Source organism: Coenobita brevimanus, chromosome 27, assembly GCF_032717465.1.
Source record: "Coenobita brevimanus isolate Jiangsu-jjx chromosome 27, ASM3271746v2, whole genome shotgun sequence".
Classification (NCBI taxonomy): domain Eukaryota; kingdom Metazoa; phylum Arthropoda; class Malacostraca; order Decapoda; family Coenobitidae; genus Coenobita; species Coenobita brevimanus.
Window position 1 is genome coordinate 6,847,425 of NC_136980.1, and position 144,179 is coordinate 6,991,603.

Sequence of the window (144,179 nt, forward strand, 5' to 3'; positions counted from 1 at the left end):
TGCCACTGAGCTACGTGAAATAAGCAGCAAAAGGAGAAATATGGGCCAGGTTAAAAACTATACATAGGGTTAGGTTAATAATTAGAAAAAAATAAAAACAATTGCAGAATGTTAAGGAATTCAGGGATAGTTCTGTGATATTACTTCCTACAATCGTCAATAAATTAATGTACAAAAACCCTTAAATTCACCACCAAAAATATTCACTGGGGTAGCCGACAGACTGGCCTTCTCGTCTGCCTATATTTACGAAGCTATTTCCGTAGATGTTTTTATAGGATCACGTAAACTTAACTATGTACAGTATGGCCATTATCAAAAGTTCATAGCCAATCCCCTGCCAGCTTTGTCCTGCCATTTCCCACTCCTCCCCAAATGAAAGTGTCCTTCCTTCTCAGTATTTTTTTTTTTTTTAGCAATATTTCCATCACATACATATTTAGTGCAGAAGAGAAGTGTCTGCTTGTTTTTGCTCACGGCTGTATATGATGTAACGGTCCTTTCTATGATGCGGCCACAGACACCCAAACAATGCTCATTCTGCTCTAACTTGCCCTAAAACTCAAATCCCTCGCAACCTGAATGTCGAATATTAACAACCGATTAATCCTACAATGTGGTTACTGAGGAAGATTTGTTATGGGATGGATACAGAGCGTTGTATCGTCTTCTACTAAGGCACGTAAAATAAGCGGCAAAGGGACGAAAACATACGCAAAGCAGGAGTAAACAACTGTGCCGGAGACGGACATTACGCAGAGAGAGAGAGAGAGAGAGAGAGAGAGAGAGAGAGAAACTGGAAAATTATCAAACTCTAGGTCGTTAAAGTAAAAAGATTAGCTTCAAGGAGAGAGAGAGAGAGAGAGAGAGAGACTACAAAACTCCCAAAATCTAAGTCAGAGTGAAAAGATCAGCTTCAAAGATATGATTTTAACCTCTCCACTGGGCATACTTCTCCCTTCATTCGTTTACATGTTTGCACTGCGTCACTATTTTTACCTGCCTGAATTAGCTCGTATCGAAGGAAGGATGGGACCTGATTGTATTATTTATAAGGGGTGGACTAAGGACTAGGTATGTGGAGAGGATGGAGCATGACAACTGGGAGAAGAAGGAGAGGTGTGAACGTTGAGGGTAGAGACAGTCTGAAAAACATCCGGGACGAGACCATAATACGTGACCTCGGGGATATGGGACTGAAAAGGGGCTGCTAGAGACCGCGTAATTTGAAAAGCTGCCATTAGGTGACCAAGGCCGACGCATGCAAACACGATGGAGACGATAAGCGAGACGAAACTGAACGATGCAACCCAGGAATTAAAGAAATGATAGGGTGTGTGCTTAATCCAGAGAGATGTAAACTGGGGCCATGGGTGTTAGTGTAATAAATTAGTACACAGAGAAAAAAATGAAAGCCACTGGTCTGAAATAGTCTCTGCAAAACTCTACAGGAAAAAAACGCAAGAATACAAAACGCAAACCATATAAAAAAATGATACGTAAACACACACACACACACACACACACACACACACACACAAATACATGACCCCAAATTCAAGGACGATTTATACAAAAATCAAATAAAACAATGAAAATAATAAATCAATAAAAAACAAGGGAAGAACAAACATAAGGAAGTGACGAAGGAGGAAGTAAAGACAGGGCAGTAACCTCTCTCTCTCTCTCTCTCTCTCTCTCTCTCTCTCACACACACACACACACACACACACACACATTACATCACCTTAAATGCATCGTTCACTCCTCCCTCTTCCTCCACGTCACACACACACACACACACACACACACACATTACATCACCTTAAATGCATCGTTCACTCCTCCCCTCTTCCTCCACGTCACACACACACACACACACACACACACACACACACACGAGGGGATCATCTATACACAAAAGATATTTGTGAAGCACTAAATAAATATTTCGAATCAGATTTTACAGATGAAAATAATTTTGAAAGAGATGATATGGAACATGTATGCCCACACGTATTACCAAATATACAAATATCGGAAGAGGAAGGACAGGAAGGGTTAAGTAAATCAGACAAAGGAATAGCAAATGGTCCTGACGAAATTTCAGGTTGGGTGCTACATGAATGTCCAGAACAGTTAAGCAGACCATTGCATTAAACATTCAAGGAGTCCTTAGGTCAAGGTAATTTAACTACCTGATATTTGGAAGAAAGCAAACATTGTTCCACTATTCATGAAAGGGAACAGACAGAATCCACTCAGTTACCGACCAGTATCACTGACCAGTGTTGTAAGGTACTAGAAAAACTGATATGAAAGAGTTGATTAAACCATCTAGAACACAGTATGATAACATAAAGGCAGTTCGGTTTTAGAAAGGGAAAATCATGTGTTACAAATATATTAAGCTACAATGACAGAGTTGCAGAAACATTACAGAAAAGAGATGGATGGGTGGACAGTATCAATCTAGATTTCAGGAAAGCATTTGACAGAGTACCGCACCAAAGACTTTTATGGAAACTGTACCATCAAGGAGGAATCCGAGGCAACCTGTATTGTTGGATGCAGGATTTTCTCAGAAATGGGAAATGAGAACAGTATTAAGGAGAAATTACTCATCATGGAGGGAAGGGACTAATGGAACTCCGGCTCAGTGCTGGCACCAATTATTTTTTAAATATATATAAATGGCACAGACAGTAACAATGGAAATGGAAGCTATTTAAATATGTTTGCGGATGATGCAAAAATACAATGGAAAATTACTAACTCAGATTCTTGCAAAGGGATACAAGAAGAATTAAATAAGCTTCATGAATGAAGCAATAGATGGCAAATGGAATTTAATGTGGACAAGTGTCATGGAAATAAGTTTGGTAAAAGTGAGAAAAGACCAGATTGGGATTAAAAGTTGGGAAGTAAAACCCTACACATATCAGAAAGAGAGAAGGGCATAGGAGTAATTATCAATAACAGACTATCTCCTGCTGACCACATCAGTGAGAAGGTACAGTACGTAACATGTATACTATCTATCTATCTATCTATCTACTGCCAGACGCCGTAATCCCATAAGGGGTGGCCATTTGACTTTGAGTTATTTGTTTTACGGGAAGGGGCACTAACCCTCCACCAACCCACTTGTTGACACGTAGGGAGCGCGTATGGTTTGGTTATATGGTTACCACCCAGCGTTGTAAATGGTTTCTTGGCTCACAGGAAGCCATTAGGCACTGCCTGCTAATATGAGAATATTATTCACAGACATAAACGAAGACGTGCTGAGAATGATAATAACATCATTCATCAGACCAACCATGGAGTATGCATCTATAGTCTGGAGTCCTCATCTCGAAAAACACATAGACAAGACTGAAAAAGTACAAAGGGCAGCTACAAGATGGGTACCAAGCTTAAGGGATCTAAGCTACAAAGAAAGACTAGAAAAATTGAATCTGCCAACACTACAGGAGAGAAGGAAAAGAGGAGACATGATTATGTTATATAAATGCATATCAGGGAAGGAGAAAATAGATATAAATGATTACTTAACATATGGGGAAGCATCAGCAAGAGGACACTGCAAAAAATTGCATAAATAGAGAGGCGATAAAAACGTAAGGAAATTCAGTTTCCCAAATAGGGCATCTGATCAGTGGAATGCACTACCGAATGAAAGAGTGTGCCAAAACAATTCATAAATTTAAGGATATGTATGATAAAAATGGTTTAATACACGGGACAGTACGAGCTTGACTCATTCCTGTAAAGATACAATTGGGTAAGAACAATTAGGTAAGAACACACACACACACACACACACACACACACACACACACACACACACGGTATTACATCATCTAAATGCATCGCTCACTCCTCCCTCTCCCTCCACGTCACACACACACACACACACACACACACACATTTCACTACAATCTCCCTCTCTCTCTCTCTCTCTCTCTCCATCAGAAGCGTATGGGTCCGGAGCCTAGTTATTCAAAGCCAACATTTAAAGCAAAGGTTGACCAGCCTCGTCCTCCCCTGAGCAGCATGTGACCAATAATCCCAACCATCTCTCCGAATTAGACCCTTATATCTACATCCGACTGAAGCACCGTAATCCACTAAACCACCAGGCGCCCAATACAGAAAAAGAGTAGACAAAAATAATATAACTGGATAAAAGACGAATCTGAAAAGAGAAGAATGAAAATAAAAGGAAATACGGAAGCAGTAAATAATAAATATACAAAAACGAGAGAGAGAGAGAGAGAGAGAGAGAGAGAGAGAATCTTGGACAAGAGTATGTTCACCCTTTCACAGATGTGTGTGTGTGTGTGTGTGTGTGTGTGTGTGTGTGTGTGTGTGTTTATGGTACATTGACATACCTGTATGCAAATTACCATGATGAATAACGAAGACAAAAGAACATGGCATCTCAAAATCTGTCTGTTTATTTGGTATAATCTTTGACCATAAGTTCCTTTACAATATTTAATGAGAGAGAGAGAGAGAGAGAGAGAGAGAGAGAGAGAGAGGTGGCAAGTGTGACGCGAAGTGGTGAGGAAACAAGGTAATGGTGCCAAGCTAAAAAGCATTTGGAGGAAAAAAAGGGGAAACAGAGGAAATACAGTGGCAATAATAATAATAATAATAATAATAATAATAACAACAACAACAACAACAACTCTGTAACTGTCCTGCGGACAGTCACCAGTCTCCACCTACTGTTTCTTACAATGACCTTTACCCCACTGGAGACAATTGGATTTTTTCTATCAACAATGGCCCATACCAGGACACATAACCTGGACAATTCAGATTCCTTGTGCATGTCCCATTGAAATCTCCAGCAGACACGACCAATTCATCTCGTTCACATAATACTGATATGATATTCTCTGACATGCCCTTCCACTGCATATAAAAGATTTTATTTTTTCTTATCAGCAATGGCCCATGCCAGGACACATCCTGGGCCATTCAGATTCTTTGTGCAGTCTCCGGTTCTTCTGGAATCGTGAGACTCTGAGGCCGGAATAATAATAATACCAGCAAAAACAATAGTCTCCACCTACAGTATGTGAAAGGTGGAGACTAAATAATAATAATAATAATAATAATAACAATAATAATAATAATAATAATAATAATAAATTAAACACTAATAATGTTAGCAATCAACTTAAATCCCCTCTCTGATGTAAAACTTGACGTACCCCATCCAGTTGGAGCGCCTTAACCCACTAGACCACCTGGCGTCGTTTGGTTATATGGTTATCACCAAGCGTAGTAAATGGTTTCCCAGATTACGAGAAACCATATGGGTTGTCATTCAGTGTAGTCATCATAAGGTTGCACTACAGTGAGTGTGGATGGTGATCGCCCCCAACAGAGACCAAACAGATGGAAAGACTGGACAGCAGCGAATGGATATTTGCTGGGCTCCACTAAAGTTCGTATAAAGATCAATCATCGCTGCTAGATAACACCATGCCACTTATGTTTATATTTAAGGGTGCGTTTTTTAACTTTGTTATTCAATGCCTGCACAAGTGGTGCTTTCTTAATACGTAAAGCTGTATAAAAATGAAAATTTCCTCTACGCTAATACAGGCACCTTTTTAGATATAAAGATCAGTAACGAGTTGCCAGATGACGCTAGATCAACTAACACAGACTATTTACTTATTTTGACACGGTTTGTAAGACTTGGAATCTTGACTGAATTTAAAAGATTGGTCTATTTATAACCAGACGCCCTAATCTCTTAAGAGATGGCCACAAACATATCGCCTCCAAGTCGCCCTGTTCCCTGCCATTTCGCTGCCCCTCCCCCCAGCTCACACTTTTTTCATATACTGTACTTCTCCACTACATCCCTCCATCTCATCCTCGGTCTCCCCTCTCTCTCTCCCCCCTTCCACCTCACTCACACTCTCCTCGTTAGTCTCTCATTTTCCATCCTCTCTACATAGCCAAGCCACCTCAATGTATTTCTCCTAATGCTTTCTGTCATATCCTCTGCCACACCTCAGCACTCCTTGACTTCCTCATTTGTCCGTCTGTCTCTCCATGTAACTCCACATGCTTCTCTCAACTCATTTCCACTGCTCTCACTCTTCACTTGTCTCCTTCCAACAAGGTCCAAGCTTCACTCCATACGTTAGAGTTGGTATTACAATAATATCACGCAGGGACTTTTTTACTTCCATAGTCACTTCCCCATTTCTTATGACTGCTTTCAACGAACCAGCAACCTTTCTTCCCTGCTGTACCCTTTCAAGCACTTCACCCTCTAAACTCCTATCTTTACTCATTGTACTACCTAAATACTTAAATGCACTCACATTTTCCATTTCCTCACCATCCAGCCTCCCTGTGCACTGGGTGACTTCAGTTCACTCTAAGATCATAACTTTAATCTTCCCTACATTCACCTTTAGATTCCGTTTCTTATACACTCTCCCAAACTCATTCACCAAGCCTTGCGGTTCCCCTTCGTCTTCGCTTAATTGATTACTTTATCATCCGCAAACATAACAGGAAGCTTCTAAACGCTGCCCTCTCTCTTAGGGCCGCTCCAGCATTCACTGCCCTATCTTGTACCTCTTTTATAACCCCATCCATATACAGACTGAACAACCATGGAGACATGACATATCCCTGTTACAATACATTCATATAGAGGAGGAGGAATAATCCCCCGAGCTAGACCTTTTCAGATCATATAGCCCTTATAGGATGAAGGGAGAGCGCTATCCTACCAGCACGGCAGTCACCAGGGCGGGGTGTGAACTCTCGACCTCATGGTCTCGAGCCCGACACCCTACCACTGAGTTAAAGCGCTCCCCACGTTCAGAGAGGAAAATTCACTCAGTTCACCATCCACACGCATTGCAGCCTTGGCACCCTCATATCTTCACCGCATTCAACAGCTTCCTATTTACTCCATATATTATTAATATTTGCCACATTCCTTGTTTACCCACTCTTTCATGTGCTTTCTCTAAAACCATGAAGGCCGCATACAACTTCTTTCCCTTCTCTAGAAACTTTTCCACTAACGACCTAAGAATGAATATCTGAGCTACACAACCTCTTCCCTTCTTAAAACCTTCCTGTTCTTCTCCAACTAATTCCTCTGTTATTTCCCTAACTCTGTCAATAGGTATCCTGCCATATACTTTTCCTACTACACTAAGAAGACAAATGCCCTATGATTACCACACATTTCTTTTTCCCCACTTCCTTTGTGCAGGAGAATAACTATACACGAGTTCCAATTCTCTGGGACTCTACCTTCCTCCCAGGCCAATCTACACATATTCCATATCCATTCTGCTGCTATCACTCCCCCATGCTTCAGCATTTCACCACACACTCCACCAATTCCCGGGGCTTTCCCCATTTTGACTTTCTTCACTGCTTCCACTATTTCCATCTTGCTTTATCGTCTTCCCTTCTCATCTCCCTCGTTCTCCCAGCCATTCCCTGGCCACTTACACTCGCATTACTTTCATTCTCAATGTTTTATAATTCTTCAAAGTGTTCTCTCCATCTGCTCACTTCCCCTCCCCCCTTCTCCACTATCAAAATCTACCATTTTTATCTTTCACTCCCCTACTAACTTCTTTATCACCCTGCCTAACTCTCTTTACCTCCTTCCAGAACATTTTCTTACACTGCCTATATTTAACATTCAAACTCCTTCCAAACTCCTCATCCACTCTCTTACTAATCTCTTCACCTCTCTTCTCTACATACATCTCTCTATCCAGTCACTGAATTTCCTACATGCCTCTGCTTCCCATCCACTCACTATATGCTTTCTTCTTTTGCCCTAAAGCCTGTCTCACCTCTTCATTCCACCATGCTGTTCCTTGCACCCCTTTTCATCTTCTCTTCACGCCACACACCACCTCAGATGTTGCACAGATTACGTCTGTGAATATCTTCCACACACCCTCCACCTACCCCACCTCCCAAATCATATTTACCAAATTGCACCTCCACTCCTCTCTCTCTTATATATGCTGCTGGCATCCCTACGTGTCAAGTGGGGTTGGTGGAGGATTAGTGCCCCTCCCTGTAAAACAATTAACTCTAAGCCCTTGGCCACCCCGTTTGGGATACATGGTGTCTGGCAATGAATGAATGATGAATATATATATATATATATATATATATATATATATATATATATATATATATATATATATATATATATATACACACACACACCGGTATATATTAATCCTCTTGCAACCTTTCCATCCCCTTTGTATGGACTGCTTCCTCCTGACCTTCTCTCCTTCAATTATCCATTGCATTTGTACCCTGACTTTCACCACCACCAAGTGGTGGTCAGAAAGTCCACATCCCCAACCTCCAACGTAGGCGCTAAATCCAGCACATATCGTCTCATTCCCTCATTCACACACACATAATCAATCATTGCCTTTCATTCATTCAGTTCACCACCCACCCTTCTCATCACTTGCCACTAATACCTGTGGATAATTTTGTGCCTAAAGAGAGTACCGGTACTGGCTATCACCAACCCCCTCCCTGAACAAATGTACACTAAAGCACTTACCTTTCACAACCACTTCTCCAGGTACACCCCACTCACCAAAAACTTCATTCACCTTCACATTCCCTGCTTTTCCATTCATATCTCCAATCAACAACACTCTCACTCCTCTCAGACTTTTCTATGCACGCTTCCACATTTGCCCAGAGCTCTCCTTTCATTTGTTCGCATGGCCTTCTGTTGGGGCATATACGTAGACAATCGTCCACGCTTGTATTCCTACTTTCAATCCTACCTACATAAAACTTGAACCAACTGATTGATACTTCTATGTTCTTCCATCTCTTGCACACAACAATACATACACCCTCCTTTGCCCTCTCATTCTCACCTACTCCCACACATATGCCCAATCCATATTCCCACTCTCACTCACCTCTCTTTTGGTATCTATAACTGTGGTAAAGTGGTTCCCATAAGCGTATTATCTTGGCTTACTTCTCTATGTGCATTAGAGTTGTTTTTCTTTTAAATATTCACAAAGTAAAATAAACATTAATTTTGGAAATATGTCGGTTCACTGACATTATACCACATTATACTAACCTCACACTGCATTACCATAGGACTGAAATGCTTATTCAACAACACATTCAGCAACAATATCACGAAGGTAAGGTTTGGGCTATGTAGTACGTTATCACACACACACACACACACACACACACACAGAATGACTCACTGGGCTATAAGGTTTAGTAAAAGGCTGCATATTAAGTATTTCAGCCGTGACAAACCTTAACAATAGTAGTATGCATTTTATAAAATGTTTTAGCCTACAGTATCACAGGCCAAAAGGTAAACAAAACTCTCTATCTGCATATTTGATATACATAATGATGCCGCAAAAAGGACTCGATGTTGGATGAATGGATGGATATAAGAACTTCCACCAGAGTAAAATATGTAAAGGTATATACTGTACATACGGAAAACAGTGCTGTATAACAGATATAATCCAATCACAATATACAGTATATACCGTACTACCTACGCAGGATAATCATTGATTTAAATTGATTATTGTATTGACCTGTCTTAACCTACGGTATAAAAGCAGCACAGTCATTTACAAATAATGAGGACTGGTTAGTTATAGTTAAATACATGGTAGGCTAATATAATTTCATCACAGTACAAAACATCCGTCATACAACATGCTGATAAGAATAGATTAAATTCATCATTATTCGTTTCATAACCTACCGTCTGATGAGTATGGACCCACACCATTGTAGGACTACTTCAGTATGCGGGTTTTATGTACAAAATACTTTAATTTTTAATCTACAGTACAGTAATCTGAAGTAGGCCTATGTATCACTGATGATTGTGTCATGTTTGGTGGTGTACAACAGAAATCGCATATACCCGGTACTCATCGAAAGTACTGTAGCTCCAATACAGTATATGCATAATGTTCCTTAACCCATATTATCTATCACAGCTGATTGCAAATGTATTTGATGCTGCACATATTCTAATCACGGTAGTGCATGCACTACTCATTTTATTTCTTTCCTTTATTTGGATATTGTTTTTGCATGACAGTGACATCTTTTACTAAAATATGATGTTAATAATGACCTGGCAACATTATGGCATTTCTCGAATCAATGCATTAAAATTTTATTCAGTACAGCTTCATTAAGTTCTCTCACTGAGCAGCTACTCAAAATTAAATACGGAAATTAAGGTCTTGAAAAGTGTTTCTGCTTTTGAATGGAGATCTGATTCAGCAGTGGATGGATACACTAGAATTCCTTTGTAATAAATAATGTAGGCAACAAAAGACGGTATTATCTATTAGATAATGTATTTTCTTTGTTGCATGTAAGGCGCTACAACCAATCATTAACATTATAAGAATTATTCCTTTCATAACTAAGCCTAAGCCCTATACGTATATGCAACATTCAAATGCCCAACATGTATAGTATGCAGTAACTTAGACCAAATGCAGATAATGGTCTTCTCTCACCAGCAAAACACTGCATTTTACTGCTAGTAAAGAGGAAAGTGTGCAAGTTAGAGCTAAAAACGTCCAGTATATTACCTACCTTATTTCCATTTATGAAAATATCCTGTATCCTCACACTGCCTCTTTCTGTTTATATCAAGGTATAACAACTATTTTCATAAATGGGTCAAATACATGAAAAGTAAGTAAAACTTGCCTGAAAGCCATGACTCTCACTTGCAGACCAGTTTGCCCTTCACTTTCGTTTCCCATAATTTTCTTCTTGCTGGATGACAAATCAGAAAAGATGCATAGAAGTCCACGAGCGTTACTGCATCCAAGTGCAGCACCATCAACCACTAATACGGTTAATAAAAGCACCAATACAGGCAACACAATACCCAATGTTCGGCGGCTACGAAGTCCGGTTTGTCAACATATAATTCGGCGACTTTATTGGTATTATAAGTTCTTTGAAGTATAATGCTTATGTAGAGATGCATACTAAAATCTTCAGTAGCACAAATTAACATATACTGCAGTTAAAGCGACATTTCATTTGTCAGTCTATTGCGTATCAAAGTAGGTGATGAGATGCAGTTTTAGACGTATCTGCAGGGCTGTGAGAAGTTTGCACAAAAATGGCGCCATGTCGGCCGACCAATCATCAAGCAGCTGAAAATATTGGCTATCCAGTCTCTCTCTATAGGGTCTCTAACTCCCACCTACCACAAAGGCATCATATGAACAAAACCTCCTGAAGGAAGCGAGAAAAAGTTAATATGCCTATCATTCTTTCGCTGTAGAGTTTACATACATCGACACTTGTTAGCGACTATAGTTCGCCTTAACTTTGCCTAGAATTTTGTCTTTTGATTATTTCACGTAGCTGTGGCACAATGAGAGACAGAAATGGCTCTAGTATACATCCTCCCCATATTACTTCTTCGTGACAATAGTTTTTACCTTAACGTTGCCCAGATTTTCATCCCACTGCTGCCTTTTTTATGTAGCCTAGTTCAGTGCCTGAAATTGATCATACAATGGCTCTATAGCGATTTTTTATAGAATATCGTGACTAGCATAATATTCTTGTGTTAATCTGCCGTCACAACTCTGTATTCAACATACAGAAATGCAAGTCAAGCTGTAATTACAGTATATGTTCATAACTCTCTCACCCCTCTAGTTAATCTCTCATTCTCTTTCACTTTCCTCGTCTCTCTCATTCTAGTCAGTCTCACTTTCTCACTCTCCTAGTAAGTCTCTCATTCTTCATTCTCTCCACACGGTTTAATCATCTCAAGATACTTCTAACAATCTAGCACATCCACATCAACACTATACTCCTTGTCAGTCTTTCATTCTCCCTCTCTCTTGGCCAGTCTCTCATTCTCTTTCTCAGTCAGTCTCATTCTCCACCCTTTCTACATGACCACACTACCTCAAGGCATTTCTACACTAACACATGAGTAAAATCGTCGAACACTAGCAAGAATAAGTTGAGATCACTTTTGTTAGAAAGTTCCCCTCCCTTCCCTACGATCTGTTGGAGAGGGATACCTTCTTCGGGTGGCACCAGTGCAACCAGCCGGGTATACGAAAGCCCCTAAACTTCCTACCTATCCCATAACAGGAAGATAGTGAGAATGGGTACACTCCCCGGGAATACCAACGTCCCTACACTCCCCACCAATCCCATGATAGGAGGATGGTGCCTAAAAGTGGTGGCATCATTGTTTGCAGGCGGCTGCACTGCCCGGTTTGACCGATGTCCCTCAGTTTGGCCCCTGCCCATGGGATGAGGATGGTGGACTGCAGGAGAAGGGCAGCATCAGCCTACAGTCCACTGGGTTCATGACCGAGATGAACCTGGAGCTACAACTACTACTGCTACCTCGGATAATTATGGAAAGAGGAAATATTACTAGAACTAAACATCTGGTGTTAACCTGCGTCGTATGCTTGGAGCGACGTATACACCGGGAGACACTGGTCCGAAAGACACAGCAGGGGCACCCGTAGCTTTCCCGGCTCCATGGGATCCCAGTTTTATTTGATATCGCTCCCACTACACCACTCCCCACTCCTACTCAACGCAGTCCAGTCCTGGGATCAATACTGGTGTTCCTTGTAAGATTCCAGATGTTTCACCTCTATTGGACTGGCACACAGTTAGCGCTGTTTCCGACACATTTCTGGGTTCGTGCATTCCTGTGTGCTCTATTACTAATTTGGCTCCTCCCCATATCAGCTGCAGAGAATCATTTCACCATCCGGCCTGAAACCCGTGAAGAATTGGGGTACAGAGGACTAGGAGGGTAAGATGGGGAGAGCGAGGACTGGACAGAGCAAGTGTCACATGACTCTGGCAAAAAAGAGAAGGGGGAGAGCAATGCTTCAAAGGCAGGTGAAAATGTGTCAGAAGAGCTGTAAGAAGAAAAGAGGCATGAGGTGAAAAGTGAGAGCTGTGAGACAGAAAAGTACCATGAACAAGAAAGGGAGGACCACAAGAAAGATGAGAAAAATGGGTTATACTATCTGTAAACTGTTAGAAGAAAATATGAGATGTTACTCCGTCTTAAGTTCTATCTCCCCAGTATAAAAAATTATGGCATTCGTGTGTGTGGTGTGTAGGGGAGAGCAGGTGGAGATTGTCAGGTGTGAAAGGATTGAACTTGCTGGTGTCTCTATTGTGTGGAAAAGTTTTGTTATTTGGGAGACATGTTATGTGCACGAGGTGGGGCTGGAGCTAGCTCTGTGGCTAGAGTGGGGAGTGACTGGAAGAAGTTCAGGGAGCTGTTGCCTCTCCTGATATTGAGAGGGCTATCCCTCTGTGCTAAGGGATTTTTGAATGCAGCATGTATTAGGAGTGTAATGCTGTATGGTAGCGAGACCTGGCAAGTAAAGAAAGAGGATATCTGCAGGCTCAAATGTACAGAAATGACAATGATTAGGTGGATGTGCAGTGCATCCCTGAGTGTAAGGCCCAGGGAAGGTAGGTTTACGATGGAAGAGTTGAGGGGTAGGATGGAACTGGAGTATAATGTGTTGTGGTGAGGAGAGGTAGACTGAGACTGTTTGGGCATGTGCAGAGGATGGGGGATGACAATTGGATGCAGAAAGTGAGAAGTGTGATCGTTTGGGGTAGGGCTGAGAGGGGAAGACCGAAAATGCCTGGGACAAAGTCATAGGTTGTCACCTCAGGGATAAAAGACTGAACAGGCAGGCTGCCAGTGATCAAGCAGCATGGACAATCACATTTAGGTGACCAAGGCAGATAGATGTATGCAAGCATGCTGGAGCCTTTATAAGTGAAATGAAACTAATTAAATAGAAAAAAACATCACTGTCTCCTTTTCCTGTCCAAAGGTGGGGTGAGGTAGGGTCCAGAAAGCAAGAAAAAAAGAAAAACCTGACTGAGGAAGAATGAATCAAATGAACGGCCAGTGAAATAGGCCAAACAGTCATTCACTCATCATTCAAGCCCCTGGAATCCTGACCACCAAATAATAAAAATCCTAACTATACCTTTCATTTCAAGCACTGGAAAAGATCATTAAAGAAAATAGTCAACTCTCAATAATCTGTCATCACAATATCCAACCCAAGACAATATCCGGCACTTTTTGCTTGGCTCTGTTAAAGCAACGTCTGGCAAAAGTATGCAATATCAGGCTCAGAAATGGGAAGCAATTTGCCCTCCGGCTCAGACACAGGACCCAATCGGTGCATGGGCAGACCCCACAAAGTGCCAGTCAATCACAATGCATTGCGGGAGCAGCCCACCTGGTGCGCTTGCAAGCCTATTGACACTCGCTCAGTTGCACGTTGTATAATGACGACATATCTGTGTGCTCTGCTCGCAACCCAAGCAGTGGCTAACCCCTAGTGCTGTGCCTTGGTCCGTGGCTCCTCAGTGCTCTGACTACTGAATAGCGAGGACGTATCTGTGCATGTGTATCTACCCTCCACTAATGCCAGCACTAGGTGAGTACAGTATGATTATGATTATAAAGTATTATGTACTGTAGTACTATATATACGGTCTGTATTGTATCACTGCTGTATTTCATGCTAAACTTTAATCGTTTACTCAAGGGTAATATCACAGGAAAGTTTATAGGATAGCAGGCCGAGACAGATAGTAACACATCATTTGGCTCGACGTCAAACAGATAGCCGATTGGGGGTACTATGCAATATCTGGCATGGGGGGGGTGGCTGAATTACGCTGGATAATTGAGAGTTTACTGTATCAATGCTATCATCATCATCTCCAACGGACCTCTTCTTCCATTTAACAATGGGGTTAGGTACGGTACAGAAGAAGAAAAAAAAAAAATTATAGGAGAAAGTAGCTAAAAGCCTGGCAGCCAATTAAATGGACCAAACACTCATTCACTCACCAACCAAGCCTTTGGAATAATAATCATCATCATCAATTAAAGATAAAAGCATAGGAAGCATTATCAAAAGATTTCAATTCGGTAATTTTTATATGGTACTGTTACTAACTACAAAACATCACTGTCATCATCACTATTATCATCATCCTCTTCAACTTTAACATCACTAACATCCCTTCATTATCATCATCAGTCATCACCCAATTTCCCAGTAATCTATGGGGTGGGTAGGATTCAGACACAAGAAAAACAAAAACACAGGAGTGGGAAACCTATCAACAGACTGACCACAAAACATACTGAACAACTATACTGGGAAACAATGACTGAACTTCAAGTATATATATAAAAAAAGGGCATTTGTAATATTGCGACACTTCTGGAATACAAAGAATTATTTAACTACAAAAAAAATAATAATAATAATAACTATACAAGGAAATAATAACTACTGAACTTCAATTTAAAAAAGAAAAGGATATGAACTTCTAGAATACAAAGAGAATTATTCCCTTAAAAACTAGACAAAGAAATAATAACTACTGAACTTCAATTATAAAGAATGGAAAGTCGATATGAAGCATTTTCAATGTCGGGAGACCTTCTGCAATACAAAATGAATTATTCCATTACATAAAAAGGAATAATGATGATAATAATAATAATAAAAACTAAACACAGAAATAATAACTACTAAACTTCAGTTATAAAAAATAGAAAGTTGATATGAAGCATTTTTCATATTGAGAGACCTTCTGGAATACGAACTGAATTATTCCATTACAAATAATAATGATAATAAAACTAGGACTAATAATGAGAGACTTTACGAACACAGAGAATTAATTGAAAACAATTCAAAACTACGACTCGCCTATCTATGCATGTAACTTGTGAACTCTCTGTATTTAACTTTTATACTAAATCTTTTTTTCTTTCAAATCTATCTGCACATTTATCTATAGGTATCCTTCTACATCTACCTACTTATCAACCTATTCACCTTTATCATTTTATCTACTTACCTATTTCTCCACCTATCTATCTACCTACACTCCCCACCTCTAACTACCTACTCATATCTGTCAAATTACTAAGCTACTTCAACAATCATAATAATTCCACTACCCAAAACATAACCAATGATATGTTATTTGAACACAAGAAAATAAAGTGTGCATTAGATTTTGAAATAAGGGGAAAAAGTACAGTGCTAAATAAACACATGCAAAACTGTTGAATTATAAGTGTGTGTCTGTGTGTGTGTGTGTGTGTGTGTAAACATTAAAGCTGAATGTTAAGTGAGAGTATATATTGACACAGGCAACTAGGATGTTAACAAAATATTATATGTATGACAGGCATGCTTTCAAAAAAGGCATATATATAAAGAACAGCACAATCAGGTACAGAAACATAATATAGGGATCTCTGGTATTAAATATATATATATATATATAACGTATAAAAAGGAAGGGTCTTGAGGCAAAAATCTATCATCATCTACTGTGTACAATGGTTTTTATGAAGTTTAGGAAAATGTATTGCATCTTAATACTGCCAAATTCAGAACACGTGATCACAATGCAGGTATGAGAGAGGACTTAGGGTACTATCGAACATGTACCGTAGAAAAATCTTTAGTATAGGCTACAACAAAATAAAATAAGTCGGGGAAATGTGGAAGTGTGGTTTGTACGAGGGTTGGAAAAACTTAGCACCTTAATATTGCCAAAATAAGAGTAAGTGATCTGAATGTTAGTACGAACAGGTGATCTGAGCAATAAGAAGAGAGGATTAATTAAGGTCTTGAACTCAGAATGGTGGAAAGATTTCTTGTAAAGATGTCTGAACTGAACCTATGGTCACACATGAACCTCCAGTACTGTATTTGAGTTTGGTTAAGATGTGTTTAATATAGCATCTCCAATGGGAAATGACCACCTGAGGGATACCTTTAATGGCTTCTGAAATGAAACTGGCGAAGGAATGAAATTTAAATGACTCAAGTCAACTGTGAAGCTGATGAAAAAAAGGCACAGAAATTTGGAGCCAAGGTAAACAGCACTATGAAATTTTTTCTAAATGATCTGGTTGGTGGTAAGTCTAGTTTGCAAGAGACTGGTGTATGGGGAGTTGGCAGAAGTGCACATGTTCCACCAGCATGTTTGTCTGAGGTGCTGGCCTTGAGGTACTTCATAATACGCTCAAAAAAAGCACTGACTCAACAGCTGGCACAATGTAGCGAAGGTGATCTGAAAGCTAGTACTGTACGAGATGTTTTGAATCTGTCATACTGGATCAAACACTGCTAGATCCTGACCAGCATCTGACATGTTAGAACTCATGTCCATCAAAATACAAAGCTCAGATAAAATGCACAGAAAACTAGTGCGAGAGGTTATAATTCTATAGTACTGGATCTAAACACGGCTAAACCTTCACCAGTATTGGAAGTTTTAGATCTCAACTCCTAATGTCCATCAAAGTATATGACGCTCAGATAAAACGCACTGAATGTATTGCCATTAAATATAGCTCTGATAAAATGCAGTGAATCTATCAGTCAAATTTAGCGCAGATGGTCTGGTCGCTGGTAGGTCTGGGATGCAAGGGACTGGTGTATGGGGGGTTGGAAGCAGCGTACATGCTCAACTGGCATGTTGTCTGGGTCACTGGTCTTGAGGTACTTGTTGAGAACTGAGAAGATTTGGGAGTTCAGCACCTGGAACCGACGGATGCGATCGCACATCCGCTTTAGTTGCTGTGGGGGACAGGAAAATTGCTGCTATTATTATCATCCTATATTCCACTATAATAATTATAATTTGGTTTTACGCCAGGTATCCCCGAAGGGCTAAGGTGTTGCCCCTGGGTAGAGGACTTTTGGACTGGAGCGTGTAGCATTTTATGACTGGATCCCCTTCCTGATGTCTACCAATGACCCTTGGGTGGATTCGATCCTCCGACCCTTCGGTCAGAGCGGAGCGCTCTAACCCACTGAGCCACAGCTGCACATCCTATATTCCACTATAATCAGTGCAATCTCACCTGATAAACATTCCTTACTCTTTTTAGCTCAGCTGATGGCCAAGTGCAGTCAGACTGGACAGTGTGTTTGACAAGCAACCAAGGAGACTCAATCCTAATTCATTCATTCGTCATCCAATCCTAAGTTGCTTCATTAGAAGAGCAGGAGCCCAGGGCCAGGCAAGTTGGTCCTGACATTTAAGATGAGAGTGACCAGCCTCACTCATCCCTGAGTGGCATTACATGAGCAATAAACCCCAACCACCCCTTGGATATAAACCTTCACCGCCTCAATCCGATTGGAGCGCATAAATTACCCACTAAACCACTAGGTGCCAAAATTTGGTTATATGGTTACAACCCAGTGTAGTAAGTGGTTTCCTGGTGTACAGGAAACTACTTGGCTTGTCACTCAGTGTAGAGTCACCCACAAGCAGAAGGAAGAGGAAAGAATGCAGGAAAGAAAGAGAGAAGAGGGAGTGTAAAGTCATCCGTAGGCAGAAGGATGGGGAAAGAATGAAGGAAAGAAAGACAGAAGAGGATGGAAGGACTGCTAAGAATTGCTGTGGATAATTACGGTGCTCCAATCGGATTAAACCGGTGCAGGTTTATATCCAAGGGATGGCTCGGGTTTATTCCTCACGTAATGCCACTCAGGGATGAGTAAGGCTGGTCACTCTCATCTTAAATGTCAGGACCAACTTGCCTGGTCCTGGGTTCCTACACTCCTCATGGGGCAACACAGGATTAGATGGATGAATGAATGTCAAAATTAATGTACAATCGTCCAAACAAGTGATGACTCGCTTTCTTTAAAGTTTCGGACAAACTCCCTGGGTCTGGCAACATTCACTTGATTGGGAGTTAGGAGACGGAAACAGTCTTTGCTTGCCTTGCAAATATTATTTATTGTGTAAAAAACTAATCTTGCAAAAATATTAGTCACGTTTACCATTTATTTTTTATTTTTTGTCAATATAAATAACTAAGTAAAATGCGACATCTGGCAGGTTTTCACAAGTCGTCATGACTCATGCCAGCAGTGTTACTAATGTAGTAATTTTCCTGCTAAATTTACAGGTTTTAAAAGCAATCCAGCCGATAAAAATTTAAATATTTTCTGAATATCTGGCATTCTTTTAAAGTCCTGTCTAGCATTTTTTCCCTTAACTTCCCTGTCTGGCAGATTTTTATGACTTTTTGAGACCAATCTAGTGGATTCCTATGATTTTTTTCCTTTGGCAACACTGCACCAGGCCTTATGTAAGACAGTCATTATCATGCCGTAGATGTGGATGGATGCGTTTTGGCCTTTGTCACGATTCCCCTCCGCCCCTTTTTATATAATCCTTTTCGTCTTTAGTTCTCTTCATTGCCGCACTCTTGCTTTTAATTATCATCCTCTCCCTCTTCAGTTCTTTCATGAAACTGCCCTACATATTTTATTACACATTGGATTTTCATCGTGGAAATAAAAATGATCAATTTTCCCCTGTAACTGCACTGGTTTCATTAACTTACCTGAATACCGGGAGATTAATTAGTTTCTTGATTGCAAAACAGGTGGTTAGGGTTTTTCTTGGGCACGTGCAATAATTTGTCTTGGTTTTGTGTTGTGCTACGAGGGGCTCCGTTTGGCAAATTTTCTATGTTCTACCCCTCCATATCGCTTATCTATCCGTTAACTGTCCTCTACTTGATGTTAAGCTGCCAGGATATATGCCTGGCTGGAAGATTTGCCAAACAAAAGAGCAATAATCTGTTTGTACTGACAGGCTGTAGTATCATGCTGACGATCCAACTTGCTTACAGTGCTCACGGATTTTCCTGCATAAATATCATTCCGCATATAGGATTAAATGTGGATAATAGTACCGGGGTATATCTTTAGATGTTTATTTTTCTGATTTGATGACACTCATGATTTCGACATTACTAGCTGTGGGTTTTATTTTATGGGACATTTTTCCTTCAGTATTGTTGATTTAGGATGTAAAATAAGCATTACGAGAGTTTCTCTGCATTTTAACCCTGAAACCGTTGAGTGATATGCTGTGCATTTCACATTCTTTCGTACAGTAGAGCCTAAACTTTAGTACAGTATATTGTTGTTTCCTCTTGTAATGCGAGATATAAACAGTAAAAACACTTAAATATTGCTTTTCGGGGTTGTTTTACCCAATTACTGCTTTTTCTGGAGTGCAATATGGGAACTATAACTAGGCCATGGTAATTGCCAGATACCACTTTCTAAGCGAAAGGTACTGGGAATCGGGTCATCACTTCTTTGGGCATTTGTGTGACCCTCATTACTGTGGCCCATATTCTCATCAATTACGGAAGCACCCTAACACTACTTTCTAAACAACTTATTTTGCTTATTACATCTTCCTATCCTCTTCTGCATTAAATCATTCTAATATCACCAAAGGCCTCATAAATAAAAGAAAAAATTATATTAACTGTCAGTAGCCAAAAATAAATCACTAGGGAAGAAGTGCCAGGGAGCCTCCTTAACCCTTTAGATACAATGTTCAACTACAATTTTTTTTTTTTTTTTTTTTTTTTAAATAGCATTTTATTGCACAAACTATTGGTCCAGTCAACTGTTTTTTACAGATACAGATGCCCCCTGATCCACCTGCACAGAAGGGCAATTCACAAGTACATCTTAACAATTTCATTTTTTGGCTACGTTTAGACAATATACCTGGGTCTGCCGTCCCCACGGACCATCGTATCTAGAAGGTTAAGCAACAAGAATCCTAAGATCTGTCAAATGTAACCACAACTTAGTATTAAAGCTGAGAGAGTAGCCCAGTGCCATCACAATAAACCGACAATAATACATCATAATCACCACTGTAATCATCCGTTACACAACCACTCTATACTCAGTTTTCTTTATCGAGGCGAAGATGCACTTGAAAGATTGGTGAGTATTGGCTGAATGCATCATTACTTCATAATCTAGCATTACTAACTGACAACAAATATCTGAGAGGGAAATTTGGGCTAGTAAATATTTTTTGGACATGTTGCATTCAGCCAATCATCATCAACCTGTCAAGTGCATCTTCACCTCAATAAAAAAAAACGGAGTATAGTTACTATCAAAACACTTTATCATCAGTGCAACTAAATTTAGCATTATCATCACCATCATCATCATCACTTCAACCCTCTTGTCCACATACATGGAGTAACAGGGTTCTATGGGGGGGGGGGGAATCAAACAGCCAAAGACAACATTATTTGATACACGTCTTCACATACATTAATAACTTTTTTTTTTTTTTTTTTTTTTTTTTTTTTAAATAACAGAATGGAGGAAGGAAAAACAAATGGAGAAAAAAAATAATCCATACACCAGATTACTGGTGTCCTCTGTTCATAAAATATCTGTAACAGTTAGACTTGAACAGTTGTAGGTTGAAATTTGGAGGAAAACAACTCTGGGGAAGCGAGTTCCAGAGAGATGCAGTTCGGGGAATGAAAGAATTCTGATAGGCAGAAGTTCTGCAATATGATTGAGTGACATTCCAGTCATGAGCGCTACCAGATGCCCGTGTAGCACGAGGGAAGGCATGGAGAGGTGGCACCATGGACGCAACTTCGTCTGAGCATTTGCCAAAAAAATATCTGTAAAATAATGAAAGGGAGGCAACATTCCTTCTTACTTGCAGGGGAGGTAGTTTATATGTAATGGCAGGGTTGTTAATGATTCTAACAGCTTTATTCTGAATTTTGTCTAGTTGTCTTAATGCAACCTCTCCACAACCATTCCACAAGGGTGAGCAATATTCAAGCTGAGAGCGCACATGACTCTTATAAATTATAGCTAACTGCTCATCGGCGAAGAAGTTACGGACTCTGTACAATAATCCAAGTTTCTTTGAGGCGGTTTTAGCAAGTGATCTGACATGAGAGGTCCAGCTGAGGGCACTGTTAAGTGAGACACCAAGAATTTCAATACTTTTGGAGATGGGAATATTAGTAGCACTGAAGGTAATGTACGAATCTGGCAATATCTGTCTATTAGTAAACTGTATGTATTTAGTTTTACTAGCATTAAAAGAGACAAGGTTGTTTTGTCCCCATTCACTGATTGTAGATAGATCTTGATTTATGGAGATGGCTGTACTGAGTTGAGAGGTAGAGATATTAGACTTTGTAAATGGATGTCTGAGTGTGAATGAACTATGTAGTGTTGAGTCATCTGCATATGAGTGAATGGGATTGTGAGTGACAGATAAGAGATCATTAATATGAACCAGAAATAGGGTTGGCGCCAGAACTGATCCCTGCGGCACGCCGGCGTTAATTGAGTGGAAATTCGAATATACATCATCTACTTTTACTCTGTTAAAGAAAAAAAAAAAAAAAAAAATTATATTACTGTACTTACATACCATCATCATCCTGACCTCTTTATCCCACCAATGAATGGGGTGAGGTACTGTACATAAAGCAAGGAAAAACATGATGAGGGACAACTAATCAACAGCCTAAAAAGTGAAATGGGCCCACATAATTATTCCATCACCATTCAAGATGCTCTACCCAAATGTTTCTATATGTAAGGACTGCACAGTATATCTGGTACTTCTACAGCACAGCCTCATCTTATAACTGGAACACATTTTTCAGAACCAACTGTATAATGAATTTAGTGTTGTAGTGACCACAGAAGTGAGAAAATGATTGTACAATGAGAAATCAGGCATTACAGTGATCATAAACATGAAAAAAATAAAATAAACTGTAAAATGAAAATGGATCTACACTTTAACTGATCATATATGTAAATACAGTAATCACACATGCAAATGACTGTATACCGAGCAGTCTCATAACAAGGATGTAAGTCTGTATTGTTCTCTGTACTTACAATTCCCTTGATAGGCTCATCCTTGCCGTCCACCTTCTGTACCCTCAGAATGTGGTAGCAGAAGTCCAGCGCCTCAAACCTTCGTTGTTGGTTCAGCAGCACGATCATGCAGCAACCAGCCCAGTTCAGACCCTCACCAAAAAGTTGTCTGTGTGGGAGAAATATCATCATCATCATCATCATCATCAACAAAATTAATACCTTTTTTCACACCCTTGGACAGGGTGAGGTTAGATCCAGATAATAAAGTCTGCTTAACTAAATGGGACCTACACACATCCAGTCACCATTCCACCCCCAAGAATCCTGACTCCACCTCACTGGAACACATATCCACACTCTAAGGAAAATGGTAACAATCAATTATTATTATTACCACTCACTCGATGTAGTGCTGCTGTCAGGTGTCTGCCCTTTCCTCTCCTCCATCCTTCTTTCCTTCCATCCTCTTCTGTCTTCCTTTCCTTCATTTTTTCCTTGTCCTTCTGCCTGTGGGTGACTCTACACTGAGTGACAAGCCAAATGGTTTCCTGTGCACCAGGAAACTATTTACTATGGTGGGTGGTAACCATATAACCAAATTTTGGCATCTGATGGTTTAATGGGTAATTATTGCACTCCAGTCAGATTAAGCCAGTGAAGATTTATATCCAAGGGATGGTTGGGGTTGATTGCTCATGTAATGCCACTCAGGGATGAGTGAGGCTGGTCACTCTCATCTTAAATATCGGGACCAACTACCAAGCCCCGGGCTCCTACGCTCCTCATGGGGCAATGTAGGATTGGATGATGGATGGATGGATGGGGTCATTATTTTTTACCTGGCACATACTTGATAGCTTGCTCTCTGAGGCACAGTTCTTTAAGTCACATACCTTCACATGCTGCCACTTCCAGACTAATACACACCATCTATATTGAATAAATGCTAGAGTTATGTCATTCAGCAGCAGGGAGATGGTATTAAAGGAGGCTTTCTTATGACCTGGCTGCAGACCCCATGGAAAAAGTTATTATGTATTTAATTCTTTGGTTAAAAAATGTCATAATCTATGGCAAGTGTGAATAATTCTCGGTAAAAAACTTTAAACTGCATTATCCTGAGTTTCATCTATAAGTTGCACACCTGTAAGTTGGGGGAGGCAGTGGCTTAATCAGTAAAGAGGTGGCCTGCAGTCCTAACAGACCCAGGTTCAAATCTCCGTTGGAGCAGTGAACAGTTTAAGGATTTGAATTTCATAAAATCAGACTTCGTTGGTCTACCAGAAAATCCGCCGACATATCGTAAAAATACCCCCGCTAATATCAATACCCCAGTCCTGTATGAGACAGCCCTAGCATGTATTCTATATGGACGGTGAATGTTAGCACCGAAGTGGTGACATGGAGAGGTGTATGATATGTCGGACTACTGGGCCTTGGGAGCAGGCTGTGAAGCCTATGCCCAGAGTCAACACATAAAAAAAATAATAATAATAATAATAATAATAAAAAGAAAAATAACAGGGCAAAAAAAAAAAAAAATCCCAGTTTGTCTTGTATAATGCTCCTGTATATTATACAGGAGGATCCAGCCTTATATAACATAACTGACTAAACAAATAAATAGACAGGTAAGTAACTAAACTTACTCAACAGTGAAGTTATTGGCACCAACAGGGATGCACATAACAAACTGCAGTGCGGACCATAACCGATGAAACTCTGTGCACTCATCAACGTTCATGACACCATTGGCTGGGGGGGAGCCATGCCAGATGGGGTCTTCCAGGAATGCCTGAATCCTTGTCAGAATCACCTGTGGAGGTTGATATGCTCTTTTTACTCAAACTTGGCCTAAAATTGCCATCCACTCATCTTGTTCCCACTCCCTAAATCAACCTTTTTACGTCGCCTTTCAATCCAAACGCAGCAGTAATACGGGTGACTTCTTTAATTTTGTTTCAATTACAAAGTCTCCAACATGCCTGCATGCATCAGCCTTGATCACCTATTGATGGCTCTCCACACAGCTTGATCTCTAGCCACCTCTCTATTCCGTTCTTTGACCCAGAGGTCACATGGTATGACCTTGTCCCTGGTCTTTTTCAATCTGCCTCTTGAAACTCTACCCTCAACATTCACATCTCTCACCCTTCACACCTAGCTGTCATCCTCCATCCTCTCCACATGTCCAAACCATCTCATTCCACACCTTCTCATTAAAAAAAAAATAAATAAATAAATAAACAAGATAAGACTAGGACTAAAACTATCTCTATTTATCAATGTAGTTTTTCTCCACTAAAAATCACAAGCTCTAAATATGTAAGGTACAGCATACATACCTCAAAGATGGAGAGACCACAACACAGTCTTTCTCTGGTCAGTAGGTCTCCCTCTCTCGCAATCATGGCTTGCTGCAAAATACAACCATCATCATCACAGACATAATCACACTAATCTTATTTATGCACAGGTCGAGTACGGAGCAGAAACAGGCAAAAGGAAAAACACACTATGGGCAATTAAGTCTGCTGTAAAGCCAACATTATTATAACTACTACCACATTGTTACTATGTAACTACTATTAATTTAGTCATTACTAACTACTACCAATACTATTGTACTATTGCTACGACCATTTATTAGTACTACAATTACCATTTCTATTAACTAATATTATTAGTAATATATAATTTGCTTTTATTTTTAGACAAAAATGAAAATCCACAAACACCCACTCGTTTAAGAAAAAATATGTATAGACCTGTTTAAATTTTCATTTATTCATTCATCCATCCTCACCCTGCCCTTGAGTGGGATAGGAGGTACGGATGACGATGATCATTCATCCACTACCTAATCCAGTGCTGCCCCATAAGGAGCGTAGGAGTGCAGGGCTGGGCAAGTTGCTCCTGTCATTTAAGATGAGAATGACCAGCCTCACTCATCTCTGAGTAGTATTACATGAGCAATAAACCCCAACCACCCCTTGAATATAAACCTGTCCTGGCTCAGTCTGATTGGAGTGCCTTAATTACCCATTAAACCATCAAGCGCCATAATTTGGTTATATGGTTACCACCCAGCATAGTAAATGGTTTCCTGGTGTACAGGAAACCATTTGGCTTGTCACTCAGAGTAGAGTCACCCACAGACAGAAGGAAGAGGAAAGAATGAAGGAAGGAAAGACAGAGGAGGAAGGATGGAATGTGAGGAAAGGGTAGGCACCCAAGAACAGCACTACATTAAGTGGATGGAGAGCACCCCCACCAACCACTTATCTATCCATCTATCTATTTAATTATATATATATGGTATATATATATATATATATATATACACACACACACACACACACACAATTTATCTATTCTGTTAAACATCAATTAACTGGTAAAGTTTTACCTCACAAAAATAAAATAACCACACTTCTTTCTAGCACATTTCTTTATATAGTAGATACATTTCACATATGCTTTTCAGGTAGCAAACTCATAAAAAGGAGGGGGGGGGGTAATGCAACCACTATCTTTTACAATCCCATATCAAAAAAGTGCTACCCATTTCTTTGCCCACCCATTAAGGACTAACCTTAGCCGTCCCAAGCCTCTCAATGTTGGACACTATCTGAAGAGGTGCGTACTTGGCCTCCAGTCGCTTCTGTTTGGTTTCAGGCTTCTCACCCTCTGTTGGTGTGTGCATAATTATTATTATTATAGAACTGTTATCATCATCATCATCATCATCATCATGAACATTTTTTCCATCTATGGGTGAGATGAGACTGACTCTAAAAGCAAGCAAGAGAAAGCATGAACGCTATGAGCTATCAACAGCCTTCCTTGTGAAATGGTCTACATATGTAATTCATCAATCCATAGTACTTTTAAAATTATCATGAAAAATAATAGTAAAAACTAGATCATAACTGTGACGATTGCTAAGTTTATCATCATCAATTCTGTAACTGCAGAGGGAAGTCTTCACTCAGGGGCATGGGGCTCTGCTGCTTGGTAATATGTCCCTCTGCACCATCCGTATCCCCTGCATGGACGATGGTGGACAGCAGAAGAGGAGTAACTTCGACTTGCAGTCCACTGGGGTCAAGTCCAAATAAACCTGGAGCCATAACAATAGTAACAACAAAATTATGATCACCATCATCTTCATCAGCAACACAATTACCTTTACAGTATGGTCTGGGTAGAATGTTCTGGAATGGAGCAGCCTGGAGCAGATCGCAGACTTCCTCCAATGTCAGCGACTGTTCTATGAGCAGGCAGAAAAGCAGCGCATTGCCCAGCTCTCGGAAGTGGTGGAACAGGTCTGCTCTGGCGTCAGGGTACTGGACAATATCATTCAACTGGGCATGGTAGTACCCCAACACACCTTAACAACAATGATGGAGAAAATGTTAGTACTGCTCCCAATATGTATGGATATTCCTCATTTAAAGTTTTTTATATCTTTTCTTTTGTTGTTTTTTTTAGTTACTAATGGACTGTCAACTTATTTTCTCTTTCTACATTTTTTTCTATTACAATCATCTACCTATGCACACACATTATTACACCACTATGATCTTAAGTCTTATAGGATTGTACACATTAAAACAAATCTTATCTGCACTCTGCCTGTACACAACACAGACTTCAAATAAGGTCTTCCTGTATGAGTAAAGGGGACATACTGTAATCAAAATGTTAAATCACAAAAATTATATATGTACTTCCCTAAGCAAGAGACCCAAAAGAAACTCCTCATGTCATCAGAATATAATCAAAAGTACCAAAACAACACCATACTTCACACACACACACACACACACACACACACACACACACACACACACACGAGGAAAAATTTTGTCTTCACTTTCAGTTCTTTACTAAGCTACATACAGTACTATCATCTGGAATCATCTTCATATCATCTTTTCATTTTATTCCTATTTACACCAGATGCTTATACTTAAGAGATACCTCATATGCTCTGGAAAAAAAAAAAAAAAAAAAAAAAGTATAGGTTTTGATCATATACCTGCCTAAATCATGAAAGGTCAAAATCATCAGTAATTTACTTTTCATAAATCTTATGTAATAACACTGCTGTCAGCACCATCACCACCATCACTGCCACCACCACCATCACCACCACAATCATCATCATCATCATCATCACCATAAATAAACAAGCAGAAAATCATGAAAGTATAATTATCAACAGTGTAAGAACTCCACTGGTTCAGGTATAATCCCAGATCAATTAAATTATTCAAATCAGGCAAAGTCTTCTTCATCATCATCATCATCATCATCCAGACCTCCATTCCCACCCTAGGGCAGGATGAGGAGTAGCAATGTCCAGATGGCCCAAATTTGCCCAGTCCAATGGGCCACGCCTCCATTCACTCAACATTCAAGCCCCCCGAATCCTGGCTCTAACGGATATGTCAAAAACATTCATCATGTTCTGTAGCTTCACATAAACGTATCCGATAGAGTAAATCCGGATGTTACCACATTAAAAAGGGGTGCCAGATCCCTGATCATGCACTTCTCACAAAATATTCATCCAGCCAGCTCGATCTCTTGTCAGTTCCCTAGCCTCATCGACGTCCAAAACCTCTCTTCCTCATAATCTCATCCACCGTATCTCTCCACCTTCTCCTTGGCCTACCTCGCCTCCTCCCTCCTTTAAATTCGCTCAGATATATCTTTTTCACCACTCTCCTGTTACTCATTCTCTCCACATGACCATACCATCTCAGGGCACTCTCTTCATTTCTGGTGTCCACCGACTTCCTCACTCCACATCTTTCATGAATCACATTATTTCATATCTTATCCATCCGCCGTACTCCACATACATTCCTCAAAATTCCCATTTCCACTGCTCTTACTCTTGAGTTCTCATTTTCATGCCACACCATAGTCTCACATCCATATGTTAAAGCTGGCATTAACACTCCTTCAAGTAAGCCTCATGCAGCTGCAACACTCAAGCCTCTGTTTCTTATCAAGGCCTTCACTGCACCAGCTACCTTTCTTCCTTGTGTCACTATACTTTCAACTTCTTTTGCACATTTTCCTCTCTTTTCTATCACTGTACCCAGGTACTTGAACCCTCTCACCAATTCCAGTCTCTCTTCATTCACTGTAACATCGCACTGGGGGTCACCTTCTCTCTCAATAACCATCACTTTACTCTTTTCTACATTTACTCTCAAGGGACGACACTCACAGACATCAGCAAAACTCTGCACTACTCTACCAAGTTCCTGTCTGGTACTTGCAAGCAGTACTGCATCATCAGCATACAACAGATTTGAGATATTCCATCCATCACCAATGCCACCCCTCTCTCCACTGCTCATGTTTTTACTTCTCTCATCACCCCATCCATATATATACAGTAAGCTAAACAACCATGGGGTCATCACACAACCTTGTCGCACGCGCACACCGATCGTGAACCATTCGCTTAGATGCCCATTAACCCTTACACATGCCGCACTACCATCATAAAAACTCTTGATGGCACCCAGTAGCTTACCATCTACACCGTACATGCGCAAAGCTTTCCACAATCCCTCTCTACTCATTTTGTTATATGCTTTTTCCAGATCCATGAATGCCATAAACACCTTATGGTCCTTTTCACAAGCCTTCTCTGCTATCTGTCTCACTGTAAATATTTGATCCACACATCCTCTGCCACTCCTAAAGCCACCCTGTTCATCACTCACCAGGAGATCTCTCTTACTTTCTCAATAATAATTCTTCAACATTATCATTATTACTGCAAACATCATCATCACCACCATTGATATTACCACCACCATCACAATCATCATCACTTCCACCACTATCAACATCACCACTAACATCACAAATCATCATCATCAAATCAAAAGAAAAACAATCATCTAATACTCTCTATGTAACTAGTACAATACTTATTATTAAAAAAAAAAAAAAAAAAAAACTCAGGAGTAAAGGGAAATGATTAATGAGGAACACACACACACACACACACACACACACACACACACACACACACACACACACACACACACACTATACCAACATGAGTCCAAATCTCAAACATTAAGGAGTTATAGTTACAGTACTGATAAACTTATGGGCAAAAATGGTCCCCTTATTATTACTCACAATGTCATCAACAACTGTAGCTCCAAAACATCTGAGAGTTAGACACAAGCTGATACAATAGTTTTTGCACTGACTCTCCCACTTCCCAGAGTAATGCCTTTTCCTTCTGGGACACAAACTTCTATTCTGTATATCATTTTTTTATTTTTACACAGTAAGCTAAGCTTGATTTTTGTGGGATGATTACCCTCCCTTCTTTTTTTTCCTAACTTAACCGAACCTAAACTAAAAATTAACTAACATATTAACCCAACCTGATAACAAACTTAACCTAACCTGGACTTTCCTAGATAAGAGAAGTGCAAAAATGGTACACAAAATGGATATCAACTGTATAACTTGTAATATACGTATGCCACTCTGTACATGACCAGCAAAAGTTCCAAAACAGATGATCCAGTAAATGGCATAAATCCAATTCATTTCACTCACTTCTAATTCCATCAATCAAGAGTTCCAATCATGTGTAATGAAAATTGCTTGCTTATTCCCTTCAACCTGCAGTATATTTTTAATTTTATTTTTGCCATTTCCATGATGTTACTCAGCTTAGGACATGTGGAGAATTTTATTAAGCTTAGGGCATGTGAAAAATGAGAGACTGACTAGCAGTGTAATTTGTGTGAGGTGAAGGAGAAGGTGGAGATCAAAGATGAAGTGGTGGACAGGAGGAAATAGCTGAGAATGAGAGACTGACTAGGAGTGTACTGTATGTATGATGGAGGGGAGAGTAAAAGGGGAGACTGAGGATAAAGTGGAGAGGTGTGTGTAAGGGTGGTGCAACTTGGAGAGAGGGCAGCCTGATGGCAGAGGATAGGGTGAAATGGAGGCTATTTACTGTGGCCACTCCTTCAAGATTAGGGCAACTGGTTACAAAATGACAATTTCTCTCTCTGTACAGGAGGGGTTAGATATAGCCTTCATTAACCTCTTCACAAATATATCTCCCACTAGCTGAATAAAACTGCCTAATAGGTGCAAGAATGAAAATAATGTCATTGCGATACGTGGAGGTAAATCAATCACGTCAAAACCAGACCCCTACCTTATATGGAAAACCAACCTTTCACTTCCCAGTCACCAGAGGAGGTCTCCATGCTCAAAAATGGCAAAAAGCTGTTCTCGTCTTTCCATTGTCATGTTTCTGATGTACAGTATATAAATTTTACTGTATGAACCAATCTTAGTTTGAAGCTTTTATTTATCATCATCATCACCCTCATCCAAACCTCCATTTCCATTCCAATGTCATGTGAGGTAGGACCCAGACAGCAAGTAAAATACTGACAATGAGATACTAACCAAAGTTTGCCCAACTGAATGAGCCACACTCACCCCTGGGAGGAGCTTTTTAATGTATCCTAATTCCTCAATATAATAATGTGCCCAGAAACCTAAAACTGTATGGAAGCAATGTCTTTGCAAACTGGTGTATATTTTCCTATAGTATGAGTGAGTATGATCTCAAGCAACTCCAGCATCACCACATCAATGCCCTTACCCCACTAGACCAAAAGACACCTTACGCCATGTGTATAAATAAAAACTCATCAGAGGACCCATAATCATATCATGGTATTAACAATGAACTCTAACCTTCCCCTGAGGTTCTACCCTTTCAATCTGCTTCTAGTTGGGGCATCTTAACCCACTAGACTACAAGGGATTATACAACCCAGCACTTACCAGGAGAACCATAATCGTATCTAGGCAGCTTGCACTGTTTGGGCATGGCCTGGAGGAGTGTCTTGGTGAACTGGTGTATGTTTCCTTGTATGAGTGAGTGTATGATCTCAAGCAACTCCTGCATCACCACAGCAATGCCCTGGTACCCCAACACCCGCACCATCGAACGCAGGTGTGGAGGACCGAGGAACTCTGGAAAGGAAATCATCATCATCATCATCATCATCATCATCATCATCATCATTATTCAGACCTCTTTTTCCCACCAAAGGATAGAGTGAGGCAGAGTCCACAGCAAGAAAAATTCTAAGAGGAGAAAGTTGAAAAGGATCAGCCCAACACTCATCACACTCATTCACTCACCATTTAAGACCCTGAAATCTTGACTCCACCTCACAGGCAAAAACATCCACACTTAGGCCCATCCATCCATCCATCATCCAATCCTATGACGCCCTATGAGAAGTGTAGGAACCCGGGGCTTGGCAAGTTGGTCCTGACATTTAAGATGAAAGTGACCAGCCTGACTCATCCCTGAGTGGCATATACATATATTAACACATTCATTCAGTACTCACAGCCTCAAATACGGGTGTAATAGACCAAGGAACTCAGTCTGGTGAAATTAATTGGTGAAAACAGTGATTAACAACCAATATACTGTCACCCTGGAAATCTATACATGATAACATAGTAATAACTAAACAGCTATATAATTACCCTGTAAGTAAGTATTACATAATCACCTTTGACATTTGTAAATGAAACATTCTGGTAAATAGTACGATACGATAACATTCTGTAACACATCACTCTAATAATCCATGCAAACACACAAAAAACATACACAACAGTGACAACTACTGTAGCACTAAAACTGTATTTATACAAATGAATATATATGCTGGTTCGTAGGGGCACTCATTATCTACTCACTCGATGTAGTGCTGCTCTTGGGCGACTCCCCTCTTCCTTCTTTCCTTCCTTCCTCTTGTCTGTCTGCCTTTCTTTTTTCCTCTTCCTTCTCTCCATGGGCGATTCTACACTGAGTGACAAGCCAAATGGTTTCCTGTACACCAGGAAACCATTTACTATGCTAGGTGGTAACCATATAACCAAATTATGGCACCTGGTGGTTTAGTGGGTAATTGAGGCGTTCCAATCGGATTGAGCTGGTGCAAGTTTATATCCATGGGGTGGTTGGGGTTTATTGTTCACGTAATGCCACTCAGGGATAAGTGAAGCTGGTCACTCTCATCTTAAATGTCAGGACCAACTTGCCTAGCCTCGGGCTCCTATGCTCCTCATGGGGCAACACAGGATTAGATGACAGATGGATGGATGGAATTAAAATTAATTTAAGTTAGATACACCATGTCTTATTAAAATGGAAATTGTACCATATAAATTAGTGTACGTGATACCACACAGTATACAATGGAAAACCTCAGTGATATTTCTACATAATCATGCCTAAATCTTAAACCTTTTATATATCTACTAAGAATAATCCATTCAGATTAGATGCAGCACATCTATGATATAGGATAATTGATGCAGCTAGTACATTAAAAAAAAAAAAAAGTAAATTTCTGGATGGCCAAATATCATTAATGGAACTTTTTTACAGTTTCACAAGAACAAATAAAAAATGGAATATTCATATATAAGATAAAACAGTGATAACTACCCGAGTACTGTGAGTATATATTAGTGTAAGCAATGTTGAGCGCCTTGCTGCCCCACGCCATGTATGGTGCAACGTTGGGTGGCTTGTCTCGCTGAACTGGCTGGGCAAATGTGGTTACCGTTGACTTAACAAACCTGGAATGATGTTAAGCTTATGTTATTAAGAGCAAATCAATAAAGGAATAAATGTCAAGAAAAATACCAACTACATAATACTAACAATTAGATGTATAAAACTGAGCCTCGCCTATTGAAGTCTAGAAACTGCACTTTTTCTTTTCACCATGACAGCACTAAACTGCACATCTTTCTGTTGCAACAGCAGTTTAACCCCTTAACCGCGGGGCGTCACTTTCGTGACGCTTGGGAGCAAGGGATCATACCGCGGGGAATCACTTTTGTGATTCTGTGTTATTTTGAATTCCTCCAGGCTTCCAAGTGGGGGCTTGTATCATCTATCAGTACTGCCAATGTCCAACATTAGTCAGCACTCCTAATCTCATCTGTACTTCCATTCACTGTTGACAATTTAGCCATTTCTCCCCGTTCTTGACTCCCCTCCCTACCTTCCCTCCATTACCCTCTCCTCTTGCCTGCCCGGCCGTGTTACGCTAAGTAAATCTTCCCTGGAATTTTCCACTGATTTCATCCATGGAAATAAGCTCTATGCCTTATTCTTATACCAAATAATATAGGCCAAAAAGAAATGAGGTAAGTGAGTGCCATACACCTGGAATTGGCTAATTATCACCTGACAACACCTCACGTACACACGTTCACTGTTTATTTCCCCTTGAAATATGCTGTATAATCTATTCTCGTACTAAAAATATATATAATGAGGGAAGGGAGAAGCCTAGGTGATATTTACATTCACCTGGAACTACCTAATTTATAATGTATTGTCTAGATTTCCTGCCAATCATTTCACTGCTATATATTAGCAGCTGTCAAGAGGCTGGCGTTGGCAGTAATGCATTTCCCTAGGTAGGCCACCCCGGCCCACCCCTATCAGTTCACTGTCATCTTCCAAGGTGAAGGTACGTCTGTTTGTTCCTGCTAACTTCAGCCACTTTTTAGCCCCATGCAAAGGGCCCTGTGACCTTTACCCCCTACTAAACCTCACGTGGAAAGAGGTAAAGGGCTGACAATTGAAAAAGAGTGACTACGATCTTTCTGTTGAGTAAAACAGTGCAAGTGGAACTGTAAATAATGTGTAAACAGCAAGTAAAGCAATGCATGTAAATATAAGTGAACAGTGGAAAATAGTTTTATAAGTTACTTCAAGTGACAGTGCATAACACAGTGTAAATAAAAAAGAAATGTAAAAAATGTAAATAAAATAGAGAACGATGTAGTGCTGCCTACTTCTTCCTTAGCCTTTATCATTCTTTTTCTGTGCCTGCCCTCCTCTCTTCCTATTTCTCCCATCTTTCCTGTCACTACTTAATGCTTTTCTTTCCGTTACAGGTGGCTTTACATTGAGTGACAAGCCAAATGGCTTCCTGCAAGCCAAGAAACCATTTACAACACTGGGTGGTAACCATATAACCAAACCATACGTGCTCCCTACGAGTCAAGTGGGTTGGTGGAGGGTTAGTGCCCCTCCCTGTAAAACAAATAACTCAGAGTCAAATGGCCACCCCGTATGGGATTATGGCGTCTGGCAATAGATAGATAGATAGAAATAGAAATGTAAATGAGAAGTATTATAAGAATACGAGTATATATACTAGGAGTAATGAAAGTGAAAGTTTCACTCTAGCATGTATGAATACTATGAGTTATGAGAGTGAAGGTGAAAGTGACATTCACTCTCAATGCTAGTACTGTATACAGGACGAGAAAGTGAATGCTACGTATTTTACTGAAAGAAATTGAATCCCTACAGTGACAATAAACTACTATTGCTGAAGGAAACTTATGGATAAAGACTGTAGATATATATATGTGTTATATAGTAATAGAAATATAAACTGTGAGTGTTTTTATGAATAATAAATGAAAACACCAGCAGCGAACTAGCACAAGTGGGAAGGTCATACGCCCTCGTAATTTTCATTGCTTTCACAGTGTTTTTTTTTGGGGGGGGGAATATGGATTTCAAACTATTTGAGAATCATAGAACAGTGTTTCTAGTGATAATATCAGGCTGTGGTAATCATATTACGGGTTGTCGGGAAGTGTAAAGTGGAGACTTCGTTACCCAACTTCAGAGGTCTCCACAAGTCCTACAGTACTAGACGAAAGCTCAACAAACACCCCAGGAGAAAGCTGAAGGTATGTGCCAAAAGCATATGTGATTTAAATATTCTAGGACTAATAACTGATTTTTGGCAAATATTTTAAGAGAGTCTGTCGGAGCGCGAACATGTCCGAGGGTGCCACAAGAAAAAGCAAATCGAGCCCGCGGTTAAAGGGTTAAAGCACTTTACCAAACAATGTATGCACAGTACTGTACTGTATAACCCTGTCTGAAACCAAACCATGAAGGTAAAGACTATCTATCTATATTCACCTACAAAACTGGATCTACCTATAGCCAGACACCTTAATGCCAGAAGCAGTGGCATCTCCCATTATTTACCTTCTCACAGTGGCATTGCTCCAAAACTTTGGCAGGAAGTCACAGTTCAGTTCCCCAAAGAAATGTAGTGTAGTCTGTTCATATGATGCAAAAATGTTGTGGTTAGTGTGTGTGTGTGTGTGTGTGTGTGTGTGTGTGTGTGTGTGTGTACATATACAGCAGAAGCTTGATATAACAGAATAACTGAGCCAACCCGTTCTCGTTATATCACATTTTCCGCTCTATTAAGTGTCCGTTAGAAAACCATAGATAGACTGGAATTTTCCGGTAAACTGTGATTTTTCTTATATTTTTTCCCCCTGTTAATCCAGAGTTTTTCAGATACATCAGACATAAGTCAGGATCACACCAATGGTTTTTAAATTATTTTCACCACCATTCCGCATGGCCTGGTGGTTTAGTGGGTAATTAACGCGTTCCAATCGGATTGCGCCTGTGTAGGTTTACATCCAAGGGGTGGTTGGGATTTATTGCTCATGTAATGCCACCCAGGGATGAGTGAGGCTGGTCACCTTCATCTCAAATGTCAAGACCAACTTGCCTAGCCCTGGGCTCCTATGCTCCTCATGGGGCAACACAGGATTGGATGACAGGATAGATAGATTCACTACCATTGCAGTACTCTACTGTATTGTACATTCACTACAATAATCAAATCGTATAACATATATACTGTAATAATACACTACTGTACACTGACAAATCCATCCACCCACCATCCAATCATATGTTGCCCCATGATGAGTATAGGAGCCCGAGGCTAGGCAAGTTGGTCCTGACATTTAAGATGAGAGTGAGAAACATGTATTTTATTTACCTTACTGTGGTGAACATACCTGAAGTGGTCAGGCAGTCTGGACTGCTTCTGGCTTTACCAGACTTTTTCTGATACAGTGTATAAGAAATTAGTGCGGTAGCTCCTCAATTCCAGTAAAAGCAAATTCTGGTCTACTGGTCTGCTATATTGAGGTTTTATTGTGTGTGTGTGTGTGTGTGTGTGTGTGTGTAAATAAATATTATATATATATATATATATATATATATATATATATATATATATATATATATATATTTATATATATATATATATATATATATATATATATATATATATATATATATATATATATATATATATATATATATATATATATATATATATATATATATATATATATATATATATATATATATTTATATATATATATTTTATATATATATATATATATATATATATATATATATATATTTATATTTATATTTATATATATATGTGTTTATATATATATATATATATATATATATATATATATTTATATATATATATATATATATATATATATATATATATATATATATATATATATATATATATATATATATATATATATTTATATATATATATATATATATATATATAGTATATATATATATATATATATATATATATATATATATATATATATACAGTATACTGTATATGTAATATTGTACATACAGTAATCACTCCAATATCCGACGTAATAGAGCCATAGGTAGGTCCGGATATTGGTTCTGTCCGGATATTGGGTCCCAGCTTATGGACTTGTACTAATGGACCCTAACTCAGAGAAACATCTATACAACTCCCTCTGGACATGCATAGCACCTATTTAAGACCCAAATCACACCAATAAGGCACATAAATGACTGAAATAAATGAAAAGAAATAAAATGAGGGTTTAGAAGTAGGTTCATACAATAATAAACATTCTGGTGACTGGCTCCTGGACTGGTACTTATGGACCCTAACCTAGCCTAACTCAGAAAAACACCTTCCTACTGCACATGCATAGCTCCTAACACCCTATTCACACCAATAAAGGACATTAAAGAGTGAAATGAGGTAAGTATAGTATGGAAAAAAGTACAGTATGAAACATTCTTATGTCCGGATATTGGGGATGTTCGGATATTGGGCGTCCGGATATTAGAGTAATTACTGTATATAAAAGTGGGCTGAAAAGGTTATGTTACAATATTCTTAAAGTGGATCATGAGAGTACAAATGTGTCTCAAATCACCTTCCAGTAGCAGCGTTGTAGCAGTAGTTGGGTAGGAAGTCATAGTTCAGCTCCCAAAAGACATGTAGTGTTGTGCGTCCATATGGTGCCAATACATTGTGGTTGGCCTCACGCAGCTGAGCATCAAAGTCATCCAAAACCAACAGCTGACTCAGGAGTTTGTGCGTCAATTTGTTTACCTCTATTAGACCCTCTAGTTCCTGTTAGGGGAACTGTACATTAGCTGAAATACAAACATGCATAAACACACTGTGTGATCCATTTACTTTATTCCAAATTCCGCAGATGGATTCCTTTCCTACTGTAACCTAACCCAGCAAGTCTTAAATCAAACATGCCTAACTTTACCCCTTCTTTACCGACCCCTCCCCCTGGTGTAAACACTACGTTTACCCCCCCCCCCCATACTGACCTGACAGCTCCCCCTCCCGTAGTGTGAGGGGTAGTGTATATTTTTTGCCATGTCCAAACTATTCACTTTTTGTGATTTGTTTGTATACTGATGATTACATAAACCCAGCATGTTGCTGGTAATAACATAAAAAAAAGATAAAATAAATCACTATATAAGTTTACATATGCTGAAGTACTATTACCCAAGTAACTACTGTACAAACTGGCTTGAAAAAAGTCCTGCACAGATTGATGGGTTATTTATTTACCTTGTAAGCTGAGCATGAAGTGTGTGGGCACATGTGATGGTGATGGCGACCTTGACCTACTTGCTGCCGAGAGTGTGGCGTCACTAAGCTCGCTACTATTTTCCTCCTCCTCCTCACTCACATCAACTTCGCTATCATTTTCAGGATAACAGTCATCTACTGACACATCAGACACTGCTGCATCAACATCTGATACATCTAAATAAGTATCCTCATGACGAATGAGCTAATCACTATTCGAATCCGCCAGAGACGCCATGAGAGAAAAATATCCTGTACACCCTCTTTCGTTGTCAAGTGCGTGGTAACTGGCTCTCACAGGCAGGCCAAGGGGTGTAAATTCTGATGTATGTCAGTGGAAAATATAGTAAGATATCTGTAGCAGAAATTTTCAATAAAATAATGATCAGTCTAAAAGTGGTTACATCACAGATGAGTGAGCAAGCCATTGGTGCCGCCGCAACTCAGTCATGACGTATCTTATGATATCAGATTTCGTCAGAACTTCGTCACAGTCTTTGCTGTCAAAACGCGGAGCTGTTGCTATCACGAGGTCCTCAGAAACAGCCTTACCGGGCTACCCTGAGGCCCATAAGCTGCCACTCATTACAGGATGTACCAGTGTACCACGGTTGTGGTTCAAGTGTCTCACAGGTGTTTACAAGCGATGTACGGTGGTACATCAAAACACATTTCCGGTAAAGAAGGGGTTAACCATAACTTAACCTAGCAAAACCCAACCTGATAAAATTTAAGCAAACCTTATTCATTTATCTCAACTTACCATTATCTAATCTATCCTGACAGTGACAGTTGACACAGCCAAACATAACAACCTAACCTAAAACAATGGCCACAATAAGACCATGTGGCAACAAGTGGGTGAGGGCAGGCTAATATGTTTGAACAGACATACCACAAACCCTTATTTCTCTCCAGTCCTCTCCTAATGCAGTACAACAATTGCTCATCAATATGCCTCACGTGAAATGTATCCCAAACTGAGATTGTGACTGAAACATAAGTATGAGCTATCAATTTTATGCCACTGCTCACTGCCAGTGTGGCCACTTGCATGTGTTGCCAAAACTCCTGCTCACATCTGCCCACTTCCTACCAATGTGTCTGTGGCCTAAGCCAGCCCTCCCAACCTACCACAACAGATGTGATGTCAGCACCCTCGAAGCGTGCGATGGCAACTTCAAGGCTCTTGTGCATTGATGCATTGATACGCTGGCAGATCAGCTTGTTCAGGTCAATACTGCGCCCCAACAGCTGTACATGTCGTTGCTTTAACAATGTCTCATACCTGTGGTTAGCAGAAAGTTGGAGATTAATTATAGATAATAATAATAATGATTACTGTATTATCATCTACCCTTGACAGACGTATACTGTACAGTGCAGTATTATACTGTGGAGTAGAACACATCATCATTTCTATTATCTGTGCTAGACAGACATAAATACAGTAATCCCCATACTATCCGGACGCCCACTTTCCGGACACCCCACTTACCGGACATTGTGGACCTGGACCTACGGAACCCAAAAATGGCCAAAAAAAGAAAAATATTACCATAAAATCCGAATATTTTCCCACCCATAATTTGAAATTGCCACGCAATGCCGAACAGCTGTTTACACCACGGCCCCTTCAACCCTTCCCTCCTCCCCCCTCTCCCCTTCCCCCTTCCCTGTCAGGGTTGCCATTTGGTATATTTCATTACTAAATGTGGGCCAATTTGGTAAACAAAAATTCGTTTGGTAATGAATCAGAATAATGCATTACCAAACGGATTTTTCACATGTATGAGGATACACAGGATGGAGATGGTGGATTGTTTGCTCTCTTTGATTAATCTGCTAGCCTACATAGTGTGAAAATAATCAACATACTGTTAATTATTAGGAGAGTGATTACATGTATTTCCACTCATATATATAATTGGTGAAGAATAAATGCTAGCTTTATGAATTTGGTAATGAAAATTAAGGAGTTTGGTAATGTGGCCATTGCGATCTGGCAACCCTGTTTCCCCCACACCAACAGTTACTGCCTACCTTCAACTGCGAGTAGATGCTTATCGCAATGGATCCCACACGTGCTCGTTGTTTGTGAATAAACAGTGAATAAACTGCATTACCTCGCCACTAGACCACACGGGAATTTACAGTTTTGTGCAGTGTTAAGAAATTAGAATTTGGAGAGCAAAGGATTAACTGTGGAGTGCAAACTGGCGGTTGAAACTGGCATGGTGCAATTACTGTAACAGAAAGTGCAGTGTTAGACAATTATAACTCACAGTGCAAAAGAATTACTGTAGGTGCAGCACAACACGGGATTACTGTACGTGCTTCAAGAGCATTTTCATCACTGCCAAAGCTTTGGAAAGGGCGGCCACAGACGTCCTGTTAGTACCCTGGCTGAGGGTACAGTCACTTCTAATTCCTCATTCTTTGGTTCCTTTTCATTTATTTTATGCTATATGTCCATTATTGGTGTGAATAGGGTCATAAAATAGGTTTAAATAGGCGCTATGCATGTCTGATAGGAAGTTATTTAGGTGGCTTTCAAAGTTAGGCTGGGTTAGGGTCCTTAAGTACAAGTCCAGGAGGCTGGGACCCACTATCCAGACGGGACCACTTTCCGGACATGCTTTTGGCTCTATTACGTAGGATAGTAAAGGGATTACTGTATATCAAATGTACTTTCAAGCTGAAGAAATTAGGCTATATCATTATCATCACCATCATTTACCTTTTTTAGACATATGGTATATACAACTGGTAGAAGAAATCTTCATGATCGACTCCAACTACAAATGTAAATACAGTACAGTACATCCCCCTAGTACGCAAATATATGGGAGGCAGAGGACGTTGCGTACTAGGAATTTGCGTACTGTGAATACATACTCTTATGGGAAAAATTACATATGGGCGGCACCCCCCTTCATGGGCAACCCTTGAGTATAGTATTGCACTATACAGGGAAATCTAAGACATATTACCTAAGATAAAGTAAACCAACAAGATTATGGTTTTACTAGGTCAATCCACAAGGATATGGCTTAACTAAACCAACAAGAATATGGCTGCTAACCTTTACCCAAGAGGACAACAGGCATGATGGAGGTAAGTTGAGGATGAGGCACCTAACGTGCATCTCCTGCATCACCCACCACACCACTCGACACACCACCTTCCTCATCACTTTCATTACCAGCACTTTCGACACTTTCACTAGCTAATGCACTCACTTCGTTCAAAAACCCTTCAAACTCTATTTCTGACACCTCAGACATCAAATTAGTCTCTTGATCCTCCTCAGGATACGGCTCTTCTGATGTTGAAGGGAGTGATTCCTCACTTTGTTCAAGCCGAAGGTAACGGGTGATGAGTGTTTGCTTCCATCTGTTTACTTCCTGTTTGTACTTGTCAGTGTAGTAGCAGAAGGTTTTGTCCAGTGAAGACATCACCTCCTCCACTCGCAACTGAGAGTGTTCAATATCCTTGAATTCTTCCTTGAATTTATCAAGGGCACACAGTACCTGGCTGATCTCCATCATGGACAAATCTTCACTCTCCATCACTGGTGTTGCTGCCTTTTCTGCTGTGATCTCCTGCTCCGTGTTGGTCTCGTCCACTCGCTGCATGATCTCCTGGAGATCCTGCTCTGCTGTTGCCGAATGTAAACCCCTGACCTCCTCCAGCGAGACGGCCTGAAAACCGGGCACAGCTTGTGCACTTGTGAGAGTGGCTGCCTCGGCAGCAGCCAGGGACTGAAAGCTGCTTTCCAGTCCGATTTCACACAGGTGGGGTACGAGGAGGCGCCAAGCATGGGTAATTGCTGCAGTGGTTATATCTGGCCAAGAGGACAACAAAAGAGTGATGGCATCCTTGAGGTTGAATGACCACCAAAAAGCCATAATAGTCTTCTCAGGAGTTGAAGCTGGTTGTGCGGGTGCTGTGCGAAGTGAGGATGAAGCGGGTGAAGCGGGTGGTGAGTCCAAATCATCCTCGGCATCCATGACATCACTCCCAACTGTGTTCAAGTCAAGAACTGCCTGCAGTTCCTCACAGCTGTCGGTCTTGCTGTGGAGGTGATCATAGAGGCATTGGTGGTACAGCTGCTTGACCGTTGCAATCAACTCCTGGTCTAGCGGCTGGATGAGTGAGGTCGTTCTCGGGGGCAGAAAAACGATCTTGCATTCCTTGCTGAGGTCTGCTAGCCAGGTTGGATGACTTGGGGCATTGTCGAGGATGAGAAGCACCTTGGAGGGGATGCCAAATTCCCGGGATTTTGCCTTGGCATCAGGCATGAAATGCCGCAACAGCCACTTGGAAATGATGCTACTAGTCGTCCAACCAATGGAGTTGCTGTACCAGTATACCCCGCTGTCATCCATGCAGCGCAGATTCTTGTAACCACAACAGGACGCATCTTGCGTTAGCCTGATAAGTTCACGGCGAACATGACTGTTATCCTGCTCTTGTTGGTTTTTCTGCCCCAGGCCTGGCGCTGGTGCAAGCATAGCCTTGTAGTATAGGGCTGTTTCATCAGTGCTATAAATTTGGTCCCTGCTGTAGCCGCCCTCGTCGATTATCCCCTTTAGGATGGCTGGGTAATCCCTGGCCGCCATTTCATCTGCTGATGCACGCTCCCTTGTAAGGCCAATGTGAGGTAGCTCCTTCCTCTTCAGAAAGTGGCAAAGTCATCCCACGGAGGCTTTAAATGGTTTCTTTACAGCAAGCTTCAGAGCTGCAGCTTTGAAGAAAATCTTGGCCTGGTCCCTGATTAGGGCCCGTTCAGTGGAATTCTTTCTTTCTCCTTCCTCAGGAAAAATGTAGCCAGGTACCACTCCATAAGAATTATAGCCTGGTTGGTCAGTCTGCTTCTCCCGTCCAATGCTGCCGTCCCATATGTCTTCACAGTCTTCTTTATGGCCTCCCTGTTAGCCCATATAGTTCGCACAGACGATTCTGCCAAGCCTAGTTCCTTGCCAATGGCCGTGTTACCCTTCCCACTCTCCTTCTTCCTAATCATTTGCATCTTCATGGCATGGGTGATGCACTTCTTCCTGGATGAGGGGGCAGACATCCTGGCTCACCAAAAAAATAGCCTCAGAGTACATGGGGACGTACCTGGAACAGCAAGTGTACCCTCTGTGCGCACGTGTTCCCTCTGCTGGAACTCTCACCTCACCATCCTCCAAGCGATGCATATGGGCATCACGTGACGAATGAGTAGCATCGACGTCACTAGGTGGGTGGAGCATAAGTAACCGTTATCGCTTCTTGGGGGGGCAATGTCACTTACTCAGGGTAACCCTGGATTTGGGCCACTCTTCACGGCCTGTCTTGCTTACAAGGAGTTCAATTCACGTACTGATAAAAAGTACACTAAAATTAACAAATAAAAAAGGTCCTCGTGTACATGGGGGATCACGTACTCGGAACTCGCGTACTGTGGGGATGTACTGTACCTATATACACAGCATGCCTAAAGAAATGGACCACACACACATACATTCACCACTCAAGCCCCAGAATCATAATTCCACTTTTAAAACCATAAAAAAATAATCTACCTATCTATCTATTTATTGCCAGATGCCTTAATCCCTTCTACGGGGTCACCACAAATAAATCGCCTCCACGTCACCCTGTCCCCCGCCATTTCATTGCCCTGCTCCCAGTTCACACCTCCCTCTCTCATATACCTCTCCACTCCATCCCTCCATCTCATCCTTGGCCTTCCCCTCCCTCTCTCCCCCTCCACCTCACTCACATACACTTTCCTCACCAGTCTCTCACTCTCCATCTTCTCCACATGGCCAAACCACCTCGGTGTGTTTCTCCTAATGCTTCCTATCACATTCACATCCACACCATAATGCTCCTTCACATCCTCATTTGTCTCTCTGTCTTTCCATGTGACTCCACAGGCTCCTCTCAAATAACTCATTTCCATTGCTCTCACTCTTGACTTCTGTCCCTTCAACAAGGTCCAAGCTTCACTTCCATACATCAGAGTTGGTATCACAATACTGTACTGTCATGTAATAACTTTTTCACTTCCATGCTCACTTCCCTGTTTCTTATCACTGTCTTCAAGGAACCCGCAACCTTTCTTCCTTGTTGTACCCTTTCAAGCGCTTCACCCTCCAAACTTCCATCCTTACTCATCACACTACCCAAGTACTTAAACGTACTCACATTTTCCATATCTTCATCATCCAACCTCACTGTACATTCACAAACTTCACCTCACTCGAAGACCATAACTTTACTCTTCCCTACATGCGCCTTTAAATTCCGTTTCTTACACTCTCTCCCAAACCCATCCACCAAGCATTACAGCTCCCCTTCGTCTTCACTTAACAACACAGTATCATCAGCAAACAACAGTACAAGGAGTTTCCAAACAATGCCCTCTCTCATTAGGGCCACTCCAACATCCACTGCCCTAACTTGTATCTCTTTTATAACCCCATCCACAGACAGATTGAACAACCATGGAGACATGACACAACCCTGTTTCATCCCAACCTTCAAATAGAAAAACTCACTCAGTTCACTATCCACAAACACTGCAGCCTTAGCACCTTCATACATACTCTTCACAGCATTCAACAACTTCCCATCTACTCCATATATTCTTAATACTTTCCACAATCCTTGTCTATCCACCCTGTTATATGCTTTCTCCAAATCCATGAAGGCCGCATACAACTTCTTTCCCTTCTCTAGACACTTTTCCACTAAAGATCTAAGAATGAATATCTGATCTACACAATGTCTTCCCTTCCTAAAGCCTCCCTGTTTTTCTCCAACTAATTCCTATGCTATATCCCTAATTCTGTCAATAAGTATCCTACCGTATACTTTTCCTACTACACTAAGAAGACAAATGCCCCTATGATTACCACACACTTCTTTTTCCCCTTTCCCTTTGTACAAGGGAATAATTATACCTGACTTCCAATCATCCGGGACTTTACCTTCTTCCCAGGCCAATCTGCACATCTTCCACATCCATTCTACTACTATCTCTCCCTCATGCTTCAGGATTTCACCACACACTTCATCAATTCCTGGGGCTTTCCCCATTTTGACTTTCTTCAATAATGGTAAGTGGTGGCGACCATCATCCACTCACTTCATGTAGTGCTGCCTACTTCTTCCTTAGCCTTTATCATTCTTTTTCTGTGCCTGCCCTCCTCTCTTCCTATTTCTCCCATCTTTCCTGTCACTTCTTATTGCTTTTTTTTCCATTACAGGTGGCTTTACATTGAGTGACAAGCCAAATGGTTTCCTGTAATCCAAGAAACCATTTACAACGCTGGGTGGTAACCATATAACCAAACCATACGTGCTCCCTACGTGTCAACAAGTGGGTTGGTGAAGGGTTAGTGCCCCTCCCTATGAAACAAATAACTCAAGAGTCAAATGGCCACCCCTTACGGGATTATGGTGTCTGGCAATAGATAGATAGATAGATAGGACTTTCTTCAATGCTTCCACAACTTCCATCCTACTGACTCCTTCCTGTCTTCATACAATAAATGGTAAAAAAAAGGAAAATGAGGATCCAAAAGTACAAATGAGGACCGAGTGAAGGGACATAAACCTTAATAACAACAAGACAATTATCAACCAACCTGTTTGCTGGGGGGTAGTGAATCCTCACATTATTGTGACTACATTCACTACGGAACCGCTTGTCCAGAAGAATGCTGGAAGAGAGGAGATATTATATCAAACAGTGTACCTATCAAAGAACATGGTCAGAAACCCTCAAACCACAGGAGTTTCTAAGTGGTGAGTATAATCATCCAGCAAAGACATGAATAATGGATACTTCATCTCCAGAGGCTTTATAGTTAAAATGAGATGGTTTCTTTATCCTCAAACTTCACAAAGTCCCACTTGCAAGTACTGTAACACCATCTAAGAATAGTCATTAAAAAAATAATAGTAAAATATAAATAATAATCATCATCATAAAAAGTTGTCCCCTATGTTTAATGGGTTAAATAGTTTTTCTTTTTCCTCTTAGAAATTAAATTTTGTCTTCAGAATTTAACACTCTTCAGTATGAATGTGTCTCAATAAGAAAAGGCGCTCCTAAGTCAAAGAAAATTATGTGCCAGTAGAACTAAGTAAAAGAATATTACTGTATTTGAACTTGGACTTTACAGTAAATCAACACCAACCTTCCAGCCAAATGCTTGTAGTACGCAAAGACCTGCTCGGACAACTTGAACACAAACTGGTCAAAGCATAGGTTCACCTCTGCCTCTATCTCGTCATACAGGAACTGCTTGCGGAACTGGGTAAGCGCGTAATATGCTGAGTCATTGTACAGGTCCAACGGGTACAGCACACACCTATAAATATATAAATATAAAAATAAATAAGTTGATGGGGGCACCCATCATCCACTCACATAGTGTAGTGGTACTCTCTCAGGGTAGCTCTACACTGAGTGGTAAGCCAATTGATTTCCTGTAAACCTGGAAATTATTTAAAACACTGGGTGGTAACCTTATAATCAACCAACACGTGTTCCCTGCATGTCAACAAGTGGGTTGGTGGAGAGTTAGTGTCCCTCCCTGGAAAACAACTAACTAAAAATACAAACAAGAAGCCTTGGACCAGGACTGACAAACAGGTGACAACCAAGGACCAAACAAAGGACATGGTACAGTTTTATCATGGATGTAAGGGATGCGAATGATGATGTGAGAGAGAGATTGTCCAGGTGCTGGAGGGTGCAAAAGTGGACATATGTGGATTAACTGAGACTAAATGGTGAGGTGACAGTGTGAGAGAGTGGGAGTACGGATGGGATATATGCGTGAGAGAAGGTGAAAATGACAGGGCAAAAGAGGGAGTATGTATTGTTGTGTGCAAGACTTGGAAGGATAATAAGAGTATGGATCATTTGGTTCAAGGATTGTAAGTAAGACTGAAAGTACGATTCAGTGTGTGTGTGTGTGTGTGTGTGTGTGTGTGTGTGTGTGTGTGTGTGTGTGTGTGTGTGTGTGTGTGTGTGTGTGTGTGTGTGTGTGTGTGTGTGTGTGTGTGTGTGTGTGTGTGTGTGTGTGTGTGTGTGTGTGTGTGTGTGTGTGTGTGTGTGTGTGTGTGTGTGTGTGTGTGTGTGTGTGTGTGTGTGTGTGTGTGTGTGTGTGTGTGTGTGTGTGTGTGTGTGTGTGTGTGTGTGTGTGTGTGTGTGTGTGTGTGTGTGTGTGTGTGTGTGTGTGTGTGTGTGTGTGTGTGTGTGTGTGTGTGTGTGTGTGTGTGTGTGTGTGTGTGTGTGTGTGTGTGTGTGTGTGTGTGTGTGTGTGTGTGTGTGTGTCTGTGTCTGTGTGTGTGTGTGTGTGTGTCTGTGTCTGTGTGTATGTGTGTGTGTGTGTGTGTCTGTGTCTGTGTGTATGTGTGTGTGTGTGTGTGTGTGTGTGTGTGTAGCAAGCACTGCCAACACAAGATTGTGCAGCAAAAGAAGAGTTCTGGGCAAATGTGGAAGTGTACATGGAAAAGTTTGAAAAGAATGAGAGAATTTTTCTGATTGGAGATATGAATGGAAAAGTAAGGAATGTGATGGTGGATGGAGTCGTCAGCGGGTGTGCCTGCTGAAGTGGATGAGAATGGTAGTGCTCTAGTGGACATTTGAACGGGGATAGGGTTGGTGATAACCATTCTATAGGGACGAAATTATCCACAGGCATACGTGGCGAGTGATGGGCAGTGTGGTTGGTGAAATGAATGAACGAAAGGCAATGACTTACGTGTCAGTGGATGAAAGAATGAGAAGCCATGTAATGGATGCAAGTGTATACAGAGGTTGGGGGAGTGGACTTCTGATCACCACATGGCGGTGGTGAAAGACAAGGTTCAAGTGCAACGGAGGAATAGGAGGAGGGAAGGACAGGGGGGAAGTAGTCCATACATGGAGGGTAGATGGAAAAAAGGCAGAATATAACAGAAGTGGAGGAGTAATTGGGTAAATATGATTAGGTGCAGATGGGGAAGGTGTGTGAAAGATATTCACAGAAATCTGTGCAGCATGTGAAGTGGTGTGTGGGGTGAAGAGAAGACGAAAGGGGGTGCAAGGAACAGAATGGTGGAAAGAAGAGGTGAGACAAGCTGTGGCACAAAAGAAGAAAGCATATAGTGCCGGATGGAAAGCAGAGACATGGAGGAACTTGAGAGATGGAAGAGAGTTATATGTAGAGAGGAAGAGAGAGGTGAAAAGATCAGTAAGAGAGAGAGTAAGAAGAAAGTGGATGAGGAATTTGGAAGGAATTTGAGTGTAAAGAGGAAGGAAGTAAGAAAATATTCTGAAAAGAGGTAAAGAGAGTTAGACAGGGTAATAAAGAAGTTAGTAGGAGAGTGAAAGATAAAAATGGATTTACAGTGGAAAATGGAGAAAAGGTGAGCAGGAGAGAACACTTTAAAGAACTGTTAAACACTGAACGTGAAAGTAATCTAAATATACGTGGCTGGGGAATGGATGGGTGATGGAAGGAGGTGAGAACGAAGAGCTCAGTAGGATGGAAGTTGTGGATGCAATCAAGAAAATTAAAATAGGATAAGCCCCAGGAATTGAAGGAGTGTGTGGGGATATGATGAAGCATGGGAAAGAGAGACAGTAGTAGAATGGATATAGCAGATCTGTAGATTAGCCTGGGAGGAAAGTACAGTCCCGGAGACTGGAAGTCAGGAATAATTATTCCCCTGTATGAAGGGAGGGGGGGGGAAAAGAAGTGTGTGGTAATCATAGGGGCAATTGTCTTCTGAGTATAACAGAAAAGGTATATGGTAGGATACTTTTTGACAGAGTTAGGGAAATAACAGAGGAATTAGTTGGAGAACAGGGAGGTTTTAAGAAGAGAAGAGGTTGTGTAGATCAGATGTTCATCCTTAAGTCTGTAGTGGAAAAATTTCTAGAGAAGGGAAAGAAGTTGTATAAGGCATTCATGTATTTGGAGAAAGCATATGACAGAGTGGATAGACAAGGAATGTGGAAAATATTAGGAATACTGTATATGGAGTAAATGGGAAGTTCCTGAATGCCGTGAAGAGTGTGCATGAGGGTGTTATGGCTGCAGTGCAGCCATACTAGGGTGGGAAAGGAGGTCCAGATGATGATTATGATGGATTACAAGCGATGTGTCATGTTTCCAAGGTTGTTCAATCTGTATATGGATAAGGTCATAAAAGAGATACAAGGTACGGCAGTGGATGTTTGAGAGGCCCTAATAGAGAGGGCAGCGTTTGGAAACTTCCTGTACTGTTGTTTGCAGATGATACTATATTGTTAAGTGATGATGATGGGAAACTGCAAGGCTTGATGAATGAGTCTGGGAGTGGGTGTAAGAAATGGAATGAAAAGGTGAATGTAGGGAAAAGTAATGTTGTGGTCTTCAAGAGAAATGAAGCCACTGAATGTACAGTGAGGTTGGATGATAAGGAAATGGAAAACGTGAATGCATTTAAGTACTTTGGTAATGTGATGAGTAAAACTGGAAGTCTGGAGGATGAAATGCTTGAAAGTATGCAACAAGGAAGAAAGGTTGCTGGTTCTTTGAACGTAGTGAAAAGAAATAGGCACGTGAGCATGGAAGTAACAAAGTCACAGCATGATAGTACTGTGATACCAACTCTAACATATGGAAGTGAAGCTTGGACCTCGTTGGAAGGCCACACGTCAAGAGTGAGAGCAGTGGAAATGAGTTGCCTGTGAGAAGCATGTGGAGTTGCATGGTGAGACAGACTGACAGATAAGGATGTGAAGGAGCATTGTGGTGTGGATGTGGATGTGACAGAAAGTGTTAGGAGAAATACACTGAGGTGGTCTGGCCATGTGGAGAGGATGGAGAGAGAGAGACTAATGAGGAGAGTGTATGAGAGAGAGGTGGAGGGGGAAAGAGGAGGGGGGAGGCTGAGGATGAAATGGAGGGATGGAGTGGATGTGGATGTGATTGAAAGTGTTAGGAGAAATACACTGAGGTGGTCTGGCCATGTGGAGAGGATGGAGAGAGAGACTAATGAGGAGAGTGTATGAGAGAGAGATCGAGGTGGGGAGAGGAGGGGGAGGCTGAGGATGAGATGGAGAGATGGAGAGACGGAGTGGAGAGGTATATGAGAGATGAAGGTGTGAGATGGGGGTGTGAGCTGGGGAGAGGGCAGTGAAATGGAGGGGGACAGGGCAACAAGGAGGATATTTGTTTGTGGCCAACCCTTATGACATTAAGGCATCTCACAATAGATAGATGGGAAAAATATAAAACACTCTGAGTACATGGAAAAGTTTTGCTACTTAGGCAACATGTTCAGTATGAAAGGAAAGCCAGAGCCTTGCTTGTCTGGTAGGATGAAAAATGGACAAAATTTAAGAAACTGTTGCCTCTATGATTATGATGGGGCTCTCATTTTGTGCCAAGGTAATCTCTGCATAATGTGTGGAATGAGTTACACTATATAACAGTGGGACTTTATTTCTATGAGAAGATGCAAGAAGTCTAGAATGCACAGAAATGATTATGAGATGACTAGCTAGGATGTGACTAGGTGAAAAATGAGAACAGTGTGCCATGACAGAAATGGTACTTAAAGTGTCAGAATGGTGATGCAAACTGGTGGGCTGAGATGGTCTGGAAACACTGAGAGGCAGGAGGGTGACTTTTTGAGAAGGGCCACAGGTGTGAATGTGGAAGGAAGAGTGGCCAGAGGCAGACCATGGATGATGTGTGGTGAGGTCCTGCATGGAGGCCTCTTGGATTGGGAACTAAGCCAGGAAATGGTTTGAGCTTACTGCTAATTGGTGCAAGAGCCTAGACATGCATACATGATCAGTGGTTTTGGAATAAAATGTAAGCAGTTAATAAAGCCTGATGATAGTGAAAATGGATAAAAGCATGTACAGAAATACAGAAGTGAATGGTTGCAGCCCTTTTTTAGTTTAGTTATCCATGTAATGGTCTCCATCCAAAATCTGTTTGCGTGGATGGCTTGTCTCTGGCATGAACTGAAAACTTCCGTGGGGATTCAGTCAAGGCCATCTCCTGTTGGGAAGCTCCCAAGAGGGAGAAAGACATAGGAAATAACAGTGATGGAATGGAAGTGTAGCATGTTTTACTGGGGATTATGCAACACTGTCATGATATCTGTCATCTCATCAGGTGGCTCTCACTCTCTCTCTCTCACTTACTCCATCATTGAGGCGTCCTTGGTGCGCAGGATGTGGTCGGTGAGGATCCATGGCATTGACATCTCAATTGGGAACTGTTGCAGGAAAAGGAAATTTGGTGAGTGCATACATAATACATAATTCCTTCCCATATTCTGAGGTGTAGAGCCCCATGGGTAGGCTATCACAGTCCAATACCTTATAGTTACAGTTACATAAATTGAAATGAATGAATAATACCAAAATACTTATAACACAAGCTCAACATAATTTTTGGCCTCTAGTTACTGTCCTGAGAATTGCTGAAACTGATGAATAATATCAACATACTGAAAACACACGCTCAACACTTTCATTTTATAGTAGTAATCATTGTAGTTTTCGGATGTGTCTGAAAATATTATAGTATTTTCCATATACGTGATACTTGACAATGGAAGGCATATGTAAATGCAATCTATGACAAGGACTTCAGTATGCAGGTGTCACTTTCTCTCTCTGCATGCACACACTAAGCAATTTCAACATAAAACAAAGTCAGCCAATAAAACTGTCACTCAAAACACTGACACAACAAACCTGATGAGGTTAATGGGGAATTATTAACCCTCACTTCATCACTTGAGTCCATACATATTCTTCACTTAACTTTCTAATACCTGTCTACATTCGTCTACATCCTACAACCAAACCATAATACAACCCATACATATCTTACTACCAAGGTATCTATTATACAACTCACCTACTGTATATCCTGCTATTAACCCCAGCCACGCTTATTCTTATCAACCTGATTACCTTCCCTGAGTCATTGTTTTAGGACTTTTTTTTTTTTTTTTAACATTAAGTTGATTTTTTGTCATCAGATCAAGAGTTTCTGAGCTTGAACTCTTCATCACCCTCGTCTTTTTGTAATTTAAGCCTCTTGGGTGGGTGTGAGGGCAGCGATAATTCGCCAGAACTGTGGGAGGTAGATGGGTGTGAATCTGCCATTGGTGGGCTGCAAACGAGAACTGAATTACTAAATATGCGGTATTTGGCAACTGCGGTGTGGCAGGGATTGGCAACAGCTCCTGGTGGCACAGAGGGAGAGTCAACGTTCCCATGGAAACAATTGACACTTCCTCGTGCTTGAAATTATGGCGCAGAGACCCCATCGCCTCATATGAGGCGATCAGCATGGCAGATATGCAGAGGCCTGCATATCGCCTCATATAAGGTGATGAGTGAGGTAGGGATTAAACAATCTATTATGCAACACATATATACAATGTACAGAGTGGGATATATATATATATATATATATATATATATATATATATATATAATGCTCATCTTCCCATTGGATGATTTCTTGTGTTGCGGGGACAGCTCATTCAGTGTTATCAATATCTATCTTGCCTCATTTATTGATTTTCTACTCCCACTGCCACACCCATGTCCATAGCAGCAGAATGAGCCATCCCTGCAACATATAAGATACAGAGAAGCAGGTTTCTAGTAGAGTGCTACATACAGACCATCTTGGATTACAGCATACTCTTACTGAATTTATTATACAGTAATATTCAGTCCCATACTATCCCCCTGAAAATGAAGGGACCTGAGGCTAGGCAACTGTTGTTGTTGTGGCCCCAGGCTCATCTGAAACATGAACCCAGTGGACTGAAGGCTAAATTTGTCCTTCTGCCACTCCACCCTCTTTCTTTCAAGGGACAGGAAAGATGCAGGGGGATTTTGCATAACCAGGCAACTGAGCCACCAGTTTATATTAGTTCCACCACATGATGGCAACCCTCTGCAGCAACCTGTACTCCAGTTCAAACAAATATTTCCTGGCAGAATTTTGCACCAAATTAAAACCTCCAGTCACCTCTTGAAGATTTGAATAATTGTGTGTATGGCACAGACTTCACCCAACTTAGTGCCTCATCACATAACCACCAGGTGCCTTTCATATCACACAACATATTTACGTTCAACAAATAAAAAAGGATTAATCCCTTGAAACTGATGACTTGCTATTTATTTTTAGATCATTCTTGCAGCATCCTCATGATTTTACTCAGCAAAGGACAGACTTTCAAACAGGGGGAGTAACATATTGCTTTCATTAACCCCATTCACTCTTCTACCTTTCCCCTAAGCTTAGAGATACCAACACAATATTACAAAAAGATGTTACCAGTTTCAAAGAGTTAAGCCTACCTAGAATACAAAACTGCAGAGAGGAAATACTAATAAGAAGCAAAAATAAAATCTGATATAATAAATCTTAAAAAGTCATATAAACATATAACTCTGCGCATTTACAGTATTATTAGGAGGAACACAATATTACCATCACATTCCCTTTGTCTAATTCCAGTTACTACAATTTCAACTTTTATATCTAAAATCTGCCACTGTCAGATGATTTTAATCACTGCTAGGGACAAGCCTCTAGTAGTCGTTACTTAACCCTGCTTTGGTCAATAACATCCGTCGATCACAAGGAGGCAAATGCTTCTGTGGGGCTGTCTTACAGGTACAGCACGGTACAGTAATTTCTCAATTATCTGTTGCCACAATAACTGGCCCAATGCAATATCCGGCACTTTCTCCTTGACTCTATTAAAACAAATATTTCTGTGCAAAATATCTGGCACAGAAATGGGAAACAATCGGTGGTACTATGCATCTTTTGGCAGTGATGTGTATCATCTGGCTCAGACACAGGGCTCAATTGGCACGTGGGCAGACCCTGCAACACGCCAGCCAATCACAAGGCGTTGTGCGAGCAGCCCACCCAACATGCCAACCCTACCATCACTCTCTCATTCTCTCCCATGGACATCGTATAGTGACAATGTTTCTGTGCACTGTGCATTTGTGATCCATGCAGTGGCTACCCCCCAATGCTGTGACTTAGCCTGTGGCTCCCAGTCTCTTGCTTGCTGTTGTAGTGATACAGGCTGTAGAGATAGGGGCTGAGGTGGTAGAGATTTTTTTTTTTTTTTTTTTTTTTTTTTTTTTTTAATGCAAGGAAAATGGAACCAAAGGTCAGGGGCCTGCAAACTGCTCCCTCCAATAAAAACCAAACAAGATAACAGAGAGCCAAATTCAAGATCCATTCATTTTGAGATGCCTGGACACACTGCATTTGAAACACTAGAGATCGTAGGCAGTAGGAAAAACAGACAGAGGTAGACAGTTCCTGAGTTGACTTGTTGCATACATGAAGGACTGGGAGTAGCAGCTGACTCTTGCATTATAGAGCTGGAAATAAAAGGGATGAAAATTTGTTGCCAGACGGGTGCTACGTGCCCGTCGTAGTGGTGGAGGGATGCAAGCCATTTGCACTAGAACACAAGGGATTAAGTGCACTGTACTGTGCAGTATACTACTCTACCCTCCAGTGATGCCAAAACTAACTGAGTACAGTATGATTATGATTATATGATATACAGTGCTATATTACTGCACTACAGTATATGTACTGTATCAGTTATGTATTGGATTTTCTGCTTAATTTTAATCTTTTACTCATGGGTAATACTGTATTGCTGGAAAGTTTTTAGGATAAAGGATTGAGAGGGACTGTTTAGGACAGTGACACAATATCTGGCTCAACGATGAATGGATAGCCGACTGGGGGTACTGAAGCAATGTCCAGCATTTCGCATTATTTGAAGCGAAGGTTGGCTGAATTTCACTGGATAAGTGAGGGATTACTGTATGTGTGCCCTGTATGGAACTGGTGCTTCCCTGTGGTAGAAAGTACAGTACCCTGCCTGGGTCAAATCAGGGGTCATCCCACAGAGAGGTGCAGGAAAATATGAGGTTTGGCTCCCAGGCGGACAACCCAACTACTACATCCACGGTCACAATGCCACCATATAGGGTGAACGGGATAAGTGGTCTACATTAATCCCTTCACTATGACACTGTCTATTATTCCTTGTTAAATACCTTTATTCAACTCAACTTCATCAATCCAAAGATGCATTTTTCACTTCATTCTAGCAATCTCCAGGCTATTTTCATTCACACATGGAGAAACTATTCCAACTGAAGATGTTAGATTCAGCTTTCACTTACTTCTTCAATGAAACGGGTAATGAAAGAGATCAAATGAACTTACGAGATAAGGAGAATAAAGTACAAAAATATTCGGGGTTTGGAAACTGTGTGCATTAAATCCTCCAAAAAAAATTTTTTTATTTACAGTATTCTTGTCTTCACTAAACCATTTCTTTTTCCTTTTTTTTCTGATTGGGGAGATTTTTGTACTGAGACTGTGGTTACTGCTGTTGTTGTTGTGGCCTCAGGCTCATCTGAACATAACCCCAGCTGCCCTTCTCCTCCAGTTCACCATCCACCTATGGGGGAATAGGCAAAAAGCTGAGGGATGATTGCATACCCTGGCAGAGAAGCTGTCATGTTATTGCAGGCAAACAAGTAAGGTTTGCTCTCAGTTAAGTTTGGAAATGAGTGTCCTGCCCTGACCATCACACTATGCAGAAGGTAATAACTTTACTATGTGAAGTTCTTTCTGTATGTGATACATTCATTTAATAAATTTTGTTATCAAGTAAAACTCACCTACAAAGGCACGGGAACCCCTTGGAATCTTGAGTTTTCCAAGGGAGTGTTCGGCTCTAATTGGTAAACCCCTCAATTGCGAAATCAAATCTAAAAAGATTTTCCGTCGTAACATTGTGTACATCAGAGAGAAATTCTAATAACATGGCACTTGTTTGCTCGTCACGCACTCACACAGCGCATTATACTGGTCTTGGTACCAATTGTGTGAAGGTGTCCCTCTCCAGCATCAGCAAAAAAAAAAAAAAAAGAGAGAGAGAGAGAGAGAGAGGGGAGGAGGATGGGGGGGGGGGGCTAAACTGAATGACCTGGTGGAAGTGGGAATAAAATAAAAACAAGCCATCACATTGAGGGGGACCAGTAATTATTCCTGAATCTAATGATGCATTTTTATTTCACCCTTGCTGTCTCTGTATGATTTTATTCAGCTTAGTAAAGATATCTTGTACTGAAAGTGGCCATTTAAAGCTATGGCAGCCCCTCATTACACAATGAACTAGTACGCAATGAGTCGCTTATCTATCTATCTCTATCTATATACCTAGGCTGCTTCCCCCAAGGAAAGGGAGGTAGCCGAGACAGGACGACTGACTCTCCATTTACTCATCCATTCAAACACATTTATTCGCATCTTAGCCCCAAAGGGGAGAACGGACAGATCCTCACCGCACCACACCGCACAAGGGTCAACTGCACAATGACAAAAAGTTTGGACCCTTTTTTTTGGGGGGACATGATCGTATTTTTGTTTACATAATCACTCTTACACAAGTTTTGTCATTTGTTTGTTCCAAGATGGTCTTTCCACTTATCATTATCAGGTGTGTTAGTGTCAGTGATGGAACAACAGAGTGGTGTTGGAGTTCAAACACCAAATGAAGTGCAGTGAAGTGAAATAAATACCAAAGCAGGTAAGTTGGAAATTTGTTTTTAGACTCTTGGATGGGTGACCCTTGGCCAAAAACATAACCCCACTGAACCACAACAAAACTGATTCTATATAAAATAAACTGTTATGCGCTGAATTTTTCAAACACAACCTCATCATACAACATGGGCATGCTGTATATATACCTACTAAATTTCCAAAAATCTGTACTGCAGTTGCTATTTAAGGCATTATCTACAAATTAAAAATCTAAGTCTCTCATCAACTTGATAAAATCCTTCAGAGATAGCAAGAGTAGCTGAGTAGTTAATAACCGAACACACCAGCAACCTTGCATTGTTAACCTTTCCAGACAGAATACGTAAAATAAAAATGAATAAATAAATAAATAAGAATTCAGATGTTAAAAATTCTTCCTGAAAACCACAAAAATTATTACTTAAAGCAAGTTTTAATATATACACACTGCAATTTTACACACAACAGGAAAAAAAGTTAAGCAACGTTGGGTCTGGTTAGTACTTGGATGGGTGACCGCCTGGGAACACCAGATGCTGTTGGCATCCCTACGTGTCAAGTGGGGTTGGTGGAGGATTAGTGCCCCTCCCTGTAAAACAATTAACTCTAAGCCCTTGGCCACCCTGTTTGGGATACATGGCGTCTGGAAAAAAAAAAAAAAAAAAAAAAAAAAAAAAGCAATGATGAGAATCTAGAACCAAAACTGTATTACTTGGTATGCCTCTCAATGCTACAACTGTTCTAAAAAACTGTTCTATGATTTTACTATCAATTACGAAAATCAAATGACAAAATCCATGACCCCCAAAATTGAATATTCATACCAGATACAAAAAGAATATACAGTATATATATATATATATATATATATATATATATATATATATATATATATATTATACCATATTGTGTATAACTTACACTAACCCACAATACAAAAACTGAAACTATGAAACAAAATTGCACTCCAAAACTTATCTTGGGGGTGGAGGGGGGGTCCATATTAACATCTACCCAAAATGTTGTATCCATTATAGGTTTTACACTTGACAATAACCAAGCAAATTTTAAGGAAATGAAAACCAAACTCGCATCAACTCTCCAAAAAGCAACATATTTATAAATACCTGTGCAGTCAAAAAAGCAGCCATAAATCTTTAAATTTCTCCACACTTCACCAGGAATTATTATACATATCTGCAAATCTATACAGAACCAGAAAAACAAGGCAGAAATTATGAAACAAAAACAAAAATCTTATTACCAGTAAGGTAGTTCTCCAAACCACTAAGTTGTTTACATATTTTTAAACAACCACAAATCCAAGCACCTTAAAAATAAATGAATGAAAAATTAAAAAATAAATAAATAAAAATAAAGGCATTCCTCAATTTTATATTTTTTTCCATGATTAACCCCTCCAGTATGATATTTACAGGTATCTACAGCTTATTTAAGGAAACATGTCTTGTACTGAAGAGTTAAAATCTACAGTAAACGATCATCCTTGTTCTTAATTCTTATGTCCAGCCAAATTAATTCAGTTCAGGAAAGACCTCTCATACTTGGAAGTTCTGATACTGTCCATTATCTCTTTCAGGAAAATAACTTTCATTCACTGTATTATTTGTTTATTTTTATATGACTCATACTGCAAGGGGCGAAGGTGAAGTACTATTTTCTTGACACATTTCCTCAACATCCAGAGAGGACAGCCTGTACTGTCAACCTGGGAACTACACACGAATTATGACAACCAAACAACGTTGTTAACTATGAATCAAACCAATCTGTTACTGGCATGCAGGCAGGCAGGTCAGGCTGGACAACTACACAGGTCAGTAGGCTTGGTGGCAGAATGAGTCACACTAATGGCCTTAACACATTCCACAACACCGTTTCCTCAATGCAGTTAATACATGAAACCTTTCTATTCTCTTGTCTGACTCGTTCAGCCTATGGACATTTGATGTAACAAAATCTGGTAAACATCACACTAATACATTCATCGTAAAGACAGCCTACAGGTGAAGGAGTCAGAAACAATCTCAAGTAATGCTTTCAGTTCAAAAATATCCTTGTATCTAATTCTGGCTATTGCCAGATGATTTCAGTAAGCTAAGGAGATACTCTCTATTAACCCTTTGACATGAGGTCTCCTTAAGTTTATACAAAATCATCATGCAGTAGCAGAAATTGCTGGTAAACATTCAAGACATCATTACTGTGAAGGGCTTATGCTTCTACAGCATCTGCCACTGCCACCAGTGCTACCACTGTGTTAATACCAACTACACAACACTGGAGACCATATAGTAAACACAGATGCCACAGCCCCCACCATTCAGCTGCATCACTTCTCAACCATCCACCCACTGTACCTCAACTATGTTTTCTTTACCTAGTCACTGTAAACACTTCATCTCTTGGGCTGAACTATGTCTTGTTTAATTTTAATCTGCAGTAGCCCAGAGCTTGGGATTTATTCAGTTTAGGAGAGATATCCAAGGGCAGAAGATTGGCTCATGTGATTTCTGTGGCTGGTTTGAAGTACCTGACTGTCCTGGTAGTGCTTGGACTTAACCAACTAAACAAATCACATGACATCACTTCAGTAGGATGTAACTTTTATACTGTCCTCCATTTTACCACCAGGTAGCTTACTTGAATTTAGGAGACACCACTAATGGTGAAGGGATTTATACCTTCTATATGAGGACATGTTTCCTTAGTATATTTATCTGGCATTTACCACAGTATAACAATTATAACAGGAATAATAATAATAATAATAATAATAATAATAATAATACAGTAACAATAATAATAAAATATATCAAATCCTTTAGACATATAAGTTCAAAGAGTCTTTCCTGTTTCATGGCTGACAGACATACGACAAAAGTGGAAGCTGCCCAGTTTCCATGGGATAGACGACTAAAGACCATCTGCATCTCTGCTTACTATATGGTCCCTCTCAACAGAAAATCAAACCAAACCAGGTGACTACGGTGCCAACAACAACAGCAAGAACAATAACCAAGCTAGAGGAGAATGGAGGAGGAGGTGGGGTGGAGGTATCAGTGGAGTGGTACCTGGATGCGCTTCTCCATGACCACCAAGTCTTTGCACTCGTCATTGTGCTGATGCTCCACCGTGCATGTCTGGACCACCACCAGCATCCAGTGTGACAACAAAGCAACACGAGAAACAAGTCAACATGGAAGGAGAAACAGGGGAGAAGTATTAGTGACCAGAACATCGGATGAGACGGACACGGACACCAATAGTGGGTCAGTATACGCTACGGTAAATCCTCAGTTTATACAGTATGCCTTGCATACTCACTAAATACTCTACTTATACAGAATTCATCATCATCATCAACTCATTCACTATTAATGTTAAATTCCTTTGATAACTTTTGAAAATTTCTCATGAAAAGCCCAGAATTCACAGGAAAATTTTCCAAAATTTCTCTGAAAACTTGTTTAGTTCCTGTTGGTTCTCAAAATTTATCAGCAAATAAAAATGTCTTAAGTTCTCTAAATATCCAGTTTATCACCATCTTTCCTTACCTCACTACATGGGGTGTTATGACAAGTTCTCAAAAAAATTTCTCTAATACTCAGTCCATACAATAATTTCTCAGTAAATACTCAGAATTCATACCACAATTTGTATTTTTAAAAAGTATACTTCAAACAACAATCTCTTTAAATTTTACAATTCAGGAAATCCATAAATATCAAACAGACTGCACTGTTAAAATTCTCAGCATTCTGAATATGAAAATGGATACACAAATCACCATCACATACTGAAGCATAATGAAAATTCACATACCATTTATGATCTAAAAAAGTTCTATAAAACACACCCATGACTGTAAGACAAAATACATAATATTTTCAGCCAATACTTTCATTGTTATGCCATACTGCAACTAAGTGAGGATTTACTGTACATGTGACCTTGAGACGAATACAGACCGTCCTTATGATAAGCCAGGAAAATGTTCAAAAATATTACTTTCACCATGTACTAAACAGTGGGTGAAGCTGGTAAATCAGCCATTACTGATACACATGCTCAAAAAAGTACTGTGCAGGAGTTCAATTACATCCTATGTTTGTTGTGGCCCCATGTTCATCTGGACAGGAACCTAGTGGACTGCAGCCAGCCGCTGACCTTCTGCAGTCCACTCTACTTATAACGGGTCATTTCAAGAATACAGGAAGTTTGTTCAACTAGGTGACAGAGCCACCTGGTTATACCAGTGCCACCAAAGGATGGCATCCCTCTTCAATACTTTACATTCTAATTGAGTAATAAAGCTCTTAGTCAAGAATATTAAACTTTTATCTGAATGTGCAAGATAATACTAACTAGGAATTATCACAAGCACTCTACTGTATGACATCCTCATGAAAGCAGGTTTATTAATACAGGTTAGAATCACCAGGTATTTTGCAGAAAAGTGTGCACCAATACTTTTTTGATCATATGTAATTTAACAGACAACACTATGATATACTGTATATGTAACAAAAAATGAAAACTAAAAGCTGACTTATACCAAAGGCTGGCTGTATGGAGACGAGAAAAAGAGATTGGAACTGACTTGAGCTTTAAAGGCTAACCCTGTGACCAGTTATGAAGACTTCAACAAACACTTTTATAATGTCACCAGTTGTGTCCACCTTGCCATAAATTTAAACACTCTGTATTCATGAGTGGGTGAGCAGGAGAGGCTGCAAGGTGAAGAGACCTGAAACCAAACTAACATTATTCCTGAAAACTGTATTGTAGTTATAATGAAAACTTCCAATACTGGGAGTTCTGAGTGGTGATATACTAACTTGAGATGGTGATTCTTGGCATAATTTTGAGCATGTGTTACATGAACATGGGTCCATTTCTCAACCATCGCAGAGCTATGGTTACTAATTACCTTATAGTAACTGTAGCTCCATAACAGCTGAGAAATATGCCAATGTTGACAAAGCATCTTAAAATAACTATTAGGTCAACAATTACCTCCAAAGTTATAAAATCAAAGCCTGGGACACCCAAACATCGTACATCGTTTATCTTTTATTATACACCCTATACCTGTGTATCTAAATGATCTTTTACAGATTTATTTATTATGATTTACAGTCTCACTGGTCACAGAGTCAACAGAAGGAAACAGAATAATCTTAAGTGCTTTTAACAATGAAAGCAGGTTTTTATGTGGACATTCACTTCAAACTACTTCACTATATATACCATTAACACCTTCACTACCATTGGTCTTTACATTTATTTTTGCTACCACAGCTGATTGTATTCAGCTTTTAGCAAAATTTATGTTTCATGGTTTGGTAAGATAAATCATACCGAAAGAGTTCCAAACATTCTCCATCAACACCTTCAGTACTATGATGTCTCTTTCATAATCTGGCCAGTGCCACAATATTTAACCCCTTCAGCATGAGGAGATACAGAATGTTTTATTTCATTTGTGTTTATGTTATATAAATCTAGCTAAAGAGAAACCCCATTCAGATGAAGGGTATAAGACAACATACCAGATAACTCTCAGTGTAAACAGGCCACTTCTAAGTCATGATGTCTTCGATTTTTATTCCTAGCCTTATAAGAGGATTGTATTCATCTTCGGGGACCTTTGGTAGTGAAGGGGTTAACACTGAAAGCAGGTTTATGTAAGGACATTCACCTCAAACTACTTTTAATAACAAAAATAACTGGCAATGTAATCTGGTGGGTGCAGGAGGCTGTGTACCATCTCTTCCTTACCCATTTATTATATATACAATGGTATTGCAATATACCTCAATCCCTTCAATCCTGTGACATATATTTTCATTTAGTCTTGCTATTTCTAAGCAATTTTATTCAAGGGAGACTTTAGAAGGAAGAATAATGACAAGCTTGCACCAAGCCATAAAATGGCCGTATGGCACTAAAGCTGTAGGTAGCAGAGGAAATAATGAAATTACAGTAAACCCTCGAGATAACGAACTAATTGGTGGGAAGGGTGGGTCGCTATATCCAAAAGTTCACTATATACGAGGGGTCAGTACTTACAAGGAGCTACCGAACTCAGTTCACTATACAGTATATGGGGAGTCGTTTGGTCCTACGTGCTCAAACATAACCTAAACTAACTATTAAGTTTTACATGAAGAATTCAATGGCTTATGAAGTTGCACATGTAAATACAATACTGTATGATGCTGTACATATAAATACAATACCTGAATAAGAATACAGTATAATGTAGTACTGTTACAGTACACTTACTGTACCAGGAAAGGATGCTGTTGAAGTACACTTACTGTGCCAGGAAGGGATGCTGTTGTCACCGTGGGCTGATTCCCAAACTTCCCCCTTGTTTAGCGATCTTTGTTTGCAAAATCTGGGGGAAGTTCGGTCACGATTTGGCTGTTCGTTATATCCGAAATTCACAATACCTGGGTTGTCATATCGAGGGTTTACTGCAAATGCATGCAGACTATGGAACTATGCTCTTTTTACTTTAACTTTGCCCAGGAAGGAAGGAATAATGATGACCTGGCACCAAGCCATAATATGGCTATATGGCACTAAGGTAGAAAGGAGTCGGGGAAATAATCATACTAAATGTATATGAGAAGCAAAAGTGATAATACTGGAAACAGAAACAGTGGAAGGTCACCAGGGAAATCTGCCAGCTGTGGGGGCCAATGTAGTGAGGAAGAGAAAGGAAAAGCTGAGAGACAGTTATGGGGGATAGACAAGCAATCAAGTAAGAGGGGATGGACAGACATAGGGCAATTACAATATGAACAAAGGGGATGAGGGTCATGCCTCATTAAATGAGCACGTGACCATAAGTGTAATGGGTATAGTCCGAGCAAAGACAGGCAAGGATAGTCTCCCTTCAACAACTGGGATCCTGTGCCAGGGACAAATTGAGGGTTTAATACTAGAAAATTTGTTGTGAACCTGCCTTGCCAATGTTCACAGAAGAGATGGGTTAGAAGAGGAAAGCAAGACCAGGAATGGGGTAAAGAGAGGACCTAGAAAGGAGAGTAGAAGAACGTGTCAGCAAGTCAGGTAGTTCATTACCTGCAATCCCAGTATGGCTAGGGAACCAGCAGAAGTGAACTGACATTATCCAACCAGAAAGACAAAACAGCTACTCCGGAATTTGGGTGATTTGAGGATGAGAAGAAGGTAAGGTGTGTAAGGAAGTGAGTGCACTGAATCAGAGAAGATAATAATGGTGGAGGAAGAGACCTTAGGAAGAGACTTGAAAGCAAAAATAATAACATACAGTTCTGTGGTGAGAATACTTGTAATAGAAGGAAGAGTACTTTGGATGGAGGAATCAGGGAACACTACAACAAACCCAACACCATGGCAAAATTTGGAGCCGTTAGTAAAGAGATTCCTGGCAGAGGAGTGACAGGATATATGTTCCGGAAAAAGGGAGAGAAGAGTATCTGGGGGAAGAGGAGACCTAGAGCAAGGGAAAAAAGAAGGGCAGACCACACCAGGAGGCAGAAGCCAAGATGGCAAGGACACTGGACTAAATGGAAGAATTGGAGGAAAGGTGAAACCAAGATTGAAGAAGGGTGAGGACCTGAATGGGGAACATGAGGAGATGGGAGAAGGCTTGGAGGGTGGGGTAACTTATTAGTGGAAAACTGAAGGAGACATACATAGGATTTAATAGTGAGATGAGAGTAATGACAGGAGAGGGGGGAGGGGAAAGCCTGATTCAACACAATGGCTTGCAGTGGGAGTTGAATGAAAAGCATCAATAGCTAAACAAAGACCAGTATGATGAACAGAATCTAACTTTGAAAGAATCAGAATGGAGGCAGAAGAACAAACTTGGCAGCCATAAGAGATTTTGGAAAGAGCAAGGACAGAGTGATGATGTAGAAGTGTAACACAATCAGCGCCCCATGAAAGGTGAGACAGCATTTGCAGCAAATGAAGATGATGTGTAGAAGACTTGAGGGAAGAAATATGCACATTCCAATTGAACCAAGAGTAAATGTGAGGCCAAGAAAAGTGGTGGAGGAGCAGTAGGGAGGAAGGGGTTGTATTAGTGCAGAGAGGGCTGTAGTATGGTTTGCGAATAAGTAAACGTAACTGCACAGGATTTAGAGGTAGAAAAACAAAAACCATGTGTAACAGCCCAAGCTGAGGCAGCGTCAATGGTGGACTTAACCTGCCGCGTCTTGATGACGTATGGATACGTTGCAACATTTTGTCACACACTGTCCCGATAATATATCCATACATTTTGCAACCGCAGGTCCGTCATTTGCACATTTTTCAAATTTCGCACGTGATTATTGGTACGTATATGCGGGACACCTTCCTCTACCTGCCGCCAGGTGGGGACATTATCTTACCCCACATGACCCCCCCCCCCTGCACGCCATTGTCTTGGCAACTCAGTTGTTAGCAGTGACCTGGCCAGTAAAGACATGTCGCGCCACAGTACAGTAGGAGCTCACCAATAACGATTTCGACAATAACGTTTTCGGCAATAACGCTAAGTTAGAATAGATACCCAGTTTCTATAATAACGTTTGGATTCACTTGAATAACGGTTATTTCGTGAATGCCAAGTTGTTATAGTGCAAATATGTCCATATAGAGATGAGGAATGAAACAGAAAAACAAGAAAAGATGAAGGAAATCGCTGAAAATGTGAGCAGTAGCGAGGAGGAGATGGAGGATCCTCCCCTCACCACCTCCCCTGACTCACCCACTGCCATCCCCTCCACCTCCACTGCCCTACCTGACTCATAGTCTGCCTTCCCCTCCACCTCCACAGCCCCACATGACTCACCTGCTCCACCTGGCATACCTGCAACCCCTAACATAATGACTGTTGCTGCATTCTGGAAGAAATGTAACATTCAACAGGCCGTAAATTTCTTCGTCAATGCCTGGAATAATACAACATTGGCAACCATTAAACATGCTTGGTCGGCACTCCAGCCACAACTCAAGTCTCATGAGACAGAGAGAGAGCAGCCATCAGAATTAATGACGAATGATTCGACTTGTAAATCAGATTTCAAGAAAATACCAAAAACAGTAACAGGCCATGTGGAGAGGATGGAGGGTGAAAGACTGACGAAGAGAGTGTATGTGAGTGAGGTGGAGGGGGGAAGAGGGAGGGGGAGGCCGAGGATGAGATGGAGGGATGGGGTGGAGAGGTATATGAGAGAGGGGGGGTGTGAGTTGGGAGCAGGGCAGTGAAATGGCGGGGGACAGGGCGACTTGGAGGCGATTTGTTTGTGGCCACCTCAAACGGGATTGAGGCGTCTGGCAATAGATAGATAGATAGATAGATAGATAGTATCACGATTGAGTGAATGCCCGCCATCAGTCACTCATCACTCACTTTCTTTCACAAAGCTAGCCAGCCGAGGAAGAACAACAGAGAAGGGTTGAGTAGATGATGACATTGATGACATTGGGGACTTTTCTGAAGATTTCGACTTTATGGGGTTTGATGAAGTGTTGATGGAAGTGGGTGACCCTGGCGTGAGAAGCAGGAGTGGGGACGAGGCCAGCAGGAGGTCAGGGGGTACGATGCAATAGCATCCAAGCACAAGCCTCGAAACAATCATCATACAAACACCTCATAACTCCATTAAGGTGAGTTTTATATTACTCATGATGATTTAATAACTAATCTTATTATTTCAGCTAAAAAAAAGTAGTGATAGGAGGACTCCAGGTGGGAAAAGTGGATAAAAGTCCTGGAGTGGTGGCACCAATAAACCCTTTATACATGTATTTTAATGTCACGCAAATAATGTTTTCACTAATAACGGCATTTTTCTGGAACCAATTAGGCGTTATTGGTGAGCTCCTACTGTACAAAATTCAAGGCGAGAGTGATTCCCCGATCGATAACGATGTGGAGGACAAAGATTACGTGGCGAAAGAAGAAACAAGCAGAAGAGATGAGGAGGTAACGTCACCAAGGAATGTGCAGTATGTTGACGTGTTCAGTGAGCGAAACAATGCTCATATCGCCTATATTATTGTGTGAAAATCAATACTTTCATGTACTACACGTAAATTCATACCAAATAAACAAATAACTACTTATTCTGAGTGGTTTGCAATAGTTACCGCTATCATAGAAAATGCGACACCCACAGCGCGGCTCCAGAGAACACGGTACCAGACGTGCGGAGGGTCACCTGTTTAGACCACTTCTAAGATCGGGTGAGGAAAAAAAAAAAAAAATCCAAAATTGGTCGGGATGGAGGGGGGTGGTCAGTGGTGAAAAATCGGTTGGGACGTCGCGGGTTAAGAAGGGACTGGAGGTGAGGCAGGTTTGAATCTGCAGCATAAATAGCAAATTCATTAGCATACAGAGAGACCAAAACAGATAGGGTAGAGAAGAGACAATGTCATTTATAGCTATAAGAAAAAGACTAAGGACGCAACCTTGGGGGACACCTTCATGTTGGGGAAAGGCATGGGAAAGATGGTCTCTTGGACAGACATGAAAGGTTTGGAGGGAAAGAAAATTTTGAAGAAAAACATGTGTTTTAATATGCAGACCAATGGAACAAAGACAATGAGAAATATGGTACCTCCACATAGTATCGTGTTTTTTTTTTTTTTTTTTTTTAAGACGGCAATGCCTGACTGGTGGAGTGAAAGAGAATGGATAAAATATTTGAGTCTCAGGAGAGGATCTAAGGTGACGCATGTTTTGTGACAGACAAACTGTAAGAGGGAAAGAAGTCAACAGGATTCAAGGTGCCACATGAATCAAGTATTGACCATTCATTCAAGAAGTTTACATAAACAAATAGTCACGGCTACGTGACGGTAATCATAAGGATGATGACCAGCCTTACAAAGATTAAGAAACAGGAGAATGATTGCAATATGCCAATAAGGAGTAAAGAAACCTTCAGTCCAAAATTTATTATAAAGGGCCACAAAAATGGACATGGTTTATGGAGAAAGATGTTTTAATGCAGTACAGTACTGTATAATGAATACTGTCAAGTACTGTATTTCAATTGTATTTTTATAGGATTTAAGTGAAGATGATGATTCACGAAGAGAGAAGGGAGCATTAAGAACCCCCTCAGCTGACAAAGTATACGAGATTGGTATAGATTCAGAATCAGATTTAAGACAATGAAATTCTGGATAGAGATGAGACCCACAACTAATAAGGAGAGATGAGATCCACTACTAATAAGACTAAAATAATTACCCAAAGCATCATATAACCAACCCATACATGTTCCCTACATGTTGGTGGAGGATTAGTGCCCCTTCCCATAAAACAACTAATGCAAGACAAACAGCCACCCCTTATGGGATTATAGCATCTGGCTATATATAAACAGATCTGAAACTAAGGAAGAATCAGCCATGGACTGGCCATCAATATTGCGAACCGGGGCTTGGGGTGGGATATGTTTGCCCGATATTCTATGAAGTTGGGCCCAAACTGCCACAATGGGTTTATTTTCAGAAATAAAAGAAGCATAGTCCCACCAACTAGAAAAATTGGCCTAATAGATGGTACTACAGAGGGCAGCAGAAGCTTGGTGAAATATGAGGAGACTGAATCAAATTGTGGATGGACTGTTTACAATGATAAGGCGGCACATTTCACACAGAGAGCCCGAACAAATAGTCCACCAAGGAAGACGTTTGGTAGTAGACGGTCACATATCACAGGGAATGGCAGTGAGTGCAGCACTTAAAACCAGGACAAGGAAGAACAACATATCTTGTGGAGAGGAAATGGAGGCAGAGGGAAGAGGGGGCACTGTAAGGGAGGAAAATAACTCCCAGTCAGCCACATGGAACTGCCAATGCGGGGTACAAGGAAGAGGACATTAAGAGGCAAGAGACGGTTTGATAGGGAAATGACCGCTAAAAAGATTGTCTTCTAACACCAACCACTGGAAATTGAGAGAAATCGAAGGTAAACAAATAGACAGATCCAAGCACGAGAGGTAACAAGTATGGACGGCAAAGTGAGTAGGGGGGCCCGTGCTGAGAATGTCGAGATCAGAAGACAGAAACTGTTCTAATAAGCTTCCTCTAGTGGTGACCACAAGAGTCACTCCATAGGGACTGCCAGCAACTGAAGTCACCAAGAAGAATCAGAGGAGGAAGGGAATGAAGAACTCAGGCAAAGTTTGGAAAATCAAGAGGGACAGGTGAGAAATAGAGCTAACAGTGATCCGCTGACAGAGAAAGACATGAGCAGAAGTATGAGGGATAGGAGGAGAAAGAGAGGTTCAAAGGGAACATCACTGCAGATGAGGAGGGCAGTGACACACGAAGGAGGGTATCCAAGAAATGTATGGGCGTGAATACGAACCAGGGAGGTACAAAGATTGTTTCTTAAAGCGATAGAAGAACAGTATTATGGGAAACAATAAGGAAATGAAGGTCAGTACAATGGGTATGGAAGCCTCTAACATTCCACTGAAGAAGTGCCATAACACAGGAAATAATCAAGTACAGGACGATAGCAGAGCATGTAGTATTGAGGGAGAGAGTATCCAGGAGTCATAGGTAAATCAAGAATAAAAGAGATCGGAGAAGTCAAAGACGACATAGTGATCATGGAGGAGGAGGGTGGCTGAGTAGTGGCAGAGAGGGAAACATAAAAGGGGGGACGAGGAGGCTCAGGAGAGGTAGAAGGAATGGGAGAGGGTGGCTCAGGAGAGGCAGGAGGAATGGGAGGGGGTGGCTCAGGAGAGGCAGGAGGAATGGGAGGGGGTGGCTCAGGAGAGGCAGGAGGAATGGGAGGGGGTGGCTCAGGAGAGGCAGGAGGAATGGGAGGGGGTGGCTCAGGAGAGGCAGGAGGATGGGAGGGGGTGGCTCAGGAGAGGTAGGAGGAATGGGAAGGGGTGGTTCAGGAGAGGCATGAGGAATGGGGGGGGGTGGCTCAGGAGAGGTTGGAGGAATGGGAGGGGGTGGCACAGGAGAGGCATGAGGAATGGGGGGGGGTTGGCTCAGGAGAGGTAGGAGGAATGGGAGGGGGTGGCTCAGGAGAGGTAGGAGGAATGGGAGGGGGTGGCTCAGGAGAGGTAGGAGGAATGGGAGGGGGTGGCTCAGGAGAGGAATGAGGAATGGGAGGGGGGTGGCTCAGGAGAGGCATGAGAAACGGGAGGGGGTGGCTCAGGAGAGGTAGGAGGAATGGGAGTAGGAAAGAGGGGGGAAAGGGGGAAATGTATTTCTGCAGTGACAAGTGTAGGCAAGGAATAGGTACAGTGAAGTTAGTTGAGGATACTTCACAAGGATTCTACTTACACAGGAGAGGACAAAGGCTGAGTAGGATTCAGCAATAAGAGCATTAAGGCGTTACTGTTTGGAGGAGGGAGAAGGTTGGGTAGGCTGGGCTGTAGAGGGAGAGGAAGAGATACCAAGAATACGATATGCAGAAGAAATAACAGCAGGCTTATGTTTGCCAGCATGGGGAGATACTGAGAGAGGAGAAGAACAGGAGCATACTGAATGGAATAGAGGTGGGGTAGAGGGAGCAGAACTAACGAGAGGGAAAAGATGATGAGGAATCAGGACGGGAGACAAGAGCAGCAATGCAACTGGAGATAGGTACACAAGTGGAGACACCAGAAGAGCTGGAAACCTGTGATATACAAGTAGGTCAGGCCATGCATGCACAGATCCCAGGGGACTGACTGAGGCAATGTGCTTGTTAATGGGCCTCCCTAAGAGTATGCCTGGTTTTCCAACAGATGTGTGACACTTTGGCTTCAAAAATGTAGACAGGGCACACTCTGTAGGAGGCTGTATGATGACCCCCACAGTTCAGGCAAGACTGGATGTTGGATGTACATGTGGATGAAGAGTGTCCAGCTTGTGCACAGTTGAGGCAAACAGCCTGTGACCTGCAGCACTTGCTTGGATAGCCAAAATGTGAGCAGAATGTGCACTGAAGAGGGGAAGGAACATACTTTTTAACATGGAGTGCCCCAAATGATGATGGAAGAGGGACAACTGTGAGACTCAAACACAATTTTGGCAATGTTAGCTGGTTGGTTACTGTGTACCACTGTATGGCCGAATGATGCACTATATATAACGATCTTTGTTCAGTAAAAGCCACGACACCTGGGTACTTACCAAACAGCACGGTGTTCAGCTTTAACATCAAGGGTCTGGTGCCAATTAGCTCACTATATCGAGGGTGTACAGTATGAGGACAGAACAAGAAAGCTGAACAAACAGGAAAGATAGATGGAGCAGATGGTGGAGGTAAATGGGGTTCAAAAGTTACTACAGAAGATGAATGGGTGGAAAGAGATGTAGATGTAAGGGACTGGGAGGCTGGAGCTGGCACAGTTAAGTGAGATGAACAGCAGAGGTGAGCAGAGGTTGGGAAACTATATGAAGAGTCAAAGAAGTATCAGGACAAGGAACCAGGGTCGTCACTCGGGTCAAAACATCACCAGGACTGGGGGAGAAGGAACTAGAGACAATTTCCATAATCATATGCGGTAAAGATAAGGCTCACCATGACTGTCAAAAAAGATAGGATCATGTGGGCAGAACCCGGAACCTAGAGACCGGGCCAGTGACCTAAGCACGGACCAAGCTCCGAGTATGCACTCCTTACACTATCCATGAGGAGACAGCAACACTGTATGGGAGAGCAGAGTTTCACAGAGCACAACGTTGGGCCATCAGCAAATGGCCAAGAGTCCCACCATAAAGCAACAGCACCCCCACATCCGCAGCTGCAGATTAGCAGCAGTTCCATCTCCGCAGAGGTCCACACACTGGGGTGGTGCTGAACCACCATGGTCCCCATGATTGGCCAGATCAATATTCCATAGGCACACCTTAATCCCTCCTGTTGCAACATGCTACACGCCTTTTATGAAGAATTTTGATGAATGTGGAAAAGTCTACTCTATTTAATGCCAGAAAGGATGGGAGAAAATGGAAGAAAGAAGTAAATGTAGAAAAGGACTCTGCAAAATTAGTTAAAGCAGCAACAGGGACCTAAGGAGAGGGGAGAGGGCAGAACAGAATGGAGAGGTCCAAATGTAGTGTCCACTCAACGACGGAACCTCCAAATATTACCATGGAGTCCAGTCAGATACTCTGCAAAAGCTCTCCTACACATAAAGTCTCACAAATGTCTCTGAAGCCTCCTCACAATGAGAAAGGAAAAGAGGGATAACCCGACCCAGATTTTCATCCTTTTGCAGTGTATGTCACATACCTCAGTGGAAGAATATCACAATACCAGCATTTCTCCATGGCAATTATCATATTCTGGTGTTGAATGCACTCTTACAACTCAGAAATCATGACAAAATACGGCAATTTTTAGCCAAGTCAGTTAAAAAAAAAAAAAAAGAAAAAAAAGAAGGATATAGCATTTACCAACTTCTTCGCTATAATACCACTCTCCTAACCAGGATAAAATTGCTTGAAGACGACAAGAACAGCATACCAGACGACGTCATTGAAATCAAGTATTCCCCTTTATATTCATTTAATCTGATGACATTTCTGCTGATTTACTCTCAACACCTTCGGATGATTTTATTAAGCCTCTGGGAGTAGTAGTTGTTGTAGTAGCCCCAGGTTCACCAGAAATGTAAAGCTGGTGAACTGCAGGCTCAAGCTGGCCTTCTGCCACAGTCCACTTCCCTTCTCTTGGTTAAAAGGGATGTAACGGAACAAGTTTGTATAACGAGATGGGTGGGGTAATCAGTGACACCACATGAAGGCATTTGGGGACACCTATTACAATGGAGGGGTTTGGGAAGGCTTTATCTAACCTTCCCAACTCAAAAAGTACACCTTCATGGCAAAGTAAACATATCCGATGATAGCAAATACAAAATGAAAACTTTATCACTGGATGGAAGAGGTCAATACTGAGAGATTCCATAAACAACATACAAGATCATAATAATGTGGTGCAGTAGTAGTTACAGCCCCAGGTTCATCTGAAATGTGAACCCGGTGGACTGCTGGCTGAAGCTGATCTGCAGTTTGTCACTCTCCTAGGGGATAGGGAAATATGTGAGGCATGTTTGTATAACTGGGCAGTTGAGCAACCTGGTTACATCAGTGACATCATATGAAGGAATCCCTCTACAGCACCGGTATTAATGGGTCATATGCAAATAAACTCCCTGTCTTATGAGGCTTCCTAACACCTTCTCCCTAGTGGTTTATTTTCCACAATACGTTTTAATATTCATCTTTAGGTTATTTCTTTTTTATATGGACGCAGTCCACATAAATCACATACAATTCAATACTGAAAAGCCAAATAACACCTTGTTCTTAAATGTGAACCCAGTGGGCTGCACCGAAGCTGCCCATCTCCAGAAGTCAACCAACATCCTCTTGAAAAACAGGGAGGGAGCTGAGGGATGAGTGTACGGAATTTTTCTGTATTTATTATTATTTTTCCTTTCTCTACTCATCTATTAGTAAAAAAAAAAAAAAAAAAAAAAAAAGGGGGGGGGAGGGGAAGGGTTAGCTCTACCACCTAATTATACCGCTGTCTTCTCCAGCCCAACACAAAGTAACAAGGCAACTTCTTCCTTCATCCACCACCATCTAATCCCAAGTTGCCCCATCAGGTGTGTAGGGGGCCGGGGCTAGGCTACTGTCCAGTTATTTCAGGCAATGGTAACCAGTGACTTACCCAAGTGCCGTTATGTGAGCAATTACCCCAATCACTAGTTAGACTTAAACCCTGATGTCCTACATCAACCATGTGGCTTGTTCCTCACTGTGGATTCACCTTGTAGTCAACACAAAAAAAAGAATTCATAAAAGTAGTCAACACAAGAAAGAATTCACAAAAACAAACAAATACTTCTGATAAATTCTAGTCACTTGCTTAACTCAAATTACCGTATATAACTAAAACAAACTTAAGTACTAGTCAAACATAACACTACTGAATACTGAGCATACTTAATGAACACACAACAAAACACTCCAAAGAACTATTCCTCTCCAATGCACATCACTTCTCTTATATTGAATCCAATAAAAATTACTTGAATACTTATTAGTTTATCTAAACTGACATTTAACTCCAACTATTCACCTACTACAGCATTTTTACATAACACACACACACAACAACACATTTCAATGTCACCACTAACATATTTCATTTCTTCATATTATATGCTAAAAAAAATTAATAACACCAGTGATAAATAAGATACTTCCTAGTTTCCATAAACCCATATTAACTCCAATTATTCATTGACTAAGGCATACAGTACATAAATAACTTACCATACACACTTAAACACTTCAATGTTCCTCCTCAACATATTTTTATCTCCTCATATACATCGTCATCATTTTGTATCATTTATAAAGGCTCCAATGTGCTGGCATGCATCAATCTTGGTCACCTAATGGTGGCTTTACATGCTGCTTGATCTCTGGCAGCCTCCCTATTCAAACCCTTAACCCTTAGGTCACACTCTATGACCTCATCACAAGGCATAAACAAAACAATAACTAAATACAGTACTTACTGATCCATACACTCATATTTAATCATGTGTCAAATTAGGTGGCAGCTTGCTGGTGGTCGATGAGTCTGCTTGGCCAGACAGACTGGGGCAAAGCAACAACAACTGTACATCACTAAATCCACACACACACACACACAGCTAAACTGTTTATTAAAATCTTCATCTCAACCACACTTAATTTCCCTCATATTCTGTGCTAAAAAATAACAAAACAAAGCATTCACTGGAGACAAACTTGTAAGCTTAACTAACTTCACTGTACATCATCAAATACACAGCTTAAGACTTCACATAAATATTCATCTTCAACACATTTCAGTCCCACCAACCTCAATGCGTCAGTAACCAAATACTAGTTTCTATACTCATATGCTTCACCACTTATTATACCAAAATTTACTACACTTCATCAAATGCACACACATCTAAAGAGTTCAATAAAATGTGCAGGTCCAATACACTTCTAAAAAAAAAAAAAAGAAATACAAAGAAAGGAAGAACTTACTATTATCTTTATACTAATGTGCTTCACTCCAGCTGTTCACTATCTAAAATGTAGTTCAACCATACATATCTAAACACATGAAAAAAAAAATGTATATACTGTATGTATATATATATATTATATATATATATATATATACACATATATATATTATATATATATATATATATATATATATATATATATATATATATATATATATATATTATATATATATATTATATATATATATATATATATATATATATATATATATATATATATATATATATATATATATATATATATATATATATATATATATATATTCAGTGCATCGGACCATAGCAAAAAATAAGAACAGAAAAGGTAAAAAGGTACTGGTATTGTAATATACAGTCCTCTTTTTGTTTCATCACAAATATAAGGACTCAGAGCTCAGAAACTCAATCCTGACATCTGAGGCAAGGGTTATTACAGTTATTTCACCTTAACTTGGCCAAGATTTTTGTCTATCTGTAGCTTATTTCATGTTACCAAGTGACAGAAATTGGCAATTCTGCAACTCTACATTCTTTCTATGGCACTTCTTCATGACTAGCATCATGTTATTGTTTTTATCTATTGTTACAACTCAACATTCAAGATGAAGACATTGCATTTCTATGCCAAGTTAAAGTAACATGAGTACATGTATAGTAGCTTACTGTACTACAACAGGCCAAGACTCCTAAGCTGATAAAATTACAGTGTCTATAATAGCCCAAGACCACTAAGCTGATACAATCGTGTATCAGCTAAACTTAGACAAATGTGACATCCTCTGACTGAAGGGATTAGTATCTTCACTTGCAGATGTACTTTGCATTTAATTCTGATTAATGCCATAAAACTTCATTCAACTTGGAACAGACCCCCTCATGCGGAAAGAGTTAAAGGTACCGTAGATGACTGGCATAAATCACAGGTGGTATTAAGTAATTAAATAACTTGCACCTGCCTCTTATGGATTCCACTTATTTTAGCAACAAGAGAACACCAGACTGACCCCAACTGGTGCCTCAGACCACAAGAGACCACCACAACACAAACAAGAGGCCACATACTAGGTTTTGGTTCTTACCTGTATCCTCCTCCTCATGGTCATAGCATTAAATAATCAAACAACCTGCAGTTACCTCTTGGGAATTCTACCTGATGTGAAAAATGCCAGACTTTAACCCCAACTGGCACCTCAAAGCACTTGATCACCAGGAAACCACACCACTGCCACCAATAACAACAGGAAGAAGGAAAATTACAAGAGGCAGCACTCTCCAAACATCAACTCACCTGTATCCTGCGCCCCATAGTCATCTCAAGGTAGAACTCGCGGTACCACAGCTGGGACAGGTCACAGCAGAACTGAAGTGTCTCTGGAGGATAATATGATGAAGAATATTATTAGTCAATCCATTTATCTATCATCCCATCCTTTACTGCCCCATCAGAGTATAGGGACCCGGGGCTAGGCTAAACAGTACAGCACGCTCTTGTTCCACAAATGGGATGAACTTTTGAAAATCGATCATACAATGGATTTCAGCATTTTAGTAACTGTATAAGCAAGAAGAATTGCTGTACAGTATGATGAAAAATCACACATCACAATGATCGTATATGCAAAAACACAATTGTAAAACAATAAAAAGATTCTAAATTCTTCTATCTATTCTATCTATAGCCCGACGCCCTAATCCCGCAAAGGGTGGCCGCAGACAAAACGCCTCCAAGTCACTCTGTCACCCACCATTTGACTCCCCTCCCCCCAACTCACCCCCCCCCTCCCTCATATACCTCTCAACTCCATCCCTCCACCTCATCCTCGGTCTACCCCTCCCTCTCCCTCCCTCCACCTCACCTACATACACCCTCTTAGTCAGTCTTTCATTCTCCATTCTCTCCACATGTCCAAACCACCTCAGTGTATTTCTCCTAATCTTTTCAACCACATCCACATCTACCCCACAACATTCCTTCACTTCTTCATTCGTCAACCTGTCCCTCCACGTCACTCTACATGCTCCTCTCAAGTAACTCATTTCCACTGCTCTCACTCTTGACTTGTTCCCCTCTTGCAAGGTCCACGCCTTGCTTCCATACGTCAGGGTAGGGATCACAATACCATCATGCAGTGACTTCTTAACTTCCATACTCACCTCCCTATTTCTCATCACTGCTTTCAGTGTACCAACAACCTTTCTTCCCTGCTGTACCCTTTCACGTACTTCATCCCCCAAAGTTCCATCCTTACTCATCACACTACCCAAGTACTTGAATGCACTCACATTCTCCACATCCTCACCATCCAACCTCACTGCACACTCTGTGACTTCATTCCTCTCAAACACCATAACTTTACTTTTGTTTACATTAACTTTCAGCTTCCTCCTCCTACACACTGTCCCAAATTCATTCACCAAACCTTGCAACTCCCATTCATCTTCACTCAACAATACTGTATCATCAGCAAACAGCAACACCGGAAGCTTCCAAATCTCACCCTCATTCATTAGGCCCAGCCCCACATCCACTGCCCTACCTTGCACCTCCTTTACAACCCCATCCATATATATATTAAACAGCCATGGAGACATCACACACCCCTGTTTCAGTCCCACATTGAGATCAAAGAACTCACTCAGCTCACCATCCACTCGCACCGTAGCCCTAGCTCCCTTGTACATACTTTTCACAGCACTCAACAATTTTCCCTCCACTCCATATATTCTTAATACCTTCCACATACCTTGCCTATCTATTCTGTCATAAGCTTTCTCCAAGTCCATGAAGGCAGCATACACTTTCCTTCCCTTCTCTAGATACTTCTCCACTAAACATCTTAGAACAAATATCTGATCTACACACCCTTTTCCCTTCCTAAATCCCCCTTGTTCTTCTCCAACTAGCTCCTCTGTCATATGCCTAACCCTATCAATGAGTATTCTACCATATATTTTACCAGTCACACTAAGAAGGCAAATACCCCTATGGTTACCACATACTTTCTCTCCCCTTTTCCTTTGTACAGAGGAACAATTATACCTGATTTCCAGTCCTCTGGAACCCTTCCCTCTTCCCAAGCCAATCTACACAACTTCCATACCCACTCCACAACAATCTCACCCCCATACCTAAGCATTTCACCACACACTCCATCAATTCCTGGGGCCTTTCCCAGCTTAATCTTCTTCATCGCTTCCACTACTTCCGACCTACTGATCTCTTCCTCCCTCCTCTCATCTCTTCTTCTCCCAGCCATTCCCCAACCACTTATACTCACACTGCTCTCACTCTCTACATTCAACAAATCCTCAAAGTGCTCCTTCCATCTCCTCAATTTCTCTCTCTTCACCAACAATCTATTATTCCTATCTTTCACTCCCCTACTATTTCCCCTTTCACACTGCCTTACTTTCTTTACCTCCTTCCAAAACAATTTCTTACTCTCCCTCCATTTCACACTCAGATTCCTCCCAAACTCTTCATCCACTTTCTTCTTACTCTCCTTCACCAGTCTCTTAACCTCCCTTCTCCTGCTCACATATACCTATCTCTTCTCTCTCTCATCTTCTCCCCTACCTCTACTCGCCAACCATTCACCATATGCCTTCTTCTTTTGTTCCACAGCTCGTTTCACCTCATCATTCCACCATGCTGTCCCTTGCACACCCTTGCATCTCCTCCTCACTCCACAAACCGCCTCACACGCTGCGCTTATCTCTTCCGTGAATATCTTACATACGTCTTCCACCCCTTCCATCTGCTCTAGCTCATACCTTCCCAATCTTTCTTCCACTATGCTCTTATACTCTGTCATTTTCTCACTATCTTGCAATTTCTCCACTCTTCTCACAGGAGCTGCTTCCTCCTGTCTTCCCCTTCGTCTCCTCAACCACTTTCTTTGCAGCTCTACCTTGGCCATCACTAAGTGATGGTCCGAGACTCCATTCCCCCACCCTCTCCACACCCTTGCATCCAACACTTGTCTTCTCATTCGCTCATCCACACACACGTAGTCTATCATTGCCTTTCGTTCAACAAGTTCACCATCCATCCTCCTCATTACTCTCCATGTATACCGGTGGATCATCTTATGACGAAAGTAGGTGTTGGCTATTGCCAACCCCTTACCAGCACAGATGTCCACCAAAATTCTTACTGATCATATAAATGAAAGATCATCTACCAAGCACTTGTATAAGAAGGGTAAGCTGTACTTAGTCCCAACATTTATGGCAAGGGTTATAAATTATTTGTTCCTCAGCAGCATTATGAGAGCAATGGACCCCTACCATCCCTTAGAATTAGACCCTAATGGCTACATCTGGTTAAAGTACATTAACATTAGACCACCAGGGAAAAAAAAAAAAAGTCCTATCTCATTTTCCCACCTAATGATGGGGTATGTTAGGGTTCAGAGAGGAAGGAAAAGGAAAACATGAGAGAAAGAACTAATAAGTATTGCGACTACTGAAATGGGACTATTATTAGACTGAAAAAAAATACAGCACCATCATTATAACATCAAAAGAGTGGAGAAATATCATTTTCGTTCTTCAAGGCTCCAACCTGCTTGCATGCGTTGGCTTTGATCACCTAATGGCAGCTCTCCATACTGCTTGATCTATGGCAGCTTCCCTATTTAGTTCCTTAACCCTGAGGTCGCACTTAATGACCTCGTCCCAGGTCTTTCTCGGTCTACCCCTCACTACCCTACCCCCAACATTAACACTTCTCACTTTCTGCACCCAATTATCATCCCCCATCCTCTCCACACGACCAAACCATCTCAATCTACCTCTCCTCATCACAACACCAATACACTCCAGTCCCATCCTACAGTACCTCTCAACTCTTCCATCGTAAACCTAGCCCCCCCAGGCCTTGCAATCACGGGCACACTGCAGATCTACCTAATCATTGACATCTCTGTACTTTTGAGCCTGTGAATATCCTCTTCCTTTACTGTGCAGGACCCACTACCATACAGTAGTACACTACTAACACATATATAGCCAATAAAGTCATCATCATCATCCAGATCTCTTTTCCTATCAAAGAATGGGATGAGGTAGGGTCCAGATAAAGGAAGAAAGTCATGAAAATTATCAATCTAACAATCTTATCTGTCTTAAGATAAAATTTAAATCAATCATGTGAAAGAAAAAAATAACAGGAAAACTACCAGACATCAGAGTACAGCACTAAGACATCTCACCATTCAAGTTTAAAATACAGGAGGGGGCTGGCTGTCTTTGTTGAATAAAAAAAAAAGATATACACTCTTTACACTAACTTGGCCAAAAATTGTCATCTCTCCATCTTCAGTATTGAGCTGCAGCACTAGATTTACACTAGAATATGATGTCAGTCATGAAGTATCATGGAAAGGTTGTGGAGCTGTATCAATGTCTCTTCCTGCCACACAGCTATGTGATATCTCCAAAAGAATGAAAATTTAAGCAAAGTTAGGGGGGGGGGAGGGAAGAAAAAATGAATTATATACAGTGGCAACAACACCAAATAAAGAAATCATCATACATAATTCAGGTCTCACCACTGAAATTCAAAAGGTAAGTCCAAAAGAATGAAGTCTTGTGGAAGTCATCAATCTGGCACAGGTGCTGGCCATCCAATTCTTTCCTGAGAGTCTTCTTGCCCCCCGACTTGTCCGAGATTAGTGATTCCAGCATCGTCCTCACCATGTACAACTGTGTGGATGACGGACCTGTGACACAAGACAAATATATCAGTGTTAGCCTCCTCCTATATTCATCATCATTCAGACTACTTTTCCCACCTAAGGTTAGGGTAAGGATCCTACTACACTATATACACCACAATATTCTCCGACGGAATTTGAGATCTAAAGCTGTTTTACTAAACTCCCATATAGTACTAAATGTTTTTATAAAACTGACCAGTATTTGTGGTAGGTGGGGGCGCTCACCATCCACTCACTCGATGTAGTGCTGCTCTCGGGTGTCTGCCCTTTCCTCTCCATCCCTCTTTCCTTCCATTCTCTTCTGTCTTTCTTTCCTTTATTCTTTCCTTGTCCTTCTGCCTACGGGTGACTTTACACTCCCTCTTCTGTCTTTCTTTCCTTCATTCTTTCCACTTCCTTCAGCCTGTGGGTGACTCTACACTGAGTGACAAACCAAATGGTTTCCTGTGCACCAGGAAACCATTTCCTATGCTGGGTGATAACCATATAACCAAATTTTGGCGCCTGGTGGTTTAGTGGGTAATTATTGCACTCTGATCGGATTGAACCGATGAAGGTTTATATCCAAGGGATGGTTGGGGTTGATTGCTCATGTAATGCCACTCAGGGACGAGTGAGGCTGGTCACTCTCATCTTAAATGTCAGGACCAACTGCCTAGCCCTGGGCTCCTATACTCCTCATGGGGGAACGTAGGATTGGATGATGGATGGATGGATGATTATCAAATAGGCACATGTTTATGTTGTAACCTGGGGCTTATCTGGATGTGAACCCAGTTGACTGCAAGCTAAAGATATCCTCTTACAGTCCACAATCTTCCCCTTTGGAGATAGTGGAGTAAATGAACAATTTTTTAAAAATTAGACTGCAGAGCCACCCACCTGTATCAATGTCATCATATGCTAACATCCCTCTCCAGCCAAAATAAAACTCAAAATTAAGCTGTCATTGTACCCGAAATGATAAAATATTTTATTCACACATATAGTACTAACCAACATTCCGTCGCTGGACCTTAATCTCAAAACCATTGTCTGGGTCCTTCTTTCCCTTCAGAGCAGGGTCCTCAGCCGGTTCCACACCCTTCATCCAATCTGCACTTGTCTCTCGTACTGACACAAGAATCCTGGCAAAACATTTAAGTACTTCCATTATCAGCAGCAGCAGCAATATTACATCGAGTCTGTTCTAACCTAAAGATTGTTAATCCCTATTCTGTTCAGCTAATAATCAAGTGAGGTCATATTCAACGGCTGACTGGTCTAGTAATCATGGAAACTCACTGCTACCTCATGAATTCAAGATAAGTGGCACAACTGAGTGAGAGAGAGAGAGAGAGAGAGAGAGTGCATGAGTGCGTGTGTGTGTGTGTATACAATACTATACTGTATATGGTATCTCTCCAAACAGATAAATCATCATCAGCAGCAGCACTGCTTACTACCTTACCCTTGCATTTCTCTTTCCATCTTGTGCTCTAAATTTCCTCCATTTCCCCCTCTTCCTCGACTTCATTACTTTCTCCCTCCTACTCCCATTCTATACAGCTTATATTCCTGCACAGTGGAACTCCCAGTATCAGATGCTTTCTCATTTACCACATCCATCCACTTACCTCTTGGCTTCTTATACCAGTTTCCACCCACAAACATAACTCATACCACTTCCACCATTATCTGCATCAACTCCCTCTACAAGATTATGCCAAGTAAACACACTATTTAACCTTATTCTTAGCAGATTTTCTAACTCCATAGCTACCAGCCTCTCACATATTCTCCTTCCTCACCACCATATCTGTATCCCTTCTTTCAATATGATCATACCATCTGAGCACACACTTTCTCAAACACTTACGTCCTCAGCAATTCCTTTTTATTCTTGATGGCCTTGCGCAGGGGATCTCTGAGTGTGAGCTGTACAAAGTCCTGCAGTTCTTGGTAAATGTTGCGTCTGATGGAGTCTAAGAAAACTGTCTCCATGCGTGCCATCAACACCTGAAGCCCCTTTATCATGGCAATTACTTCTATCAGGGCAAACTTTTCTTCATCTGTGTAGTTGTACCGAGTGGCCTGCAAACAATGTATACAATGAAGACCGCACACTCAATAAATCAACTGCACACTGAATGAAGTAATGCATTTTTCCTTTGTATCAAAACCAACTCACAGCAAAGAACAGTGACATCTTCACTAAGAGGCAATTTCTACTTACCAGAATAAGGCCACTTTTGGTGTAATCACAAGAGGTTCAAAGATTAATATGTATAAACCTCTTATAGCACACTGAAACCTCCTCTTGCTGATAGTACTCAATTTGAGCTTTCAATATAAAATGTAGAGATGAATAAAAAGAACACTTCTCAAAGAAATGAACCCTTCATACACCTTGTATACATATATATATAAACATGACAGTTATAATGACTTTTAGTGACATGGCAAAATGGAGTAACCTACCCTCTCATATTCCTCAGCATCAACAGGACAGTGGTTGTTAGAGTGGTGGTCAGTGGGGTGTAACAGCTTCCATGAATACAGCTCAGTAACCACACTTGTCCATTCACTCAGTAACTGCAGACCCCTCAGTGCTAGTTCAGAAATGTCCTTATTCTCAGCATCTGTACGAGCTGTTTCCTTGTATGTTGTTATTACCTGAAGAAAAAGAAAGGTGGTTTATAGATGAGGACAACACCGGACATAATGAGAGGAAGTGGGTAGGGCAGCTGACTGAGAAGGGTCACAGGTACGAAATGTGGGTGGAGGGAAGAACACTCACAGGAAGACTGAGGAATATGTGGAATGAAGTCCTACATGGAGACCTCCAGGAAAAGGGACTACAGTATCACTGATTTGTATTCATATGAAAGAAATAGAAAACTATCACAACTTGATTACCAAGCTGAGGTTGCATGAAATACTGTACAAAGGCCTTTAGTTATGAGGTAGGAATGAGTCTCTTTGGTTACTAGTCAAATCAACCCTTCAATCTGACTACACCTGAACATCAACTGAACTAAAAGGGATGAAAGATCTTTGCTAGATGAAAAGAAAACGATCATCAAGGGCAAGACTTAAGAGTGCAATATATGTACAGCTGCCAGCAAGTGGACAGACCTACACATGATGGCAAAGTCAATGACATCTGTATGTAAATGTACGAATTAACTGAATTTATAGAGAAATGGAGTGCCCCTAATCTAGGTTTGAATCTAGATGTGGTTGGGCTTTCAAGAGGGTGTTGGTGGTAGATCTTCAATCATGTGAGTAATCCAACTCATGTCTCAGGACATGTCCTTGACTTGATCTTGTCCCCTGTTGGTTGCAGGCGCGTATCAGATGTGGAGGTTGACTCATTTGACCCCCTCATCTCTGATCATGCTCTGATCACTCTTAGTTTTGATGTCCCGAAATCCCCTTCATATAAAAAGGTCATCAGATTCAGAAATTACAACAATGTTGACCGCCAGTTGATGTGTTTTGAAATTGATCAACGTTTAAACTCCATCGATTCTTCAAGTCTTTCTTCTGGTGAATTGGTTGATATTTACAACAACGAGCTCAGATCAATTTTTGACCATTATTGTCCTGAGGTAGTAAAAACAATCACTGTACGTGATAATTCTCCGTGGTATGGTCCATCCATTAATTCTTTGCGTAGACAACGCAGAAGGGCAGAACGTGAGTGGCGCTTGCAGCGGACCGAAGTAACTCGTTTGCGTTATGTTTTTGCGAGAAGAGCAGTCGTTCACACTGTAAAAGCCCAAAAGGCTAGGTATTATCAAAATAAAGTTGATTCATGTGGTGGTGATAAAAAAAAACTGTCTGCAGTTGTGAACAATTTAGCTGGTCGGAAGAATGTAATTGTTAAACCAACTTCTTTATCTGATGCCCAATTGGCTTCTGATTTTGCTTCATTTTTTACAAGTAAGATATCTCGTATAAGAAGTGATTTAGACAGCAGTTCTCCTAGTGAAGTGTACTCAGTTGACTTCCAGCCACGGTGCACCGGGGATCATTTGCTTTCAACATTTCATCCACTGGATGTAAACAAAGTCAAATGTTACATCAGAGAACTTAATAAAACATTTTGCTCACTCGATCCATGTAACATGTCACAACTGCCTGATGTGTATGAGCATGCTGCAGACTTTATCTGCAACATAATAAATAGATGCTTCTTAGAAAGTAATTTTGTGCAGTCTGAGAAACGTGCTTTGCTTAGGCCCCTAATTAAGAAACCTGGCCTTGATGTCGAGAGCATGACAAATTATCGTCCTGTCTCTAACCTGTCTTTTTTATCCAAGATTATTGAGCGGGCCATACTCGACCAACTCTTACCACTACTGGAACACAACAGAGTTGTTCCTGTTGCTCAATCAGCATACAGCAAATACCATTCAACTGAAACTGCACTAACAAGGATTCAGAGTGACTTGGTGGCAAACACTTGTAGTGGGATGTCCTCTCTCCTAGTTCTTTTGGATCTGTCTGCAGCTTTTGATACAGTAGATCATAAACTATTGTTGGATGATCTGTATTTTTATGGCGTTCGTGACAGTGCCCTTTTGCTCCTTAAGTCGTATCTGTCAGACAGATCTCAGAGAGTGGTTGTTGATTACGCTAGCTCTGATTCTGCTCCTCTTCTATTTGGAGTCCCTCAAGGATCAGTTTTGGGTCCAATTCTATTTACTATCTACACAAGCAGTTTATCATCTCTACTTGATGCTCATGATGTGCCCTATCATTTTTATGCTGATGACACCCAGCTCTATGTTAAGATGTCAGATATCAACAATACTAAGACAAAGTTTGAATCTCTAATGTCTGATATTAAGATTTGGATGGCTAAGAGGAAACTTAAGCTGAATGATGGTAAAACTGAGATCATCATCATCAGAGGAAACAGAAGGGGTGATGACACTGACAATGCCCTGGCTTTGAACACTGGCGTGTCACAGCTGCATCCAGTCAGTTCTGTTCGAAATTTGGGTGTTTACTTTAATTCTAAGTTAAATTACAAAGAGCATATTAATCAGGTTGTAAGAGGGTGTAACTTGCATATCAGAAATCTGTACTCTGTGAGAAGATTCCTGAATAGATGGTGCCTCTTAACATTGGTCCATGCAGTGGTCTTGTCTCGTGTTGATTATTGTAATTCACTGTGGTTGGTCTTCCAAATAATATACTAACAAAAGTTCAGTCTGTGTTGAACAGGGCGGCATGGCTTATCTTTGGTCTCCCCCCGAGAACCTCAACTATCCCGTTTCTGATTGAGTTGCATTGGTTACCAGTAAAGGCTAGAATTGAATTTAAACTGTGTCTTATTACATTCAAGGTTCTTAAGTTTGGTGAACCGAAGTATCTTGCTGAATTGTTAAAACTCCCATCGACACGCCCGGGTGTGATGTTACGCAGTGAAGATGATTCCTTGCGTCTTGATGAGCCAGGAGCCATTCACCAGTCATCTTTCTCTGATCGTTCTTTTGCAAATAGAGCCCCTAGATTATATAACAGATTGCCATTGTCCATAAGACAGCTCTCTACTGTTGAATCCTTTAGGAGACAGCTGAAAGCCTTTCTTTTTTCAAAAAGCTATGACCTGGAGAGAGGTACTATGACGGATGATTATAGGGTTTAATTATTGCCACTTTCATGTATATATGATGTAGCTTGTATTATATACAAGAAATGTCACAATTCTTGTAAATGTAAAAATAATTTGTGTGTGTCGAGCGCTAGTGAATTCCCAAAAGGAAGAACTGGCGCTTTTGAGAAACAAAAGGCCAGATTATTATTAATAGCACATTTCTGGGTAGGTGGTGGCAACCATCATCCACTCACTTGATGTAGTGCTGCCTACTTCATCCTTAGACTTTATCATTCTTTTTCTGTGCCTGCCCTCCTCTCTTCCTATTTCTCCCATCTTTCCTGTCATTTCTTATTGCTTTTCATTCCTTTACAGGTGGCTTTACATCGAGTGACAAGCCAAATGGTTTCCTGTAAGCCAAGAAACCATTTACAACGCTGGGTGGTAACCATATAACCAAACCATATGAGCTCCCTACGTGTCAACAAGTGGGCTGGTGGAGGGTTAGTGCCCCTCTCCGTGAAACAAATAACTCAAAGTCAAATGGCCACCCCTTACAGGATTATGGTGTCTGGCAATAGATAGATAGATAGACATCTCTGAGTCTCTCTCTTTCACTCTTAATCTAGCACCGACTATCCTCGTCTCCATACTAAAAACACAAACCAAACAAACCAGCATCAAAACAGCTCATTACTATACTGGAACAGAAAGCACGTACATGTACGAGGTCTGTCCAAAATGAAATCGAACTTTTAAATTGTGACAGGAGTGCTGTGTACAGGTGACTTTGAGATCTAGTCTAACACCAGCCACATCACGCCATGTCACTTAGTCATCAAGGTACGGTACATGCGCTTACATGAACATGTGTTTAGTGCACATGGCGATTTGATGCATGCTGAACAATAAAGGATCTTGAAAAGTGACATGTCTGTGTGAAATTGTTTCAAATTGGGAAAAATTTTTACTTTCTGAAAAATGTTGTACTGGTAACAGGTGATGAAACGTGGGTGTACGGCTACAATGATGAAACAAAAAGGCAGTTGTCACAGTCAGCTGGAACACCGTCATCATGACCAAAAAATGTACATCAGAGGCACTCAAATGTGAAGGTGATGTTGATGTCTTTTTTTTTTTTCTTTTATTGGATGGGTGTCATTCATCATGAGCTTGTTCCACACTGTCAGACAGCCAATAAAGAGTTTTACTTGGACATCCTGAAGCATTTATGGGGAGCAGTGCAAAGGAAGAGGCCTGAGACATGGACAAACAAAACCTGGATGCTGCACTACGACAAGGCACCTGCTCATGTGTCACTCCTTATCCGTGACTTTTTGGGGAAGCACAAGATGTCTGTCGTCCCCCAGCCACCTTACTCCCAGGATTTGGCTCCTGCAGACTTTTTTTGTTCCTGAAGTTGAAATGCATCCTGAAAGGTCACTTCTTTCTGATAATACAAGACAGAAAATTAGCCAAGTACACTAACTACATGTTCACTCAAGCACATGTACCTTGATGACTAAGTGACATGGCATGATGCAGCCAGTGTTAGACTAAATCTCAAAGTCGCTGCTGCACAGCACTCCCACTGTGATTAGGATATGGCTGCTAGTTGGTGTGTTATTTAATAAGTTCTGTTTCTTTTTGGACAAACCTCGTATATCCATCCATCCATCATCCAATCTTGTTTTACTAGATCAAGAGGAAAGTAGGGATTCATGGCTAGGCTTTAGGTTCAAATAATATCATCATTGTCACCGATAACCTTTTCCCACCTACGGATGGGGTGAGCAGGGTGCAGACGACAAGAAAATGCCTGATGCATGGATATCTAGAAAAACCCTGAAAAATTAAATGGGCCACACATTCACTCAACAATTCAAGCCTCTGGAATTTTGGCTACACTAACCTCATTGCTATATCTGGCCAGCTCTGAAATATACTTAATGTGTTCGTCTCTGATGCGGGGAAGGTGGCACATGAGGTCTGCTTGTGGGGATGTGGATGTGGCTGAACAGAGTGGCCACATCTTGCTGTCAAAGTTCTTGCTGCGCTTGATGTAGTTGAATGGGGCAATCTGCATGTCACCGAAAAGCGGTACTACTTCTAGGTTCTGTAGACATCAGAGAAAGCGAAAGGTAAATTAGCAAGAATCAACTGCAAATTAAATCTGGTGGCAATTATATCATTAGCAGATGGACTAATAATGGGTTAAATTGTAAATATAACATTATCCAATCTTCATGACTCCACACACTGACACTACTTACAGATTCTGCGGATAATAGAAGACCAGTAGCTCTAACGGCCAGCAAAGTTAATAAAATCCATTTCATATGGCACAGCAGTTCTACATGCCATGCACCTTCACGTGTCACATAACTATCTATGGTTCATTCACCGACACTGAATACACCACTTTGATTATATCACTAAATGCCCCCTGCCCCTCCTGACATCCACTCATCAGAGCTGTCCTTAACCCTTTCAGATCTCCAGGCCACTACAGTGGCTTTCTCGGTAGGGGTCTCCTAGCCACTCCCGTGGCAGCATATTTAGGCATGAATGAAAACTGTTGCGTGAGGCTGGTGAATGAACTAGGGATATGAGCCGCTCCCCAGACCCCTCTGCTTCTACCAGGCATGGGGAGATCACAATATTTTAGTTTACACAGTCTGGGAAGAGCTAATCATGGTGGGGGGTTGGGTTGCACATGTTGGTTTTATTATCCGGTCGATCTGGCAATATTTTTTACTATTTTGGTATCAGACAGTTCATTTAGCAAAAGAATATTGTTTGCAATATATTTTTACTGCTCTGGAGGATACATAGCTCTCAACTTCCTCCTCCCTTTCATATCCCCCTTCCTCCATCCCTCTACCTCCCACCAATTCCCCACCCCTCTACCTCCCACCCTTCCACCCTCCACTCTCCCTCCAATCCCCCACCCCCTACTTCCTCCACCCTCCTACCTCCCACTGATCTCCCACCCCTCTACCTCCCACCCTCCACCCTCCACTCTCCCTCCAATCCCCCCACCTCATGCCTCCCGCCTATGCACATAGCTGGCGCATCACAGGAAAGCAAGAGATTTCTGCATTGTAAGTCTCAATATTTATTCATTTCCTGGGTGTCAGAGTGTCTGGCTGAGGGAAAATAATTATAGATTTATGATTTTAGGTTTCTAAGATTGTTTCTGTAGCCTTTAATACACATACCATGCAATTATTTGTTACCAGGCAGACATACATGTGCAGTGAGTGTTGTCTTTTTCATTGACAAATGATTGTTAGTGTCTCCCTACTTTTTTCTTATTTATATTTCATGGGTTTCTCACATTTCCTGGTTATACTTATAACATCGTCAATTTTGAGAAATATATTTGATCACTGTCTCTACTGCTGCCTGTAAGAAAACAGGATGATATACTTAGCAACAATAAAATAAACATGTGTACATACAAAAGGCAAACTAGTAGGCTTACCCCCACATCCTCACCCCCACAGCCTTGGACAGTACTAAGCAAAATAAGAGCAAAGTAAAATAAATTAGTCAGTAGTAACTAGTAAGTAAGTGATAGTTTTATATGGATAATATAACTGTTTAGTTTGTTTTTTGTAAAGAAAACATCTCAAGAATCATTCATAAATCACATGAGATATACTGTACATATATTAGTGCACTGTTTTTTATGAGAAAACATGGAAACAAACAATGCAATCATGTCGCCTACACATCAAGAAATCACCTACCAACCGAGACAGCAATATTCACCAAGCTACCACACACCACTTGCTATGCAACTTCCCATCATTTTTGCAGCACTTGTATGACAACTAGAGCTCTACTGTTTTATAGGCAGATGTGTATTACTTCCTTGTGCATGAATAAGATTTTTTTTTTTTTTTTTTTTTTTTTTTTTTTTTTTTTTTAAATGCATCTCTCAAGTGTGACTCTGGGACCTATTTGAGACCTGAAAGGGTTAAACAGAGATGAATGAGTTCATCTAGCTATTAACCAGCCCTCCTCTGTTACCAGCTTAGATTTGGGTTAGGTGATATCACAGAAGACACGTGCCTATCTAGCAGATTAGACACAAATAACATAGCACATACAGTGAAGCACTGTACACCACATGCCACACTACAGTGCAGACACATCAATGGAGGAGGGAAACTATGGGACAACCCCACATGAGCATTTGCTTGCCAGCAGTCAACAGTCAGCAGAGTTTTTCACCTTAACTTGGCCAACACTTTGGTTACGGTATTGCACAGAGCACAGTGGCACAGTAAGACAATAGTACAGCTCTAAATCCTCTCTATAACACCTCCATGATGAACATCTTATTCTAGTGTTAATCCACTACTACAACTCTGCATTCTAGATGGAGGGATGGCAATTTTAGGCTGAGTTAAGAGGAAGAAGAATAGTTACCAATCTTGTCAGAATTCAGCATCGTGATGAAAGACGACAAAATGAGGCCAAGTTAGAGTAAAAAGAGTATAGTCACCAAGTTCAAAGCCACATTTCACTCAGCTTACCTTAAAGATCTTGTCAATCTTATCCAGCTTGATCTTTTTCTTCTGGTCCAGCTTGTTGATGTTGCAGATTTCGGAGTCAATGAGGAAGAGTCCAAATCCCATCACCTTCACCAGCATCTGTTTCTCCTTTGGGGTTAGGTACATGTGGTTCTCAAACATGTGCACGCTGATGTTTACTACGTCACCTGGGATAATATATAAAAAATACATGAGAGAGAGAGAGAGAGAGAGAGAGAGAGAGCAGGGTTGGCATTAAAAAAAAACACCCCAAACCATCCTCCCCCCCCAATTTTTTTTTTTTTTAAATATACTGTATATAGTTAAATTTTACATACAAAAATGTAGGTTTACATCATACTGATAAATGAGGTCTACATACATATACAGTACATTCAATTTTTAAAACCCATTAAGATCTCCCTAAAAAAAAAGAAAAAAAAACTTTTCTTTTAATCTTGAGAGGAAGTTCCTTGTTTCACGTGCTTGTGTTTTAGTTGTTACTTTAATGTAAAGGATAATGAAACAACACACTGAATTTATTAGCATACCTTGTTTCTAGAGAAGGGAAAGAAGTTGTATGTGGCTTTCATGGATTTGGAGAAAGCATATGACAGGGTGGATAGACAAGGATTGTGGAAAGTATTAAGAATATATGGAGTAGATGGGAAGTTGTTGAATGCTGTGAAGAGTATGTATGATGGTGCTAAGGCTGCAGTGCATGTGGATGGTGAACTGAGTGAATTTTTCTCTTTGAAGATTGGGTTGAAACAGGGATGTGTCATGTCTCCATGGTTGTTCAATCTGTACATGGATGGGGTAATAAAAGAGGTACAAGGTAGGGTAGTGGATGTTGGAGTGCCCCTGGTGAGAAAGGGTAGTGTTTGGAAACTCCCTGTACTGTTGTTTGCAGATGATACTGTGTTGAGTGAAGACCAAGGAGAGCAGCAAGGCTTGGTGGATGAGTTTGGGAGAGTGTGTAAGAAACGGAATCTAAAGGTGAATGTAGGGAAGAGTAAAGTGATGGTCTTTGAGAGAGGTGAAGTCAGTGAATGTACAGCGAGGTTGGATGGTGAGGAATTGGAAAATGTGAGTACGTTTAAGTACTTGGGTAGTGTGATGAGTAAGGATGGAGGTTTGGAGGGTGAAGTGCTTGAAAGGGTACAGCAGGGAAGAAAGGTTGCTGGTTCCTTGAAAGCAGTGATAAGAAGCAGGGAAGTGAGCATGGAAGTGGAAAAGTTACTACGTGACAGTATTGTGATACCAACTCCAACATATGGAAGTGAAGCTTGGACGCTGCTGGAAGGACACAAGTCAAGAGTGAGAGCAGTGGAAATGAGTTATTTAAGAGGAGCCTGTGGAGTCACATGGAGAGACAGTATGACAAATGAGAATATAAAGGAGCATTGTGGTGTGGATGTGGATGTGATAGGAAGCGTTAGGAGGAATACACTGAGGTGGTTTGGCCATGTGGAGAGGAAGACTGACGAAGAGAGTGTATGTGAGTCAGGTGGAGGGGGAAAGAGGGAGGGGGAGGCCAAGGATGAGATGGAGGAATGGGGTGGAGATGTATATGAGAGAGGTGGGTGTGAGTTGGGAGCGGGGCGGTGAAACGGTGGGGGACAGGGCGACGTGGAGGCGATTTGTTTGTGGCCACCCTGAACGGGATTGAGGCGTCTGACAATAGATAGATAGATAGATACAGTAGTTTCACTCTAAATTACTTTTTAATTGCTTATTATAACTGATTTACATATAAATATTAGGAATAAGAAAAAAACAAAAAAAAAAAACAATAAAATACCCCCAAAAACAATGGGTTGGTTAAAAAAAAAAAAAAAAAAAATCCAACCCTAAGAGAGTGAGAGAGAGCTATCTATGTATGTCCAGCCTGATGCCTTCATCCCTAATGGAGCAGACCACAAATTAAATGCCTCCACGTTCTCTTGTCCGCCACCATCACGCTGCCTTCCTTCCTCATACCAATCACACCCAAGAAACTTTCCATCCCATTCCTCCCCCTCTCCCCTACATGAAAAACTTACAGCAAGTCCCTGTCCTAAACAGCTTCCCCTTGAGGATGAGATACATGGGGTGTCCTATACACGGTAACTCTCTTCTTCCACTCCAATCAGCGATTTCTCTTGTGTTGCTGAGACAGTTCAGTCAGCATTCTCTATGTCTGTTCTTCATTATTTATTCATCTCCTACTCCCCCTGCTCACCCATGCCTACACCAGCATACTGAGCCATCCCACAACACATGAGAAACCTTCATATGAGTTTCTAGTGGAGCATTATTTATGGGTCACCCTGTGTATGCAAATATAACAAGAAATAGTAGGTGGCTCTAAAGAGCACTCCAGTAGAAACTTGTGTGACAGCATCTTGTGTGTTGTGGTGACGGCTCAGTCAGCTAGTGTGGCCATGGTTGTGGCATTCAGAGTACAAAATTAATAGCCTAAATGATTCAGGACAGACACTGATAACACTGAGTCATCCCCACAACACACATGAAATCACCCTGCAAGGTGGAAGTGAGGAGAATCACCATCAGCCTCAACCCTATATCCAAATGAAGATGGAGCAAGATAGAGTCCAGAAATGAAGAATGAGAAAAGTATGAAAGTGTGAGAACTGTTAACTGCATGTGGATCTCAAACAAGTACATGTTGATGTTTATGTCTCCTACAAAAAAAAAAAAAGTACACTATGTTGAAAAGAATCATTATCCCAATACCTATTCTTACTTACAGATGTGGGATAAGGTTAGAATGTGACCTTAGGAATAAGACACTGAAAGAATGGCTGCTAGATATGAAACTGCATGTAAACATTCAAGAGCCTTAATAATCAAATGACTGAATGAACATGAACAAAAAGACTGGGCAAGGCTGGATCCAGTAACGTACAGCATCATACAGCAATCATCCTGTCATTTTCTCTCCATTCAGGGATAGGGTGTGGTAGGATACAGCAACAAGAAACCATAAAAGTGGCAGACCTATCAAATATTGCAGTCACTGAAATGGAACACACAGTCATTCTGCTTATTCATACAATGCCCAAGCCCTCAAGATCTTGGATGGAAGGAATAATAAAGAATTAGCACCAAGCCATAATACGGCTATAGGGCACTGTAGGAGCATGGGGAAAATAATGGCTGGAGGAAACATGGCAGTATCAAGGAGAGAGGTAACAAAGAAGAGAAGACAACAGTAAAGAGAGAAAGACTGGAGACAGAGAGGTCCTTTTAGTTGCCTCTCACAATAGGCAGGGATACTGGGGAAGTGTTTTCCCCCTCCCAAGACAAAAATTATCCTCACACCAACACTACAGAGGTGAGTAAAACTGTAGCTTGTTTAGCATTAGCCTAAGCAAAATTGCTTCCCCTGAGTCTTGAATCAATCATCCACTAAAGTAGGCCTATATGGGTTAAGTCTAAAACAATTTACAAGTACTGTTGCTACTCACAAAGCAGGTCCTCATAAGATGGTATGGCGGTGAGCTTCTCCTTGAGTGTGTCACGAATCTTGTTCTGTGTGGCAAGGAACATCGACAGGTTCTGGGACTCCTGCAGCGACTGGGTGTCACTCATTACCTTCAGGAACTGTGCTGCTCTGTACAACATACATACAAGGAAAATAATGAATATCACTAGACTTACAGTTCTTTCATCATAATCTGGTCCACATTTTTTTATTTTAAAGCAGATTTTACATTGCTCAATGGCAGAAAAAGACAAAACTATGGCTCTACATTCCTCTCATGGCACTTCTTCATGACTAGTATCATAATTTAGTGTTTATATATTGTTATATTTTGGCATTCAAGATGGAGAAATGGCAATTTTAGGCCTGGTTAGAGTAAGCAAGCTATAATGTTTGCCACACCTGCACTAACAGTGACAATGCCTCACCGTCTATAAGTGGAGTAATCATTCTTGACACTAGACTTCATATTCTTGAGTTCGTCCAAAACAGCAAACATGTTGATGAACTTGCCCAGGGTGAGAAGGTACGCCTCAGACACAAAGTCCTTCCTCTTCTCCTGGTGGCATAACCGCTTCACTTGGTTGCAAAACACGTCTATGGCCTTACGCTGAGGATGGATAAAGAGCTATTATCTGCAGCATTATCATTATCCTGGCTCAAATCTCCTCTACCATACTACTCTCCCTCCTCACACAAAGTTCCTGTTGTCCTCTGGTGGCACAAGCATTTCACTTGGATGCGGACAAATCTACTGCCTTTTGCTGTTAGGAAACAAACATGGCAAGCTTTGCCCTTGCTGCTGTTCATCCATTTAAGCCAAATGTATTACCGTATCAGCTAAGGGGGTGACTAAGTAAACTCCTTTCATGTCACCCTGTTCACCATCCATCTCACACTACTCTCATGTATATACCTCTCTATTCCACTGTTCAACCTCATCCTCAGTCTCCCTTTCCCACTCTCTTCCCCCACTTCAATCACATAAACTCTCCTACACAGCTGAATATAACACTTCTTTCCACATACAATGAGCATCGTGAAGAATAACAACCCACCTGGAAATTCATAAACTTTGTAAGCTTCTTCACCTCATCCGACAGCACCCTGACAGTTTTCTCGTATATTTCAACGCGGTTGGGCTGTTCATTGGACTTGGGCTGTGGGATGGCGCGAGAACAGCACCGCCACGTGTACAGCATTACCGCATGCTGTTCTCCTTCCTCTAGCAGCTTGTTCTATAAAGTATAATTATCATCATCATAATCATGCATCACCATCTCCACCAACATTAAAACTCCTATCATCTTCACTTTCAAGACATTATTTCTGATATAATTAGTCAGCATTATTATTACTAAATGCATCATTAGTATCAAGCTACATTAAACATTACCATGATCAATATAATTTATCTTCAAAACTACAGTTATGATATCATCATCACCCTCAAATGCCATAACAATTACCATTATAAAAATCATTATCAGTACCACAACACCAATATCATCATAACTAATACTAATGCCATCATCATTATAAAATAATCAACAGTTCATTAGTCCATCAGGTAAAGCTGTGCATACAAACTTCTCAATTATAAATCATCATCATCCTAATCTAGTTTTCCATTATTTCATTGACAAAAAAAAAAAAAAAAAAGTCATCACTATATACAAAGAGGCAAAGTACAGGTACAGTACAAAATTGCTTTGTATAAAATGAGAAACACACATAACACTTTACAAAAATGATTAACTGTCCTTCACTTCCCTCCCTATTCTGTGAAGGGAGGGTGGTGGACCACAGGAGATGAGCAACCTCAGCCTGCAGTCTACTAGGTTCATGTTCCAATAAGCCTGGGGTCATAACAACAAGAATGATCATGATCATTCCCATTCTACTGAACCAAAGGATAATAGCTGTATACACAGAAAGACAGTGTCGTTAAAATTGTTTTATAAATCATTATCATCATTACCATCATCATAACACAGTCTCCTACTACTACAATGGCATGGCTAATAAATAAATTGCTAATATATATATATATATACATCATATATATATATATATATATATATATACCATATATTCATTCATCATTCATTGCCAGACGCCATGTATCCCAGACAGGGTGGCCAAGGGCTTAGAGTTAATTGTTTTACAGGGAGGGGCACTAATCCTCCACCAACCCCACTTGACGTAGGGATGCCAACAGCATCTGGTGTTCCCAGGCGGTCACCCATCCAAGTACTAACCAGACCCAACGTTGCTTAATATAAATACAGTAAAAGTCCATTAATCCGAACACTGATAATCAGAAAATCCCAGTAATCTAAATTTTTGAAGAAGGCTGAAAATAACTCTAAAAGTAAAAAAAAAAAAAAAAAAAATATTAAAAAATGCAAACTGGGCGCCAAATGCACCGAAGTGCCGAGCGGAGTGGTCATGGATCAGGTATATAATGCATGGACTGGCAACTCCTTGTAAACAACCGACCACTTTTGGATCTGTACCGTAGGATTAAGGAATTTTCCACAGTAATATTGTACATATTAAGTTTTTGTGCTTTTACAATACAAGCATATTACTGTATTATGAACCCTGGACTTTCTCTAATTGGATTTACCTGCCTACAACTGCTGTTTTCAACACTACGCATTACTGGTCAGTTAACATCTCTTAACCCTTTAACCGCGGGTATTGTTTTGGTCTGACTATCCTCTCCCGCGGGGGTTTCATCCAAATGTAAACAAACCTTTAAACCTTAATAACTCTGCACAGAATAAAGCTAGAGAAAAAAAATAAGGTACCATTAGAAAGTACTAACCTTCAGCTTTCCATTGATGTAGGTTTCATGACTTTGTTGACTTTCACAGGACGGGCAGTGCCGTTAGAAGTGAAGGGTGTAAAATCACTATTTTTCGCTCACACATCATTACCTTCGCTCATACACCATTACCAAATGCCAACCTCATTCTGATAATAATACTATAAACATATATGAACACCGCACATACGATAAACACCCACTCTGTGTTCACTGAGGCAGGTAAAAGGCACTGTAATTACCTGCACTTCACTGCCACATCAGCGGTGTTGTAATCACTATTTTTCGCTCACACACCATTACCAAATGCCAACCTCATTCTGATAATAATACTATAAACATATATGAACACTGCACATACGATAAACACCCACTCTGTGTTCACTGAGGCAGGTAAAAGGCACCGTAATTGCCTGCACTTCACTGCCACATCAGCGGTGTTGTAATCACTATTTTTCGCTCACACACCATTACCAAATGCCAATCACATTCTGATAATAATACTATAAACATATATGAACACTGCACATACGATAAACACCCACTCTGTGTTCACTGAGACAGGTAAAAGGCACTGTAATTGCCTGCACTTCACTGCCACATCAACATGTGTTGTCACTCACACAGCTGGACAGATACTGATGCGCGCTTGGTCAGGGGTGGGGTGGGGGGCCCAGGGGGTGGGAGGTGGGGCCCCAGGGGGGGGAAGAGGGAGGTGGGGGTCGGCTGGAGTGAAAGAACTTAATAGCTACTCTCCCTTGAAACAATTCGCGCACGGAAAAAACGCGGGGTATTCAAAATATTCACAAACATTCGAGAATGACACCCGCGGTTTGGTCCAGTTTTTGCAACGTCATTCTGGAATGACACCCGCGGTTAAAGGGTTAATTTAGCAATTACAGTTCATGTCTTCAGTAATACATTATTAAGTAAAAAAATTTGTGTAATACATAATGTTATTATGTGCCATATTGCATTATGAATAAATGAAAAGTGATCCAATGGATAAAATTTCAGTTTAAACATGAAATTAAGTGTCTTAGGCGTCCCACCCAAATATCCGAAAAATCTGATAATCCGAATGATTCTCAGTCCACTGCCATTCAGATTAAAGGACTTTTACTGTATAAGAACACGACAAGGTACAGTACAGAAGGCACTTTTGAACAGCAACACAGAAACAAGTAACCATCATTTCTATTTTAACCCCTATTCAACCCTTCAATGACAAGAGGATTAATTGGTGAAGATAAAAATCACAGAATTGCACGTAAGATACTGCAGTCGTGCAAAATACCAAACATAATGATCATTAGTTAAAAAAAAAAAAAAAAAAAAAAAAAAAAAAAAAATCCCACTACTGTGCTTCACATAAGTTGGTAAGAATGTAATCAGTGTGTACCTATACATCACCATCATCATCATCATCCCATACATAAAATGACAATGACAATGTCACATGTATAACATTACCTCTACAGTGGGTTCCTGACACCTCTCCAAGTATTTTCTCTGCAAAGCATGATCATCATCAACCTAACTAAATTTACCTCTACTGTATTTCAGTGGGGTAGACTAGATACACAAGCCCTTATACTGTATATAATCTATTGAGCATATTTCATGCAATTAATATCTTGATGCTTGCTCATTCAACCATAAACTTAAACATGGTATTAAGCAAGGATCGTCTCTACTACAACTACTACTACCAGTACTATACCAATAACAACACCAACTACTACTATTACTACTACTACTACTACTAATATGGCAAATACTATCCAACCATCACCAACACTCACCAGCTCAGCATGTGTGGCAGCCTCTTCCATATACTTAGCAACACCAGTCACGTAGGCCATGCGATCCTCAAAGTTTGTGTCAAAATTTGCCGTGTAAACAACCGAGCACGCCTGGGCCTCAATGACCGGCTGCTGGTCAGGCAACGGCAGGTCATCCAGGACGTCAACATTGCTCAGGGCATCAGTGATCGTAACTCGTTCACTTGACATCTTGCCGCTGTGGTGACAAAGGAAGGTTATGGCAAGATGTTACACTACCTTTATCTTATTTATTCATTCATGAATAATCCATCCATCCATCAACCAATCCTACATTGCTCCATGAGGAGCATAGGAGCCCGGGGCTAGGCAGTTGGTCCCGACATTTAAGATGACAGTGAATAAAAAATATTATCATCATCACTATAAATAATCTGCCAACACTATATCATCATTGGGCCATCATTATTCCAGTACTACTGTACTACACAAACTGGCAGTAAAATCTAAGAAACATAACACCAGCATTGTTAATTATTAATCAGCCTGTATTTCCAAATCGGTGTTAGGGTCCAAAATTTCACAACCATTTCCACACAATTCTTAACATATTATACAGTGTGAGAAACAGAAAAATCAACTTTCAGGGCAGCAATGGAACTTTAATTGCATATTTTCTGCAATTTACTACACAATTAACTGAAAAAACTTAATAATAATGTATCTGGTATTCTGTAGACCAAAATTCCATGGCAATTTTTCTCATTTACCTATCAGGATTTGAAGTCTACACTCACAATATTGCAACTCAACAAAATTTTACAGTACTGATTACAGCAATTCCCTCTCAAAACACTAACTGGATACCACTCACTGACTTCCACAACAAGAGACAGAATACTATTCACAAGTAGCTACATATTCCTTGTGTGTCATGGAAGTCTGTGAGTAAACTGGGAGTGAGTCTGGAAACCTAAGCTGGAAGGGAGTGAGCTTGGAAACCTAAACTTGACGGGAGTAATCCTGGAAACCTACCCCCCATAACCTATTCTGGCACACACTATATCACAAACCTACTGCTCAACACCTCTGTTGCAAGCAGGCTCATGCCTTGGAGCCTCGTACAGGATGGGCGGGGTGGTCGAACCTACTACATACTTAGTGCTTCTATTCCTTCACCTTACCAACAGAAATTATCCATCCTGCCTATCCAAAGCGAAATATGAAGACTACATCATAACACCCCCTATCATTGTTGTAGCCTAATTCATGTCATGTTACGATGCAAAACATGTAAAGGAAACCGGGCATCAATCAAATATAACACCGAACACTAAAACTCCATTAATTCTTTAACATGTCAAAAACCTCGCCATCATACGTCAAATGCAAACCCTTTCCCCTGCCCATTTTAGAGAATTCTGGTAAAGTACAACCACTTAATGTTCTAATAACTTCCTAACACTCTAAGCTCACTCTTACTCACGTTATTTCAGGTGATGGGACGCTAAAAAGACAGAAACAAACGTTATTTGATGATGATAGTCATGTTCTTCGACCCAACCCTTCCACCGTAAACAAACACATGAAGTAAGAGAGCAACAAGATGCGCAATACACGACTTTCTACTTAATAACGCCAAATCAAATTACATTTGAAGATCAGAGTTAATAGAAAATGACCCGAATTAAGTGAAAAGGTATGGAGAAAAGTCATGTGCTTTAAAACTCTCTAAATCGCAAAGGAGAGGAAAACTCTCAACCTTTGACGGATATAAAGGGCATGTGATCTAGGGACTGTAATCATCCTGCATCAAACATTTTCTTAGTGCATTCAGCGATGGCACATGAAAGAAAAAAAACTATTTTCAGTTTTCTCAAATGCCATATAAGTTTTATAGCCGAAAAAATAAGAAAAATGCCGAACATCTTTTACAGTACTAAAATAATCGAAGTCAGACAGCTTCACCAGTCACATAACTTTGATTAGAAACACTTAATGAAACAGCTAACAAAACACAATACTACAGTTACAATGAAAAAAAAAAAAAAAAAAGAAGACAACGTTATAAAATCGCAGTTTCAATTTCATGTTTCTGTGGAGCATCAAATACTGTACTTTAACACGCATTGCTACAAATTTGGTCAGAAGTTTTGCATGTTTTCGGCATATTAGTGAGATATGATCAATAACTCTTCTCCTATCAGTGATTCTCTCTCTCTCTCTCTCTCTCTCTCTCTCTCTCTCTCTCTCTCTCTCTCTCTCTCTCTCTCTCTCTGCACTGCTGGATCACTCTCATCTCCATCTGCTATCACTTCTGATCTGCATGCGGGCATGCAACACCCGTTTACACTTACACACACACACACACACACACACACACACACACACACACACACACACACAACCACTTTAATTTCTATCTAGTCCAATACAGTACTTCTACCTCTATACATATATTTCTAGTACTGACATCCGAAATACCTTGCATAAGTAACAAGCAGGATACTGAGGCGTAACAGTGAGGAATAAATCGGTAAAGAAGAGTTGTTACGAAAATCTCACCCACGCCCAATCTCTCTCACAGCTCGTCCATAACTGATCATGAGGCTTCCTTCCTGTCAGAATGGATGTTCCCCCTCTCTTCTCTCCTCCCTTCCTCTCCCATTTCTCTCTCTCTCTCTCTCTCTCTCTCTCTCTCTCTCTCTCTCTCTCTCTCTCTCTCTCTCTCTCTCTCTCTCTCTCTCCCCTGCACATACCATTCAATAGAAGGTACCGGAACGAGTTTATCCAAGACGCTGTGCTGGGGTATGCTAGCCAGCGAACTTTCATGAATTCCGCTGTCCCTGTTGGAAAGTTAGGCGAATTAGACTCAAGTTAGACTGAGCTGGGTTAGGTTAGATTAAGTTAGTTAGGACTAGGTGGTGTTTAATGACCTATGCTTAGTTAGGCTGCACGTAGGTTAGGATACTATCTATCTATCTATCTGTCTATTGTCAGATGCCTTAATCCCGTAAAGGGTGGCCATAAACAAATCGCTTCCATGTCGCCCTGTCCAATGCCACTTCACTGCCTTGCTCCCAGCTCACCCCCCCCTCTCTCATATACCTCTCCACTCCATCCCTCCATCTCATCCTCAGCCTCCCCCTCCCTCTCCCCCCTCCACCTCATTCTCATACACTCTCCTCGTCAGTCTCTCACTCTCCATCCTCTCCACATGGCCAAACCACCTCAGTGTGTTTCACCTAATGCTTTCTATCACATCCACATCCACACCACAACGCTCCTTCACTTCCTCATTTGTCAGTCTCTCTCTCCATGTGGCTCCACAGGCTCCTCTCAAATAACTCATTGCCACTGCTCTCACTCTTAACTTCTGTCCCCCCAACAAGCTCCAAGCTTCACTTCCATACGTTAGAGTTGGTATCACAATACTGTCATGTGGTAACTTTTTCACTTCCGTGCTCACTTTCCTGTTTCTTATCACTGCTATCAAGAAACCAGCAACCTTTCTTCCCTGTTGTACTCTTTCAAGCACTTCACCCTCTAAACCTCCATCCTTACTCATCACACTACCCAAGTACTTAAATGCACTCGCATTTTCCATTTCCTCTTCATCCAACCTCACTGTACATTCACTGACTACTTCTCTCGAAGACCGTAACTTTATTCTTCCCTACATTCACCTTTAAATTCCGTTTCTTACACACTCTCCCAAACTCATTGACCAAGCCTTGCAACTCCCCGTCGTCTTCACTTAACAACACAGTATCATCTGCAAACAACAGTACTGGTAGTTTCCAAACACTGCCCTCTCTCACTAGGACCACTCCAACATCCACTGCCCTACCTTGTATCTCTTTTATAATCCCATCCATGTACAGTTTGAACAACCATGGAGACATGACACATCGTTGTTTCAATCCAACCTTCAAACAGAAAAATGCACTCAGTTCACTATCCACACGCACTGACATTAGCACCCTCATATATACTCTTCACGACATTCAGTAACTTCCCATCTACTCCATGTACTCTTAATACTTTCCACAATCTTTGTCTATCCACCCTGTCATATGCTTTCTCCAAATCCATGAGGGCCGCATACAACTTTCCCCCCTCTAGAAGCTTTTCCACTAAAGATCTAAGAATGAATATCTGATCTACACAACCTCTTCCCTTCCTAAAGCCTCCCTATTCTTCTCCAACTAATTCCTCTGTTATTTTCCTAACTCTGTCAATAAGTATCATACCATGTACGTTTCCTATTACACTAAGAAGACAAATGCCTCTGTGATTATCACACTTCTTTTTCCCCCCTTTTCCTTTGTACAAGGGAATAATTATACCTGACTTCCAATCCTCCGGGACCGTACCTTCCTCCCAGGCCAATCTGCAAATCTTCCACATCCATTCTATATACTATATATACTGTACTATCTCTCCCCCATGCTTCAGCATTTCACCACGCACTCCATCAATTCCTGGGGCTTTCCCCATTTTAACTTTCTTCATTGCTTCCACAACTTCCTTCCTACTGATTTCTTCCTCTCTTCTCACATCCCTTCCTCTCCCAACCATTCCCCTGCCACTTACACTTGCATTACTTTCATTCTCTATGTTTAACAATTCCTTAAAGTGTTCTCTCCATCTGCTCACTTTTTCTCCCTTCTCTATTAGTAATCTACCATTTTTATCTTTCACTCCCCAACTAACTTCTTTGGCACCCTGTTTAACTCTCTTTACCTCTTTCCAGAACATTTGCTTACATTCCCTCCACTTTACACTCAAATTCCTTCCAAATTCCTCATCCACTTTCTTCTTACTCTCTCTCACTAATTTTTTCACCTCTCTCTTCCTCTCTACATATAAATCTCTTCTGTCTCTCAACTTCTTCCACGCCCCTGTTTCTCATCCACTCACTATATGCTTTCTTCTTTTGTGCCACAGCCTCTCATCTCTTCATTCCACAACGCTGTTCCCTGCACCCCCTTTCGTCTTCTCTTCACCCCACACACCATCTCACATGCTGCACAGATTTCTTCTTCCCCATCTGCTCCAATCCATATTTACTCATACGCTCCTTCACTTTACTCTTATATTCAGTCTTTTTTCCATCCCCTTTTAATCTTTCCACCCTCCTTTCATGAACTACTTCCTTCTGTCATTCCCTTCTTCTATATCTCCATTTCATTTGGTGGTGGTCAAAAAGTCCACTCCCCCAACCTCTATATACTCTTGCATCCATTACACGTTAGGTAAGATTAAGCCATGCAAACTAGAGAATGTGAGTGACTAGGAGACTGTCCGTGTGTGAGGTGGAGAGGGAGAGGAGGGGGAGACCAAGGATGAGATGGAGAGTTCGGGTAAAGAGATATACGAGAGAGGGGTGTGTGAGTTGGAGGAAGGACAGCCAGATGGTGGACAGGGCGACGTGGAGGCAATTTGTTTGTGGCCACCCCTTACGGAAATAGTCTACAGATACAGACAGATAGATAGACAGACACAGATACTCTTTAATTAGGTGTAAAACTGCAATTTTTCCTGAGTGCCGAGTTGCAAAATCTGATTACGCAGGAATATGAAGTCATAAAGATGTGATATTGAAAAGATACAGAGTATAATCGTATGCAGCTGAGCTACGAGACATAAGCTGCAAAAGGACAAAAACCTGGACCAAGTTAAGGCGAATGAACTATTAAAAATATTAATTAGGGTTAGATTAAATCATAATAACGACAATTACCGTACCATAGCTGAGGCTGCTCCTTTGCCCACTGGATGCCTCTCACGTCCCTGGGGTGAGATTCACGCCGAAATGAAGCATCGCCGAGCTCAGCTTTGTGGGACATGTTTACGTTGCGCCGAATCGTCCCATAGGCTTCAACTGTCGAAACATGAACCACAGAAATAAACACTATAATGTTAATCACGTGACTTTCCTCGGCATGTGAGTCCACCATATTGCTAAGGGCTTGGATTTGCACAGACAGCAGAATGGTTGTGGAATGCACTCTTGCTACATGTCACCTGACGCGGACAGCAGACAGTAAGGACATGGGAATAATTTTCCATGCGTGTCTTATGAAAAAAAAAAAAAAAAAAAAAATTGGGAGCGGTAGATGAAGATGACGCAGATCACATATTACCGCTCCCCAGCTGCCCTCGCGAACACAACAGTACGATTACTACCATGATCACAAGTTCCCTCGGATATTCCCTTCGATCCCCTGCAGAAATGTGGTTTAGTTTGAACTTGACTGTCACTTGGAAATTGGAATATTTAGTAGACCTGTAGATGAGGAATGCAGCCAAAAGAGCGGTTGTGCACGTAATATGGCTCTCGTAAAATTCTACTGAGCTTTGTATCATAACTTTTAGAATTGCCAGTTCATGAACGTATATAATTTAAAGACCTCCCTCTTCGTTTTCCAATTACATTACCTTAAAAAATGGCCAACGCTCACTGGTTTTAACAGGCCACCGGCTAGGCTTATAATGCAGCACGTGTCTGTGGTTGCAGTAAAACCTTTAGGCACTAAGCTACTCTAAGATGCTGCCCTAAGTTACTACAGTTCTTACTCTGCTGCTCAAATTGGGGGCAATCTGTCACCAATGTGCTTGAGAAAGTGACTTAGAACCTTAGACCCACGTAGAGAGGTCGCGAACAGCACACGGTTGTGCCTACATAATGTACTTAGGAGTTGCGAAAAATATTGGTAATCCTTGAGGAGACCGGACCACCCCTTAAAAAAAAAAAAATACTACCTTTGAACTGATTCAGTGACTTTATAAAGGTGTACATTGGTGCGTTTTCGTGTAAGAAGAGGATCCATCAAAAAACAAGGAAAATATGATTACATAAGGAATAGATTAGGTTAGGATATACTTGGTTAGGTTGACAAAATAGGTTATAGGTATAGTTTGGATAAATAAAGTTGGGCTAAGTTACGAAAATTCAGGTTAGGTGTGGATAAATTGGCGCTGATATGGGTAATGTCGCTCAAAAAAGATGTTCTAAGAGTAAGTCTGTGTCTTGGCGCACCACTTGTCTAGTCCGCTTCTTTAACGCTTTTTACCACATTTAAAAGAAAAAAACATTGAAACGTGAAAACGCAGTCGGAAAATACTTAAAGAATCCCATGATGAATTAAGATAAGGCAAGAAAGAAGAAACTGCAAAATAGGGTGGTCCTATGTCTCAAGCCTTAAGGATTAACATTTTTCTGAAAGGAATTATACTGCATTATTTCTACGCGCAAAAAAAAAAAAGGGGGGGGGGTAATTTAGTGTCGAGGTCAAATATGGCGAGCAGAAAACTGTGAAAAAAAAAAAGAAAAAAAAAGCTTATACAGAGTAGCAAAATACCTACACTACACTATACAACTACTGCATAACATATATTATGGTGGCGCTAGCTGCTGTGCGCTTTGGAATTAAAGTCTCGCGAGAAGCATTCCATGTGTTTATTTTTATTATATGAACTGAATAACTTGATGGATTCCTGGCGCTAATTATCAAAGACCATATGGCAGTAATAGCAGGGACATGACAAGCAATGGAAGATAGACAGTAAAGGCTAAAAAGGAAATGACCAGAAAGGGTACAAATAAAACAAAAACACTGTAGTTATGATATAGCAAAGAAAAATTAATAAAGCGCATATACAAAACTAAATGTCGCATAAATCCAATGAGTAAAAAACGCTTACAGACATACATACATATACATACAACCTTCCTACACACATACATAAATACATACTACGTAAAACCTACACGTACATACATCAATTCATACATAACCTACATAAATACAGAGCCTGCACATACATACATACATACAGACTACACATACATACATACCCGATGATGATTTAGCATGATGTGAACGTGGTCTTGCAGCTCTACTCATGGTGGCGTAGTGACAGTGTTGTGCTTCACTCATCATGTACGGCTCTGTATATGCCTTGACAGAAGCAGATGAGGCGCGTCTCGTCTTGCCACTCTGCACGCTGGATGGACTGTGGGCACTAGCGCGCTCAAGGGTGCCGCTGTAGAAGTTGGTGGACCTGTGAAGAGGTATAGTGAGTTTGTTTTCATCTGAGGTGGGATGAGTCTCCTTGGTTACTATACCCTTTTACTTGCCCCATATTGCTCTCTCCCATCCTAAATGCTCTGCTGTAACAAGAGAATAGTATTGTATCATGGGGCTAGTCACGAAGATGTGCTATGGGATGTAGAGCCGTAGTGATGGCTTTATGCTCCAACTAAGCTACGTGAAATAATCCAAAAAAAGGACGAAAATCTGGGCCAAGTTAGGGTAAAAGGAGTATTGTGGGATTTATAGAGCTTGTAAACACTCCAATTATCTCTGTATATCTATTGCCAGTTGCCTTAATGCTGGCTACAAACTAATCACCTCCATGTCAATCCTATGCCATCAAACTGCCCTTCCTCCAGTTCAAACCACCCTCCCACAACTACCTCTCCACCCCATCCCTCCACCTCATCTGCCTCTCCACCCTATCCCTCCACCTCATCTACCTCGCTACCCCATCCCTCTACCTCTCCACCTCATCTACCTCACCACCTCATCTGCCTCTCCACCCCATCCCTCCACCTCATCTGCCTCTCCACCCCATCCCTCCACCTCATTTGCCTCTCCACCCCATCCCTCCACCTCATCTGCCTCTCCACCCCATCCCTCCACCTCATCTGCCTCTCCACCCCATCCCTCCACCTCATCTGCCTCTCCACCCTATCCCTCCACCTCATCTACTTCTCCACTCCATCCCTCCACCTCATCTACTTCTCCACTCCATCCCTCCACCTCATCTACTTCTCCACCTCATCCCTCCAACTCATCTACCTCTCCACACCATCCCCCCACCTCATCTACCTCTCCACCCCATCCCTCCACCTCATCCACCTCTCCACCTCATCCCTCCAACTCATCTACCTCTCCACACCATCCCTCCACCTCATCTACCTCCCCATTGCATCCCTCCACCTCATCCTCGGCCTCACCAGCCCTATACCCTCCGTACTCAATCACATACACTCACACACACTCTCCTTGTCAGTCTCATTCTTCAATCTCTCAGTGCTCCCCGGAATTAATTAACCGGCTGGCGATAAAGACAAGCTATTGATATATACCATGCAGAACAAATAACTAAAAAGGCGGCGTTACGAATCTAGTACTCACCCAAACGCATCCGGTTGGCTATGAAGACTAGTCCGGCTAAGCGTACTGGATCGGCTATTTGAGCTTCCGGAGGGACTGTAGCCGCGAGAACCAGATGCAAATTCCGGTTGACTGTATTTTCGGCTTTTACTGGTCCGCTTGGGGCTGTGGTGGGCGTAGTGAGTGGCTAAATCGGACTGGCTGTGGACGCTGCTTCGACCGGGAGAGTTCGTTGGGGTTTGAACGCTTGAACGGCTCGGCGAGTTTGAATCCCCGTGGCTGTACACACTGGTTCGGCTCAGGGTACTGGATCGACTGGAGGAAGGTCTGGGATAACTTGCCTGGCTATCGTAGTCCGCATCTGACGGGGAATGAAGTTGATGAAGTTGTTTTATTACACACACACACACACACACACACACAAATGAAGACATGCTAAGAAAGATAACATCATTCATCAGACCAACCCTGGAGTATGCATCAGTAGTCTGGAATCCTTATCTCAAGAAACACATAGATAAGACTGACAGAGTTCAAAGGGCCGCCACAAGATGGGTACCAAGCTTATGGGATCTAAGCTACGAAGAAAGACTAGAAAAATTGAATCTACCAACACTACTGGAGAGAAGGAAAAGAGGAGATATGATTATGTTATATAAATGTGTCTCAGGGAAAGAGAAAATAGACATAAATGAATATATAACCTATGGTGAAGCATCAGCATGAGGACACAGCAAAAAACTGCATAAAAAGAGAGGTGATAAAGACGTAAGGAAATTAAGTTTCCCTAATAGGGCAACTGATCAGTGGAATGCGCTGCCGAATGAAATAGTGTGTGCCAAAACAATGAACAAACTTAAAGATATGTATGATAAAAGCGATTTAATACACGAGACAGTACGAGCTTGACTCATTCCTGTTGAGATACAATTAGATAAGAACACACACACACACACACACACACACACACACACACACACACACACACACACAACAAAGGGAGAAGAACCTATGAGTGATTATCAGTAACAGACTCTCCGGCTGACCACATCAGTGAGAAGGTACGGAACATGTATACACTGCTTGCCAATATGAGAATAGCATTCACATATATAAATGAAGACATGCTAAGAAGGATAATAACATCATTCATCAGACCAACCCTGGAATATGCATCAGTAGTCTGGAGTCCTCATCTCAAAAAACACATAGATAAGATTGAAAAAGTACAAAGGGCCTCTACAAGATGGGTACCAAGCTTAAGGGATTTAAGCTACGAAGAAAGACTAGAAAAATTGAATCTTCCAACACTACAGGAGAGAATGAATTGAGGAGACATGATTATGCTATATAAATTCATCTCAGGGAAAGAAAAAATAGACATTAATGAATATATAACCTATGGGGAAGCATCAGCAAGAGGACACTGCAATAAATTGCATAAAGAGAGGTGATAAAGACGTAAGGAAATTCAGTTTCCCAAATAGGGCAATTGATCAGTGGAATGCACTACCGAATGAAATAGTGTGCCAAAACTATTCATAAATTTAAGGATATGTATGATAAAAATGGTTTAATACACGGGACAGTACGAGCTTGACTCATTCCTGTAAAGATACAATTAGGTAAGAACACACACACACACACACACACACACACACACACACACACACACACACTGCATAAAAAAAAGACTAACCAAACAATGTCACTACTGAGCTAATTAGGCCTACATGGTCAATTGGCCTGATAGTATAAGTGTTAAAAAGGTTCATACATCATCATCATCATCCCGTTACTTACAGAACTGGCCGCCATAATTGTAATCTGGCGGCGGCGGCGGAGGTGGAGGCTCAAAATCGTAGTCTACTGGAGGTGGCGGCGGCGGGGGAGGCAGGCCGGCGTCATAGTCTGCTGGCGGCGGTGGCGGCGGTGGCGGCAGCAGATCAATGTCGTAGTCTTCAGGTGGTGGTGGTGGTGGAGGCGGGAGGTCGGCCATATTGGCATGAACAGATCTCCTCATTCACCACAAATCACAGGCCTGCAGAGAGACAGAAACAGAAAGAAAAAATAAGTAATAAATAGAAAAATAAAACGATGGATGGATGGACGGATAGACAGATGTGGTGGAGGCGGGAGGTCGGCTATATTGGAATGAACTGTTCTTACCATAGATCACACACCTGCAGATAGACAGATACGTAACTGGACACATAAAAGAATAGATGGATGGTTTATGGTACCAGTGCGGTGGTGGTCGTGGTGGTGGTGGTGATTCCAATTTTCGTCATTTTGCAGCCTATTTGCGTAGCTCATTGGCAGAAAAAGATATGTACGGCTCTACATCTTTTTCACAGCGCTTTTCCGTGAACAGCATCGCGACTAGTTTTAATCAATTGTTATACCTCAACAGTCAAGATGGAGAGAAGGCAATTTTAGGCCATTAGAGTAAAAATACTAATAGCAACGCAAGAGTCCGAGGCTAGGCTACTTAAGTTCAGATATTTAAGGTGTGGTGGTAGGTGGTGGCGACCATCATCCACTCATTTGATGTAGTGCTCCCTACTTCTTCCATCACCTCTAGGCTATCATTCTGTGTCATCTTCCTCTCATGTTTCTCCCATCTTTCCTGTCACTTTTAATTGTTCTTCTTTCCTTTTCAGATAGCTTTACATTGTATGACAAGCCTAATGGTTTCCTGTAGGAAACCATTTACAGTACTGGGTGGTAACCATATAACTAATCCATACGTGTTCCCTACGTGTCAGCAAGTGGGTTGGTGGAGGGTTAGTGCCCCTCCCCGTAAAACAGACAAACGGCCACCCCATACGGGATAGGCTGCAGGTAGAGTAGTAGTGGTAGATATTTAAAGTGAGACTAAGTAAAATATTTTTTCTTCCTTCTTATTTGAAAGAGAGAGAGAGAGAGAGAGAGAGAGAGAGAGAGAGAGAGAGAGAGAGAGAGAGTCATAGACATAGCATAGTGATGTGTACAGTATTTTATGTCAACATTTGCCTCTACGCTGCTGTTTCATCACTATCTTGAGCAGTCATCGTCGCCTCCACCACTACCACCACCACTACCACAAGCACCCGCTATATTATCTTCATACCATATCTGACAACACTACACCACAACTACAATCACTGTCACACCATCACCACAACCACACCAAGGTACCCTCACCACATCCCACCATCACCACTACCATACTACACCACCTTAACCACCACACAATCACCATACCACGTTAGTCATCACAATCACCATTCACATCACACCACCAACTATTTTCACCATTACGCCACAAAAACCACCACAACTACACACACACACACTCACGCGCGCACGCGCGTGTATAACAGATTCTTGCAGAGAACTAAATAAGCTTCATGAATGGAGCAATAAATGGCAAATGGAATTCAATGTGGACAAGTGTCATGTAATTAAGTTTGGTTAAAGTGAAAAAAGACCAGATTGGGATTATAAGTTATGAAGTAAAACCCTACACACATCAGAAAGGGAGAAGGACCTAGAGAGATTATCAATAACAGACTATCTCCGGCTGACCACACCAGTGAGCAGGTACGGAACATGTATAAACTGCTTGCTAATATGAGAATAGCATTCACATATATATAAATGAAGACATGCTAAGAAGGATAATAACATCATTCATCAGACCAACCCTGGAGTATGCATCAGTAGTCTGGAGTCCTCATCTCAAAAAACACATAGATAAGATTGAAAAAAGTTCAAAGGGCCGCTACAAGATGGGTACCAAGCATAAGGGATCTAAGCTACGAAGAACGACCAGAATCACAGTATCTACCAACACTACAGGAGAGAAGGTAAAGAGGAGACACGATTGTGCTATATAAATGCATATCAGGGAAAAAGAAAATAGACATAAATGAATATATAACCTATGGGGAAGCATCAGCAAGAGGACACTGAAAAAAAAAACTACATAAAAAGAGAGAGGCGATAAAGACGTAAGGAAATTCAGTTTCCCAAATAGGGCAACTGATCAGTGGAATGCACTACCAAATGAAATAGTGTGCCAAAACTATTCATAAATTTAAGGATATGTATAATAAAAATGGTTTAATACACGGGACAGTACGAGCTTGACTCATTCCTGCAAAAATACAAATTAGGTAAGAGAACAAATAAACACATAATTGCTTACATACACACAAACACATCCGTTATTTGTATATGTGTGCGCATGTACATACTGGGCCTCCACACACACATACACACACACACACACACACACACACACACACACACTAACCAAGTCTTTGAGCATCACTTTACCGAAGTTAGTGCTTCTTACTTTATCCTCTACGGCAGTTATGTGTATCGTGACCATTACTGTTGCTGCTGTGCTACTACTACTGCCGCTACTACCATTACCACCACCACTACTACTACTACTACTATTAGTAAATCAACTGTTCAATCCTTCTTTGTCCCATTTCATAGGGGTCCGGAGTTAGAATACTTAGTCCAGACATTTAAGGCAAAAGTGATCAGCTGCTCTTCCTTGATTATTATTATTTGAGCAATATAGAACAACCACTTCTTGGATGCAAACCCTTATGGGACAGATTTAGTTGGGACATCTTAACCCACTACACCACCAGGCGTCCATATGATTACCACATAACCTAGTACCAACGTAAATAATTTCCTGGATTACAAGACACCATTTGGGCTTGTTACTCAGTGTGGCCACTTGCAGATAGTACTGCAATCCAAGAGTGGATGGTGGACACCCTCATCTACCACAAAGAAATGAAAATACACTTTTAATTTCAAACTATCAGCACGGTTGGGGAGGGGGGACGCCTACACGCGAAGGCACTGATATAAAAGGGTAGCTCCTCGGCCCAGTCATAGTCCCTGTCCTCTGAAAGGGGGAGTGTAGATTGTAGGAAAAGTGCAGCCTTAACCCACAGTCCATCGGGTTCACGCCAAGACGAGCCTAGGGTCACAAGAAGCTAACAACACACTCTTACAGGCTTCCAGTTTTCAACACACCCTTATAGTCTTCAATCCACACTAACTATTCTCAATATTTTCAACATTTTCCAATGATTCTGAATCAGTTCTCACGGCTCACATAGGCTACCCAAGTGCAACCAATCTAAGCCTTCCAATATGCACTAGCTGTTTTCAAACATTTAACATACCCTTAGTATTTTCAAGCAGTTTTCAGATGCTCACAGACTCAAAAACAACTTGTCTAGGCTTGCATACGAGCAGTCACCACTCCTCTTGGCTGTTCCTCCGAGCGACCTCGCCACAAAACAAGGCACGTCATTTGCACTCGCACTACAATGATAAAAGGCACTGATTCGGTCACCAGTGATTTTTTTCAAGGCATTTATTTTCTTCAATTACTAATGATAATGAATATTCGGAGTACAAATGGCATTATCTTTGGGCTTAAAGGTTATTTTATAAAATTATTCATCACGAATTTTATCAGTGTCGGAAAATAATCTTCATTGTTAAATAATTATGGACAACTCGGTGACCAAATTGAATCCCCCCCTCCAGTCACTCATGAATTTCTGTATAAAAGCAGCATTTTGTTTGAGGTTTTAAAGTTTATCTTATCGTAGAATTAGTCAACTGGAGTTTTCTAAGCACCGGAAAAGAAGCTTCGTTGCTAAATGCGGATAACCGTGGGATTTTTCTTTTCATTCAGCCACTAACGCCTATGCGAAAAAGTTCATCTTAACAAGGAATTATTCACCACTGGACAAATGGCACAACTTTTAAGACTAGGTGATCTGTGACCTTTCTTTTCATTGTCACTAAAATATTTTCCAGTTACAATAATGAGATCAAAATTTTTAATATCACGGCACAATGGCGCCTCAAAACTAGGCTATAGACCTACTTCATTCACCTTAATGTGGCGGTAATTTTCGTCTTTTTCCAGCCCATTTCCCGTAGCCCAGTGGCAAAATAAGAGACTACAATGGCCCTGCATCCAGTGTTAATTCCTTTCCACTGCTCAGCATTCAAGATGGAGACCTGGCAATTTCATGCTTAAAATGAACAAAGTATATTTTGGCACCAAGGATGCAGAGGAAAATTTACACTGTCTTGCCTTACCATTTCCGTCGTCCAAAATTCCGCATCAATATGCCAGTAGTTCTCGAACTGCACAATGGCACTGATCAAGCGTAATGACACTAACGTGGCGACTAATACGTGTGGCTGAATCGCATTTCCTCTCCCTTTGTCTTGCTGTTAACACGCCTTTCAAATTTCTGTACATAACCGTATATCATAATGTTAAAATCCAGTAAAGAAACATCAAGACTACCGTAACTGGACTTAAAATTACTGTACTCGGTCTCTTCCTTGATGCTCTCTCTCCTCTGCCTTGGCATCGTCTTTCAATTTCCACCAAAATTAATATCCAGGAGTTTGAAATAAGTCAAAACAGACATAAAAGTAAATAATAAACGATACTGACAAGAGGGAGAAATATTAATTTTCGACACTCTGCCGTACATTCTCCCCTTCACTGCCTCAAAACGCCAAAATGCCTATCCTGAAGTTGGACATGCCAAACCGGGGCTATAAAAAATACTGAGAACGGTGAAAAGATGACAATATTAGAACCAACCTGCTCCTGCTTTCCAAAAATGCTTCACCACACTGCCTTTGCCGAAATAGCGTCTATATCTCCAAAAATTGTCTGTGGTTCTAAATAACAATCGAGGGATTTAAAATACAGCAAAATGTTCCTGTAGAAGATATTAAAATCACTTGAGAAGGACAGGCGACATTTCAACCGCCTCTCTCACATTACCACACCAGACAGGGGCCTCTCACCACAACTCATTGAAAATTCTGCACAATAATCGTACAGGAATTTAAAACACGGGAAAACGGAGCTGCTGCTGCTAATAATACGAGTACAGTAGTAATAATAATAACAACACCGACAAGCCGACAGGACTATTTGATTCACCGTCCCCCTCTTTCACTGGCACACCACACACTGGCTCACTCCTTATCTTATCCGACCACAGCTACTTCCTCTCTTATCATTCGCCTCTAAACTCACCTCCTAGAAACAGCTAAAACTGTAGCGGTTGTGGTGTAGGTACTTTGTTAGCTTTTCTCCATATCACCATAGTAAAGAGGGACGTGCGTCTCTGCTGCGGTTACTGTGGATAAGCTAAGACGACTGAGCCATATCCGGTGTGATGTTTTGAATGTCCGGCCGGCACTCCTGCCACAGATGACACATACTGCTCTACTCTCCATTTTTACCCGACTTAATATTGCCGTGTGAGCTGCAATAAAAATTAACACTGGGTTATGACGTTATACTCTTTCACCTGAACTTGGCCCTAATATTCGCCCTTTCGCAGCTTAGCTCACGTAGCCCAGTGGCAGAAAATGACAATGCTTTGGCTCCACATCCTTTCCGTATTCTTCGTGACTATAATCGTGTTAATCTATTAGCTACCGTCACAACTCAACATTCAAGGTGGTGAGATGGCAAGTTTAGGTCAAGTTAGAGTAAAAACTGTAGTCACCCCGTGTTACAGAAATTATGTGGATTGTGGCATTATCTTATTCTGCCACTGAGCTGTAGCAAGACAGTAGAAAAAGGCACAATAGTCACGAAGCGCTCTGGAAAGGATGTAGATTGTAGATCCGTCGTATATTTATTCTTTCAGTGAGCTATAACCAGATTAAAGCATACTATCTCTCTCTCACCTAAGCTGTAATAAAAAGTTAGAATATGATGCTAGTTATGAAGTGCTATGGGAAGGATGTACAGCCGTAGTACTGTAGCCTATATTTCTACCACTGAGCTACGTAAGATAAGCTACCACAAGACGAAAATTTGAGCCACGTTATATTAAGAGCTGTAATGACGAGGTGATATGTAAAAAACGTAGAGTAGGAGTATTGTCATTCTACCTCTGAGCTAGGAAACTGATCGTAAAAAGACGAAAATCTCAGCCAAGCTGAGGTGATTGAACTATATAACATTGCACTAGTTTCAACCACATCTTATCTACATTTCCACCACCGCTAATATCTTCTACACCACATTTACCATAGCTAATATCTACTACACCACATCTACCACAGCTAATATCTACAACATATCTACCACAGCTAATATTTACACCTATTATCTGCCAGCTTACATCTTCAACCACAGCTTATCTATATTTCTAGATATATACTACAGCTAACATACCTACCAGTTAATATCTTCTGCCACAACTACCAAATTTTACCAGTTAATCTAAGCTTCTACCACACCTACTCTACATTTTAACCACAGTTGCTTTAACATTTCAATCACACCACACCCAATATCTTCCACAACTAATATCTTCTAGCACAGCTAATATCTACCACACCTATCTTCATTATCATCATCCGGACTTCCATTCCCACCCTTGGGCAGGGTGAGTAGTAGCAACGTCCAGACAGCCCAAATTTGACCAGTCCAATGGGCCACGATTCCATTCACTCATCATTCAAGCCCCAGGAATCCTGGCTCTATCGGATACGCCAAAAACATTCACCACGTTCTGTAGCTTCACAAAAACGTATCCGATATAGTCAGTCCGGACGCTGCCACGTTAAAAAGGGGTGCCAAATCCCTGATCATGCACTTCTCACAAAATTCAGCCAGCCAGCTTGATCTCTTGACAGTTCCCTAGCCTCACCGACTTCCAAACCTTCTTCCTCACACACTCATCCACCATATCTTTTCACCTTCTCCTTGGCTTACCTCGCCTCCTCCTTCCTTCAAATTCGCTCAGATATACCTCTTTCACAACTCTTTTGCTATCCATTTTCTCCACATGACCATACCATCTCAGCACACTCTCTTCGATTCTGGTGTCCACCGACTTCATCATTCCACATCTTTCATGAATCACATTATTTCGTATCCTAACCACCCTCTGTACACCACATACATTCCTCAGCAGTCCCATCTCCACTGCTCTTACTCTTGACTTATCATTTTCATGCCACACCATGGTCTCACATCCATATGTTAAACTTGGCACTAACACTCCTTCATGTAAGCCTTGTGCAGCTGCAACACTCAATCCTCTGTTTCTTATCAAGGCCTTCATTGCACCAGCTACTTTTCTTCCTTGTGTCACTCTACTTCCCATTTCTTTTGCACATTTTCCTCTCGTTTCTACCACTGTACCCAGGTATTTGAACTCTCTCACCAGTTCCAGTCTCTCTCCATTCACTGTAACAGTGCACTGGGAGTCACCTTTTGTCTCAGTAACCATCACTTTACTCATTTCTACATTTACTCTCAAGGCACGACGATCACAGACATCAGCAAAACACTGCACTAGCCTACCAAGTTCTCGTCCGGTATTTGCAAGCAATACTGCATCATCAGCATACAACAAATTTGAGATATTCCATCCATCACCATTCATTACCAATACCATCCCTCTCTCCATTACTCGTGTTTTTACTTCTCTCATCACCTCATCCACAAGTAAATTGAAAACCATGGGGACATCACACAACCTTGTAGCACACCCACACCGATCGTGAACCATTCTCTTAGATGCCCATTAACCCGTACACATGCTTCATTACCATCATAAAAACTATTGACGGCACCTAGCAGCTTACCGTCTACACCGTACATGCACAAAACTTTCCATAATCCTTCTCTGTCCACTTTGTCGAATGCTTTTTCCAGATCCATGAATGCCATAAACACCTTATGGTCTATCTCACAAGCCTTCTCCGCTATCTGTCTCACTGCAAATATTTGACCCACACAGCCCCTGCCACCCCTAAAGCCACCCTGTTCATCACTCACTAGGACTGATGATATCTCTCTTAACTTTCTTTATAATAATTCTTCCATATACCTTCCCTACCACGATCAATAAACTTATGTCACGATAATTCTTGCACTCCCTTAGCTCACCTTTATTTTTGTACGGGAGTACAATCACAGCCTTTTTCCACTCTGGTGGCACACTTTCACTCACCCATGCCTTCTTTCATATCTCCAACAAGCACTTCATTCCACTCTCTCCACTACTCTTTATCATCTCTGCATACACCTCATCAAACCCAGCTGCTTTCCCATTTTTCAGCCGCTTCACAGCACTCTCCACCTGTGCGAGTGTCACGTCTCCTGGCACTGCATTCCTTCTCTGCACACTTCCAAAACCAAACATGTTTACAGCCGCTCTGCTCTCTCTATTCCCATTCATCAGGCTTTCAAAATATTCTTTCCATTTGGTCCTTACTTCATCACCATGGATTAATAATCTACCACCTACATCCTTCACACCATCACATTTCTTTCCGCTTTCACTTCTACATTTCCGCACTTCTTTCCAGAATAACTTCCTATTTTCAGAGTAGTTTGCATTCATTTTTCTTCCTAGATCATCACTTGCCTCCTCCTTCATCTTCTTCACTAGTCTCCTTACATGCTTCTTGCACTCAGTATATTCGGTTCTTATTTCAACTGAACCCCTGTCCTGTAACCACTTTAGCCACTTCCTCTTTTTCCTCCACTGCTCTCTTAACCTCATCATCCCGCCATGTCGTACTTTTCTTCTTTGTCGTTACTTCTGCCACACTATACACTGCTTTAGCATTCCTAACTAAGCAGTCCCTATATATATATATATATATATATATATATATATATATATATATATGTGTGTGTGTGTGTGTGTGTGTGTGTGTGTGTGTGTGGAAGAAGGAACCAAAGGCAACGAGCCCGCAAAACTGTTCCTTCCAAGAGAAAAACAAAATACAAGAGAGAGCCAAATTCAAGATCCGATCATTTCGAGATGCCTGGACACACTGCATTTGAAAGACTGGAGATCATAGGATGTAGCAAATACAGACAGAGAGAGACAGTTCCAGAGTTGACCTGTTGCATAAATGAAGGACTGGGAATAACGGTTAACTCTTGCATTTGAAAGCTGGACAGAAAAGGGATGAGAGTTTGCTGCTAGACGGGTGCTACGCGCCCGTCATAGAGGTGGAGGAATGCATGCAGACAGTTCAGAGGAGCAGAGACCATTGAAGTAGCGATGGAAAAGAGATAAAGATGCAACAGTGCGGCGGAGAGACAGAGGTTGAAGGGAGTCAGTAAGAGGAGGAGAGTTAATGAGGCGAAAAGCCTTTGACTCCACCCTATTGAGAAGAGCTGTATGTGGGGAGCCTCCCCACACATGAGAGTTGTGCTCCACGCAGGGGCAGATAAAACCCCTGTATAAAGTCAACAATTGTGCATGGGTAAAGAAGGAATAGAGTCAGCTTAGCACACCCTATCTCTTGGAAGCAGATTTTACAAGAGATGGAATATGAACTTTCCAAGGTAAGTCCCGAGTAAATGAAACCCCAAACATGTTCAAGGACGATGCAGGATTAAGCTGAATATTATTAAACATTAGTGAGTATACCTGTGGAAGATTTTGCCGGGTTGATAGGTGCAAAAACTGAGTCTTAGATGCATTAAAAACAACCAGATTTTTTTTTACCCCAGTTAGAGATACGAGCCAAGTCAGACATTACTGTAGGTGTGCCATAGCCTCATCCCTTGTTTGCTGAAGTAACTGCAGAGATGGACGTTGCGGGAACTGAATGGAAAGGTGAAGGGTGTAGAGTCATCTGCGTATGAGTGGATAGGGTTAGATGTACTATACAGCTTAGAAGGTCATTGATGAATAAAAGGAAGAGAGTTGGTGATAGGACAGAGCCCTGAGGAACACCACTGTTAACAGATCTAGGAGAAGAAAGATGGCCGTCTACAACAGCGGCTATAGAACGATCAGAAAGGAAGCTAGAGATGAAGGCACAGATAGAAGGATAGAAACCGTAAGAGGGCAGTTTGGAAATGAAAGATTTATGCAAGACTCGATCGAAAGCCTTTGAGATGTCAAGTGCATGGCAAAGCTTTCGCCAAAGTCCCGAAAGGAGGATGACCAGGAGTCTGAAAGGTAGGTGAGAAGATCGCCTGTGGAGCGTCCCTGACGGAACCCATACAGATGATCAGAAAGAAGGTTGTGATAGGAAAGACGCTTTAAAATTTTTCTATTAAGAACAGACTCGAAAACTTTTGAGATACGGGATGTTAAAGCAATTGGACGATAGTTAGAGGGTTGGGAATGGTCACCCTTCTTTGGGACTGGTTGAATGAGAGCAAACTTCCAGCAAGAAGGAAAGGTACAAGTTGACAGACAAAGGTGAAAGAGTTTGCCTAGGCAGGGTGTAAGCACAGAGGCACAGTTCTTGAGAACAACAGGAGGGACTCCATCAGGCACATAAGCTTTACTAGTATTGAGGCCTGTGATGGCAGAAAATACATCAGCTGAAGAAATTTTAATGTCAGCCATGAGGAAGTCAGAGGCGGGAAGTGATGGAGGAACAGCACAGGAATCGTCTAAGGTGGAATTGGAGGAGAAAGTCTGAGAGAAGAGATCTGCTTTATCAGTAGAAGAAATAGCTACAGAGCCATTAGAGTAGAAAAGAGGAGGGAAGGATGATAAGGTAAAGTTGTTAGAAAGGTTTTTGGCAAGGTGCCGGTGCCAGAAGGAGCGGGAAGAACTCGAGTTAGAGAGTTGAGAGCACTTAATACGGATGAAATTATTTTTAGCAGAGCGAACAACAGACTTAGCACGATTCTGGGCAGAAAAGTATAAAAGATGTGATTCAGGGGTGGGTTGGCTCCGGTACCTTTTATAGGCCCTCTCCTTGTTGCGGACAGCATCAGAACAAGCGTGATTAAACCAGGGCTTTCGTGCATTAGTCAAAGGATATGAGAAAGGAATGTATGCTTCCATGTCCGAGAGAATAACCTCCGTAATGCGCAAGGCACACCCAGATGGCTCCTGGCCATGGAAGCAATAATCATTCCTGGGAAAATCAAAGAAGTACTGCCTGAGGGCCTCCCAATCCGCAGCTCCAAAGTACCACAGACGACGTTTCACTGGAGGGTCCGCAGGCAGTACCGGAGCGATAGGACATGTAAAGGTGATAAGGTTGTGATCGGAGGAGCCCAACGGAGAGAAAAGATTAACAGTGTAAGCAGAAGGATTAGTTGTAAGGAAGAGGTCAAGTATGTCGGGTCAAGGCGGTCAGGGATACGGGTAGGGTGCTGTACAAGCTGCTCTAGGTCATTAAGGATAGAAAAGATGTAGGCTTGTTCACCAGGTGGATCAGTGAAAGGAGAGGAGAGCCAAAGGTGATGGTGAACATTGAAATCTCCTAGAATGGAGATTTCAGAGAAAGGAGAGATGGATAGAATGTGTTCCATCGTAGAAGTAAGATGGTCAAAGAATTTTTGGTAGTCAGTAGAATTAGGAGATAAGCAAACAGCGCAGATATATTTAGACAGAGAATGACATGAAAGCTGAAGCCAGACTGTAGAGAATTCAGAAGAATCGAGTTCAGGAACACGAGAGCAAGATAAGATGTTGCGTATATATACACAACAGCCACTTTTGGCTTTGAAATGAGTATAGAGAAATTAAGAGGATACAGAAAAGGGTCTGCTGTCAGTTGCCTCCGACAGCTGAGTCTCAGTTAGATAAAGATGAGGTTTAGAGAAGGAGAGGTGGTGCTCAACAGAGCAAAAGTTAGAGGAAAGGCCACGAATGTTGCAGAAATGAAGAAGAGAGTCAGACAGTGGTTCCAGGCATCTTGAGTCGTCACCGGGAGAGGGGCAGAAGGTGGGGACATTTATTGTCCCCCTCCCCCCGGGGACTCCGAGGCTATGTTATTCGATGCCTTTTTTTTTTTTTTTTTTTTTTTTTTTTTTTTTTGAAAAGGAAGTGTGATGTGTACTGTGCATGTAGTTTGGTGTTGATAGTTAGAGAAACTTGTATGCATTCCACAGGCTGTCCAAATCTATTCCATTCCAATTCACTGATTCTAACTCCTCTTCTACTTTGGTCCTGTAATCATCTGCCATTTCTTTGATCCTCAGCTTCTCAACTTTCAGTCTTTCTCTCTGACTGCTCTCTCTCCTGATCCACCGCACTCCTCTCAGCTTGATCTTGCATACCACAATCGTATAATCTGACAGACCTCCACATCGTCCTCTCACGGCCCTCGTATCAACAACCATTCCCAGCATCGACCTCTCTACGAGCACGTAATCAATCAGGCTTCTTTCAACACGATCCCCGTTCCCTCTATACCATGTATATTTAAGTGCATCTTTGTGTTTGAAATACGTGTTACAAATGCACAACCTCCTCTCCTGACACGTATCCTTTGGTCTCTTCCCATTATCATTTTCTCCTGGTACTCCATAACAACCCATTATGTCATCCTCAGGACTAGTGCCTACTCTTCCCTTCATATCACCCATTACGATCACTTTATAGCTCCAGGGCATTGCTCCCACTACTTCATCCAGCTCATCCCAAAACCTGTCTTTCTCTGTCTCACTCCTGTCCTCATACGGTGCATACGCTACAATGACCGCAACTTTCACCTTCTCAAACTTGAACTTGACGTACAATATATACACCTCGAGCTGACACATTTGTAATCTCTCATTCCACTCTGCCATACCTCATTCAACAAAGCAACTCCTTCCTTGCATCTTCCTCGCCCATTCATGCCTGATCTTACACACTGCACACCCAGCTGCCACTCCTCCCCTTCATACCTTTCCATCTACCAGCTAATATCTTCCACCACAACTACCATATTTTACCCGTAACTATATTTCTACCACAGTTCCTACTCTACCACAATACATCTTCTACATTTCCTCGACCATCTTCAAACACATCTTTCACTTCCGTTAAGTACCGTTTATTTTAACCTAACAAATCCATGACCTCTTTTCAGATAGTTGATGGCCAAGTGCAGTCAGAATTAAGGGTTGATCTGACTAATAACCAAGAAGACTCATCCATATAACATAACTAAGGGAAGGGAATAATCCCCCCAGCTAAACCTTGATAGATCATAATAGCCATGCTAAGGTGATGGGAGAGCACTACCTCTCCCGGCAAGCTAGCTACCAGGACGGGCAGACTGCGAACTCTCGACCTCATGGTCTGAAGTCAAGTGCTCTACCACTGAGCCACCCGGCTCCCCTATAATAACTTAGACTTATCGAATTTCACGCAACCGCGCTTTTGCATTCATGTTCCGTAAGTGGCCCAGTTCCGTCAGCTGAAAACAGACTAATGTGCCTGAAATGATAACAGCGAGCAGTGACACGACACCCCCAGGAGGCGACAACAGAGGGTTAGATGTAGCCACAGTGTAGAGACTTTTGAGTCTCTGCACTGTGGATGTAGCATACAGGGTGTCCGTACTATATGGGCACAAGTCCCGGGTAGCCGCACGCCCCTACTACCCAGAACCGACCCGACCCGTACACCTCAGCCCGGGCACATTACCCTCTCGCCAGCCCGGCTTGCGTCAGGATCGGGGTGGAGCTGAACCTTACGCTCCATACAGCTCCTTGGAGACAGTCTCAAGCTGCTCCATTTTAGAGACGGCCTCCAGCCGCTCCACCATAGAGATGACTTCCAGCCGCCCCACCAAAGAGACGGCCTCAAGCCACTCCACCAAAGAGACGGCCTCAAGCCGCTCCACCTAAACTACCCGCAGGGTCGGTGGCGGTCCTGAAGACACGACAAAGGTGATGGCCTCCAGCCGCTCTACGCCCACACGTCGCCCTCCCATGTCCACCTGCCGTAGTACCAGCCAAGGAGTCCACCGCTAGCAGCCTGTTGTCAGGGCCCTGTACTGTCCCCGTGGCTGTTTTCCCTGCAACTGGCCCCTGAGGAGGACCTGCCCCTGAAGGACCCCTCCCCAGAACGACGTCGCAGTCCCCTCCTGACGACAGAGTACCCCGGAGTGGACCACAGCCCCCGGATCCCCGACGGCACCCCCGGCTCCCCAGGGCGAGACCCACCCCACTCCAAGCCGAGGCGACGTGGATCCTCCACCCAGCGGCTCAGAAGGCGTCTGGAGTTGCTTGGCCCCTACTCCGCCAGTCAGACCTGATCTGCCCCCAGTCCCCAGCACCCAAGGCCCTTCATCACGCCCATGGGGGACGATATCAACCTACCTGGACTATAAGTGACTCAGGTGTGGCTCAGTACGTTGACATACAGTAGAGTGCCAAAAGTGTGTTCATTAAGTGACCGTGCCTAGACAATGACTTGAAGTGCAGTGTTATAAAAGTGAGGCTCCCGTATCCAAAGTGGTGATCGTTATTGCTCAGCACGCCCCTCCCCCCCTCTCTCCCTTGCACCTGTGTCAACCTAGATTCTCCCCTCCCCCCCTCTCCCTTGCACCTGTGTCAACCTAGATTCTCCCCTCCCCCCCTCTCTCCCTTGCACCTGTGTCAACCTAGATACTCCCCTCCCCTCCTTTGTTCCCAGCAACAAGATTAAGTCAGTGCACCCCTCAGTGATCGTGACAATGTTGAACATGAGAACTCTCATGTGTCCAGGAGCCACCAATCTTATAGACTGTACACTAATCATAATCCCAAGCCACCCAGATTCATATTGTGAACTGTACCACCCTGAATTGTGAACTGTGTCTATCACGTATCCTGCGAGATACGCTTATCCCTTTCGGCAGCCCAAGAACTGATGAGTCAGAAATATTGTGAGACATCCTATTGCCCTTATGTAAGATTAGTGAATATCCGTGTAAGTTGTTGCCTTGAGTTTTTATGCCCTGTGCCTCCTATATTTGTGGTATAGCCCTGGTCTTGAAAAGAACTCAATACCAGGCCAGGAGTTCTTAGGACGGGAAGCCGCCCTAAAAACACCTAGCATAACAGTGCTGGTCTTCTCTTCCTCACCGCTCAGTGGACTACTTCCTTTCCTCCCTCCATCCATCCTTCCTACACTTTTCCTCATCCTGCTTTCCTCCCGTTCCTCCTTCTCTCAATTCTGTACTTTCCTCTCCCTCCCTCACTTCTCCATCCTGCTTTCCCTCCTTCCCTCTCTTCTCCATTTTGCCTTCCTTCCCTCTCTTCTCCATCTTGCCTTCTTTCCTTCCTTCCCTCTTCTCCATCTTGCTTTCCTTCCTTCCTTCCCTCTTCTCCATCCTGCCTTCCTTCCTTCCCTCTCTCCTCCATCTTGCTTTCCTTCCTTCCCTCTCTTATCCATCTTGCACTCCTTCCTTCCCTCTCTTATCCATCTTGCACTCCTTCCTTCCCTCACTTCATTCTCATTTCCCTCCATCCTTTCTTTTCTCACTTTTCCGCATCTCCATCTGGCCTTCCCTCAGTTCTCCATCCAGCTTTTCTTCCCTAACATCTGCATGCTCCTTCCTTCCTTCCCCCGCGCCTCCAATCTCCTTACTTCCTTCCCGCACCCAATCCTACGTTTCCTTCCTTTCTTCCCACACTCCCCCATCCTCCTTCCTGCACTCCTCCATTCTTTTCCCATTTCCTCCCCTCCCAAACTCCATCCTCCCTCCTTCCTGCACCCCTTCATCCGTTTCTCTCCTCTCCATCCTCCTTTCCATTCTTCCCTTACTTCTTCAACCAGCTTCTCTCCTTCCTTCCCTCTCCTCTTTTCTTCCTTCGTTCTCTCCTCCATCTTGCCTACCATTTCATTATTTTCCTCTCTTCGCCCTCCTTTCAAACTTTCCATCATTCCTTTCTTCCCTCACCTTTCCCTTCTCTCCCTTTTGCCAGCTTTCCTTCCCTCTTCTTCTACCCTCTCTTCTGTATCTTGCTTTCCTTCCCTCCATCCTTCCTTCCAAAACTTTTCCATCCTCCCTTCCCTCCCTCTGCATCATTCACATTAGCAGTTACCTCCCTTAGGTGCTACCCTAAGTACTCATTCTACGTACCAACCCACAAAGGGACACTTCAGTCGAGAGGCACCAGCTGCCCACATAGGATTTGAATCCTGGTCCTAACAGACTAGCAGCTTTGTGTCCAGCAGTATAAACCATTTGACTACTGTGGTCAAAATGAAATATCCAAAACAGGATTACTTTCATAGAACAGTATTTCTCAGGATGTTATCACACGGTGTGAGGACATATCCCAGGTCCCTTCATTTCACCACAGATTACACCACTCTGCTGATTCAGACAATTTTTTCACTTAAAATACCTTATGATGTTCAACTTTTATATAGATCAGACCACCAATTCCTTCAAAACTAAACAAAAGCAGCTTTTCACCTGACAGAATTGGGACACCCTCACAACTGAACATCAAGCCATGGTAATATAAAATTTTATAAACCTTAGTGAGAATGAATACTGATGAGATGTAAATTGGGTTTATGCCTGGCAAAGGGACCACTGATGCCATATTCATCGTTCAACAGCTTAAGGAAAAATATATAGAAAAGAAAAGGGAACTGTACTTTGTTTTTGTTGATTTGGAGAAGGCCTTTGACAGTCCCTTGAGAGGTGGTGAAGTGGGCAATGAGAAGCGTGAGATCGAAGAATGACTGGCTAGGGTGGTTATGGCAAAGTACTGTAGGTGTTCGCACATAGGTAAGGGTGAGTGGAGATTTGAGTGAAAAGTTTTCTGTGAATGTTGGTATGCATCAGAGGTCAGTCTTGAGCCCTTTGTTGTTTATTATGGTACTTGATGTCCTCTCACGAGACTTCAGAAATGGACTCTCTTGGGAGATGTTTCTGGACTCTCTTGGGAGATGATGTATACTGATGATTTGGTGCTGATTGCAGAAAACGAAATGGAGGCTGAGGAAAGATTTAGGAAATGGAGATGGTACAGGGCACAAGGGGTTAAGAGTAAATGCTGAGAAAAAATTGATGGTATCTAGGGCTGGGGGTGGTACTGTCAGAGAATAGAGGGAGTGGCCATGCGTAATTTGCCACACGGGAGTGGAAAGTAATTCCATTTTGTGCAGTATTTGTGATAAGTGGGTGCATTGACGTAGTGGTATTAGAGGTAGACTGCAAGAAATCAGATTTCATGTGTGCGGTGTGTTAGGGAGAGCATGTGGAGATTGCCAGGTGAGCAAGGATTGAACTTGCTGGCGAGTCTCTTGAGTGTGTGGAATAGTTTTCTTATTTGGGAGACACGTTATGTGCTCAAGGTGGGGATGGAACTGGCTCTGTGGCTAGAGTGAGGAGTGATTGGAAGAAGTTCAGGGAGCTGCTGCTTCTCCTGACACTGAGATGGCTCTCCCTCTGTGCTAAGGGATATTTGTATGTGGCACATGTTAGGAGTGTAATGCTGTATGGTAACGAGACCTGGGCAGTAAAGGTAGGGGATATTCGCAGGCTCAAACGTACAGAAATGGCAATGATTAGGTGGACATGCAGTGCGTCCTTTAGTGGTAGGTGCTGGCGACCATCATCCACTCACTTGATGTAGTGCTGCCTACTTCTTCCTTAGCCTTTATCATTCTTTTTCTGTGCCTGCCCTCCTCTCTTCCTATTTCTCCCATCCTTCCTGTCACTACTTAATGTTTTTCTTCCCGTTACAGGTGGCTTTACATTGAGTGACAAACCAAATGGTTTCCTGTAAGCCAAGAAACCATTTACAACGCTGGGTGGTAACCATATAACTAAACCATACGTGTTCTTATGTGTCAATTGGGTTGGTGGAGGGTTAGTGCCCATACCTGTAAAACAAATAACTCAGAGTCAAATGGCCACCCCGTACAGGATTATGGCGTCTGGCAATAGATAGATAGTTCAGAGGTGGGATGGGATTGGAGTGTACTGGTGGTGATGAGGAGAGGTAGACTGAGATGGTTTGGGCATGTGGAGAGGATGGGATGATAATTGGGTGCAGAAAGTGAAAAGTGTTCATGTTGGGGGTAGGGTAGCAATAGGCAGACCAAAAAAGACCTGGGATGAGGTCATCGAGTGTGACCTCAGGAATAAGGGACTAAATAGGGATGCAGCCAAAGATCGAGCAGCATGGAGAGCTGCCACTAGGTAACCAAGGCCAACACAAGCAAGGACATTGGAGCCTTCAAAAACAAAACAAAATGAAACTAACTTACGGACATGAATGAGTCCCCCCAGTTGCTCTAGTCAGCCCCTTTTTACTTGATGGAACTGAACTACTCTCACAGCTTAAATACCAAGTTACAGTTGCATGAAATTTGACGTGTCTTAGTAATGAGGCAGGAATAAGTCTTCTTGGTTACTAGTCATCAACCCTCCAATGTGACATTTCACCATCAAGTGAGATGAGAGTTTAGGGGCTGTTTTTTGGTTAAAACAAATACTCTATAGTTTGAGATAGTGAGGATTACCTATACCTGACTTTCAAGCACTCTTTGTTACACATTTCCCTCCAGCTGGAGGTGATGGAGAGGAACACTTTCACAAGGTGGTACCAATACAACCGGAGAGTGGAGCTGCCACATTATTCAAATTTCCCTCAACCCTCTCCATTACCCAGGAGGAGGAGGATTGACTGTGGAGGAAGGGTAACTTCAACCTGCTGTCCATCTTGTTCACATAAAGATAAGCTTGGGGCTGCATCTACTACATCCCTCAACTCTGTACCCATCCCCCTATTGGAGGATGGTGAGGCTGCAGAATAGCAACTTCCAGCCCACCAAGTTCACACCCAGATGAACCTGAAGTCACAACTACAACTATAGTACAACCACTACAACTACTGCTTCTGTTGCTCATATTACTACTACTGCTGTTGCTACTACTAGTTACTATTGCTGCCGCTGCCATTACTACTACTACTGTTGCTACTACTACTTGTACTACTGCTGCTGCTACTAAATGTACTACTGCTGCTGTCACTACTACTACTACTGCTGCCATTACTACTACTAGTACTAGTGCTTTTGCTACTACTTGTACAACTGCTGCTGCCAGTACTAACACCAAAACTACAACAGTACTACGCTACTCCTCTTGGGTTTTTGGTTTCCTGGTAACAAACAGGTATGCCCTGTATTACCTATCAGCTCTGGGGTTTTCAGTGAAGGTATGACTACTTACTGTTTATTACTGGGAATAGTTTCATATACAAAAGCATACATATGTGGCTGATTCATTGGGTCTAGTGGAAAAGCTGGGTGGAAGGGATTCACAGATGCTTGAATTCTTAATTTTCTTTAACATTTCAGGTTTTTTTAAACCTGAAAATTTTGAGATTAACACAGAAACCAAGCTGTATCTTAAGTATCCATCCAAACCAGCTTAAGCAAATACAGGGTGGTCCATATAAATCACTTTTCTCCCACTCTGAGTGGTTTCTCATGTGGTGTGGAGACAGCTCAGTCAGCGTCAGTGTTTATTCTGCATCATTTATCAATTTCCAACTCCCACTGCTACAACAGCAGACTGAGCCTTCCATACAACAAATAAGATACCACCAGATGAGTTTCTAAAGAAATGCTATTTACAGAACCCCCTCCATATAGTTCATGCTGATACATGTATTCTTGGAAGGCAGTCAATGAAAGAAAAGACCAAGTGTTATGTAGCCTCCAAAACTAAACAGAATGGGGCCTCACTTAAGTGGCACAAAAGGGTTCGTTGCACCTCATCCTAAGTGATTTATTGTGCATATCAGATCTTAACAATGTCCTGCATGCTACAGTATTTATATCATTCTTATTAACGAGTGTTGGTGAAGGATGCCTTCATGTGGTGGTACCAATACAGTATAACCATGTGACTTCAATGTCTGGTTATACAAACGTCCCTCAATTACCCCCCTATCCCCCAGAAGGAGGAGGAGGAGGGACTACTGGATGAGAAAGACAACTCAGGCCTACAGTCCACTGCATTCACATCTACACGAGCCTGGGGTTGCAACTACTGTACTACTTTATTCATTCATTCACATGGGCTCCAACATTAAATGCATCAGCCCTAGCCACTTAATGGCAGCTCTACATGCTACCTGATCTCTAACAGCTTCTATGATTAGTCACTTAACTCTGTTGTCACACTCCATGACTTTGTCCAAAGTCTTTTTCATTCTACCTCTGGCAACTATACCCTCAGTGTTACTACATTATCTAGTTTACATAAATAATATACAAGATGATACTGAGGTGTAATGTGCTGAATACACTGCCATGGAAGTGGTGTTACAAAACCTCCAGAGCCACACAGAATGCAACCAAGGTTTTAAATCTCTTACTGTGTCTTCTTTGGCCACCTTAATATCCATAAGCATTCTTCAAAAACCAAAACCAAAATTTAAATAGCCTGAAGCCATAACTGCTGCTACACACAAATGTATAGGCAAATATCGCATAATTCATCATACACAATAATCCTTTACAGTACTTTATATCAAATCTCCTTTCGTAAATATTCAAAAGCAATCTTTAAAAACCAAACACCAATTTTAAATAACCTCAAACCAAAACCGCTGCCTAAATAAAAACAAAAGGTCAAATAATATCACAGAATTTACCAAACATCATATCCTCTACTTTATATTAAATCTTTCTTAAATCTTCAAATCATTTAAAAAAAAAAAAAAAAAAAAAAAAAATCACATGAATTTAAATAACTTGAAACCAAAACTGCTGCTTAAATAAAAATGAGAAGCTAAATGTTATCATAAAATTCACCTAGTTTTAAATCACCTGCTTTGTCTTTTTCTGCCACCTTTCTTAGATATCTATTGGTACTTTATATATGTATGTGTAGCCTGGAATCAAAATTGTTACTAAAAACAAAACAGTAAAAAATATCATATATTCACCAAACACAATACCCCTTTACTGTAAATGAAATCTTCTTTCTCATTTAATCAAAAGAAATTTCCAAAAGAACGTGCAAAATTATATACCCTAGATCCATCACTGCTACTTAAATAAAAATGAGCAGCCAAAAATTATCATATTCATTATACTGCACACAATAACACCTTACACTGTATTAAATCAAACTAATCATTCTTTTTTCTAAATGAATTTATTTTTTTTTCTAAGTTTCCAGCTGCTCTCACTGAGTTCCCGATGGCCTGAAAAAGATATAAAAGGTATTAATTACTGAATATCTTTATAATGTGATTTAATTAAACTCCTTCAGTCTGGTGACAAAGCTTCTTATTTTGTTCTTGCCATTAAGAAACTCACTGGGAGAATGTTTGGGTGGGGTGGAGGGGAAGCCTGAGGATGAGATGGAGGATGGGCAGACTAACTAGGACTCTATGAATGAAGTGGAGGTGGAAAGTGAGACTGAAGAGGAGGTGGAAGGATTGGGTTGATGTATACAAGTGAGAGTGGTGTGAGCTGAAGCGAGGGCTGCTTGATCTCAGACGACAGGGTGAAATGTAGGCAATCTGTGACCACCCTCTATCAGGTTTGGGTATCTGACAAATAGATATATATTTCCAAACGATTTTACTCAGTTTGAGAGAATTTTAAAAACTTGATAAATTAGATATATGCAGCCTTCACTAACCCCTGGAATGGAATGTGAGAGGTTTTTCCCAAGCTGAACACAGATGTCAGGAGATTTAAAAAAAAAAAAATGATAGCTAAATCTACACGAGAGAGAGAGAGAGAGAGAGAGAGAGAGACTGATTCAGAGAGACTTTTAGAACTGGAAGGGTTAAATACAAACTTCACTAACCTACTCAGTACAAGTAATCTTTCCAATGCTGAATAAAATTGTCGGGAGGCAGCAGGAACAACATACAGAGAGATGTCACCATACTAAAGGGGTTTAAGTCTAGTTTTCCATAATACTATATGTGATATACCATCTATAGTAACTACTGTCTATACCAACTAAACATACTATGAATACCAACTAACTACACAGTGTATTACATCATCATCTCTACTAATGAGGCTACTGTCTGTATAACTCAACTACTAACTACATACTGCACATCAATACCTACTAACAATATTATCATGCCTCTTCTAACAGGCATACCAACCATATTAACCCTTTAACCGCGGGTGTCATTCCAGAATGACAGTGACAAAACTGGACCAAACCGTGGGTGTCATTCTGGAATGATCGTGAATATTTTGAACACCGCGCGTTTTCCCGGCGCGCAAATAGTCTCACGCAAGAGTAGCTGTCGAGTTCTTTCACGCCAGCCATCCCACACCTCCCTCCTCCAACCCCGAGGGGGCCCCCCCCACCCCTGCCCTGACCCGCGTCAGTCAGTATCTGTCCAGCTCTGTGCGTGATAATGGCGCTCCGTCCCGACTCATCGTCGCTCGCTTCCTCCTCTACAATGATTAGTGCTAGTGTTCCCTCTACCTCTACACCGGTAAAGGAACTGCTGACGGCAAGGCAGAAGGGGTCGAGCACTCCTGAAATTAGAACTGAGCTGGACAAAACTGTAAGTACTACTCGTGATTGTGGCAGTGAAAGTGACACACTCACAGCAAGCAGTGATGATTTGGCAGTGATTGGTGGTGAACCATTTTCCATTGATAGTGACAGTGATGAAAATGATCGTGTTGATTCCCCCCCACCAACCCCAACTTACTCTGGGAAAGGAAAGGCTCCTATGGGCAAATCTGGTATTGCACGTGGGAAGGGAGTGAAGCGCAGGCTCACGTCTCCCACACCAGGCCCTAGTAAGCATTTCCCATCAATTTCCCGTTCCCCTAGCCCTATTGCCCTCACATCATCATCATCATCATCTGTCGTGCCCTCTCCTCAGTCTACATCATCTGAGGAGTACGAATTACCAAAGCCTGCAAAGCGAGGGAAGGCAGGCCGTGCAGGCAGGCCTAGAACAAAGGGGATGCGTGGCAGTTGGAGGGCAAAGCTGGGCGATAAGCGAGGCGATAAGCGAGGTGATAAGCGGGGTAGAAAGGGTCAAGTTTCACCACGCGCCAGGTCAGAAACCCCCCGGCCTGCCCCCCGCTCAGTTCCCTCACCCGCGCCACCCCCCCACTCACCGCCCCCGCACTCACCCCCCTCCCCGTTGCCTTCTGCCTCACCCACCTCCCGCTTGCCTCCTGCCTCACCTCCTGCCTCACCCATTGCCTCCACATCAGCTCCTTCTCACGGGGAAAGGAGTGGAATGCAACCTGCCCCTGCCACTGAACCACGCACAGGGCAAGTGGATGCATTTGTTTGGTCTGACAGTGGAGATTTCCAGCCACACAATCCACCGTTTGATATGACAAATGCTGGAATACAGCCTGCCTTCCCATGCAACGCAGGTGATTAGTTTGTTGATTACTTCCTGGCCTTCCTTGATGATGAAATTGTGCAGCATGTCAGCGATGAGACCAATAGGTATGCAGCTCAGTGTGCAGCAGAAGGGCTGGGACCTATTGGCTCACCAAAGCAAGTGTCGTGGTTGCCTGTCGGGATCAGAGAGCTGTATGTGTTTTTTGCACTAATGTTTCTGATGCCCCATATAAAGAGACATGAGTTGGAGGAGTACTGGCTCGTGGATGACATAACTACTATCCCAATATTCGGGAAGTATATGTCACGGGATCGGTTCCGACAGCTGCTAGGATACCTGCACTTCGCTGACAATGACAACCCGTCCCAAACTGACCCTTTGTGGAAAGTGAGGGATTTTCTCAACAGGATTAGGGATCGATTTATGCGATTTTTCAGGCCTATGCAGAAAGTCGTCATAGACGAATCCCTGGTATTGTTCAGAGGACGTCTCAAATTCATGCAGTACATCCCCAGCAAACGCCACCGCTTTGGGATAAAGTTCTTTGTGCTGTGTGACTGTGAGACGGGGTATATCCTTGATTTTGTCATTTACTCGGCTAGCACAATGGATGTGAACAGGAAAGACCCCCTTGGCTTCTCTGGCTCCGTTGTAAAAGTGCTGATGGAGAGGTATTTTGGTGGTAATCATGTGCTGTACACAGATAATTATTACACAGCACCGAAACTCTCCAAATACCTTGCTGAACACGGCATTGGCACTGTTGGCACTGTACGGAGCTATAGGAAAGAGTGGCCTAGTTTCCCCGAAACATCATCATCATCCAGGGGAGATGTTCACCTGAAGAAGTCAGACAAGCTTCTTGCGATCAGGTGGCATGACAAGAAGGTCGTGAATATGATCAGCACCATCCACAAGGGGGAATTGAAGAGAACTGGGAAGGTCAGCTACAGGACGGGAGAGCCAATCATGAAGCCTGATGCCGTCATTGATTATAATGTAAATATGAGACTTGTTGATAAGTCTGATATGATGATTGGCGAAATCGACTGTCTCAGGAGAAACACCTGATGGTACAGGAAGGCTTGCCTGCACATGCTCGATATGTGCATGCTCAACGCCTTCATTCTCTACAAGACACAAGTCGGGGGCATAAGGCAACCATCACTGAGACAGTTTTCGAAGACTGTCGTGCAGCAGCTACTTGCACGATTTGGTCAGATGACGGCATTGATCCCGAGGCGACACTCTGACACACAACCTGACCGTCTTGAGTGCCGCAATTACATAAGCCGGCACCAGCTTGTGAAATTGCCTCCTACAGCAGGCAGCAGGTTGTCACAGGGCCGCTGCAGAGTATGTTCTACCACCACACGGAGGCCTAGGACGAGAAAAATGAGCACACACCAGTGCCTTGAATGCCAAGTCGCTCTATGTGTAACTCCATGCTTTGCCGAGTACCACTCTCTGAGTAAATACTGAAAGTGACAGTGATATATAGTGATGCGACAGTGATGTGCTTTGCCAATAATTGTATAATGGATAATGTAGTAATAAGGGATATTTTGCCTAGAAAAAAAAAGGAAATATTGGCCAGTATAATAAGTGATATTGTAATAAGAGAATCTGCAGCACTTATGTAATTCTGTGATGCACCAGTGACGCAATATAGTAATAAGTGCATTGTAAATATAATGTACATTGCCCATATTATATGTAAAATAATATTAGAAGTTAGAAAGAATGAAAAGATCGCATGAAACGTCAGTGAGCGGGTGCCGCCGCAGTGAAGTGAGGCGCAGCCGCAGTGAAGAGCGGGCGCAGCCGCAGGGAAGTGCCTTTTACCTACCTCAGTGAACACAGAGTGGGTGTTTATCGTATGTACAGTGTTCATATATGTTTATATTACTATTATGAGAGAGTGGTTGGCATTTGGTACTGGTGTGTGGGGCGTAAAATAGTTATTTCACACCCCTCACTTCTAACGGCTCTCCCCGTCCTGTGAAAGTCAACAAAGTCATGAACCCTACATCAGTGGAAAGCTGAAGGCTAGTACTTTCTAATGGTACCTTATTTTTTTCTCTAGCTTTATTCTGTGCAGAGTTATTAAGGTTTAAAGGTTTGTTTACATTTGGCTGAAACCCCCGCGGGAGAGGACAGTCAGACCAAAACAATACCCGCGGTTAAAGGGTTAACCACCTATGTTCAATGAATAAACACACTGAGGTGGTATGGACAAAATACTTGAAAACAGTGACAAGGAGGGTGCTTGAAAGTGAGGCTGGTTAATATTTCAAAGCTTAGAGAGGTTTGTCATGTCTCTCTGCCCAAGTAAACAAATATTTACCTAATATTTAACCTCTTTTGCTTTTCACTTTCCTCCACTGGCTGATATTCCAAAGCCGTGAGATTCCTGACACGTTTCCTTGCTTATAAATCATTCTCATTGACATGATAATTCAGGAAAAGACATGCAAATCCAAAATGATAAGCAGACCCAACAGAAGAGTAAGTGAACTTTTTTTTTTTTCCCCATACTGTACCTGTGTGGTGTTCATCTGCTAAACCCATATAATAAACATTCCCTATTAACCTAAACCTGGTTCTAGGTAAGGAGGCCAAATACCAAACTCATGAATTCAGAAAAATAACCTATGTACATAATTCAACCTATTCCACACTTAAGGTATCAATCTGTGTTCATTTCATGCCCTATCTACCAATCATCTCAATGCATCAACTTAGGCATATAACCCAAAAGAAAAAAATGTTATCTTTGAATCTAATGAGTAAGATGAAAAATCCTCTTCACAAGAAGCCTCCATTATGCTAAAATCATTCATAAAGTACCAAGAATAAAATAAAACAGAACATTATTACACTGAAAAGATTAAAGACAACAGGTCCAGATGATAGCCTTCCTTAGCCAATTTGATGCTGAATGTTATTCCAAAAGTTAGGAGGCACGCTTGAAACTTACTCCTAGGGTGAAAGTTTCCACACCAAGATGAATCAAATCATCTAGCAAGCAGAAAGTTTAAAATTTAAAACAGGAAGTATAAAACAAAAAATCATCACCACCACCATCTAATCCTGTGTTGACCCATGAGGAGCAAAGAAACCCAGGGCTAGGCAAGTTGGTCCTGACATTTAAGATGAGAGTGACCAGCCTCACTCATCCCCGAGTGGCATTACGTGAACAATTAACTCCAAAAACCCCTTGGATATAAACCTACACAGGCTCAATTCAGTTGGAGCACCTTAATTACCCACTAAACTACCAGGCGCCAGAATTTAGTTATATGGTTACCACCCAGTGTAGCAAATGGTTTCCTGGTGTACAGGAAACCATTTGGCTTATCACTCAGTGGAGAGTCACCTGCAGACAGAAGGAATAGGAAGGAAAAGCAGAAGATAATAATAATGATAATGATAATAATAATAATAATCCATCCATCCATCATCCAATCCTACGTTGCCCCATGAGGAGTGTAGAAGCCCGGGGCTAGGCAAGTTGGTCCTGACATTTAAGATGAGAGTGACCAGCCTCGCTCAACCCTGAGTGGCATTACGTGAGCAATAAACCCCAACCACCCCTTGGATATAAACCTGCACCAGAGCAAACCAACTGGAGTGCCTTATCCATCCATCCATCCAATCCTATGTTGCCCCATGAGGAGCGTAGGAGCCCGGGGCTAGGCAAGTTGGTCCTGACATTTAAGATGAGAGTGACCAGCCTCACTCATCCCTGAATGGCATTACGTGAGCAATAAACCTCAACCACTCCTTGAATATAAACCTACACATGCTCAATCCGAGCCCCTTAATTACCCACTAGACCACCTGCTGCCATACTTTGGTTATATGGTTACCACCCAGCACAGTAAATGGTTTCCTGGTGTACAGGAAACCATTTAACTTGTCATTCAGTGTAGAGTCACCCACAGGCAGAAGGAAGAGGAAAGAATGAAGGAATGAAAGACAGAAGAGGGAGCATAAAGTCACCTGTAGGCAGAAGGAAGAGGAAAGAATGAAGGAAAGACAGACAGAAGAGGAAGGAAGGAAGAGAGGAAAGGGCAGACACCCAAAGCAGTACTACACCATGTGAGTAGATGGTGAGCGCCCTCATCTACCACCTGTCCCCGCCTACCACTAATAATAATAATACTGTACAGTAATAATAATAATAATAATAATAATAATAATCCATCCATCCATCATCCAAGCCTATGTCCCCCCATAAGGAGCATAGGAACACAGGGATAGGCAAGTTGGTCCTGACATTTAAGATGAGTGAAATAATAATCCATCCATCCATCATCCAATCCTACACTGTCCCATCAGGAGCGTAGGAGCCCGTGGCTAGGCAGTTGGTCCCGACATTTAAGATAATAATCATAATAATAAAGACTAATATACTGGAAAACTTAAAGAAAACAAGTACCTTTAAGAGGTATAAGTACTTACTTAGCCCATTCGACGCTGAGGATAAGATGATCGTAACCATATCCATTGAGCACCTGGATGGCTTTGGCTGCATCCTCTCTTCTCTGGGGAAGTAAAACACAACATCAACACTCTCAACCTCCTATGACTGTCCATCCATCCAGCCATCATCCAATCCTATGTTACCCCATGAGGAGCAGAGGAGCCCAGGGTTAGGCAAGTTGGTCCTGGCATGATGAGATTCAACTTCTAACCAAACTCTGCATCAGCCAACCTCTTCACAGATTCACACCTCCAAACAATAACTGGGAATGAAGTCATTCAGTGTGACCTCAGGGATAAGTGAATGATGTGAGGCAGCTAGAGACTGAACAACATGGACAGGCACCATTAGATGACCAAGGCCAATGCATGCAAGTTTGTTGGAGCTGTCATAAATGAATGAATGAACACTATGGTCATATTTAATAACAAATTTCAAACCGAGTTTCATTGAGTTTTAGACAGTGGTAGAGAGGGTGCAGCTCTAGCAACATGTTGGCTGGTATCTCATATGCCAAATCATCACCATAAGTATAATTTACACAATTCATCCAACCACTTTATCATCTGTCAGTTCCAAGCCTGATTAACCTCCATACGTCACTTTCTCACCTTGAAATTGATGAATGCAAATCCCTTAGACTGCCCAGTGATCTTATCCTTTGCCAGGAAGATTCTACTAATGTCCCCAAACGGCCGGAAGAGGTCTTGCAGATCTTGCTCACGAGTGTTCTCTGACAGGTTGGTCACACGCACTGTTGCTGTCTCATCTAATGGTAGAATATTAAAATATATTTTGTCAGTCATCCGCTTACATGTTACTGATGCAAACTCTATGAGAGAGTTCAGTCTTTATTAAGTGTCAAATATCAAACAAGTTGTGACTCAAATTGCGTATTAATTCACCTCTACCACGTGCAGACATCATCGACTCTCCCTTCTTGGAGCCACCGTCTCTCATTGAAGGAGGGACGTATTTGCCCTGTGTTCCTCCACCAATCTTGCCCTTGTCCACCGGTGGACCTCCAGGCTGGGGTGCCTCATCCTCCACCTTCTCCTCTCCCTGAAATAATCATCATCATATCATCAACCTTCTCCACACTGAAACAATCATCACTACTAACCTTCTCCACTCTGAAAACCATTGTCATTCTAAATGTACTTCGTACTGACAAGACGGAGTGAGGTTGATTAAAGAAACGATATAAGACATAAAAAATAAAATCATTATTATTGGATGGGGTGAGGTTGGATTCAGAAATACCGTGAGAGAAAGCACAAAATTAGGAGTACCCGGTACGTTCAAAGTAGCTACTGTATCCCATGAAATGGGCCGGACAATCATTCAAGTCTTTGGAATTTGTGATCAACCTTACAAGCATCACCTTCTGCACACATATTCTTTCTTAGACACTCCTTCAAATAAATGTACATTCATACACAAAAGCAACATCAAGCTTCCCCTTATGGAGTCCCCGTATTGGAGCTGGCCAAGGTATAAGTCTTCTACAGACTGGAAGCTAAACTAAGTGCAAAAACTATCTAATCACTTCCAAACAGCAGCAGGATATTGTTAGGAAGAAATTGAAATATGGAAGCTAAACCCGGTGCTAAAAAACAACTAATTACATCCCAACAGCTGGTAGAAATTGATGGATAAAATAATAATATCTGTAAGAATCAGTAAGTTATATACTGGTAGTCTACCACTCTCCAAGTATGACAGAAGCAAATATATCTCCAATCATACACCAACAACAAAGGAAGCAGAGGCTTGAACTCGTCCTTGTATGAGCACTGCTTAGTCCAATACTACTAGTACTACTACTATTATTACTACCACCACCACCACTAACTGTAAAAATCCTCAACACACCCACCAGCAGTGAAGTACGCAGGGGCTCCAGCTTGTCCTTGTATGGGCACTGCTTGGTCCAGTGGTCCTCCTTGCAGAGACGACACTTCACTTGTCCCTTCTGAGCATCCATCAGTTTCTTCTTCAATTCCTCCTGTTCATTTTGTTCCTCCTCCTTGTTGCTCAGGAACTATGGTAAAACAGTAAGAGAGGGAATTTTTAATCATGAAATCAAACAATATTCATTGATTCATCTATCTATCTATCTATCTATAGCCCGACGCCCTAATCCCGCAAAGGGTGGCCGCAGACAAAACACCTCCAAGTCACTCTGTCACCCACCATTTGACTACCCTCCCCCCAACTCACCCCCCCCTCCCTCATATACCTCTCAACTCCATCCCTCCATTGATTCATCATAACAACAAAAAATTATGCCATGCTTCCTCGTTAACCCCTAAGCGCCAGTTGACATGTATAGCCGTCACGATTTTGGGTGTGGAGCAATGCCGCAAGCGTCTTCCCGCCACCCTTTGAACTTTAACTTATCCCTACTCATCGACCGGAAACCTGGAGACGTGGGGATACTTTCATTTGAAAGAGGAAGAGTTGGTGAGTCTTATGTATCTTTAATTCATTCTCTAGCTGTTATAGTTTGGCAGATATTAGGGTTTGAAATAAGGATATTTTTTCCAAAATCACAAAATCCCCCATACGGAGCAGCATGCGACATTGGGAAACCCCTGGCATGTAGAGGTTAAGCGTCCCCATAACGAGGTTGGCCAAGGTACAGCTGATGGTGATACACTGCAGAACAGTTGTTTACTCTTCTCTAGCAGTTCACCATCGTCCCCTCTGAGGTATGGGAGTGAGTTGAGGGATATTTGTACACCTGGGCATCAGAGCCACACAGCTATGTTGGCAGCACCATAAGATGTCTATCTCTAGCACTGTTGCAAAAAATAAAAGTTACTTACACATTTAACACATACTCGGCAGAGACAAAGACGGCTTACTGGTGGCTGGGTGTATGATAGTAAGATGGATGCAAGCAAATAAATGGGGCCCAAGCATGACATGGAGAGGTGAGGTGTGAGAGTATGTAAGGGAGAGTGGTGTGTTGTGGGAGGCAAGGCATTACTGAGTAGGGAAAGAAAAGCCTGGAGAACTGTCAATACAAAACAAGCCCAAGAGCTGTTATGGTAAGTGGGGGCACTCACCATCCACTCACTCAATGTAGTACTGCTCTCAGGTGCCTGCCCTTTACTCTCTTCCTTCCTTCTTTCCTTACTTCCTCTTCTGTCTATCTTTCTTTCATTCTTTCCTCCTCCTTCCATCTACAGTCGTGGCTCTACCCTCAGTGACAAGCCAAATGGTTTCCTGTACACCAGGAAACCATTTACTATGCTGGGTGGTAACCATATATAATCAAATTTTGGCGCCTGGTGGTTTAATGGGCAATTGAGGCGCTCCAATCAGATTGAGCTGGTGCAGGTTTATATCCTAGGGGTGGTTGGGGGTTTAATGTTCATGCAATGCCACTCAGGGATGAGTGAGGCTGGTCACTCTCATCTTAAATGTCAGGATCAACTTGCCTAGCCCCAGACTTCTATGCTCCTCATGTTGCAACACTGGATTAGACGATGAATGAATAAATGAATGAATGAAAAGAAAAAATATTAAGCAGAGACAGAAAAGCTTGGAGAGCAGTAAATACAAAAGCTGAAGACCAACAACTGTAGTACCAGTACACAAAAATCAATCAAAGAATTATAATACATGAAAAAATTCATTACCATACTGAGAAATTATTACATGGGTCACAGATGCCACAAGCAGGTTCTGGTGTAGGTGGCAAAGCAAACTCAGGGTGAAGATACTTGATTCACTGCGCCAAGTAGTATGTCTGGTGTGTATGATGTCTGGGCTGCTACTGACTGAGAGGGCAAATAGGTCACAGCCAACTGGAATGTGCTGAACTTAACAACTCTGAGCTACCCACAACAGATTTCCTAACAGTTATACAGTGCAATCATACATCATACAAATAGGTATACAATAAGGCATAAACAATACATAGGGACAGAAATGCCTGGAGAGCTATAAATACCTGTATAAAACATAAGCCCAAAGCTGTACTATATAAAAATCAACCAAAGAACATTAAAAAAAAAAAAAGTCATTACTGAGTAGGGAGAGAAGCCTGGAGAGCTGTAAATATCAAACACAGAGCTGAAATACATAAAAACCAAAACATTGTAATAAATAAAAAATCCAGTTACATACATAAACACATTACACATCCTCTGCAGTGATAATTGTAGGTAGCTATGTATGTATGTATGGTACAGCCAGATGCCAGTGATAATTGTAAGACATAAAAAAGTCACTTACATGCATAAACACATCTTCTGCAGTGATGGTGGTAGCAGGGTTGGGACCAGGCTTATCATTCTTGCTGAGGCCATACTTGCGCCAGGTCTTGCGTTCTGCGATGGTACGAGCAACGCGGTGCTTCTCAATGCGATAGTGGCTCACAATCTGAAAAACACCAAACATGATACAGTAAGATTATTTTTTATTACATCATATTCCAGGGAGCCCTGTTCGTTTTCGTTTTCGTTTTTTAAAGGCTCCAACATGCTTGCATGTGTCGGCCTTGGTCACCTAATGGCGGCTCTCCACGCTGCACGATCCATTGCAGCCTCCCTGTTCAGTCCCTTAACCCTAAGGTCACACTTAATGACCTCGTCCCATGTCTTTCTCGGTCTACCCCTCATAACCCCACCCCCAATATTAACACTTCTCACCTTCCTCATCCAATTATCATCCCCCATCCTCTCCACATGTCCAAACCACCTCAATCTACCTCTCCTCATCACAACACCAATACACTCCAGTCCCATCCTAACTCTCAACTCTTCCATTGTAAACCCAGCCCCTCCAGGCCTTGGACGCAGGGACGCACTGCACATCCACCTAATCATAATATGTTATGACACAGTACTACAGTATGCAACTACAACTATAGATAACAATATGTAAAACATGTAGTTATGTCTGAAGTTCTCCAGGAAGAAACAACTACACATCCCCTAGCCTAGACTAATCAAGAATGCCGAACACCTCTGATCATGTGACCGAAACATAACTGACACACACACACGCGCATACGTACGCAAACACACTTAAGCCGGAAGCTTACGGGGGATATACAGTAAGTCCGATATCACATATTGGAAGGTTAGAGAGTCAGAGAGAGAAGACAGAGAGCGAGAGACAGCCAAGAGAGAAGGAGAGAGATTCCCAGAAAGCGAAAGGGAGTAGGAGAGTGAGAATAAACTAAGAGGACCGCAACTAACACAAACAGCTACTAACCATACACGGGTCACGCCAAGCTCTTAACTTTTATTCAAGTGACTGTCTCACAATAAATTCCATCAACCCCAATCTGCATATTTCATCACCCTACTTAAAATACGAAGAGCATAACGGAACAGAGAAGGCCTACACTGACATCTACAATGCCTCACCATTACTCTCTCTCCTGAAGCCACTCCCATCGACGATACAACCAAATAACCTTCTCTATCTCATTAAACCCCTCGGCTACGTTCACTGACACTGGTGGCTAGCGGTAACAATGAATTGACTACGCTCAATCTACACTCATCGAGATTGGCGAAAACAAACCGACTACAATCAATCTACGCTCATCCACAGCCCAACATTGATCCCCTCACTGATATCTATTTTGCATCATTTATTTATTTCCTACACTCACTGCCACTACCATGCCCATACTAGCAAAATTACCATTTTTCAACCTTACAATGGGATGAACAGGATCCAAAATCAAGGAAAGAAAAAGTATGAAAAAGATTATCATATGGATGACAAAGATAATAACACTCCCAATGGTGAGGATAAAGCTAATGATGGTAACAAGAGAACAAGGCTGTTACCTTAACTTTCTTGCCCTCGTCATTGAGTGTGAACTCTGTTATGGTCTTGGTGTTGCCATCACT

General features: G+C 41.6%; 2 protein-coding genes across 2 annotated transcripts in view; both read right to left on the minus strand.

Moving 5' to 3' along the window:
- Positions 1–15,056: 15,056 nt before the first annotated feature.
- Positions 15,057–101,070, minus strand: Cyfip (Cytoplasmic FMR1-interacting protein Sra-1). Its single transcript, XM_080268405.1, has 26 exons — positions 100,993–101,070; positions 99,528–99,744; positions 95,948–96,127; positions 95,318–95,499; positions 94,873–95,018; positions 91,403–91,587; positions 88,768–88,971; positions 83,726–83,920; positions 83,124–83,338; positions 82,262–82,392; positions 81,098–81,268; positions 76,831–76,913; positions 60,534–60,602; positions 51,966–52,039; positions 46,966–47,139; positions 46,411–46,485; positions 39,899–40,052; positions 38,082–38,281; positions 33,433–33,566; positions 31,743–31,934; positions 27,067–27,270; positions 26,473–26,567; positions 25,223–25,294; positions 24,527–24,693; positions 22,896–23,043; positions 15,057–17,738 (listed from the first exon to the last, which is right to left on the minus strand). The coding sequence occupies exons 2-26, from the start codon at positions 99,735–99,737 to the stop codon at positions 17,547–17,549; spliced, it is 3,852 nt and encodes a 1,283-aa protein (XP_080124531.1). The 5' UTR covers positions 99,738–99,744; positions 100,993–101,070; the 3' UTR covers positions 15,057–17,546.
- A 28,598-nt stretch (positions 101,071–129,668) lies between these two features.
- LOC145394562 (eukaryotic translation initiation factor 3 subunit G-like) overlaps positions 129,669–144,179 on the minus strand; it is a 37,254-nt gene continuing 22,743 nt past the window's right edge. Inside the window, exons 3-9 of the mRNA XM_080268403.1 lie at positions 144,117–144,179; positions 142,546–142,692; positions 140,177–140,341; positions 139,203–139,359; positions 138,909–139,066; positions 138,276–138,358; positions 129,669–131,660 (exon numbers count right to left, since the gene is read on the minus strand). The exon at positions 144,117–144,179 is cut by the window's right edge and continues 29 nt beyond it. Of these exons, the coding sequence (XP_080124529.1) occupies positions 131,642–131,660; positions 138,276–138,358; positions 138,909–139,066; positions 139,203–139,359; positions 140,177–140,341; positions 142,546–142,692; positions 144,117–144,179 (792 nt within the window). The 3' untranslated portion in view covers positions 129,669–131,641. The remainder of the gene's footprint in view (positions 131,661–138,275; positions 138,359–138,908; positions 139,067–139,202; positions 139,360–140,176; positions 140,342–142,545; positions 142,693–144,116) is intronic.

What these genes read in the sequence shown, in the direction of transcription:
- Cyfip (XM_080268405.1), bottom strand. Translation starts at nt 99,737, where the DNA reads ATGTCAAGTGAACGAGTTACGATCACTGATGCCCTGAGCAATGTTGAC. An exon ending in TACAACGCTGCTACTGGAAG is followed by an intron (nt 33,567 to 38,081) that starts GTGATTTGAGAC and finishes ACATCATTCCAG; the next exon opens with GTTTGTTAAGTCAACGGTAA. An exon ending in GTGGTCTCTCCATCTTTGAG is followed by an intron (nt 24,694 to 25,222) that starts GTATGTATGCTG and finishes CAACCTCCACAG; the next exon opens with GTGATTCTGACAAGGATTCA.